A 144,179-nucleotide genomic window follows, 5' to 3' on the forward strand; every position below is an offset into this window, starting at 1 on the left:
AGATGGAAATATCCTGTCCATTATATGGAAATATCCTATCCATTATATGGAAATTTTACACACTGATGGTAGGTTGACAACACTGCTTGCATTTCATGTATCCAAGGATGACCCAATAGAATATTGTATGTTAAGTTTATGTCTAAGACTTGGCACATAGTGTCTCTTTGTATCGATCCTACCTGAATAGGTAGTATCATTATCCCTTTGGATGATCTTTCTTCATCATCATATGCCTTGATGGTGATCTTTTTGTATGGATCAATAGACTATTCAGAGAAGCCTAATGCACAGATAAGTTTTAAGGTACATATATTGAGACCAACTCCTCCATCTATTAATACTCTTTTAACTCAATGTTTGTAGACTAAGACTTCAATATGAAGGGGAGTATTATGTGGATGACTCAAAGAGATATTATCATGTTTGGAAAAGGTGAGATTATGAGGCCCTATCATATGAGCCACCATGGTTTGAAATTTATCAATGTCTAGATCTTGAGGCACATTTGTTTCAACTAGTGCTTGTTCCAAGATGTCCTTATGTTCCGACGAGAGTTTGAGTAAGTCGAGTATGGATATCTGAGCAGGAGTTCTCCGCAATTGATTTACCAAATCATATTGAGTCTTGGGGATAGCGGTCGATGTTGATGTATGCCCTTTCAAGGCATATTTTTGAGCTCTGGTTGTCACATTGATTGATGTATGATCTTGCTTGTCTTTGATATTTATGACATTTATTTGGTTGTCATCTATTGATATGTGATTGATGGTGTTGTTGTACAGATGATTTATGTGAGCTCCTCATGTATCGTTTGATGATGAAGCTCCTTCCTTGTTGTAATTTGGAAGAGGAATTTTAAAGGTGTCATGATCACCATTTGTTTTGAGACCATCAACCGTTAAATCACCTCTATTGATCATATCTTGAACAATATTCTTAAGCCTCATGCAATCATTTGTGTGATGTCCTTTGTTTCAATGAAAATCACAGAAATGCGAGTCATTCCACCAAGGTAGTTTGATCTAGGGTTCGAAGTTATTTATGACTGACAATGTGATAATCTTGTTTGCCAGGAGTTCGCAAAATGCTAATTCTAAGGATTTCCCCAATGGTGTGTAGATGCGTCTATTTGGGAAAGTGTTGGTGTTACCTCTTTGATTTGTATTATTCCATCGATTAGTGTTGTTGCCTTGGGTATTGTTGTTGGTTTGGGTATTGTTGTTGGTGTTTGAATTTGAAGGTCCTTGAATGGTATTTTACGGATAAGTGTTAGTGCCTTGGTTAACACTTTTTTTATTCTTGTTAGATTGTGGATTACCTGATAAAGCTAATACTGGTTGTTTGGACTTCATATCATTAGCATTATCTCCTCCCTCATTAACAACGTTTTTGTTTCTGGTCCAGAATCTGGATTTGTCTAAAGTGTTGTTGTTGTTTTGGTTGTTAAAGTGACTGTTGGATGAATTATTTCCTTCCTTAAATAACTTCAATGTTCCTTTCTTGATGCATGCTTCCTCTACTTGGATTCCGTTTTCGATCAACTTAGCAAAAGATGGTATGCATTGGAGCTTGAGTAGATAACTCATCTCACTATTTAGATTGTTGATAAAGATCTTCATCTTTTCCTTTTCAGGCACATCTCGAGGATATCTTGAAACCATATGTCTCCAATGCTGAAGAAACACCATGAATGTTTCATTGTTTTTCTGTTTGGTATTACATACATCCAACATGGTGATCACATGTTGAATATTATAGGAGTATTGTGTGATAAATTTGTTTACCAACTCATCAAAGGATCTGATGGGAGGTGTAAGTTTAGAAAACCACTCCATTGTTTGCCCTACCAAACTTCTTGGGAATAGTCTCATTAAGTAAGTATCATCGTGAGCAAATTCTAGGCTTATGGTACAAAATTCTCGAACATGATCGCGGGGATCACTTTTATCATCATATTTGTCATATTTTGGTACATCTGAATTCGAGGGAAAAGGTGTCATGTTTAATCTCTTATCAAAGGGGTAAGAACAAATTTCGTCCAAGGAGTATTACACTGTGGTCCCCTATTGCATGTCCTGCTTTTGTCTTTGCAACATTTGAATTTTTTGCATAAGAGCGACCATGGGTGCATTTATTCACCGAGGGAAAGCTTCTTCCCTTTCATTATCCCTAGTTCTGGAATGGTCGTGTTCAGGTATGTTATGTTGTCCAGGTATGTTATATTGTTCAGGTATGATTTCAGGATCATGCGTTTCTTCTTCTCTTTGTTGTTCTTGATAGGCATAATTTCGAGACCTTGTCCAAAAAATTAGTTTGTCGACTTTCCTTAAGTTTTCAGTATCGAAATCTTCAGGAAGTCTAACTCCTATGCTAGTTACCATGAGCATATATTTTTCTTTGTCAGCTTCAACGAGTCTTTCCATGAGTTTTTGGAATGAGGGGTTTTCTTGACATTCTTCGAGAAGTTCCTTAGTGATCTTTGTATCTCCCAGATTAGTATAATCGAAAGGGTTGGATAATCTACGACCCATACTTGACTCTGGTTGTAGTTCGCTTTGCTTGTTTCTTTGAGAGCGAGTGACAACGGGCATCTAGTAAAAGCTTTCAGTGACAAAGGGGATAAAATATTCTTCTTCTTGTTTAGGGGTTGGTGGTTCGGGTTGAGCTACGTTATAAGTGATGCATAATTTTGGGAATAAAGCAGGATTAATCTTTCCTCCACGATTTAAGCGTTGGTTGAATGTCGCTTTCTGAATGTAAGCTCTGCTTCTTAAGGGTTCTTTGTCAAACTCGTTTGATTTGCCTTGAATATATAATCGCATATGCCGCAAGAATGTGCGATGTGATTTAAAAAGTTGGCGATTGATATAGAGAAACTTATTCTGTTTGGCAAGTTTTTTATAGGGTAAAAGCACAAATTTGTGTCACGTTTCAGGTCAACTTATCAGCACAAGTGAATTTAAGTAATAATAACTAAAAATTAATTTTAGTCAAACATATAGTTTATATAGATTCATTATAGTTAAGTTATATATGGGCCATAACTTTTCCAATTAGATCTATATGTGAATTTTCCAAAATATGCATCTTTTAATATTTTAGTTAGTTTTTATATTTAATATTTTAATATTTATTGAAAGTAGGTTATCAACACTAAAATATAAAGTTGATTATCTTGCCAATGAAAAATACTAAAATTTATTTTAAAAATTTCAAAAAATATGATGCATCAGAAAAAAGAATCTATGCCAAGTTGATATAATTTCTAATTTGGATAAATAATTAAGAAAAAAGGTGGTGGGAATTGGAAAGAGTTATATTTCAGCACACGCAACTTTTCAAATTTATTGAAAAATATATATTTATTAAAAATAGTAAAAGATATATCCATGCACTAAAGTTTCAAGTTATCAATATAAACAAAAAAATTAAAGAAAAAATGGTAAAATTTACTAAATATAGTGTGGTGGCTTGTGTAACTTCAATTTCAGCATTTTGTCAGCAACTAAATTATAGTGTTTACTTTATAGAAAACTACATTTAAATAATTTTTTAAATTTTTGTTAAAATTACAAACATAAAATAGATAAAAGAATATAACTTTTATTAGTTTACATCATTTCAAAATTCAAAACATATTTTTCACTTTCTATTGATTTAATTTAAAAAGTTGAATTTCAGCATTGGCCATTTCCTTTATAAAAGTGTGACACAACTTTGTACTTTTACCCTAGAACTAGGTTGTCTCTTCTTCAACTCAATTTTGTGATGAAGACTTGTTCTTCTCAGAATATGAGGAGTGGTCATACACAAATGATCAATGGTTTCCTTTGATATTGGATTGAGATACTTTGTTTGAAAAACTCAATCTTACTTCATCAAGTAGAGGTCTAGATCCGCCCCACGACAAAGTGCGTCAAATAATATGGATAAGAGTCTCCCGATATAGAAACTCGATTTGACAACTTAAGGTTTAAACTTGATATGTTATTTGTTTGATAGAATCCATTTAGATGGCAGACCTTTTGATCAATGTGATGGTACTACCTGATTTTGATTGGGTGAAGTTTTACCACGAGCTAGTTTAAGATTCAACAATTTTGTTCTAAGGATGCTTGCTTGATTTTGGAAATGTTTGCTCTGATGATTTGGTTCGGATTCTGATTGGTGAGTTTGACAAAAGGCCCAAAAGGGTGTTCAGGACTGGTGATGAAATTTTCTAAAAATGCCTGGTTTACTCTCTGTTTTTTTGTGTTTTAACCATGCGCTAAAACATAGATTGGATGCGCTATGTGATGATCTAGATGAACTACAGGAAATTCCCTATGCACTAAGCTGCCTATGTTATGTGCTAACTTAGAGTTTTGAAAATTGTTTTGAATTGGGAAGATTATGCGCTAATATGTTTTACTTAAGCGCTGAGTTATGCCTCCTATGCGCTATGCTGATGCTCAAAAGTGCTAATATGGTTACACAAAGTGATATTGAAATGTTTACCACTTTGACAACTATTTGCGCGCTATTTTGACTGATGAAAGCACCAAGTTCTGGTTTGCATGCGCTATAATATGGTTCATACGCGCTAGGAGGTTTGTTGTTGGTTGTTTTTAGAAATTTTCAACACTTGTTTGTTTTGATGGATGATTTTCTGAAAGTAACTTGAAAACACGACATGAAAGAAATGACCAATTTTGCCTATGCTAAACAGATAGTGTATGTTCTACGAGGATGTGTTCAAATCCCCAATGTTTTAACAGGTTTGGATACAAGTAAGACAAATCAGATAGACTCTTTATTCAAGGGTCATCAACAATACCATAGCCCACTAGTCTCGATACTCCATCAGCTCAAACAACCGTGTCACCCCCTAGGGGGCGCCCATTTTTTTGCCTTTTGCCATAAATTAACTCAAAGTGAGTTGCTTCACAATTGAGTAGTTATCTTGGGAGATATATGGTGAGTAATCTTGGGGGCGGATTCTTCCCCACCCTTGCACTATGATATTGGAGATGTTTGGATACTGACTCGTCTCAAAGTTTCTATTTCTAAAGTTTTTAATCAGGCTTCTTGTTCGGTCTTTAGTGATAAACTCCCTCGGGAGGCTTCCCAACCTTTAGAACAAAGGCTTTACGTATCTTAAAGATAATGGGGGAAGGCTAATCGCTGAGCAAAACCATCGAAGGTACTTTCGTCAATGTCCACTTTTGATTATAGTGGGTTGGAACACTTGGCGATAAAGTTGTTTCCCACTTAGGTCGTTCCCCTCTCACCGACCATTTAAATGGCGCTCTAAGAGCAACTCGGGAGGGCAGACCTGCTAAAGGATGTAAATGCTTAAAATGAAGAAAGCTTAAGAGTGGTTTGGCTATTTGATCACCCAGTTAAGGGGAGAGCATATACCTTCCACTTTCGAGACAAGGAAAACAATGGTTCTTTTTAGCCTTCAAGACAATGATTTTCTAACTTCTAGTTGGAGATTTTGCTCCAAAAAATCATGGTGTTCTTTTTATCCTTTCATAGCAAAGTGTGTATTTCTAAAAGCCTTTGAATAAACCTGGTCAACAAAGTAAACCGTGATTTGGTCAACAAAATTTAAAGTTGATAGGGGAAAAATTTCCCTCTTTGCTTTGCATAAAATGAAGATGAGGTTCTTTTACCTTTGCAAAAATAAAATTGATCCTTTTAGGCACCAAAGGAAGGTGAAGTTTGTTTTAACCTTGCTGAAAGAAAATTTATTTTGTTCTTTTTAGAGTCCCAAAATGAAGTGTTTTTCCTTTTCCAACTTGCAAGAAAGCAAAAGTAAATTTTGTTGTTCTTTTTACCTTGCAATAAAGAAAGATGAATTTTCGTTTTAAATACCAAAAAGAAGTCTGAGGTTCATTTTAAGCATCCCAAAATGAAAACATGAGGTTTATTTTAACTTGTACAAAAAGGGAGAGTGAATTCTTTTTAACTTCTTTTGAAAGAAAGTAAAAAAAGATAAAACTTCTAAACTAACCCCTTCCCTTGCACAAAAAAGATTAGAACATGCATGAAATTCGTCAGTAATCAAATGTTTATTGTGGGCTTACACAAGCCTAAAACGATTTTCCTCGGTTACAAATTTTTCTTCTCTGCTACCTCTATGCGCTACACTGTTGCACCAATGTGCTACAAAAATGCACATATGCGCTACAGAATAGACCCTATGCACTAAGTTGATCACCAGATGCGCTAGACTGGTTTCTTAATGCGCTATGATTTTAAATTGTCAGTCAGAAGTGTTATGTGCTAACCTAAGTTCTCAATGTGCTAATGTTAGAGTCTAATGCACTAAACAATGAGCGAGATGTGCTAGCAAACGATTTCTAAGCGCTAAAAGAAGGCTCCAATGTGCTAACTCAACTTTTTCATGTACCTACAATATCACTCCTGCATTAAAAATGATATGTTTTATGGGGTTATGCCCCACGATGGACGCCATAAATGTGTGCGGGAAAAGTGGTGCAAAGAAACAAAAAATTTGGTTTCAAAAGGTCCACACACCAATGGGACTCTTGGTGCAAGATATGGAGGTATATTGAATAGCTCAACTCCCCAAGGGACATTCCATTGTTCTCTATCTCACAGGATCCCTCAAGTCAATGCCTTTGCTCTCAGATCACTGAGCAAAGTGACTTCAGGAATGACAACTCCAAGAATGAGGGATGTTTGATCAACTTAATATGAATGCATTCCTAGTTATGCATGATATTAAATCCAATATGATTTAAACTAGCATGGATATGATGATAAGATAAAAGATTAGTAAAACCTATCCTAACATGATATACTAGTCTAATATGAGAGTGCTATGATAATGGAAATGTTTCTTAAAATGCTTATTAAGATGATTTCTATTCAAAGAGAGGCTAAATGCTTGATTTAAAAATGATTATGGATTAGATGCATGAAACTAGGATACTTAGTAAAATGGCTATAAGTTTGATACTAAAGACTTGGATATTAAAATGAGAGAATGAGAGCTCTATTTATATGAAAAATAGGGCCATGGATGGTCAAGATTGGATAATCTTAACAAGGGTCAGGATTGAAAGTTATCAATCCATGTTTACAATTCTCACCAATGAAATGGTGACAATTGTCAACAAAAGACTGCTTGAGAGGAGATGCAAGAAGCATTAAATGCTTGAGAAGACATGATGGTTACCTTAGGAGGTAAGGGTTAAGGTTAGGTTAAGGTTATCCATTGGATAAAGCTTTTATCCAAAGGATAAACTCTTGTGCAAGGGTTAAAGGGATAACCAAGGTTAAAGCCATGAATGCTTGATGAGACCCTTGGGTTAGATGAAGGTTGAGTTAGAGAGAAAGTCTCGAATCATGCAAGAAGGTTGAGTTAACCATTAATGGTTATGAAGACTTTAAAGGTTAACTTGTTGAAGACATAAAGCCTTTAATGGTTTTCAAAGACTTCGAGGGTTTGAGAAGTGACTTCCCTTTGCTTAGGGATGTGACAATATTTAGGAAATGGATTAGGCTAATCTAGAAATGATTAGAAGAATCTAGAAGGGGGGGTTAGACAGGCAAGTGGGAGATGTATGAAAATGCAAGTGGATGGTGGAGAATTTTAATTAAAATAAATTACTTTATTTCAACAAAAATAAATACAACTTGCATAAATACAAGTGGGGGATTTAAATAAACAAATTAGATTTGTTTATTTGTAAGAATCAATTTAATTAAATGTAAATTTAATTAAAAGGGGAGAAAGGGGACTTAATTAAATAAAGTGATTTATTTAATTATAGGTTATGAAAGACTTAGGTGAACTTAATTAAATAAATAGAGTAATATATCTAATTAGACAGAGGAATGAGGTTAAAATGAATATTAAATATTCACTTAGGAATGAGTTGCTCCTTTAAATGTAACTCTACAAACCATAAATGACAAAAAATGATATGTTAGATCCACACATAATAATAAACTAGCATATATGTCTTAAATTTTAATTTAATCTATATAAAATACGCCGAGAGATATCCTTCTCGAGGCGCCTATTTCAATTTAGGGTATAAAATTGATAAAAAATAGGCGCCTCGAGAAGGATATCTCTCGGCGTATTTTCTATAGATTAAATTAAAATTTAAGACATATATGCTAGTGGTAGTCGCGCGACGCGACATGGAAAACATAAAATAAATGCAATATATAATTATATAGTATCTTTTTCTTGAGTTGAATTATATAATAGTATTTTAATATTATTATATTATTATATATCTAGGTATGTGAAATTATCCATTTAGACTATTTTTAATAAATATATATGTTTTACAAGATTAAAGCATATAATAAAATGTAAGATATATATAGGAATTTATTTAATGATAATATAAAATATTATTTAATGGTTAGTATTATGGTTATGGATAGGGTTAAGATTAGTATTATGGTTAGAGTTAAGGTTCATTGTTAGGGATACGATAAGGGTTCACATCAAGGTTCGGAGTTGGTTTAGGTTTAGAATTATGGTTAGGGTTAGGATTTAGGATTATTTTTACCTAGTTTTTATCATAGTCAGCTTTAGGTTAATGGTCAAGTTTAGGGTTAGGGTTTATGCTTATGATTAGGATTATGATTATGCTTAGGATTAGGGTTTAGGGTTACGGTTAAGGTTAGTACTTACATCATTAATATGGTTAAGGTTAGTACTTACATCATTAGTACTTAATATTCATTCCTAAATGAATATTAAATATTCACTTAGGAATGAGTTGCCCCTTTAAATGTAACTCTACAAACCATAAATGACAAAAAATGACATGTTAGATCCACATATAATAATAAATTATCACTTTGAATATAACTCAATTACAAATTTAAATCATTTAGCACTTGTCATAGAAATGATCTAAACCACTTCCATCATTAAAAATAAAAGGAACTAAAAAAATAAGACCAATCTTACAAGTAAACACAAATAGATACAAAGAACTCAAATTATATATTAGTTATAAAATATTTGAATTGTCTTTGTAAGATAGAATGCATCTTTGATTGGATTTATTAATTGACTGAATATCATAGCACAATAAAATGCACATTTGACCATATTTATTAATTAATTGAAAATTATAATACATCTGAGATAGAATGCATCTTTGGCAATATTTATCAATAAATTAAAATTAATAATACATCTAAGATCAAGAATGTATCTTGGATCATATTTATTAATTAATTGAAAATCATAATACAACTCTTTTTATTTTGTATCTTTGACCCTATTTATTAATTAATTGAATATCAAAATACAATTGAAATTAGAATGCACCTTTCACTACATTTATTAATTAATTAAAAAATAAAATTCAATAGAGATTAGAATGCATCTTTGATCACATTTATTAATTAATTGAAAATCAGAATATAACTATTTTTTATTTTGTACCTCTGACCATATTTATTAATTATTAGTTAATTGAAAATTAAAATATAATTTTTATTTGATTAAAAATGTGACGAAAAGATACATCCTGATCCCCACATGTACATACCCTTTCATTATATAAGAGATAAAACTGACCCAAATAGAAAGAGATCCAGAAATATGGGGGAAAGTGGCAGTTTGGGCATAACACACAAAGGAGGAGTCAACGTGGCCCATACAGCATCTTTTGGTTACCTGTCCAACGGGATTCCATGTTGCCTGCCCGCCCGCCTGCCCGTAACTCGGCGGGATACCAGTTTTTAAGTCATTCGTGGTGTAGATGCCAGGGTAATTTAATTTCGTGGTTAAATCTTTTCTGTCTTTGACTCTTTTCCCTCTTCAATTTAGGATGCAAATTGGAAATTTCCAGGCTTTGGGTGGAGTTCCTGCACAAGCAGGCAAGAATAATCTATTTTAAGACGGCGTTTGGTTGCCCCAGAGTCCAGTAGAGGCAGAAGTTTGCAGCTTAGAAACTAGAAGGTGGAAGGAGAAGATGCCGGAAATGCCAATGGTGAATCTGAATTTAGGGCACAGTCAGGTGATTGAAGAATTCGAGGCTATAACGAGGGATGCGGAGCGAGTTCAGCGCGAGACTTTGAAGGAGATACTCGAGCGGAACAGTTCAACGGAGTATTTAAGCAAGTGGGGAGTCAATGGAAGTACAGATCCCCAGCAGTTCAAGGCCCAAGTTCCTCTATCCACTTTTGCTGACATCAAGCCTTACATTGTCCGACTAACCGAGGGAGAGCAGTCGCCCCTTCTCACCACTCAGCCCATCTCTGTGTTCTCCTTGAGGTTCCCAATTTATCTTTTTCTTACATAATTCCTCTGCTCTTTTTGTATTCAAATTGAATTTTACAAATTTGGTTTCATTTTATGCTTAGCTCTGGGACTACCGATGGACTGGCCAAGTTCCTCCCTTTTAATGATGATCTGCTCGAAACAACAGTGCAAATCTTTCGTATTTCCGCAGCCTATCGAGCTCGGTATGCTGTCTTGACCATCTCTGTCTATTAATTTTGTAGATCTCTTTGCATGATTCATGCTACCTCTTTTTGGGAAATACGTTTGTTGTTGCTTCAAGAAGAAAATGAGTACGTCAGTATAATAGCAAGGTCCTAAGAAAGCTATTAAATTTAACAACGCTTCCTTTTTCTGCTACATCCCTGACCAGCTTCTGCTTAAAGATCCAATTTTTGCTCTGGATTCGTTGCCCAACTATCGAATCGGTTTTTTTATTTGCATATTCATCGCTTTTCACTATTTACTCCCATTCTCTGCACACTTGGAATAGATTTTCGAATTGCAGTCTATCTGATGCAGGGACATATTGCAGTCTGGAATAGCACTTAATTAATCTTGAAGAAGAGCACATAGAAATCATGCATGATTAGATTAACATTTTAGGCCTTTTGTTATAGTAAGACAAGTACGGTTGGCCTACAATAATAAAGAGAAGTAAAGATTCACGTAACAAAGAGATATCTGATTTACTTAATTAAGGGAGAACCTAGGAAAGGAATCTACTAGTCTGATGAATTTGTTTTATCGATAAATTTTGTTGTGCTTTTTAAATCCCTGACCCATAGTTGCCACCATGCAAATTGATTTATACCTACTTTTATTCTAGACATACTGTTTTCATAGAAGTAATTCCACCCCTAAAGAATAACCGAGATAACGTAAAGCAGAAAACAGGAAAAAGGATTAATTACGCAAGTTACAGGCCAACCAAACCCAGATAATTCTTTGCTAACAGAGTCGGCCAATCTGACAAGTTTCAGTGGGGTCCTCTAGGTTTGCAAAGCATTCAGACTTGAAAGAATTTCATTCTATGTAACGTCCTTTCAATTAACTTTGCGTTTTATCGGGCATTGTCATTGAAAAGACAAATTTTAGGGATTCGACCATGCCAATTTTCATTCTTAAAACAGCTATGTAGCGGGCATCAAATGATTTTGTATTTTAACTGGCATTTTCACATGAAAGCATTTCTAAATTAAGATTTATATTATTATTTTGCTTGTTCATCGTCCAAATGTGCCGGCGCTGACAATGGAATGTTAACTTCCTAGCCATGAATATATTTTACAAGGCATTTAAATGCTCTGAATACCAAGTGTTTATTATTAATCTGAGATTACAAACTGCATGTTTGGTGACAGTTTGCTAGGATAGGGTCAGATTGAGCGTTCAGTTGTATGTACATGATATGCATGAGATTTTCTCGTAGATTGCATGATTATTTACTATTTCTAGAGATGCCCAAAAAAATTCATTTGAATCGGGTAGTACTTCAAAATTGAGGCTCCGCATGGTCCACAATTTCGGTTATATTATGCAATTTTTTTTTGGATGATGTAGCATCATATATTACCTGAAAACAATGTATATACTATTTACAAAGATTTTTTTTTTTTTTAAAAGCACAGCATGGTATCACACCCCCGACTCTCGCAATCTAGGCCATGCCTAAGAAAACTAGAATCCCAACATTTGGCAACTCCTTGTCATTAGGAATGGGATCCCAATCCATATTAATATTATTCGTTTAATTTAGCTCCTCATGTTTGACCTGCTGTTCATTATCCTTTCAATTTGGTGACTGGCCAAGCGAGCTTCAGGGTACTTGTCTTGCCCACTTAGCTAAGCCCATCCACACTATTGGGAAGACAATCCTTCTTGCTAGTGTTATAAGACTCAGATTTGACTCAGACTTGACAAGCTGATTTTTGCTCCAGATTTGGACTTGGCATTCAGACTCAGCCAAGACTTGGCAAATTGGAACAATCTGAAATATAGAGATTTTTAAGAATTTAAAACTTTTGTTATGTACCCTTCAATAAATAAGCTTAAAGATACAATAAACCAATAAAATAGAAGATACATTGATCACATATACAAGGATGTATCTCAATTTTATAAGTATAAAAGTAGGTTTTAATTGGAGGAAACAACATTTTTAAAAATATAAATATTGTCAAGTGTTTAGGTGTAGAGAACTCATGGATTACGATATTATGGCCTTCAACACAAAAATCACAATATGACATCATGAAGTATGGTAGAAAGGAGCTTGTATCCCTTAGCCCAACATTGTTAGCTCTATGTGGAGTCATGCACATGTATCTTAAAGTGTATAAATGCAGCTACAACCATAGGAGCATAGCTTAGGATAAGGTTTGGCTTAGCAAACTAGAAGTATAAATGTATTTCAATTACTAGAAATTTAATTGGGAAAAAGGTTGAAAAATTGAAAAATGTTGCTCTTCCATTCAGTATGGCCAAAAATGATTCGCATTTTTTGTTATCTAAAATTAGATGGGGGCTCGGGGGCAGTGCCCTTAATGCTCTCCTTGTTGTGATATAGGGTAGGATAGAGGTGTAGAGCCCCCCACTATCAAGCCCAAATCAAAGCCTTTGGATCATAAAGACCTTCATTGTGCATTCCATTTTTCATAATTTTATCACTAACCTCATAAAGCACTCCAAACCTTTCAAAACATGTTTGAATTTCATGGTTTATTTTTAAGCATTTTCAAAATTTTCTTCTTGATTTTCATAGACTCGGCCCATCTACTAATTGGGACTCATTGAGTCTGACAAGTCTGGCAAACTTGGTGAGTTTGACTAAACTTGCTGTGTACCCGGGTCATGAGTTTCTAGCCCTCGGTTCAATGGCTTAGCTTGGGACTCGTTGAGTCTTGGCGAGTTATCTTGTATCTATTCTTATTGCTGATTCTCGCTTACAAGTGATTTTATCTTGGTCAAAATTTTCATTTTCAAGGCATTCCCTTTGCCTTCAAAGCTTCCAGATTCTTGCTTAGAAGTGATTTTATCTTGGTGAAAATTTTCATTTTCAAGGCATTCCCTTTGCCTTCCAAGCTTCTCCTTTCTTGTGGTACTACTTTATTGCTAGAGTGGACAAAAAGTTAACTTTGTAACGTTCCCTACTAGGTTTAGGCATGTTTTAACCATAATTAATCTATTTCAATATATTTATGACTCAAAATAAATATATTAGGAGACAATTCCACCTTGACATGGATCAAATCAGTGATAACATAAACTTCTTTCACAATATATTTATGACTCAAAATAAATATATTAGGAGACAATTCCACCTTGAGATGGATCAAATCAGTGATAACATAAACTTCTTTCAAATATTGAATTGATAATCCAACCTGATTTATAATCTCAGCTTTACTTGTTCTTTCAAATTACTATTTCCATGTATATATATATATATATATATATAATCTTATTGATATTACATCTATTATCCTTACTCTAATTTATTTCCATATTTATTAATTATTGGTTATATGAATTATTATATATTATTGCAGAACAGTTTCTAAAAGATATTATAATAATTATAATTATTATATTAATATCTATTATTATATCACTATCTATATTTATAACCATTATATTAATATCCATATTTATATTATTAATTAAATTCTGCATACGATCATTATCGGGCTTCAAATCTTAATCATCATAATGAGCACATCACCGTGCATACTACCAGGAAAAAGGATACTGCCTGTCACTTAATAACAGTTATGTTCTGAGCTGTTCGATTCCCTTCAAGCTCTTCCCGACTGGAGTAAAGGAAACAATATCTAATATCCTCCTTAATTCTGAAAACTGTATTCTCACATGTGTATTCCTCTTTTGACAATCTTCTACTTAATGAGTCTGCTGATAATCTTCTTATATTCATGTAAGAGTCTGATATAATTCTCTTCTCAGCATATACTCTCTTTTCTGAATTATTTTCTCAGCGTTTCTCATCCACCCCCACCATCAACCTCTGATTGGTTCCTTTAACATATATCTCACTTAACCTTTCATAGAAAGGTTGTATCCAATCAACCATTGAATGTGACTTTTGTTTAATTAGACCATAAACATATGATTTCTTCATAACCTTAATTATTATAAGGAGTAAGACAAATCGGTTTTCATTATAGAAAGCACTTTGAAAAGTCAGCCCCTTTGGTTATCACAGTATGTCTTAACAAGTCATAATGAATCGTATTTTGAAAACAAAATATTCCTTAATGAAGATCGCACCATTTGGAGAGCATGCGACTGTTTTTCTTCTAATCATACCCGTTTCCTTAACAAAACATATTAATTATATATTAACATTCTATAATGTAATATGGTCATCATCGTATTAGTTTGCTATCGTTTCTGATAAAAATCATTGGTTACTGCTGCCACCTGGGTGTAGATCGATGCTAGTTGTTTTAATCAAATTGCTGCTTGACTTATGAGTCTTCCACGTGGAGTCTTGCTGCACTCTTTCATATCTTCATCGTTGACTTCTTCAGGATGTAAATCGTAGTCCAATCATGATGCCAAAACTCAAACAGATTCCACCATTCCACGAGAATCTGATTCTGTTTATCAATAATCTTTATAATAAAATCGTGCCACTTATTAACTGCTGTACATTGTCTTTCAATCACTGCTTGTGTATATGTGAGTTATCGCTGCTCTTTAATAAGGGAGTATAACATCAGTTAGCAATATTAAGTGTATAAATTATGTTTATAATAAAATAGTAATTTATTTTTATTTAAATATTTTTTTTTCTATTAAATTTTAAAGATCAAAATACAAAAAGAGCCATCTACGAGAGTATCACAGTTAGCTATACAACATATAGCAGTCAGAATAAAATCCTCAAAAACTAACTATATCCGAAGAGTCAGGAGTAGATAGATACAAAACAGCACCAATACATAAAGTCATTCAAATATGATTTCTCCATCTGGGGAGCTAGAGTCTCCAACATTTTCCATCCAGGGTGTCCATCCCTGTTCTCCATCACTCCATCTCAGCACTTTACCCCAGAGTATCGGATCCACACGGGTGGATGACTGTTTCAGCTACTGGAATGTCCTGCACCTGGCCCTGTTGGCCCCTGGGGTTCTGATTATTTAGCTCTCTCACAAAGTTCTCCAGGCCAATTTCAAATGGAAATCTGTCACTAGAGAATCTGGACCAGATAAAGCCATGAGAAATTTCTGAAGTGAACATCATTGCTGCCCCATCTTGTAGCAGCCTCTCTAACTTTCTGCGCGCAATCCTCATAGCCACTGTTACCTGCACATTAATGTCATGAAAAATGAGTCTCCTAAGAGACCCAGTAAGGTTCCTGTCTCTGCCATCAAACAAGCTATCATCCCTATGTTTCCAAATAAGCAACAATATTTCAACAGATAGAAGAGACCAAAAGAAGTTAGCATATTTCTTGACGCTTTGAATATGACCAGTCACGATCTCAAGAATACTAATATTATTGCCAATAAAGAGACCAAAGATCTTCTAAGTCTCTTTAGCAAATAAACAATCAAAGAATATATGATTAACAGGCTCAGGGACCCTGCAACAGGAGCAAAGACTTTATTTAAATATTTCAAGAATATTATTAATAATAAATACTAACAAATATTAATAAAATAATAATATTTAATAAATAAATAAATTTTAAATAATTATTCGTTGATAAATAGTATATTAATTAATAATAATATTTGTTTCATTTATGATATATATAACGATCAAGGAGGGGACATGACAAACTTATTGGATCACTAAGCCACTCTCCTTGACCCAAAAGTTTCATATTTGCTCAAAGGTTCTTTCGGTTTTCCACGTTTACCACTCTTCTTGCTAGGTTCCTTCGAAAGCTTCTTGTCTAAAAAATCTGCAAAATTGCTTACGGACTTTCTTTGGGCCAATGTTGAGCATGAGGAAGGACTTCTTCAATTTGCCTTCCCAAGGATTTGAGTGGTCTAGGCTTGTTGGATGTGTATTAGCAAGGTACAACCCTTTGTGGTAAATGAATTATTTGCTCACTCAAAAGGGAATGAGAACTAGAAGGTCCTTTTGAGGAATTGTATATACTTAGGTTTCCCTTATGGTTGTTCAACTTGAAGAAATCTATGCTTCTATATTCTTTATTGAAGTCTTTGTCAGGATTGTGGAACTTTTGTTTCCGAAAGCATCTGGAAGGCTATCAAACTCTTTTGATTTAATGGAATAGCCATGGATTTCCTGATAGCATTTTAGCTAATTAACATTCTCTTTGATGGTTTCCTATTATCATTTTTCCATGATGCTATGTTTCGTTGAAGAAATCTGTGCTTCCATATTCTTTATTGAAGTCTTTGTCAGGATTGTGGAACTTTTGTTTCCAAATGCATCTGGAAGACTATTAAACTCTCTTTTGATTAAATGGAATGGCCATGGATTTCTTGATAGTATTTCAGTTAATTAACATTCTCTTTGGTTGTTTTCTATTATCATTTTCCATGATGCTATGTTGGTTGAAGTTCCTTGGATCCATGCCCAAAAGTTTTTTAGATGGGGCATTTAGTTCGGTGGATCGCAAGCCGAACTCCTCAAAGAGTAGACCCGCTACATGGCATTGGCACTAAAATGGCTGGCCCCTATTTTGGCCCCGATTTTTTTCTGATTTGAAAATTAAATTTCATCATAGTTGAAGAAAAGAATAAGGTCATGCATCATACACTTCTATATCATCTAAAATGTATAAGATAATTCCTAAGTTGCCGAATTGGGTACAGGAATGGATACGGGTACGTGGGTACTGTTGTCATTTTATGACACCCTTGGTCCATCAGTGAGAACCAAATAGAGATATGTTCCATGGACCAAAGCTGCCCCAGACGATCAAAGAGAAAACAATGGAATCATGAAGCGTGAAGTGTTGTCTTGTCAGAAGTAGGTTCCTAAGTCGTCTACCCCCAGGTTCCCAAGTTCTTAAGTTTTCTACCTAGAACTCCGGAACCCCCAGGTTCCCAAGTTCCTTAGTCTTCAACCTCGGAACTCCGGAAGCTCCAGGTTCCCAAGTTCCTTAGTTTTCAACCCTAGAACTCCGGAACCCCCAAGTTCCCAAGTTCCTAAGTCTTCTACCCCGGAACTCGGGAACCCCCAGGTTCCCAAGTTCCTTAGTCTTCAACTCGGGAACCCCCAGGTTCCCAAGTTCCTAAGTCTTCCCAACTTCGGTGACCCAGGTCTCTAAATTCTTCCAAACTCCTTCTGGCTTGCAACACTTCTAGATGGCGTGATCGACACTCAAAGATTTAAATGCTCTGACGACTTTTGTACCTTCTTTTGTGGAGCCTCAGGGGTGCATTTAATGTTTTTGGCAGGATTTCCATCAAGGGAGGCACAGGGCCATGCTTGTTGTAGTGACTTATGTCATGTCTGCATTCTCTGACTTTGGAAGGTCAGTCAATCTACCCTTCTCAGGGTTGCCTTTTGTGGGTATGGCTAGGTTGCTTGCATGTACAGAAGTCAAGTGCATGCACTTCCTTGCACTCCCAGACTGACATACAGGGGTCATGATCACTCTTGTAATCATTTTTCTATATAGGGGCTGTTAAGCCTCATTATAAAGGGTTCTCTCCCTGCTGCCTTGAGCTTTCCTATGCTCTTTCTCTTCTCTTGAAGACTTGTAATTATTTTTGTATTTTTGCAACTGTAAGTTTGGCCTTTGGCCTTTAAATGAATTGAAATTACATTCTTGCCTTACTTCAACTTATGCATGCTGTGTATGTTTCCTTACCTTCATCATAAGTTTACGTTTTGTGGCTCTTCTCTCCATATATGCTGTGTTAACTTGTTTTTTTGAGTGTGACTTGTGGGAATCCTTCTCCCCTCTTGACACTTAGCAAATTCTAACCTCCATACATGCGTTTGGGTCACCCATACAATTGAAGTTTGTACATCTTTTAGGTATTTTAGTTGATTCCTTGTGCCATTTTGGGTGGGGAGAGGAACAATCTCTTATCTTGGTGCATCACCTCCTTTCATTTTAAGCATTTCTCTCTTCCCTTTTCCTCTGCAAGCCCTAGGAGTTAGTTTTGCTGTGTTGAGTTGGTTTAACACCTGCACCTGGATTGAGAAGGAAGCCAACCTTCTCCGGAGATTCAACCCCCTTGCACAAGGTCCCACACTTCGGGGTTGTTTCCATGTTTCACAAGGTTGCCAAGTTGATAGCTCAGCAAGGGTGCGAGCTTTTGTGATAACAGGTATGAAACGCCGGTACGACAGAAATGTTTTTGGGGGCTGGGTATGTTGTTGATACGTTCATACAGAAATAATATATATTTATATATGCACACACACACACACACACACACACATATATATATATACATATACATATACATATACACACATATGCACACACACACATATATATACATGTACATGTTTATGTATGTATATATGAAAGATCCCTGATGGATCTCTTTTACCAATCTGCTGTAATTTTTATTTATTTAAATTGATTTTTCCTGCTTATTAATATTTTCTTTCAGAAATAGACAGAAGTTGCAGAAGGGTTGAATTCTTTTTGTATTTTGATGATTTTTCAACAAGTAAATAATGAAGTACAAGTACATGAACAAAGTACTGAAAATGAAGTTCATATACAGCCAAAACAAATTCGATTCAAGGCAGATTTCTGAATATAAAATCAAATATTTGACCAGATGAAGATTTCCAATAATTTCAGGAAGATTACAATCGGGAATAATTCCAACCTGGATGCTGAAAGAGTAACATAACTAGGAATGAAGTTGTGGCAAGATTCCAGCCCTCCAAGTGCTGCACGTGGGAAGGAAAGTGGCTGCCAGGTACAGCCGTACGGCTGCCAAGTACATCCAACTGGTTAGAAACCCCAAACCCCACGCTGAACTCTGTCAGAATTGCTGAACCTCCAGAAAGAATGCCGTACAATCTCCAAGATGCTAATAGCTGCAAACAAATCCAAACCACTGTATTGGGGGCTACGTCCCAAACAGGCAAGGCATTGGGGTTGGCGTCCCAGATGCTGAAAAGCTCTTCCAGAGCCAAATCTCAAATCCAAGATGTAAAATGTGTAAAAGATAATAAGAATTAGGTCTCAACTTCCTTATAACACCTTCCCACTAAGCTCAAACCCTAAAAGTGACTCAATGGGGCGTTTAGGGTTAAAATGTTATATTTCTCATTTTAAGTTGTCAAGTGCATAGAAAATGACCTTTTTTCAAATATAAAGAAATCCGTTCACCGAAAGGATCTGAGTCAAAAGAGAAATATTTAGAAAAGTCCAAGACCTTTCCAACGAGCTATCACACCAAGGGATACGCATCCAGATGAGGCCAAAAACCCCTTATCACTCCAAAATGGCTATAAACATAGCCTTATTTAAATAATTAAACGCTAACTTAAGAAATATTTAAATATATTAAAAATATATCCCAAATAGCTGTAGAAGGCTCAAATGACTCCAAAAACCTGAAACGGAATTTGCCACCTGTCTGTGACTGAAGTCGGAAATCATGGATCAACTGGCAGTCTCATCCCTAAAATCTAGGGATGCTCCTAGAAACTAGGAAACACACCCAAATCTCCTGAAACTGAAACCATCTAAAAGGTCATGAATAACCTCACGACTGGCAACTGTCACGACCTCCTAAAATTTAGGGATACCCCCTAAAATCTAGGAACTGCTCCAAACTGGCTCCAAACTGCCTGTAAAGCCAAAATCCAATCACTATATGCACTGAATGAGTCCCAATCAACCTCTGCTAGCCTACGAGACTCCAATGATAGGCCAACTCCTCCGTCTCCGATGTCCACTCTAAAAAGGGGACATGACAATATATATATTTAATATGTATGTATGTATGTCTAGCTAAAATATAGAATTTAGTTTAGAATGTCATATACCAAGACATGCTAAACAAAACCATTACAAATTTCAAATTTCGAAACATAACATGCTAATTTAAATTCAGCTTTCAATATCAAAAAGATCAAACTAGAATCTCATGATAGATAAGTTCTACGTTCACTAGTTAGCACTATAGGTCTTAAGAATATCAAAAAGATCAAACTAAAATCACTAAACATTTCGGCATCTTAAAACACAAACCCTAGACGTACCCACAGGAGATTCGTTTCAGAATTTGATTCTGGTATGTTTCGTACCCGGAATCGCCCGAAAAATCCCACGATTCAGCAACTTAGGATAATTCACACGAATGAAGCAATTGTAGGATAAAACTCTATGGGTATTATGCAAAGAATGTCTTAAAATTGTTTGTATTTTTTCAAGGGAATGTCAACTACATTTGAGGCTCCCTCTTGTCACACTTGATGAAACAAATGTAATGAACACTTGATAATGTGACAACATTCAAGAGTATTATGAGCATTGTAATACTAATTTGTTTATCTAGTATGTATTTATGCAATTCAGTTTGGATTACTAAGTATGCTCTTTGTATAATGTTTGTAATTTGATGGCATAAGTGCCTAGATCAACTTTTTTACATTTCCTTTCGTTGTTTTCCTTCCTTCTATTTGTCAACCTATAGCCCAATCGGATAGGCATCAATCTCGAGTGCATTTGACCAATCTCACGTCATTCTAAACAAAACGTAATTTAGTAGTGTAGGAGTAGGAGTAGTTTTGTGCATTCATGACCTCATAATATAACAAGGAATTTATCTTAAAGAGAGTTGTTAAATGAATCCATGTCATGTGGGTCATGCTTGCACATTCACGTCAGCTATATAGGGGTTTTGAGACAATTGGTTGTACTTGGTTCAGTGATAAGTATTGGGGCCCAGTCAATAGATTGGGTTTGGCTGTCGATATTCATGATTACCCATTTTATGTGACTTCAATTTCTGTTAAGGTATACCCTTGGGAACACCCTCCCAAGTCTAAGCCAAGCTAGAAGAGTAGGAGATGAAACCCACTCTTGCAGAGTTGGTCTTTAACTCTCCATGATCTATTGATGAGCCGATTTCACTAACATGATGACAACCTTGGCCTTGTGAGATAGATTTTGTTCTAGGAAGTGGAACAACAATATTGGACCCCAACATGCAGTAGAATGTGATGACATCTTATACAATTGACTTGTGAAATCTACAATCAAACTAACTAGGTAAAATGATGGTGATGTGGGAGAGCTGTATTTCCCCAAAAGATGCTTCTGCATCACACAATCATGTTGTCCTTCAAGAATTGATTATCTCATACGATTACCTTCTCACTCCACTCTATTTGTTACAACCAGCTAAGGGGGAAGAATATGATGAATATTATCCCACTTCTTTTATTTATCCTTTAATCCTCGACTAAGGAGGAAGGTATTACAATACTACTATATTCACCTTGGTATTTGTTCATCACAACTCACTCCTACTCTTGATTTTCAATATTCCCCACAAACTTCTCTCAAAATAAACAGAATATACTTGTTTTTATAAGGAGAGGACCAACTCCGTTGCCCCTCAAAGGATGGACAAGTTGCTCCTAGCCTACAAAGAGGCTCAATCCAAATGTAATGTCCCCTCTTTGAATAGGATTTAATTATAAATAATAATAATAATAAAATTAAAATACAAAAGATTAGAAATAAGATTAAAATATAATTAAGCTCAATGAATGGTCAAAAGAAATTGTTGTCCTCATTTTTGTTTTAAAAAATGAAGGACCATTACATGAAATTTTTGTCAAAAAATGAAAATTTTTACTCTATGGCACGCTTCCCGAGGCAAACTTTCACCTAATCCTTGGATTGGCTTAATCCTCAGTCCATCCTCAAACTGCGTTTCGAATTTCGTCACGTTCTAGTTTCGTTTGCTATGTCTTTCCTTCAATTTCGGTTTTTTTCTCCCTGACTGCAAGGGGGAAATTTTCCTTGAATTGCAAGTTTTAATGATTTTCTTTGTTTTGGTCTTTGTAGGGAAATTTTTGGCTAATTACAAGTGCACTTTATTGAAAAATAAGAACTTGTAATTTGCTTTTTATTTCCCCCTTGTTGCTTTTTGGTTATTTAAGTTTTAATAGGGATTTTTTGGATAAGTTACAAGTTTACTTGTAATTCTTTTGAAAAACCCTTATTTTAATGTCTTTTGCTTGTAATAGGGATTTTTAACCTCTATTACATATGTGCAAGTTATTAAACTTGTTGTAGGGACTTTATTTTCCCTTTACAAATAAAATGTAACTTGCACATCTCTCTCCAAAACCCGATTTTGCTTAGAAATGAAATAAAGTGACATTTAAAACTTTGCTATTTTGCCCAAAAAACCCGATTTTCTTTATAAAGTGCAAATTAAAGAATTTTGAACTTGTAATTTCATTTTCAAAACCCGATTTTGCCTTGTTGAGGGAAAAAGTGACAATTAAAACTTGTTGTATGGGAAATAAAACCCGATTTCCTCTATTGCATGTGAATACATGAATTAAAACTTGTATTTTCTTCCCAAAAACCTGATTTTCTTCTCCTAAGCCAATTTTTCCACAAATTCTTCCCAATTTTTTGTGGAGAAATTCAAGGAGTAAAGAGGCGATTTTGTAGCAAGGCGATTTATGTGGGTTGAAGAACATGTTGCTGCTGTTTTGTGATGATTTACCCTATTTTCTGCAAAAAATGGTTTACCACGTGGTCCCTTGAATCCACATTTTGGGGGATTTTTACTCTGTAAAGTTGCAATCTCCTAAGGCGTTTTTGCCTCTCTTGCCTAAGCGTTGAAGTTGGAAGAAGATTCGATCCCTCCTTGGGCCGTTTTATTTGCATTTGCTGCTACGTTTTTTAGCTTATGGCGTTTTGGTAAAAACGTGGCTAGGGTTTTTGATTGTGGTTTATCTCTATTTAAGAGCTATTCTTCTTTCTTCCAAAGATTGATCATCTTTTGGAGAGGCATTTTCAGATTGAAACAAGGTATGTTTTCTTTCCTTTTCTTGTTTTCTTGTTTTCTTATTTTTCCTTTCTAGTTGTAAATCTGTAAATATGTTGTTTTTTCCCCAAAAATCAGTTTTGTGAGAGAGATTTTCCCCTTTGAAAAGCAATTTGTCAATTGCACTGTTCTTCCCCATTTTCCCTCTTTACTTGTATTCGGGATTTTAAATCCTGATTACAAGTTGGATGAAAATCATTGTTCTTCCCTTATGGTTAAAATTTTTAACCATCTTTTGTTGGAATTCCAAGTTGCCAAGATAAAAAATGCCCATCCTCCCAAAATCGGGTTATTAGAACCGGATTGCATGTTCAAATTTTTTCCCATTTTCATGAAAATGTCATTCCCAAAATCTTTCCATTTTTATCCACCCATAACGCCTATATCCGTACTTTCCGTTCATGTCATTTCCCGCAAGTCCAATTCCCATTTTTCATCCATTTCTCCATTTACTATTTTACAAGTATACTTGCATTCGGGTTTTAAAAATCCGATTGCATGTGCGCTCTTCCAAACTTGTATACTTGTAAAATTTTCCCCAAGATCCAAATTGGTCAAAGTCAAGATTCCTGGCATTTCCCATTTATTTCCCCTCTTTCTCTCACAAAATCATGAAGTGCAAGGGTTGGAGTTCTTCCCATTTGAAGAAGGAAAAATATTAGTTGCAGCTGATTATGATGTTGCCTTAACACTTTTAAGTCTTCATCGCAGTATACCAGGTTGTCCTTCAATGTCAGATTTACTGTCATCTCCAATTCCGAAGAAGATGGAGTATAAATATGATAAATACCAAAATGAGGTTTCACCTTCTCAAGTCTCTTCTCCTTTGGATCGCATAAAAGATACAAAGAAAGGGCATGTGGACATGTCAGAATTTGTCAAGAGGGTAGAGGATCCGCAGGATAGCAATATGCAGCGGCTGTTGGACAGCCATATCCATCATGCATCTTCTTTTTCAGTGGCTGCCCTAGAACCTGAATTTGTTCTCGCTTGCGCCCATCACTTTGACAAGGAGACGAGAACCATTAAAAATGATGATGGTGAAGCAATAATCTGCCTTGACGCAAACACAATTGAGAAAGTCTTCAAAATACCACCTGCACCTGTTTATATGGAAATCTCCAAAGATAGTGCAGCTGAGTACTATGTAAAAAGGGAAAAGGACTACAAACGTCATATCCACCACGAGCCACCTTCTCAAGGTGGGCTAAGTTGTATCGCTGTGACTTCAAATGGGAGATTGGGGATATCATTACTTTCCTCAGCAGGATTATGGGTCTTGAACATTTTAATGTTTTTGAGCCCTGGATGTACCGGTTTGTCATGTTCATAAGGCAGTCCCATCATATATCATGGGGAGAAGTCATCAACGATGCCTTGTGCGAACAACTTGCATTAGTCCCTTCCACCATGACTTTCTATATGAATTCATACTTAGTGTATTTGGCAGCGTCACTCAGACATTTCCTTGGTCTTTCTACCAAGGGTGACCACTCACTTATACCGATATGGGAATACTATGATTAGCTGCCTTTGAGACCCAGTAGATATCATTTCAGAAGAGTTCAAGATGCATTCTTTGGTTACTTCATGTGTCAGTTTGACAAAACTCTTAAGAACAAAAGGGTATCAGATGAGGCATGGGAAAGAGTGAATGAGTACGGGTTCTTGTTTCTTCAATTCTCGACCTTTACATATATGAGAGTCAGATGCTATAGTGGGCAGCCATACATGCTCCCTAGATACCCAACTGATAAGATCATTCTTATGGAGTTGGGAAGACAGATCATGGCTGTCCACGCTCATCAGTCTGTCAGACATAAGGTTGGAATGGGGATTTCTACAACAAACCCATTGAAAATTGGCCGGTATTCTCTTGTCACATCCGTCAAAGCCAAGGCTATGGAAACTGAGATGTAGGAAATTAAGCTCAAAAGGTTTAGGTCTAGAGCCGATTTTGATTGCTAGGGTATGAAGGAAAAGATCAAAAAATCCTTCGTGCACGTGCATCGTATTGAGGATATTTGAGTAGATCTCCGTACAGAAGTGGAAATTCTGATGATGGATTATTGCAGGCTCACTGTTGAGCAAGTTGTTGATTTGAACTTGGTGGATATTCCACAAGGGATGATTGACGATGGGCATGTACTTGATCCTGAATATATTTCACAAAGGGTTGAGGAAGCTCCACTTCCTTTAATCCAATGGTCACACAAGGAGTGCATATCCATTCTTGAGAGATTTCAACCTATCTTGGCTAACACCAACGCTTGGCTGAAAAGTAATGGTGTTAGACTCAATAAAATCAAGGTTGGAAAGGAAGATGATTCTACGGGGCCTCTTGGACGTAAGTCTGAGATTCAGGTTGACAACAAGGAAGGCGCATCATCTTCTGGCACCAGGATCAAATTGCGAGTTAGTCGGGTAGTAGTGCTTCCTCTTGAGAAGGCGACAGTTCGTGGAAAGGAAAAGTCACGGTTTCATGTTCAGGTGATCGATCTTGATAATCTAGAAGAAGGGCAGCAATCTGATGATGCTCCTAAGTCTCCAGCTTCGGACTCACCTCATGAGATCCCTTCCTCAGTTTCCATTGAGACGCCCCTTTCTCCTCCTGACATATTGGTGGAAGGGTCTCCTCAGAATGTCGTTCCTATTTCAGCATACGAGCCGCCCCCTGATCATCAACAAGAGAGTGTGCTGGAAGTTCCTGTAGATACTCTTGCATGTATCCAGCTGTCAAAGATTGGTACCTCCACTTCTGGCTTTGAAGAATTTATGAGGCAATCTTCATGCCCATTGGTTACTGAGCAAACCGTGGTCGCCATCCAAACAGACACTCCTCCTAGGATGACCACATTTGTTCAAACAGAAACTGCTTCTCCTTTGCTTGCAGCTGTTACTGAAGGAGAGTTGATGGCTTTACCTCCATGGCTTAGTTCTTTTACTGCAAAAAGGAAGAAGCAAGAAATCTCACCTGATGCCTTTGATTATCAGCAACTTAAACAGTCTAGACCCAAGGTTGCTAAAAAGGCCAAGACTATCTCCAGAGTAACTGTTGACAGCAACAAGATGAAGGTAGCTGAAATTGTTGAACCTCTTGCAGATAAGCCACTTGAAGAGATGTCAACTGCTGATTACAAAGTTACAAGGATATAATTGGGTAAGCAAACGCATGAGGTGATTAAACATGATGCTTAGTTTTCTGTAGCTTCACTAGTACAACGGTGCGATGAACTTTTAGCTAAGAAAGACAAGCTAGAAGAGGACAACCGACAACTTGTTGCAGCTGTTCGTAAAATCACAAAACATATTGGTGAGGTGAGTAATCCTTCAAGTTCTACCGAGGCACGAGAATCAATTCATAGTGTTGAAAGGGCTGCTTAGAAAGTACAAGCATTGGATTCCTGGGTTGATCAGCTTCACGATCTATGTGCACAAGTGCTGAAAGACATTTTTCAGATGATGTCTAAGTTGGAGACTACTGAAGATAAATTAAGTCATACCTCCGACGGTTTTAAGAAGAATCTGGAAAGTGTTGAAGGTAGTTTGACAATCTGGCGCACCATACCCCAACAACAGTTGAGTGTTCTACAGGAGCATGCCATTACCCCTTCCAGGGTCATGTACTTGGAATTTGAAGAGCTTCTAGAAAATAAGGCCCTTGTTTTTAAATCCCTCATTGAGGAAATTGGTGATGCAATGAGATTACGGGGTGAAGTTTTCCAAGATATTGTTTCTCATTGTGAAAAAGCCTCTTGCAACATAATAAGTTAGGATGAAGAGTTGATACCAGAAGAAGAAGTTCTTGCAGATTTACAAATGAGGATTCATAATGAATGGATGAGCGAACAATTCTCAGCTGCTTCAATTCAAATTTTGATGAAACACCAAATCTTTTTGCATGAAATTCAATCCATCTTGGAGAAGAACAACTCTATGCTCCTCTGATGCCATGATACCATTGTGAAGACCATGGTTGTTGCCAAGAACACCCATGAACCGAACCCTGATGAACTACGAATGATCATCGAGAAGTTAGAAGGATTCACGTCTTCACGTGCTGCAGCTTAAGTGTTTTTCAACACTTAGCTGTATTTTTCCAGATTTGTAATCTTTTAGTTGTAGTTTTTCTTTTGACAAGTTACATGTAAAAGCCTTTTGTAAATTGCAAGTTAAGTCTTTACTTGCACTTTTGTAATTACATGTAAGACAACTACAAATTGTGTTCAGTTAGGACTGTAGTTGAAATAAGTCTTAGTTAGTTATTGAATAAGTCTTGGTGGTTGAGAGAATCTCTCAAGTTAGTTAGGATTCTCCCACCTTTTTCTCAAGGCTCCTATTCTATAAATACTTGAGGGGTCTATTGTAATTTTTATCTTTTGGAAAGCAAGCAAAAACTATGCCAAATTTACAGCAAAGAAGTCTTTGAGCTTTCGTGTGTAAATTCAAGAATTGAAAGAAATAGAAGGAAATTGCTCAAGCTTTGAGTCTTTGTGCTACATACTTGAGTTTGTGTTCTATATTATCTTTCTTGCAAGTTTTTCTTCACAGAACTTAATCGAATTTGATTTGCAGTCTTTGTACCTCAAGTATTTGAGGTTAATATAAATTAGAATAAATATTCTTTTGAGAGGAGCTGTAAGTCTTTGTGCTTGCACTTATTCTTAAGAGAGTTTAGAAGCAGGTTTTGTGAGAAATAGCTGTGAGTCTTTGAGCTTATACTACTTCCCATTGTTTTAAGTAGAAAAGAATAAGATAGTCCAGTCTTTGAGCTATTATAATTTGTTCTTCATAGCGTTAGTATAGAAAAGGGTAGATAAGACTTCATATAATCAAAACTTTGAGCTTGATATTGTTGTCCCGTCTTGAAGGAAGTGACAGAAGTCTTTGAGCTTTCAGGAAACTTCATTTCTTTTCTCTCATTTCATTTCAAAAGTTGTTACTATTGTTTTATGTTAAATTGCTATCACTTTTCTGTGAAGAGAAAAATATATTGGCTTTCTTGAAAGAAGAAGATAGACTGCTGTCCCATCCTATTTCATTTTTAAAGTTGTAGTTAGATAGGGGGACCCTTCCCTTAATTAGGAGAGTTTTACTCACACGCTGTGGTTGAAACCACAATTTTGTATATTTCCCCAAGTGTACAAAATTTTCAACCAACAATCATGAAATGAAAAGTTGTGACTCCCTCAAACATGAGATATAAAAGGGAGAAGAGAACCTCATTTGAAAGGAGGATTAAGGGGAGGAATAAGAAAGGAGGGAGCATGTGAAATAAGGAGGGATTAATTTCAGTAGAAAGGAATGGGCAGAAATGATGAAGGGTTGTAACTCTTTCAAAGGGTTGTAACTCTTTCAAAGAGTGATAATAGTTAAAGGTTTTGACCCTCGCAAAGGGCAGATATGATGAAGAGGTGTGACTCTCCCTCACATGGGAATATATAAAGGGGATAAGATTTAATTTGAGGAATACATCCAAGGGAGATCAACTTGGGGAATAGAAAATAAGCATTGTAATGAATAATCAGAAGTGCAGATCTGATTTGAATAATAAGACAGCAATGAGGAGACATGATCCGTTTGAATGGATCTCTCTTTCCAAAGAGACGTGTCTCCTCAATGAGATATGAAAGTATAAAAAGAATAAGCAATAAATGGAAGAGGATCATCATCAAATCTCTCAAGCAGAATCAGATTCCAAGTACAGTCAGTAATTAAATGCATTTGCCCAGGAAGATCAAAGCATTCAGAATAACAGCACTTTAGTCTAGGATCGACTCATAGAGGTTGAACAGCATATAAACCAAAGTGAATTCATTTTCAGATCAGGCATAATATGACAGACTGATACTATATCAAATCTGCCTTCCTCAGCACTATCCTTCTTACAATCACTTGTTGCTTATGCATACTAGATAATGCTTAAGTGTATGTTCGTATAGAATATAAGATATGCTTGATTGTTTGAATCCCATCTTGTAGGAAGGGCCTGGGGTGTAAGCAAAAGGGTTTAAAGAGCTAAGTAAGTAGGCCGTCCTAGAGTTGACCATAATGGCACTTAGGACAAGAGGGTACTTACTTAGAAGATCCAAGGAACCCACTTACAACCTCCGCTCAACTCTGCAAGATGGCACTTGTCTTTAGGAAGATGAGACATTGATGGGGAAAGCAGGTACAAGCAACCCACTAAGTAGGCCACTTCGGTGGATGTCCTTATTTACTGCCCATCGAGGCCAAGAGGGCTCTGGCATTCACTTCGCTCTTGGGCTTAGTGTATAATGTTTGTATAATATTATTGATAGTATATGAATATGATGTGATCTTGCCTAACCCTAATGATTGAATACATGCATATATATTTGTATATGTTGCTTATGTTATGATTGTAGGATACAAATCCAAGATCACATTATTTAAAGAAATATTTACTTGGTAAGATGTAACACTAAGCATAATTTGTTGCAATTGTGATTCTAGGGCAAATTCTAGGTTAAACTAGGAATGTGACATTACATCAAAATAGGGGCAGCCGCCAATAACTATTGGCTAGGGAATAATCACAACCAAATCAAAACATGGCACAACTAATAATTCTTATGGTGATTAGTCTTTCAATGTCTAGTATGCTAGTCACTAAAGTTGTGATCCATGACTCATAATAGATGAGCAAGATTTGTCTCTATGCTCAATTATATTGGGAGTGCCATGAACAATGCAGCTGCTATCGCCATCTAATACTAGTCCATATGGGGCTCTCTATGGTCTTTAAGAATATATGGTTGCATCAAGCATACCAGATTGATTTTTAAGCATCTTAGTGCAGATTGGCAACCCTTATTGACCTTTTTCTAAGTGCAGCCTCATCACTCTCGACCCCTCACTCCTACCACCCCCTTCTGTAGACCTCCACACCACCAACTATCCCTCCTTCCTATTCCCCCTTTCTTCTTCACCTTGTGGTCTTCTCCCCCTCAATTTGATCTCTCCCTTTGAGTCTCGCCCACTCACCCACCCACCTCCACACCTCCCTCTCCTTTCCTTTGTAGCCCCCTATTAGGTATCCCTTGTCCTTGTTTCCTTTCCTAATTTTTTGTCATGTGTTGTCTTATTTCTTATTTCGAATTTGCAAGCTAAGCCTTTTTTGTGGTTTTATATCTAATTCAACTTTTGCATAGTTCTCTCTCATTTCTTTTTCATCTATTTATTTGCACTCTTTTTGTTGTCCTTAGGTTACCTTTTTTGATCTCTCATAATTTATTATCATCCATTTTAAATAGACATATATAAATGCTTAGACAATACCTACACAAATATGCATATGCATATATACCTTATATTTATATACATATATAAGCATATTCTCCCATCATATATAGGGATACATAAAAATAGACATACATACACATGCATGTTTGTACAAGTACACACCAACACACATATAACTCTACACACACACATATGTGTACATACACATGTATTTACATATATGTGTGTGTGTGCATGCATACATATATGTATATGCGTGTACATACACACAGACATATTTACATGTGTGTGTGCGCATCCGTACATACATATACACACATATATGCATATGTTTGTGTACATACGTACACATGTAAAGCAATAGATAGGCATTTTTTTTTCATTCGTTTACTTAAATTTTCTTATTCTAAATGTTTCATTAATCCATTACATTTGATCCATTGTTTTCTATCCTTTTATCTTTTATCTCTCGACTTTCTTTCTTCTTTGTTCTAATTGTGGCTTTCATACCCTCTTTGCCTTACTCACCCTCGACCTTGTAATGTTTTCTGATTTATTAATTTATATTGTTATTTTTCCTCAAATATCTTTCATCAATTATAAATTTATAACATTTCTTTTCATACATTAACCATATTTGGGTTCACATTCCATACCCCAAACTTGTTTTAACTAGTTAGTTTAATTTTTTCATTGTTATTTTGTTTAGTCTCATTTTTTTTGTTGTTGGTTATTCTATCTTTTTGGTTAAACTCTCTCTAACCCTTCTTTCCTTTTGGTTTTATGCTTCATTTTCTAGTCTTCACCCCCTCCTCACCCCCTCCTCCACCCTAACTCTTCTTAAGGCCTATTTTGCAATCTAGTTCATCATTTGCCTCTTCTTGGTGATGGATGATTGAGTGATGCAAAATGTTGCTTAGAAAAGTATACACAATCGAAACCAAAAACACTCATACTATAGATTGATAGTTGTTAGAGGATCAACGCAAAGATTGACACCTGTTGACAAAAAAACCTTGACTGAAGTCTAAGGTTTAATATTCTGTGATATGTAGTAAACCTAGGCATGATGCAATAAAAGGGAAAACTTAGATATGTGATAAGTATAAAAGAAATCATATTAAATTATACACATTCATATATACACCCATAGCATCATATATTAATATATTTTCATGGATTATACGTATCTTGTAATTATTTTCTCATGCTTTGCTCTCACTCATCCTCTACCTTATTCTCAGATATATTTAATTCATATATGATTCCACATAATTTCACATCTTATCTTCCACTTTTCCCTTCATTATATAGCCTTTTAATACCTTTTCATAATGCCTTTCTTTCCATCATATCCTTTCGTAATAACACTTAATTATCTCATTCCCACTTCTCTTATGATATGCACACTTTTATAGCTTATTTAGGCATATGAGAGGCATTTTAAGACTATCTAAGTGATATATATTAGATATACGGGTTTAGAAATGACCCAAATTACATTTGTAGTGCCTCACAACCCTTTATATCCTACCAATGTTCTCTCCAAGCCTAAAAAGTTGTCTTGTCCTCCAAGACAACCTTATGAAACCACTTGTATTCTTCATAATTTCCTTCCCTGCAATGTTTCTTCATGTATGCCATTGGAAATTATGTTATGCCTTTTTGTTTTTGTGACATGTTTCCATCATAGTCTTCACCCTTGTTGTTTACTTATGGGTTTATATTCAATGAAACCCCTATAGTCACCTACCTGTCCTACTTCCAAATCAAGGGAAGTATTTTCATGTTTCACTAAATCTATAAGCTTGTATGGCCTTTCCTTTGAGGTGTTATATCTCTAGTGTTCAACATCTTATCTTTTCCTTTCATGTTTTCCATGTCTTTTAGACTAATTGTTTCCATGTGTAGGAGATGACAAACTTTAGGTGGTATCAGTGCTGTTCCTTGTAGCATGAACTTGATAGGTTTATAAGTATTTTTAATCTCTTGTGGTGCCATCTTGAAGTTATTCCTCTTAATTATTTTGTGCCTTTTCAATTGGGAGTGTGACAAAATTTTGGATCATTGTATGCACTTGCCATGTCTTCTCATCTCGCCCACGAAAGTTTAAGAAGTTAACAAAATCTTCTTTTTGCTTGTTCCAGTCCTTCCTTTGTCCTTTTTGTTCTTGATGTGTATACCATGAATGAGGTAGTGACTTTAAAGTCCAATAAAATAAGTGGATCCATACTAATTTGTTTGTTATTCCTCTTTTTTAATATATTTTCTTGGATTGGAAGCTCCTTAAAAAATAGGAATCTTGTGCATTAGCCATTCCTCTTTACAAATCTACTTTTACTTGCAATCTCAAGATTTCTCCATGTGAGGATGTTTTATTTATTGGTTTTTTCACCAGCTTCTGGCATTCCTTTTCACAGTAACATCAACGTCAGCAATCCTAATCTCCTCATAGGATTCTTCTTTCATCATCTTCTCTAGATAATTCTCAACATCCCTGATTCCATCATATTTGGGATAACTCTTACAGTTATGCCATACAAAAAGTTTAATGTTTATCCTAATTCTTCTCCACTCAATTTCATCATTGTTTTCAATATAGGCACTACTGTTTATATCCATATTTTCTGTTCCTTTCTTTTTCCTTATATTCTCAACTATTTATCAATATGTTCTTTGTCTTCTTCAATATAAGTGGCTCAAGAGATGGCATGCGATTAGGGAGGGTCATTTTCTCATCATGTCTCTTAGTGTAGGGGATTTGCATCATTTGAGAATATTTTCTTTTTCTGATCTTGACTACTTTTCCCTTCCATAAACAATTTTTTTCTCTCTTCTATTTCCAATATTCACTTTCATATCATAAATATATAAGATGATACCATTATGTATGGTTTCTCCAAAGTTTTCGCACAATCCATTAGTTTTAAGAACCTTTCCTCTTCTCTACCTCTATTTAGCCATAGCCCCTCTGGCTTTCTCTAATTCCTTTTCAGAAGTACCCTCCTTGGCATGCTCTAACTCAATCCTCAAACACTTCTTCATCTTCTTATGGGTCTTTGTACTTTGGTCTCAATGATTCTACCAACTGGTGATGTCCCAATATTTTTGTTAACTACTTCATTCCTTTTCTTTCTCTTTTTTCGTCCTCTAAGTTATTCTCTATATCTCATTATTTCTATTGCTTTGTTCATTTTACATCCCTTATTTGTTTTATTCCCCAAGCGTTGTCCCTAGTTTATCTCAACAATCATGTCTTTTTAGATCTCCTCCCTTCTATATGCCACCAGTTTAGTGCCTTGTTCATAAGGGCTAGTGCTTATTGTGTATTACTACACATCTTGATAATGAATATTTTCACCATGGATAATTTAAAAAAAAATTTAAATCCAAATTTTTTGCTTATATTCTTTCTTTTGTATGATCTCCCCTCTTTATGCAACCACCAAGGTGCCCGCAACAAAATCAAATGTTGACAGAAAAACTCTGACCTGTGTCTAAGGTTTAATATTCTATTATTTGTAGTAAACTTCACTGTGATGCAAGAAAAATGGAGAACTTAGATATACAATAAGTTCAAAACCAATCATAATAATTTATACATTATATACACCCATAACATCATATATTAATATACTTTCATGGATTATACATGTCTTGTAATTAATTCCTCATGCTTTGCTCTCACTTATAGTCTTATCCTCTTATTCTCACATATTTTTAATTCCTATATGATTCAGTAACTCCACACTCTTTATCTCCCACTTTTCCCTTAATTATATAGCCTCTTAATGCCTTTTCATAATGTCTTTACATCATACCTTCCATTATATCTCTAAATTATCCTATTCCCATAAATTTGCCTTTTCTCCTATGAATATTTTACACTTATAACTTAATTAGGAATGTTAGAGGTGTTTTAAGGCTATTTCACATATATAGTGCCTCACAACCCTTTATATCCTAGCAACAACATCCATGTTCATCAAGAAAAGAAGGTGTTAGCAAGAAATCTAAAGGAGACAAATTGGAGTTTTGTTCCCAAAGGATTTCTATAGTTGTAGTCTAGTAACCTTGGCCTCAACCCTATTGAGGTTGTCAACAAAGTTATTCCAAATCTAATCTAGTCACTTAAAGAGAAAGAAAACATCATACACAGTATTAGTCTTCACAATCATATCTTTTATATTTATATTTCAATGTCTTAAGTACATTTCGCCTTATGCTTTATATCATCTATTTCTCCTTTTCTATTCTTCTTTCCACTATTCTTCTACTACTTGGTAAGTAGATATCTTGTAAGATTTGGCTATGGAGGTAGCCAACCAAGATCTAGCGGCCTAATGGAAAGCCTATGTACAAGAGAGAAAGAATATAACAAGAATAAACCGTATTCCTATCAATGATGCAATACAATGGAGGCAATTGGAATCATTGAATTTACAATAGAGACCCATGGTTAAATAGGCTATGGTGAAACATAGGAGTGCATAAGATTATGACAAGTCTCGTAATCTTATGTCATGATAACCAAAGTGAAAACCTATCATCCCACCTAAAGTGGAAAAGAGATAGTGTGATAACACCACTAAAGGTGGAAAAGTGAAATTGTGATAAAGCCACTAAAGGTGGAGGCACCACATAAAGTGGAAATGATAACACCACCTAAAGTGGGAATGCTCCTAAATGCTCCTATGTGGTCCCTAAGTAAGCTTAAGTGACATGTAATTAAGATGGGTCTTGGCTACTAGGCCATGTTAGGTACCCATGTACAAGTGCAATGAAATCCCTCACAAATGGAGGAAAGGAGAAAACCCAATGGGACAAAACTCCTCCCCAAAAGAGAGTTGAAAATACAAAATACTCTCAAAGATTAGGAGATGGACAAAATCCCATGTGAGGAAAGGTCCCCCCCATAAGAGAGAAGAGGAAAGACTATGAAGCCTCCCCTCAATGTAGAATCTCTAGCAAAGATGGTCAATGATGTTGACCAACATTCCTCCCCTTAGGAAGAAATAGAGCCAATGTTGAACCAAGAATGTCTAAGTGTGACAAAACCAAGTACCACTTTTGATGAAGAACTAATGATGAATTTCTCATTGCAACATGATAAAGAATAGTCATAGAGACACCGGTATGAGCATCAACCAAATGCTCAAACTACATACATTCTCAACTGGAGACATGTACTAAGTCTCACAAGATAGGTCATAACCTACAAAATACAGGAGGATTACATCAAATGAAGCATCAATGACAACTTACATGGAAGGTATGGCACTTTATTTGAGTGCATTTGCAACATATCTTATGCAAGAGATTACAACAATGATGCAAATTAGGAAACATGAAGATGATGCCACCAAAGAATTGCATTGTAAAAGACTGCTGATGATGCTTTTGATTGGTATGTTGCCAAGAGAATAGGAACAACTACCCCCCATCCCATTGTCGGTTGAAGGAATGGTCATTGCATGACAAGTTTGATAGGTGGACAATTTTTTTTTCCCAAATTTGCATATTGTTTTGAAAATCTGTTTTAAAAAAACTCAATCAAAAGCTTAATTTAAACATTTGTTTTAAAAACACACGATTTTTTTTTTTTAATTAAAATATAAAGAAAAAATTTGCAATGTTTTTTTAATTTATAATTTTGAAAAAACTTTATTAAAAAACAATAAAGAAAAATACACATTTTTTTGATTGTATGAAAAAACTTTATTGAATAATAATAAAGAAAAATAATTTTGTTTTTTTGATCAATTGGATTCATCTGGAATTAATTGTTGATTACAAATGTGACCCTTGGTTAAATAGGCCAAGGTGAAACATAGGAGTGCATAAGATTATGACAACTTTTGTAATCTTATGTCATAATAACCAAAGTGAAAACCTATCATCCCACTTAAAGTGGAAAAGTGATAGTGTGATAACACCACTAAAGGTGGATCACCCACCTAAGGGGGAAAAGTGAAATCGTGATAAAACCACTAAAGGTGGAGACACCACATAAAGTGGAAATGATAACATGATAACACCATCTAAAGTGGGAATGCTCCTAAATGCTCCTATGTGGTCCCTAAGTAAGTTTAAGTGATGTGTAATTAGGACCTAGGTGAAGAATAACCTAGGTACAACACCTTAATTATACCAACATATCTTATCTCTACTTATATCCCCTATTAGGTACGCAACCCTTAGATGATATCGCTAAAGATTACTCTATCTCTTAAGTTACATATTCTGGAACTCTGTTACTGGATTAAACCCTTATATCTCCAGACCAGTATCTATATCCCATTTTTTAGTCAACGTCATCCCCTTGACAAAACTTTCTTTTTGTGGTAGGATATCTTTATAGATGAATTCCAGTGATCGGAACCGATTATACCATCATTTCTTGATTGTCTATAGTTGGTGAATGTGGATATGGAGGTGCAATATCGTGGCTCTTCTTCCGGGAGTGATGACGGGATTTGTGTGTTGTTAAGAAAGAGTTGTGCTTCATGAATTAGCTCGGTAATATGTGCCAACCTTAGGCTAAAAAACTCCATGAGTTGCCGGAATTTCCTTCTTGCCTTATCCATCTGCTCTTGTTGCTTTTGATGTTGGTCGTGCAGACTTTCAATGTTTACCCTAGATATCCCGTCCAAGTCTTGCATGGATTTCTATTTGTTTAAAATTTTGAGAGATTTGTGAACTGTTCTATTTTATATTTGATGGGTTTGAACAGGTTAGGCCATTGCAGGTAGTACTGGTAGAGCTCATTTACCTTTGTTTTGTCTTCTTGGCGATGGCCATTTGTTTCTCCAAAGTTGTTTTGAGTTGTGGCACATCGGTGCCTGGTCTCATCTGCTTTTTTTTTTCAAACTCTTGTTGTACATGCTTCGGCAAGTTGTCTTTCTGCTCTCCCAGATTCTAAAGAAGCTCATTGATAAGTAGCCAGAGGTCTTTTGGAGTTGGTTCAGAGTGGTCCCCCTCGATTTGTGGATATCTGTTCTATATGTCCTTTGTCATTTTATCCACCTTGTTGGTCATTTGTACATGTTCTTTCAGGACTTCTTCCCTAGTTGTTTGTTGTAGCATGTCTCCCAATATAAATTTCTAGATTGGTGTGATGTCCACTCAGTCTCCAATGACTAGGATCTTAAATTGTTGTGCTGCTATCTCTTGTTCTTGTTGTGTGTGTGTTAGATACTGCTAGATAGGTGCCATTGTGGAGGTGTCACCAGATGATGTTGTGGATGCTCCATTGTGCTATGGCGGAGGAGGCCATGGTGAGCATGCACAGTTGGAATGAGGTAATATGTTGCTAGGGTTGATGAGAGTTGTAGAGTTTGAGGGCACATGAATATCACTATTGCGGGAGTAGTGCAAGCTAATAGAAGACAAGTGAAGTGTTAAGGTGAGGGTGTAGGCCTTTTATAGATAATTTTGGTGGTCATCTTAAGTTTTTTAGTTGTTACCTTAACTTTTTTGCTGTGTTCTGCCCATTAGACGCCACATCTAGTATTTTTCGGCTATTGTTACCTATTGTTCGCTAGCATTTAATGTGCAATATTGTTACAATGTGTTGCAATATGTTAAAGGTGGTAGTTTCGATGGTATATTCTTTTGCCTTATCCCTTGATGTTGTGATGAACTTTTTTAGTGTTTTGTGCCATAAATAGGTATTTGGTCTTTTCTTTGATTAATATGAGCTTCCTTTTATTGTAGGATGTTTCTTTTTATATGTATTTTGCTAGTCACCTGGAATTGCCATGGTCCGATGTGTTGACGCCTAACTAGTTTACATCTTTTTTTAGTGTAGTTGTGGCTTTTTTGTGGTTTGTCTTGTGTATTGATTTTGGTCTAGTGTGGATAAAGATTATTCTCCAGAAGCAGTAGACTCTCTGGGATATAATCTTGGGTTAACCCTACATCCATACCTCCAATATTTCATCATTGTGTGTGCTACCGGTTTCACTTTCTATCTCTAGTTCTCCTTCAATGTTCAAATTTTCCTCTTCTCGTCCATCCAGAAGGCTAGAGATTGGTATAGAGATTCTTCACTTCTTTGTCAGTTTGCTCTTGTGCAATTTTGTCAATATAAGTTGTATCCTTTGGGTCAGCTATGGGGATTCCGACAATTCTGGTGTCATCGGCACTAGAGATTTCTTCTTTCTAGAAATTCCCAATATTGTTCGCATTCACAAACCATCTAAAGCCCAAGTAGAGCCCGAAACATGTTAAAAGGTTCCTTCATTTGTACCACTTCAAAATCAACACACTTCTTTATTCCCTTTATGTTCACTTCTACATTCTTCCAAGTTCCTAGTGTTTTCATCCTGGATCCACTTGCTAAGCATATATTCATAGGTGTTTTCATCAATTTAGGTCTTCCAAGTTTTTCCCATGTGGTCGAGTGTATATATTAAGGTTTGCATCAAGACCAACCATTACATACTTAAACCTTATGATCATTTAGTTTGACATTTATAAGCAAAGGGCCATTCTTCTAGTTCCGGTCTTCTAAAAGATGATTCACTTGTGGCTTCTTATTCCAATATTTGCCTAATTGCTTTAGTTTCACGATTAGATCATTTTTTCTGGCCATTGTCGCCAAATCCTTCAATATCTAGACGTCTCGTTCTATAAATCAGGCTACCTCCTCTTGCAACTGCCGTTTGATTGACTTTTTAGCTTCTACTATTCTATCTTGCTGTTTTTTGTCGTGTTGGAACAATGCTGATTTTTATTCTTCCTCTTCCTCGAGACTATAATTGCCCTCAAATCCTTCTTCCACAAAAGATTTCTCCTTTTTTTTTCGGTATTTGTGCCCTATCTAGTGAGCACATTTGCTTTCTTCATGCTGTCAAGCTTCTTTTTCTTCTTCTCTATTGTTAGTTCTTCGCCAACATTTCCTCCCGTGAGGTGTTCGAAGTCCACACATCCATTCTGTGGGAGCCTCTAACCCCTTGTGGTGGTACTCACCAGATCACCGTTGCTCCTTTTTGAAGTTCATCACTCGGGGAGGGTTTGTTAGTATCTTGATAAAAATCCTTAGCTTTCTCACATGTAAACATGGTATGCTCTTCTCCTCCACAAAATGGATATTTGAGCCTTTTCTCAACCCAACACTTTGATGCATAGTGGCCTATTTTCTTGCAATTAAAGCAAGTAGCATCATTTCTTCTTCTATTTCCTTGGCCTCCTCTATAGTTAGAATTTCTACTATCCTCGTGATAGCCATGATTGTTTTCAAATGCACAGGCATTCCGGTTATCCTACCTAGGGGGAATCCAATATCCTATCTCATCCCTCTCTTCTTGGGTGCAACTGTGATTCAAACATGTATTTCCTCCATTTTGGACTGCAAGTTTGTTTCTAGGGCAATTCTCAGTGAGGTGAAGGTCTCTGTCCTGACAATATGCACAATACATTGAATTAGGTTTAATTGTTCTAGTGGTAGCTAGTGTTTTTTTTTGGCTTTTTGTTCAAGGTCTCTTCTAGTTTTTGACATACCTCCTTAGATTTCCTATCATACTCTTTCATAGATGATGTACCTTGAGTTAAGTTTCTCATTCTTGTCACTTCTAGTGGGAACTGTGGGAGTTGCAAAGTTTAGTAAAAACTTGGTATTTACTTCATTCCAAGTGGCTAAATGTTGAGTATGGTGTTTGACGTACCCTTTTAACTCTTCTCCCCACATTGATCATACAAAATCTAGCAACCTCTCCTTATCAATGGATTCACCGATCTTTTCCCATATGGATTCTAAGATGAAGCAATGTTGTCTAGCATCGGTGGTACCTATTTCGAAGATTGGGATCTTAATAGTTGTCCGTATTGATAGAATTTACTCTGGGATTATTTGATAATTGTAGGTTCATTGTCAGTTTCCTTACCGGTTTTTGACTAGGTACTTCCTTTTCTTTCCTATTAGTCTTCTGGGGCTTTTCTTTGCCCTTGTCTCTCTTTAGTTTGATATCGAAATAATCTTCCCTAAGTATCTCGTTCCATGGTATCTACTGTTTGCTGCTTGTTTCGATTTTCTTATGCTCCTCTTTTCTCTCTTCTTCTTGTTTTTGTGTCTTTTCTATCTAAATTTTCGTACTTTTGTATTTGGCTAGGGATGGGGCCTGGTCCAAGGGTTGTGTCGTTTTAAGATCTCCTTTTATTCCCTGGTTTGTGGAAGACATCTTATTTGGCTGCCTCTCTTCATTAATCCCTTGATTATCTTCTTCTCCATTTCGACTATCTTCTCTTAATCTTCTTACACTTAGATTAACTACATCTTGTAAACGTTCATCAGTCAAGAGTGGGGATCTTTCCGGAGCTTGCAAGAGAACCTTGAATTTGTTGTCCAATCTGACTGTGACATTTGTGAAATCTTTTGAGGAGTGTGGTAGGGTGGGAGCCATGTTGCTACTACTTGACCCTACTAGCAATCTCCTATTATATCCTTCAAAAGTTGATCAGATCCCGCTTACTGTTCCTTGTAGTTTATCAAATCTTGAGTTTATGTCCTTCGGGGTATCCTCTTCAGTTCTACTTCTCTTTTCTCTTTTTCTAGGATCACCCATAGTGGCGCGCTCAATAACACCCTTATTGGTGCGCTCATCTCTTCTTTTATGCCTTTATTTTCTCCATTATTTTTCTAAGTCTCGTTTCTTCTCCATTAGGGCTGGCCATTATGTCTGTTCTTGTTCTAGTTCGCTTCTTGATCTCTCTTGAATTCTTGTTATCACCTTTTGCCACGAGTCTTTGAGATTTGGCCTTTCATTACTCCTATATTGCATCCCATGGTAGTTATTCATTTAGTTTCTTCAACAATCACATCTTTTGATGGTTTTTTCAGACTTTTCCCCTTTTCCATTCCCCATCCCCTTGTTGCTTGATACCCTCTCACAAGGTAGACATAAAGAAGACAGAAATTTTATCAGTTATGCTCCATTTCTTGTTCTCTTCTCAATCAAGTAACGGTTATAATTTGAATTTTTTTGTTCACGATAAAACCCCAACAGAACCTAACCAAGGTCCTAGCAATGAAACCAATGTTAGCAAGACATCTGAAGGGGACAGACCAAAGTTTTGTTCCTAAAGGATTTTGGTAGTTGTAGTCTAATAACCTTAGACTCAACTCTGTTGAGGAAGTAAATGGAGTTATTCGGGATCTAATCTAGTCACTTAAACAGAAAGAAATATCATACATAGTATTAGGCGTGATAATAAAATCTTTTATATTTATATCTGAATATCTTAAGTACATTTCCTTATATCACCTTATACTTTATTTGATGCATTTCTTCTTTTCTATTCTATTGCTACTTGGTAACTAGATATCTTATCTCTACTTATATCCCCTATTAGGGATGCAACCCATAGATGATATCATTAAAGAGTACTCTGTCTCTTAAGTTACACATTCTGGAACTTTGTTACCGGATTACACCTATATATATATCTTTGGACTGGTGTTTGTATCTCGTTTTCTGGTCAATAGAAGGAAACTTCAATGTAGCCCAAAGTTGTTAGCCAAGAGTAAATGGAGCAAGGTAAATATTCCCCACCTCAAATGTTGTTGATTGGAAACTACTGGCTAGGAATATTAATGAGAAGGATTTCAATGCCCAAAAGGTGCTTGACATGATCTCAACAGGAATAAGAATAATTGATCAGCATGAAAGGAAATGTCAGCAGGCCTCATCCTAGGTTATATTAATCAAATATGCTGAACATAAAAGGACTAACGACTTATTATGTGAGCTAGCAAGGAATTGTCATGTGGGCCCAAAGTTACCAATCAAAGAGAAATGATCCCAATGGCAAGGGAAAACACCGATTAATTGAGGATATTCAATTATGCCATGATAGAGTAATCCTAAAAACATACTTTAAAATTTGAGCAAAAACTAAAACTCTAGACTACCATGTTTTTGGTTGACTTATGATTGCTTGTGGGCTTGGATGTTCTTGCATTAAATAGACCAAGTAATAAAATTGTGAGCATAGCTTACAAAATTGGAGTGGAGTGATGGAATCACCCTTTTGGAAAAGACACTTTTTGTATCAAGCCCATTATTGAAACAAGTATTTCAAAATATTTCTTCCTTTGCTTCGTTTAGTGCTTAGTTGGAACAAATCCAATCTCCCTCTACCAAACTTGGTCATCATCTTTCATGCCTCTCATGGAACTTTGTCCACCATAAATTGATCTTCCACTCCTAAAATTTCTTCTACACTATCATTTTCCTCTTTTAGTGGAATTCAACCTACCCCTGTTTGTCCACCTCCACCAAAGGTCATCTTCTCTTGCACTCAAATAATTTTTGTGGGATTAAACCCACTTTTGTCTATCCATCTCTATCAAGGCTTCTATCTCCATTCTTTGCTCTCCACTTTACTTGCACATAAATCAATACAACTAATTTTAACAAAATAATCATCTCCTTGTTTATTTCTGCAAGCACCTCAGGTTCAACAATTGCAACTTCTGCTCCTTCTACCATCTCAAGGTACATCTTTCCACTCTATGCATTTGGTACCTCATTGGGGTACTTATTTTCACATTACTCTCTTTAATCAACATCTGAATGTCCTCCAAAGGGCATTCCTATACATCACAGATCTTGATCATAAGATGGATTTTGAGGAATGCATTTTCCTCCTTACCTTTGACGTTCTTTGTTGCAATAAATTCTTCGAGTGAAGACCCACTTGAATTGAACAACTCTTTGATGTTTTTCATCTCCTCTTAAGGAAGAGATTCTCTTCATCAACTCCATGGCAATACAAATGGTATTTACAAGCCACCATTTCTAACTTCTAAACTGGCTGCTACCTCAAAAGGAACTTCTGCAACAATGCTTCATCTTCTATAATTTGTGCCTTTTGAACTTATGTCACCACCACAAGTTTCTCTTTTGCATTATTCTCTAGCATGATGGCCTTTTCTTCTTTGTCTTTACCTCCCTCCAAAATAGCAAACAAAACAATGATTGACAAATTAAGAGATTTAGCTTTTCCTTTCTTCTCTTCTTCTATCCTCATCTATCTCTGCTCTCCTTTTGGATTCCTAACATATTGGTTATCTTTGGAGACATAAACTCTTATCCTTTCCCAGTTTCTTTTCTTAGAAGCTTTTTCTCTTCACTCCACAAACGTAAACTTTATAGCCCTTATCAAGGCTACCCTTTCCCTCTTCCTTCTTGACATTTTCACCCAACAATGGTACTGGAAGGTATGTAATGCCCCGCCAGGAAACCCCGAAGGGGTAAGGCTAAAACTCAAGAATAGAGTGCAAATATATATTTTTTAAGAGTTTTAAACACAATATAAAGATACCATGAGTTATCATAAGCTCAGATCACACAACGAAATACTTAGCTAACACCTAAAGGGTTTCCCAACGTGATAACTTGATTCAACACTTAACTCAACCCACGCTAATTAACCCAATTAAGTTGATTTACTTAATTACCAGTTATTACTTTAAACAAGGATATAATTCGTTCAGTAAATTAAAATTATAGATAACAAGACGAGTTCATCCATTACGGTTGAAAATACAGTTAACATGATGAGTTCGTCCATTAAGGTTAAAATATAGATAACTTGATGAAGTTCACCCATTTGAGGTTAAAATATAGATAATATGATGAGTTCATCCATTAAGTTAAAATATAGATAACATAATGAAGTTCATCCATTAAAGTTAAAATATAGATAGCATAATGAAGTTCATCCATTAGAGTTAAAATTTAGATAACATGATGAGTTCATCCATTAGAGTTAAAATTTAGATAACATGATGAGTTCATCCATTAGAGTTAAAAATATAGATAACTTGATGAAGTACATCCATTAAAGTTAAAATATAGCTAACATGATGGAGTTCATCCATTAAAGTTAAAATATAGTTAACATAATGAAGTTCATCCATTAGAGTTAAAATTTAGATAACATGATGAGTTCATCCATTACAATTTAACCATAAATTTCCCCCAAACTTTTATTAAAACATAAGTCATGCATCTAATACATTACATATTTTTATTTTATAATAAACTAATGAATGCTTTCCAAGCATACTTTAATTGCATTATCAACAAATGAATACATTCCAATTATTCGAATTTACATTCTTCGTGATCCAAATTACTGCATTAATGAGATGACTACTTACATGCATTTAATATTAACTTCATCTAATCCACTTTACACATTTTAACATAATGCCATCCATACATGCTAAATTAAAGAGGAAACAAAAGGACATAAACACCACATAACACCGAAATGATATTGGAGTTCACCCCTAGCGGGCTACATCTCTGGGTTTGCTCAACTGCAAGACCCCTCTGATAAAATAATAGGGTGAAGAATACATAAGGTTCACATCATTTACATCCTGTCATCAAGGCGTACTTAAACCAATAATACATACGACCACATCGGTCATTAAATACAATAATGATCCTTGAATAGGAAAAGGATCCAACTGAACATAATAAGAAACAAATACAAAAATTGACTGGTGGATCCGCGAAACTAAGTCTTCGCAATCCCATCATAAGCAACCCATGGTCTAACATAGATATCGGGTTCTCACAAGGGCAAAAACAACAGGACATGACCAGATACAACACCAACACATGAAAACAGTAAATACTCGAGATCAAGGACATAAACAGGTACCCAAATCAACATGCGACAATATTCAACATTCACCATCAAGGACTTGCCATTTCTTAAGCCAATACGAATATAGAAAATTTAACATGCATAGGCATAAATTGGAAAAGCCAATCTTCTTTCCTATTGTTTTCACACAACAATTGACCCAGTTTCCTAATTTGTCTAATTTGATTTCTATCTGTCCACCTTGTCTAAAAACATGACATTTATGGTTTACTAACTCCCTATAGTTCAATTGCATCATACAATAATTTAAATACTTCATCGAGAGTTTTCGAACCAAAATCACATGATAATAATTATAATATATATGTGGAATACACGATGATAAAAATCAAACATTCATTAATCAACTAAGAATACGATATGCATTTTTAATTAAAACATCATTTCCATTTTTTGATAATAAACGATAATCAAATATCATCTCTTGCAACACACATATAGACTTTCCAAAAATGGAAATACAAATTTTAAAGGAAATAAACTCGATGATCATTTTCTAATTAAATTGATATTTCCTTGCATATAGAAAAATACAAATTAAATATTAATTAGTATATATATATTAATCCGCAATTAATAAAATATATACTTATTAATAATTAATAAAACATTACAAATTAACTATTAATTAATATATATATATATATTAATACGAAATTAATAAAATATTTACTAAATAATAATTAATAATTAAAAAACACTATTTTAAAAAAAAAAACCTTTTAACAAAATAATATTATAACTTTTTAAATAAACTAAATTTAAATTGGGATGCAAAATATATATATTATTTTTTTTTAATCTAAAAAAAAATCAAAGGGGCAGCCGCGGGCCCACCTCCCATCCACGGGAGTGGGGGCGGACGTGCCCTAGCTGCAGAGGCTGCGGCCACCATGGTGGATGTAGACCCGCGGCCTCCACACTGTGGACGCGAGACTCTGCGGCCACCATGGGGTCACAGGTCTTTGCGGCCTGCCATGGGGTTGCAGGCTTCTGCGGCCACACTGTGGTCGCAGAGCTCTGCAGAGGGTAGGGGGGCATGGGTTGAGCCTCGGTTCCTCGGCCCTCCAAACTCTAAATCTGCCATTAATAAAATATGTAAAATTTCTTTTTTTAATATTTTATTATACATTTAATAATAGCTTTACAAAAAAAGAAACCCTAGTTTGATTTAATATTTACAGTCTCAAATGTCCATGGATAACAAATGATTAAAATTTCCAGAATAACCAGGCCTAAAATAGTCAAATTTTCCTCAACCAAATGACATTTTTTTTTTGGGCATAAAGATCATCATATCTCATACAATGATTCCACCAAACTGCCAAACCCCAAAACAAATTTCCATATATAAAAAAAAACTTAAATCAGAGAACACCCATTGAAGATTTTAAGCAAGATTTCATCATGAACAACCATTCCTCAACATTTGGTTTTAGAAAAACAAACTCAATACAACAAGAAAACAAAGAGATGCATCCGAATCCTACTTCATTTCGCATTCTTGGCAAGATCTGATGAAGAGCCCAACCTGCAGCTCAAGAAATCCTTCCTTCCCAAAATGCACAAATCTCCTCCAAAAATCCTTCTCCCAAAAATGTTTTCCCAAAAATGCTCTCAAAAAATAATCCCCCAAAAATATTTTCAAACCTAGGTTAAAATGGAAGAATATTTGACCTAATCTCTTATCTTTGAATTTAAAACACTTTTTTTTAAAATAAAATGAAAAATCATTCTTTTCAAACTATTCAAATATTCTAAACTTGCTTTTCTAATTAGAAAAATAAAAAATGCTTTCTCTTCCTCATTTAATTTTAATTTTCTCAATATTAACAAAGCTAACTTTTATATTTCAAAATATTAATGAGGGTAAAATATTTTTAATTAAAATAAAATCCCAAAATCAATCTTTCACACTATATCAAATATATATATTAAACTTGCTTTTCTAATTAAAATTGATTTTCTTAAATAATTGAAATTAACCTTTCTATTCCAAAATGCCAAAGAGATTAAATTATTTCTATTTCGAATAAATTTAAATCTTTCCATTCAAAATGCATAAACTGAATAAATTCATTATTTAAAATTAACTATTAAATTGAACTTGCTACAAACATAAATAGAGCGATCTTTTTAATTAATGATTAATCACATAAAAGAAACCTATTTAATTTAGTTCCTTAATTACTAATGCGTAAATGAACACATTAAATCAAATTAAATACTTAGGATTGAATACTCAATTTTACCACACTCAAAGCACGCAACCCAAGAAAGCCAACCAAATACACGACCCGCAAACCCAAACGAGAAGGGAAACTGATGGACCATAGACGACACTCACTTGAGCACGACTAGGGTAAAATGAGGGATTTACGACCACCTAATGCAAACTTTAAGGACCAAAGAGGTACACTCAAACCTGCAAATCCAGGTGAAGACGAATCTCATACCTAGGCGGTACTGTACCTGCAATCTCCTGCAACTGTGAGTCACACAAGCATATATATATATATATATATATATATATATATATATATATATATATATATATATATATATATATATATATTTAATGAAAGTGTTAGCTCGAGATTAATAACAAGAATCAGGAGAACAATTAAACTTGCATAAGAATCGATGCGAAAGCACATTAATAGGTACACACAATAATCATAATATCTGACTACAACATTACATAATGGTAAATCAACCATCCAGGAATGCCACATAAAAAAAAAGTCAACCAAGGTCAAACCTGTTTTACAAAGCTGACTAGGGTAGGGGCACTACAAGGTACACATTCAAAAGCCCCTCTACCCACTTCCCACATAGTGGAGGATGGTAGCACATCTTCTACTTAACACTACCTTGTTGGAGGACAGCCAACATACTCTTTACACTCAATTCACTTATTGTCACCATTTCCTCTTTCACATGCAGTTCTTTGCAGCTACAAGACTCCTGCAACAAAATATTAGAGCTTCCTCAAACACAACCCAACAAACATACCATCTAATCCACTTTCCTCAACATTTCCAGCAAGCATACCAGCTCTAATAACACTTACTGCATATCAATGAGAGGAGGCCAAATGAACAGCAGCATGCTCCTTGCAGCTAAGTACGTAAAACAAGTCATAACAATGATGAAAGCGATCACAATCCATAATATGATCTGTATATCTTAGTTTTAAATTACAACCTTGCTTTAAATGCACATACAGTAAAGCAGTCCTATGGGAACTAATTTTCTCATGCATAGAGCTTTTCACTTCACTCTATCTGTTACAACCAGCTTAGGGGGAAGAACAAAATTGATGTTATCCTACTTCTATATATCTTTCACTCCTCAGCTAAGGAGGAAGATATTTTTATACTGCTCTATTTTGTCCTTGTTATCCATTCTTTGCAGCTCCCTGTTACTCCTGATCTTCTATATTACCCACAAGCCTCTCCTAGAATAAACAAAACATTACCTTTTTTACAAGGAGAAACCAGCACCCACCGCTCCTTGAAAGATGGGGAAAATGCTCCTAGTCAACAAATAGGCTTGATCTAAATATAATCTGTTGGTGTGAATAAGGTATTGTACCTAGTGTTTTCGCTAGTTCCTAGTGGGGGACTTATTCACATAACTTAAGTTTACTTAGGTCCTAGGTGTTATTTCTAGCAGTCTTAATTGTTAGGAAAAGACACATGATATCTTATCTTTATGGCTTATTTAATTCTAGTTACCTAGATTATTTACTAATTTGTTGAGGTAGTTCTCTCATTGTATAAGATCAAGAAACATGCCAACATCCTGCCTAATCCTACCTCTCAACCTTGCTTTTAAGATCAAGAAACATGCCAACATCCTGTCTAATCCTACCTCTCAACCTTGCTTTTTATTGTAGGCGTCTCATGGTATATGTCATATTCAATCAATCATTTCATGCCCTTACTATGTAAGATATTCTTGCCATTCTTCTTGTGGAAGTTGTTCTAGTCTTGCAAGGATTTTGGGATTATTGAGGAGTCAACAATCAACTCCTACATAGTATCAGAGCTCCAGTGGTGCAGATTCCTTCCTAGATATGAGGGTTGCCATATGGCTTGAAGAATTTGTTGGGTGCATTTTGGGGTTTCAAGGACCTCAAGGTTGAATCTAGGGTGTCAAAGAAAGTCTGGTTTGCCTTACAATTTGTCAAATTCCAATATGTTTTGTCTGATCTACAAGGGTTTTAAATAGGGTTTCAATTGCTGATCTAGGAGGTAGCTAAATTTTTGGGGCAATTTGGGCCAAATTTGACAGGGTTTCAATTGTCGATCTAGGATGTAGCTTGTTAATTTTATCAGATTTGAGAACACTAAGGGTTATTTTATTTATCAAAGTACTTCTTTTATCATATATTGATTTGATCTCTTTTGAATATAATCTAGTAAGAAACAACAATCAGAATTTATGATTTGTATTTCAATGAATATGTAACAGCAATGTTCGTTTTTGTGCAGGCTGGCTGGTTCAATATTTCTGATCTTTTTATATTGTCCCTTAACCGCAGCTATACACCATATATACAATGGTGTGGAGGCATGCCTCTACGTGGAATAGCATCCATGTAGAGACATGTCTCCACGAACCCGTGAGGGTTAGACCGATAAACATTAAAGACAATACGCTAAGATGCAAGATGGTATAATTAACCAATTCGACTTTAAGTCGACTAATGTTTGTCAAGCGATTAAATGTAACATGTCGATTACATCGACTATTGGTTTTAATAAACATATTTAATAATCAGCTATTGGTATGTATATATTATATATACATATATATCAATAATGTAAATCACAAACATTATTGTATATATAGATACATATATACATTTGTAATATATATTAATATATGAGTATTAAATCCAATCATCAATTACAAATACTTCAGTGACAATACATATAAGCTAATGTTAACATAACTTGCAAGGATAAAGAAACTATCAAATGCTTAAGGCCAATTGGCCACTTAAGAATTTGATTTCAACGATCAGAATTATCTGACCGAAGCTACACATCATTAACATAGCTAACTTTTTGGGGCACTTTGGGTGAAATCTGATCCTGCCATTGTGTTTGGAAGGCTCGAAAACCTAATGATTGACTATCAAATTGTTGAAATCCAACACTCTGTCTAGGGGCATCACAGGTTTTTTTACCTAGGTTGTTAAAATCCATATGTTTGTAGGGGTCCATACGGTATGAATTAGTCACAACTTGCAGACATTTTCCCAATGGTTGACATAAAAATGAAATTCCTTTGTAGATTCAAAACCTACATCATTATAGCATAATTGATGTACACCCTTTGCCCATTCGTTCGGCCACTAACATCACCTATTCAACCCTGCGTCAGATAGTACTAGCGTATGTTCAGCATTTTATTGCATGGTATGTTTTGGCAGAGTTTTTTATTAATATAAAAGTAATTTTAAAAAACTTGGGTTTGTGGATTTTTTTGGAATAGCGACCATGACAAGGTCTTATTGGCATCTCTATGCTTTGGTAGAGGAGCTAATTGACCCAGTGATGTGCGTGGCCATCTCTCCAAAAGGGCCACTACTGCTGCCTCCCACCACACAGGGCGGCACCAAAACTTTTTTTAGCAACCTGTGCCCGTGCAGTCAAATTGGTGACACTAGGTGTTGGAAGATTTTAGCTCCCGACGCCAAAATTAGACCCCCAATTGTGTTAAAAGGAGGGTTTTTTCATTTTGCCTAACTTGGGTGTACAGTATTGGTTCTTCGAAATTGAAATATTGCTGGAAAGTTGGTTCTGTCTACTTTCCAATGGTGAAGGTTATTTTTCAAAATTTTGCTGTTTGAGCACAATAATTGCTGTTTGAAGTTAGCTCTTCATTTTTGTCTCTCGAGCTCATAACTTTTTGCCACAATCTCTGATTTTTGTGATTCTTGTGGTGTTGGAAAGGTATCGAGGAGCTTTTTTAAGCTATCCATGCAATTTTTTCAGATTTTGTCCTAAGTATTTGTTATTTAATTTACTATATTTCCATCTTGGAGGATTACTTGGACAATGTGACAATTGGGAAGGTGTAGTTTTGATCCAGTCACTTCATTTCAGTTACATTTTATGTATTATCTTTGATTTTATCATTTGAAAAGTGTATCATTGTTTTAATCATGGGTTATGCAATTCATCCTTCCGTAATCCCTTTGACTAAGGACAATTATGAGTCTTGGCAAAAAAGGCATTCTAACACATTGTGGCTTAATATTTTGCCTATTTTGTGTGGACTCATTCTTGAGCCATAGACACAATGAAAGAATTTTTTTTGGGTAATAAGAATGATCATATCATAAGATTGATTGGTTGTAGTTCCAGTGCAAGTATCTTCTGAGAAATCTATAATCATATTTCAAGAATCAAGTGCCCATGCATAGTTTGGACCAAGATTTGGGAGATCTTTGGAGATCCACATAATTCTCCTTTCTTAGATGATCCCACTTCAGATTGCTTCATTCCACTTGATTGTGTTGATAATCTTACCTTTGATGATGATACCTTAGAGGAGTTTGAATATGATGCAGAACTTGAGTGTCTTGATGATCCAGAGACTTCTTATGTAGCTCCTACTTCTCCAATTGAGATCACACATTCGTCTTTTGTTGGTGATTCATTGAGAACTTCTACTTAGTCATTGCAACAGGTATCTCATTGTCTTCCTGATTGGTATTCCTATCTATCAGACATAGCTTTATTGTTTGTGGAGTCTCACATTTTAGATTTGGAAGACCAATTTAAGGGTTTATCTCTCCCATTTGATTACAATCCTGGCACAACTCTTTCAACTTCATCTTTGTCTTTAAAGCTTGTTCAAAATCCGTTTCCAGTTGTTCCTCGTTTGTCACCTTTTGTTGTGGTTGGCCATGTACCTGATTGGTTTGTGGCCTCTTCATCATCCAAGGACTTTGCGACACATGAGCAGATTTTAGAGACACCTTCGTACATTTGGATTATCTGGAATGGGAAACATTTTTGTGTTGTACTTGGTTTATCTTCTTGCCAATGGGAGAAATGTTGTTTGTAGGCAGTGGACTATGTTTTGTCACCATTTTTGTAGAATATTATACATTATGAGGGGGCTATATAGTCTCTTTTTTCTTCCTATGGGTGGATCATTGTTTGTAATTCCATGATGGATGTAGTCCTTGGGGGGTATCATTGAGTCTTCCATACATCATCCTTTTTATGGTATATTTTCTCTCTTTTGGAGAGGAGTTTTGTCCCATTGGGTTTTCTCCTTTCTTTGTTTGAGAGAGATTTGCATTGTTCATGGGTACCTAACATAGTTTTTAGTTGGGACCCATCATAATAATTTTGCATCTTTGCATAATAATCTCCTTTTGGGGGGTGTTGATGTAAATAAGGTATTGTACCTAATAAATGTCTTGTGCCTAGTGTTTTCACTTGTTCCTAGTGGGGGTTTTGTGTCTAGAAGTCTTAGTTGTCAAGATAAGATCTGATGTGTCTTATGATCATATCTTTATGAATTTTATTTAATTCCAGTTACCTAGGTCATTTAATAATTTGTTGAGGTAGTTGTCTCATTGTATAGTATTAAGACGCATGTCAACATCTTGTCTAATCCTACTTGTCAACCTTGCCTTTATAAGCAAGGTATATCATTGTATATTTCATATACCATCAATCAATTTATGCATCCTTGCCATTCTCTCTTGTGGAAGTTGATTTGTTCTTGCAGGGATTTTGGGGGCGTTGAAGAGTCACCAATCAACTCCCTACATAATCATTGCCAAATTAGAACATGGTGCAGTAGATAACACTTCTCATGATCCGACTTTCAATGCCTGACATGCAGCCACTAAAGTTGTGATCCATGATCCTTAGTGGACGAGTAAGATTTGTAGTGGTTGCCAGTTCTATTGGGATCACCATGAATAATGTAGCTGCTATCGCTATCTCTAATACTAGGCTAGATGAGGTTTTCCATGGTCTTTATGCATATATGGTTACACTACGCATGATCGATTGATATCTGTTAGAGGATCAATGCAAAGTTTCTAATGCTTACATCCATCAAGAATAGAAGGAAACTTCATTGCAGCCCGAAGTTGTCGATCAAGAGTAAATTTAGCAAGACAAATGATATACTCCACCCCAAACACCTTTGACTAGACACTGCCAGTTAGCAATATTAATGAGAAAGATTCTAATGCTTACATCCATCAAAAATAGTAGGAAACTTCATTGCAGCTCAAAGTTGTCGATGAAGAGTAAATCTAGCAAGACAAATGATACACTCCGCCTCAAATGCCTTTGATATAGACACCGCCAGTTAGGAATATTAATGAGAAAGATTGAACCCCCAAAAGGAACTTGGTGGATCCCAGTAGGACTAAGAATAGTTGATCAACTTGAAAGGAAAGGTAAGACAGGACTCATCCTAGGTTATAATTATCAAATATGCCCAGCATAAAAATAGAACAACATTATTAGTTTGCTGGCAAGGAACTGTCACGTGCCCCAACTGACCAATGAAAGAAAGGATCCCAGTGATAAGAGAAAACACTGATTAGGCATAGAATGTTCAACTATGTCACCAAGGAGTAATCCTAAGAACCCATACTAATTGTAGAGCAAAACACAAAATTTAGACTACCATGTTTTTGGGTGATGCCAGATCGCTTGTGGACTTGGGATGCTCTTGCATCACTTCTTCTCAAGCTTGGAACAGGAGATTCCAAACTGTTTGGAATGCCATTTTGGAACTCAAACTTGCCTATTTTGCCTAGTGTATTTTCTACCAAGGCTTATATGTGGGGGAATCACTGGTGCACTTAGGAGTGTTGAATCCCAAATGTGCTTTTTGTGGATAAACAGAGATCATCAAATAATTGTTCTGGTTCTGTGGCAGCGAATCTGCTTGGAAATGGATTCACGATTTCTTCAAACTCTTTTGGCCTGAGCCTTTCACTTAGCATAATGTTCTTTTTGGTAATTGGCCTTTGCTTGCAAATTTCACACAAATTTGGCGTACTTTTCAAGTGGAGATTCTTTTTTCTAGTTGAAATAGAGATTCTGCTATATTCTAACACACTACAGTTGATGAACAGTTTTGTACTTACAACAAAGCCATGGTTATCTCTATCATAAAAACCATTGGAAGTCTTAAGTTAGAGCATAACACAGGCCAAACTCCTTGATGACCTCTGATTCTATAGGAGATAGTTTTATTATGATGGAAGAGAATTATCAACTTCCTAAAATCACTGCACAAAGGTCTCTATGAAGCAGCCTGTTTAAATTGAAGCTGGATTTTGAGTATGATGTATACAGCTAAATAGCATCTTTGTTCATGGTCTGTAATGGTTATATATAAGCTACTTTTACTAGAAGAATTTAATAAGATTTTACATAATGTTAAGTTCATCACATGTTCAATGAGAGCATCTTGTTGTGAAAATATCAATTATATTTTAAAGAACAGAAGAAGCATTGGGTCAAGACTCATCAATATTTGTTTTGGTAGTAAAACAAGTCACCTACAAAATATCATTTTTTCTGTTGAAATATAATTGTACCAGCATTCAAAGGAAACAAGACTCAGATGATGCAAAAGCAGCTTATACTCTTGAGCTATATTGATAGTGAGAAAAATATGTGAAATGCTACTGTTTTGCCATCCAAGTTGACAGTAGAGGAGAGGATGGATATGCGTTTTAGAATCAGGTCAACTTCTCAATCAGTTTTCTTATGCTTACTAGCAATTTAAGTAATGAGTGAGTTGTGAATGATAGTGCCTTCCCCACAGTAGAATGATTTCAAATTTTTTACATTGAACTAGAAGAGACATATCTAGTTATTGACAGGGTTCCCAATGACTGTAGGTCGATGTTGCTTATCTACTTTAAGAAGTAGTATTTTCTACTTTCAATCACTGTAATTCTACCTTGTATTATCACCATCCTAGATATTGAGTAGAATTATTTTACAAGGCTCAGTGGAAGGGGTTTGCTAGAGATTGCTCATGAAAAACTTTAAATAATTGAGTTTAAGCCCAACAATAAGTAAATTTGCAAGTACTCCTACATAGATGATAATCTAGGGAGAGCCTAGATCCAATTACTTTTTCTAAAGAAAACGACTTGAAATGGAAGTATATATGAAAATTGGTCATTTTCCTAGAGTATAAATAGATCGAGTTACTAGAATTTATGTTTTCCTTTAGGAGGTGTTGATTTTTGATGATCAGAGATGTAAGCAATCACACATAACAATTGGGTGCTCATTTAACCACGGGAAATGACTCAGATCATTGTAGCCCTCCCAACCATAGACGATAAACTGATATCGTCACCCCCAAGCACATCTCTTCTCAATCTATAGATCTGCTATGTGATATCGATCTCCTCTGATGGTTCATGAACTGCTGTGACGTATTCAGCCTGTCAAGGAATGTTCTATAATCTTCAACCTGATATGATTTTAATGCATGATCTGCATATGAAGAAATACGGTCTACTGAAGGATGATTGTCGATCTGCAGAAGGATACTGAACTGTTATTGTCTTTGCCCTTATCTCAAAGAGAGGAGATCCAAACTCCTATATATCTAGCCCAATGAAATCACAAGAGAAGTTGGCTCCCTTCAATATGAGGCACCTCCTCATATGATGCAACGTGAACTTCCATTAAGGGGTGGCGGTCTTTTGCCAAAAGTCGGCCCATTTGATAATCAACTTATTAACAAATCGATAAGGCACATTTAAACATTAAACCCGATAGTGCACATATGTTCTAATAAGGATATTAATAGATCAATATAAGTTTATTGGCTCATCAAATGTGTAAGGCTGATAGGCCATTCACACATTTGATCTTGTTTAGTCGGCCTGTAGGAGTCCAACTGAAGCTATATCATCAACACTCCCTCTTAGCTATTAAGGAATCCTTTTTAATTTCTATGAGTCACATCACCTCATCATGATGATTGACCAAAATGGCTACATCCATATGTGGAAAGGAAAGATATCACCTCACGGTGATATCAATCATCATGGCTCCTTCATAGATATCACTTCACGTGATATCAACCATTATGGCATATCCATAGATATCACCTCACGTGATGTCAACCATTATGGCATATCCATAGACATCACTTCACGTGACATCCACCATTATGGTTTATACATAGTTATCACCTCACGTGATATCAACCATTATGGCATATCCATAGACATCACCTCACATGACATCCACCATTATGGTTTATACATAGATATCACCTCACGTGATATCAACCATTATTGTGAGATCGCCACCTCACAATAATGGTGAGATGTACAAGTGTTCATCATTGTGAGATCGTCACCTCTCAATGATATTCACCATGGCTCATCCAGAGGGTAAACACACAAGTACAATAAAATCATCACAGACTCTCTCACGTGATGTTTGTCATGGCATCGCACACATGACATCCACCATGAACCATATCAGAGGGTGTAGATAAGGGCTTTCACCTTAAGTCTCTCTCGAAGAGAAATGCAATAACAAGAGTTTACACTTTGAACATCTTATAAAGAGAAGAATACATTAGTACAAAAAATATAGAATCAATGATGCTGAGACTCAATCTCAGCTAGGGCTGCATTTTCCACCATACTAAGTTTACCTCGAAAGTACACAAACTTTATTTTGAAGAGAGGCTTGGTGAGAATGTCTGTCGTCTGCTCATTAGTACTAATGTATCTTAACTGAATAACATACCTTTCCACCATGTCTCTAACATAGTGATACTTGATCTCCACATGCTTTGACCTTTCATGAAATACAAGATTGGAGTCTGCATCACACTTGGTGAGTCCCAAGCTCACCAAGTATCCATCTATTCAGGAATATCACGACCTAGGAGTCAGCATAAAGGCCTTCTAGCCTACATACATGGGACTCCATCCCATGAATCATAATCCTCTGACTGATCACTAGAGAAATCATCTCGACATGGTCCACTCCTTCTGAACCAATATGATCAAGATCCTCGGATGGCAATCGAAGAATATCCTCTTAGCTGCTCCCTCTGAAGCTGAAAAATCAGGCTCCCTCTGAATGTTAATTCCTCCTCTTTGAGAAAACGTCTTCAGTCACCAACTCAATCTCTTGGCAGCCATTATCAAGGTCTTCCTTCCTTGAATGCAATCTCTTGTGCTTCTTGATCCGTCTTGAAAGCATTTCACAGAGAGAGATTACAACTATGTTATAGAACTAACCTATCTGAAGGAAATATCAATGCTAGAAGCATACAAAGTTCACTCTCCCAATGTTATGAATTAACTACATAAGAATTTATGAACATTATTCCAGAATATAAGCATAAAACACTTATCTCTTTATTGACGATTTCTCAGGACCTATGTCCACATCCACTCTAGGAGGGACATGATAGGGACGATCAAGCCGAGCATTCTTGCTCTGGTTGACAATCACTGTCAAAATCAAAGTAAATGCAGGTCGATTCCATATTTACTACTGTAGTCTTGTGTTCTCAGATTCATGAATATCTGATAATGAGGTATTTTAGATCTCTGACAGCGATTCACAAAATTAAAGGAAGCTTAACGGTGAAAGGTCTTCCCCCGAAGGCCTTATGCTCTTCATGTGAGAGCTTGAACATGCTCATATAGCAAGCACCATGCATGATGAGGATGACAATCAGATCTCCCATATGATGGTCTGCCAATTTCCTTAACTCTTCACACAATTCGTTCTTGAAGAATAACCTTCACCATACACAGTTTGGAGTTCCATGCAATTGTTTATCAGTTAACCATTTCACAATATGCCACTGCATCACACAAACCATTATCCACTGCCAATTGATTGAGCACAAACATGTCACAGCATAGAGAAACTCAATACGGATCGGTAGTAGTAGATGTCGAATCGGACTTCTTCCTTTCTTGGAGTGGAGTTTGGCGACCCTTAAAATAAGCTTGGTAAACATCTCCATTTTGGCGATCTCGATTCTGGCGTACATTTCAGAAAATCCCATTAGAGTATCGGCCAGCAACTGCACGAGATTACTTGAAGATGAAGACGAGGATTTAGTAGAGGACTAAATCCTAGAAGTCAAGCCTTATCTTGTTCTTACAGTTGTAGCCGACAATGTTCAAAATATCGTCAAGAGAGTAGTCGGTGTCAAGCTTCCGTTTGTCAGTGGCACCGACACCGAAGATGGAGAGCACCATGTCAGACATCGACATGGCAAGCAGAGGCACGCTCATACTCCGACAAAACCCTTTGTGAGATCGTAATCATTGAGCTCGAAGGATTTCGAGTGCAAAGGCGAGGGCAAGCGGAGATCCTCCACAAAGGCGGAAGCATCGACAAGGTTGACACTCTTGATGAGGTTGGCCATGATGTGATCAAGTTGATGGAAGAATGACCAGGTAACGGTCCCAGGGCCACGCGTATCCGCACAACGCTTCTCGAGCTTGTACCTTCGCTTCAGGTTCTCCACCTTGTCACGACACTGCTTGATAGTTTTGGGCGACTTGGAGGCGTCACAGTGGACGTTGAAGCAGCACACAATGTCCTCCCCGTCTTTGATCTTAAGGTAGCTCTTTATGTTGCAGCACTTGTCGCCATAGCTCTCCAATAGACACTCCACCGTGCTAGGGTGCCACTCGCACCGCGACACCATCCCCATTCCCATCATGCTACACACAGGTGACCTCCTCCCTTGCTCCTAGGAGAGGCATCGCCATTGTATCGCACATGAGGCACCAGTATCTTTGTCGTTACTGTGAAGGAAACTTGCAAATCTGATCAAATTTCGAAATTCGCTCTGATACCATGTTGATTTTTGATGATCAAAGATGTAAGCAATCAGACATAATAATTGGGTGCTCGTTTAACCACGGGCAATGACTCAGATCATTGTAGCCCTCCCAATCATAGACGATAAATTGATATCGTCACCCCCGAGCACGTCTCTTCTCAATCTATAGATCTGCTATGCGATATCGATCTCCTCTAATGGTTCATGAACTGCTGTGACGTATTTAGCCTGTCAAGGAATGTTCTATAATCTTCAACTTGATATGAATTTAATGCATGATCTGCAGATGAAGAAATACGGTCTACTGAAGGATGATTGTCGATCTGCAGAAGGATACCGAACTGTTATTGTCTTTGCCCTTATCTCAAAGAGAGGAGATCTGAACTCCTATATATCTATCCCAATGAAATCACAAGAGAAGTCGACTCCCTTCAATATGAGGCACCTCCTTATATGATGCAACGTGAACTTCCATTAAGGGGTGGTGGTCTTTTGCCAAAAGTCGGCCCCTTTGATAATCAGCTTATTAACAAATTGATAAGGCACATTTAAACATCAAACTTGATAATGCACATATGATCTAATAAGGATATTAATAGATTAATATAAGTTTATTGGTTCATCAAATGTGTAAGGCCGATAGGCCATTCACACATTTGATCTTGCTGAGTTGGCCTGTAGGAGTCCGACCGAAGCTATATCATCAAAAGGAGGTCTGTTATTTCATCTGAGTATATTACTACAACTAGTAGAAGCTGGAGAGGCTGCAATTTTTCCCACTCTCCAGAGTGGTCATTGCTATCACAATCACTGATTTTATATAGATATTATCATAGTTACATAGGTACTCATACCTAGCCCCTGGGTACTCATACCGGAGGGTTGGACACGTATCCCGCACCAGAAACTTGGTTGGAAACGTCTCCATAGAGAGGAGACTTCCTGCTAATGTATCCACCCATCTCCTACTGTCTCCAAGCCAAACAAGAAAAAGGAAACCCTAAAATGAAAAAACAAAACAAAACAGGCAACAAAATATTCAAAATGCAGTACAAATGGAAAAAAAACAATGCTCAAAACAAATGCAGGTCACAAGGATTTCTTAAAACGTTGCAACAACCATTACTAAATTATTATATTATATTTAATGTTCAATGTCATTATATTTTCAGAATTTCTATAAAATATTAAATTATATTTAAAAGAAATTGGCGTCTCTAAGTACCTACATCTCCTATTTTGAAAAAATAGCCGTACCGGTACTAGCACCAGCCCCCGAAGTCTCCAAGTACCCCCGTACTTGTGCAACCTTGAATATTATCCTCTCCAATCCACCTACAACTAGTAGAAGCTAGAGAGGCTGCAATTTTTTCCTTCTCCAGAGTGGCATTGCTATCACAATTAATGCTTTTATATAGATACTACCCTTTCCAATATATTTAATTATATTTTAGTCACCTATATTTAGTTCCTTGTTTAATGGTCATTTAGCTTTTCAGTTAATTAGCTTTTAAGCTTTATTTAGCATTTAGCTTTTTCTTTTTAGTTAATTAGCTTTTAAGCTTTATTTAGCGTTTAGCTTTTTGGTAGTTCACTTTAAACGACTTGTTCTAATTATAGAACATCGTCTTGTAACCTCTATATATACGTGTGTATATTGTTCAATGTAATCATCCGATTATTGAATCATTCATTCAATTTATTTTTCATGGTATCAGAGCGGGTTGATGGGATTCTTTAAAGTTGGCGAATTTTTTAATAAAAATTCATGGCCTTCTTTCTGGAATATTTTCCAGATTTTTTTTTATTGTTTTTTTATACAAAAACGATTTTGCTTTTTAGAAGGCTTTTTGAGGGTTTCTGGTTCGTGGGCGAATTTCTTTGTGTTGGATAGCAGTTCATGTTTTTTTTAGGGTTCTGGACATTTTCGGGCCTGCAACCTGGAGGTTTTTTTTGTAGATTGAAAATTTTCCTAGGGTTTTTGCAATTTTCGACTAGGGTTTTGACCCTTTAGTTCAAGTCAAAATTTATTTTGGTTGCAGATTCTTGGTGGGTTTTTCGAGACCTCAACTGGGTCGTTGTCAGATTTTTCTAGGTGCATCGTTTTCCATGCCTCGATTTTTGAGCCGTCAGATCTACATTTTGTTTACAGATTCTTGGTGGGTTTTTCGAGAGCTTTTCTGGGTTGGTCTCAGATTTTTCCGAGTGCCTTGTTTTCTACACCTCGAATTTTGTGCCAGCAAATTTGCCTTGGAATTAAAAAACAGTTCACAATTTCTGCTATATCTGTGGACGTTGGGATTTTTGCTGGTTTTTTTGGGCACCATTTATGCTGTTTTAAGTTTGCAGAAATTTTTTAATTTTTGGGTTTCTTCCAAACCTCGAAATTTGCGCCTTGGCATTCGTGCCAGAATTCTCCTCCAGGGTTTTAGAGATTTTTTGTGCAGCTGCTTCTATTTTGATTTTTGAATCAGATTCTTCTGTCTCATGCTTTCACTAGGTTGACCTCGTTCAACTTCCATTTTTGTGATGGCATCTTTGACCAACATTATGTTGGAACACAGTCAAAAGTTCAACATCTGCCACAACACCTGGAAACAGTGCATGTTCATGATATCTGAATATCGTTACCTTTATCAGATTGATTTAGGCTAGACCTCATCTTACAGGTCCCAGGGTTTTTAGGATTTTTTCCTGAAAAATTGTCTGTCGGTTTTTTGATTTTTTCCACAAAAAATCATGGGAGGGTTTTCATAATTTTTTCCTCAAAAATTGTTCATAGGGTTTATAATTTTCCCTTAAAAATTATCTCATCTGTAATCCGCGATATTCGCGTAAGATTTTAATTATCTGGGTTTTACCCTTTTTTTCCACAAAAATGATGATATGTAACCTCAGATTTCTTGGTTTTTCGATTTTTCTCCTCAAAATTGTAAATTCTCTTTTCGAGGGTTCCTATTTTAGGGTTTGATGGTTTTTTCCTCAAAATCGTGCTTTGTTGCAGTTAGTCTGGGTCACACCTGCCAGGGCGAACATCTGCAACCGTGGTATCTTGCAATCAATTTTGGAGTTGGTACTCTTCTGCAAAAGGGTTTGCCGATTTTCCTCAAAATCATGGTTTCAAGTTTCAGTTTGGTTACCCAACGTCAAGTTGGATGGATTTTGGTATTCTTGGTCATTAACACTTTTCAGATCCAGGGAGGGTCTCCACAACAGCAGAGTGTTCTTTTCATTTGTGATCAAAAGACCTGCAGTGTCTTCTGTAGGGTAGTTAGTAGATAGAATGACCATTAAGGGAGGGTATTAGAATATTTAATTATATTTTAGTCACCTATATTTAGTTCCTTGTTTAATGGTCATTTAGCTTTTTCTTTTTAGTTAATTAGCTTTTAAGCTTTATTTAGCATTTAGCTTTTTCTTTTTAGTTAATTAGCTTTTAAGCTTTATTTAGCGTTTAGCTTTTTGATAGTTCACTTTAAGCGACTTGTTCTAATTATAGAACATCGTCTTGTAACCTCTATATATACGTGTGTATATCGTTCAATGTAATCATCTGATTATTGAATCATTCCTTCTATTTATTTTTCATCCACCTTACCATGATTGTTGGCCTTGAGTGATAGATACATGAAAATGTCCTCTTGTGAATTAAAATTATCAAGTCTTTTGATTTCCATGGCTCAAGAATTAGTCAAATCATTTTTGCACCAAGAAAACTTCCCCTTAGATATGATCAACTGTTAACAAACCATTGACACAAACAAGAATTCTACACTGTCTTTATGTTTCTACTTACTAGCAAGTAAATTTTTGCCTTTAAGATGCTTTTGTTCATGTATCCTTGCATACATATTCATGCCCAACATTTGACATGCAAAAAGAATTAATTTAACGTAAAATAGGTTCATACTCATAAGCGCAAGTTCTTTTCTCAAAGTTCACGTTTTTGACTTATTTGTCATGTTTGTACATGACTTATGATCATTGATCTTCATTCAGTCATCAACTTAAAATACTTTGAAACAAATGCAAGGCTTCAAATCAGGGGAATTTGGTTGTTCAATTGTTTCATTTGAGTTGATGATTATATTTGAATATCAGATATTTTGTTAGAATTAATTCAGGTTTTTCCCTACAATATTTCCTTTCATGATTCTAATTTTTTCTAAAATATTTCCTTCATGATTCTCAATCTTTATTCATAGTTTTCACTTTTTGAGGAATTTTTTAATTTATGGTTGACTTTCTTGTGTGTTACACTCTAAGGGTGATCACTTCACAGTGAAATCATGAATCACATTTCCAAGACAATGGATGAAGGTACAGGAATGATATCCAGTTTACAAACCAGAGGAACCGTGTGATATCATAAGTGCACCTGTTTTAACACAACTTTGATGACATCAAAATTCAAACTAATCAATCTTGTTAAGTGGCTCAAGTAGGAAAGATGCATGGCTCATAAGGATGTCACCAAGGTTCCCTCTTACTATACTGAAAAGGCCTGAATACTTAAAAGAGATGATTCCGAGTCTCTCTTTCTATCTCATTGCTGTCCTTTAGTTGCCTGACCTGTCTGCTTGAATTTTTGATTGAGCAATTAATTTTCTAAATATTGTATTTAGGGTTAACTGGACCAATTTGCCTAACATTATCCCATTTGACCTTATTTATCTAGCTGATCCGATCAAACAATCTCTTTTTCTCTTCAAAGCTAAAAGACAAATAAAGGGTTTGTATGAGTAGTTGGTGTCAGAAACAGTTTTTCTGACACTATCATTGCTGTTTACAATAGTGGTGAGTTTAGGTTGTTTTAACTGTTATTATTGCCGCCTTTTGAGTTTTGATCAAGTACAAATTTTATGAAATTGTTACTTCATTTTGAAACCAGTAACTACATTTTCAAGACAATGGAGGGAAGTTTCAATACCTGGATCAAAATTGACGTTTAAGCTAAAAGATAGATCAAGGCAAATCTGTGATCATATTATCTTTCATGACATCATAATTACACCTGGTTTCATGATTACTAACTTCGCTGACACCAACAATTTTAATCTAATCAAATGTGTAAAAAGCACCTCACTTTTTCTCCTAGTTGATCTGTAATTAGGATGACTCAACAAGGCTGACCTGCATACCATCAGCATGTTTGAATTGGATTATTATATGTTTTTGTGTCAATTGGGGATTTAATTGACTTGATTGATTAACTAAACTATTAGAATATTTAATTCTATGTTAGTCACCTATTTTAGTTCCTTGGTTAATGGTCATTTACTTTTTTTTTTATGTAATTAGCTTTTAAGCTTAATTTAGCTTTCACACTTAATTTAGCGTTTAGCTCTTTAGTTTTTTACTTTAACATTATGTTCTAATTATAGAACATAAGGTTGAAAAACTCGGACTCGGCAATGACTCGGCAAGCCCAAATTTTTTAAAAAACTCGGGACTCGCCAAAACTCGGGGAAAAACTCGGCAATACTCGGCAACTTTATCGAACATTTTGAAAATACAATTTTTTTTAAATATTATTCAAAAACACACATTTACACCAAATTTGTATAACATATATTGATTTCCATGATATATAAATCAAAGTTTGAGTTAAATACATAGCATAAACCAAAAAACAAGTGCAACATGTGAATTAGAGTATTGTATATGACAATATACGTATTAAAACATATATAGGACATTTATATATTTTATTAGTAGGACATTTATATATTTTATTTATATACTCTAATTCACATGTATTAGGATATTTATTAATACGTTTTAACTTTTAATATGTATATAATACCCACAGTAACATATATAGGACATTTATTAGGAGTACGACATTTATTAATACGTTCTAATATAGGACATTTTATATATTTTATTTGTATACGTATTATAATACCCACAGTAACATATATAGGACATTTATTAATAGGGTATTATATGCGTATGTTACTGTGGGTATTATATACGTATTATATATGACAAAAACAATGTCATATATAATCCTTAAAATGTATTACAAAAAAAATGTCATATATAATCCTTCAAACCGAAACGTATTACCCAGTGGGCCAGTATATTAATACGTATATGAAATCGATATATAACCTGCAATCATGCCTGCAATATAGCCCTCGTCCCTTGGATTTTCGTCTGCAATCTTGCCCTAGTCGCGCGTTTTTTTCATGCGTCGTGCCTGCAATCGCGTCGTGTTTTTTTCCTCTCGTCGCGGCTTGAAATGAAATAAAATTGACCCCTTTTAGGTTTTTTTCGACTTTAACACTTTCGTATTAATTTTCACACCGTTTTTTTGCCCGCGTTTTGGCGATTATCAGCGATTTTTGCAGGATAAACTCGCCGCAATTTTTAATAAAACCCGTCTGCGAGTATATCCGCGAGTGACTCGCGGCCAACTAGGGCTCGCGAGTACTCGCGGGTTTTCCATATACTCGCAGAGTTTTTCATCACTGATAGAACATAACGTTGTAACCTCTATATATACGTGTGTATATCGTTCAATTTAATTATCCAATTATTGAATCATTCATTCAATTTATTTTTCATGGTATCAGAGCATGGAAATTAAAAATTTTGAATTTTTTTGTTCTATTCTAATCGCGCTATATAATCTAACCACCCAACTATAGTAGCGGTAGGGCCCTCCTATATTAAAAATTTTCGAAGTTTTTATTGAAGAGATTTTTTTTAAAACTGTTCTTTTTAAAAGAGCAGATTCTTTTTCTCTTCTTGGGCAGATTTTTTTTGCAGGTTGAAAATTTTCCTAGGGTTTCTGCAATTTTTGACTAGGGTTTTGACCTTTCAGTTCAAGTCGAAATTTTATTCTGGTTGCAGTTTCTTGGCGGGTTTTTCGAGACCTCAATTGGGTCGTCGTCAGATTTTTTTGGGTGCATCGTTTTTTGTGCCTTGATTTTCGAGCCATCGGATTTGCATTCTGTTTTCAGATTCTTGGTGGGTTTTTCGAGAGCTTTTTTGAGTTGGTCTCAGATTTTTTTGGGTGCCTCGTTTTCAATTCCTCAAATTTTGTGCCAACGAATTTGCCTTGGAATTTAAAAATAGTTCGCAATTTCTGCTAATTCTGTGGACGTCGGGAATTTTGTTGTCTTCTGCGCACTGTTTATGCTGTTTTAAGTTTGCAGAAAATTTTAATTTATGGGTTTCTTCTAAACCTCGAAATTCGTGCCTTGGAATTCGTGCCAAAATTCTCCTATAGGATTTCAGTTTTTTCAGCAGCTGCTTCTATTCTGATTTAAAAAAAATCAGATTCTTTTGTCTCTTGCTTTCACTCAGTTGACCTCGATCAACCTCGATTTCCGTGATGGTATCATTAACCAACATCATGTTGGAACACAGTCAGAAGTTCAACGGCCACAACTACAACACCTGGAAACAGCGTATGCTTACCATCTTTGAGTATCATTGCCTTGATCAACTTGTTTTGGGCAAGGAATTTTGTCCTACAATAGCAGGTGATGATCAAGACAAACATGATGTGAAGAATTGAGAGGATGTCATGCTTATCAAACTCTCCATCACAGATGATCAACTCCCACAGGTGCCTTCATGTAAAACAACAAAAGAGATCTGGGATCTTTTGAAGGATCTTCATGAAATGTCCGACAAGAGTCGAGCTTTCTTTCTGAAGAATATGCTGTTTTCTATCATGATGGATGAGAAGTCATCTATCCAGGCACATCTTATAAAGATCAAGGACATCCGTGATCAGTTGGAAGCTATAGGCCGAACCATGGTGGAAGAAGATATGGTAGTGATCACGCTGAAAAGCCTTCCCAGATCCTACGAGCATTTCATTGATAGGCTCAATATCTCCTCTACTAGTGTTGATTTGACGTTTCTTGATCTTTGCAACAAGCTGCTACAACAAGATTGATGGAAGCAGCTGTTTGGAAGCAATGCTAGTTCATCCACTGAACAAGCTTTCACAATCTCAACTTCACATAAGTACAAGGGTAAAGCTCCGTCCTTCTAGCAAAAAGGTCAAGGTCAACCTCAGCAGTCTTCCAAAAAGAAGAGCTTACAGTGTTCCTACTATCATATATATGGCCATTTGGTGAAAGATTGCCGGAAATTGATAGCATCCCAACAATCTAAATAGGGAGGGTCCAAGCAAAAAGCCAATTTTGCCACGCATCCTGATCAAAAGGAATCTGCCTTATATGCGTTCATGGCCCAAACCTCCTCTGATGATGTTCAATCATCAACCTGGTACATTGACTCTGGAGCCTCTCGGCATTTCACACATTGTCGAGATTGGTTTACAAAGTACACGCCTTTCACTGATTCAGTGATCTTTGGTGGAGATGTAGAGTATACTGTTGTCGGCAAGGGCAGTGTTCAGATTTCATCTGGTGGGAGAGATTTAATATTCCTCAATGTATACTTTGTACCTGGTATGAAGCTCAATCTACTGTCAGTCAGTCAGATTATGCAACATTCACCACAGCTAGATGTTGTCTCCGGGTTGCACAAGTGCAGCATTGTTGACAGGGAGACTCACACTACAATTGCAGTTGGTATTGAGGATCATGGTCTTTATAGACTTGTTGATTCTACTGGTTCTCAGGAGCTCACCATGGCAGCTAGGAGTACTTCCATCAACACTCTTTGGCATCAGCGATATGGGCATCTCAATGTCCACTACCTCTCTTAGTTGGTTCGAGAGGATCTAGTTGTAGGATTCCCTGAGATTCAAACTCAGAACCATGGAGTTTGCGGAGCGTGTCAAGCTGGAAAGCAGCATAGGACTTCGTTTTCAGATGGAGACGCTTGGAGAGCATCCAAGGTCTTGCAACTTGTTCATGCGGACATCTGTGTTCCCATGAACACTCCATCAGTCACTAGATGCAGGTATTTTGTATTATTTGTTGATGATTTTAGCAGACGCATGTGGGTTTATTTTCTTAAGCAGAAATCAGAGGTGTTCACCATGTTTCAGACGTTTAAGGCCTTAGTGGAAAAATAGTCTAGTTGTCAGATAGTCACTCTTCGGTCCGACAATGGAGGGGAATTTTGTTCTACAGAGTTCACCAACTTTTGTGCATCACATGGCATTAAGCATCAACTTACCACACCTTACACCCCACGACAGAACGGTGTTGTTGATCATGTTAGCTTAATTTCTAATTGCACTTATTGTTAACTGCTCCCAAGTGGATAGTTGAGGCCAGGAAGGCTAGAGATGCTAAAATGGTGGGATGGTTTAGTTGTGGATGCCCACACAACTAAATCAATGTGTGAGCAACCTCTGGAGAATGATAGCTTCTTGTCTAAACTACAAACTAAACTAATGCTTTGAAGGAAAAGAGATAGGTGCATAGTTCTTGGACTCACTAGGACTAGTCGGGTGACCTTGGGCGAGTCCTAGGGACTTGGACTCGGACTCGAGCACAATTGATGTTGGTGAGGGTAGCATGGAGTCACGGACAAAGACTATGGCTGCTGAATCATCTAGGACCTACCTTAGACGACTTCGTAGGAGGGATGTAGGCTCCGTTGAGCCATAGACTTATAGTTATTGTCTTGATATTTGTGTGGAACATTTGATGTCATGAATTTTATATTCCATGAGTTTTGTATGCATTTGACAATATTTATATATCTAAGTTTGCTATTTCCTTCAAGTACAATTTGCGTTTATACTTATGTGATCGATGTATACTTATGTATGTGATCAAATTAGCTTCTATTTGATGATGTTATTGTGTATTGAAGGTTTATTTAATAAAGGGTGCATGAAACAAGTTTTAAATCCTTAAAGTTTCTAAATGTCTCGGGTTTTTCACTTTGCCGAGTCTAACTGAGTCTTGGCCGATTTTTTTTGCCGAGTCTAGAGTCCCAAGTTGAGCCACCCTCGCCAAGTCCGAGTCTCGTTTCTATGGATACAATGCATAGGATTCAGAAAGAGGGATAAGGTTTAGAGATAGAAAATGAAAATGCTGGGGGGAGGGGTGCCAAAGAAAGAGAGAAATCAGCCATCTCTTCAGCACAATCAATCTTTATCTAGAAATGTGCAAATACATGTGGTGGGGCTGTGTCAACCTACATTATGTGGACCTACAAGTAGGTCTATAGATAATCTACTTCTGTTCGGTGCGTAAGTCGACAACTCCAAAACATATGTAGAAATTAGATTGGGGGCTCTTCGGGATGAGATATGAAAAAAAAAAGCTAAGACAGTATTCCGCTAATCAAGGGCCAAAATTTTTTATTTACAAAAGTGAAACATAGCTAAGTTGTGATGTCCCAGCCTAAATGTTGTGGTGGTGTGAATTCTCGTGAGTGTGTATCCGGGTTTGGGATCAACCCATGATTAGGCAGCCATCCGTCTACACAAGTGTTCACCTATGCTGGCATTTTGGTGGGATGAAAACCTTACCCTTAATGCCAGTGGGTGGCGTTGACTATCAGTCCAAGATTTTGGCGTAATGGTCATTTAGCTTGACATTATAATTGAGGTCTCGAGGTCAAGCCTTGTGGAGCATGGTGGGCTGCTATGTCCCAGCCTAAATGCTATGGTGGTGCAGATTCCCATTGGGGTGTGTAACTAGGGTTGTGACCCACCAATGGTCATGCAGCCGCATGTCAACGGGGGTTTTCACCTGCAATGGCGCTTTGGTGGGACGAAACCTTATCCTTAATGCTAGTGGGTGCCATTCACTAATAGTCCAGACTTTTGGTATAGTGGTTGCTCAGCTCTAAAAATTGATTTTCACTTACCTTGAACCAACATATCAATTGCTTTCCTGCACATGCTTGGCATAGCAAACCAAATAAGCACACCACAACTTAATGAGTTTGTTGAAATGGTAGAAATCTGTTTGCTAGAGTTGATATGATCTGCCCCTCTTGGAGCTAGGATCTGCCCTAAGCTGTTGCTGGTGTATCCTCACTTATTATGCTTTTCTGTTCATTTGAACTGCTGATCTCCAATGGTGTTGCTCAGTATGGACGATTGGTTTTCTAGTACTCCCTATTTTGCTGTGCCTTATTTCCTGATCTCCCTGTGAATGCTGCCCTGTTGAGCTTCGCAGTGAAGTGGCGGACTTAATCCACCTTGTGCGTTGGCTCTCTGTAACCAAAATTGCGTCTTATGAAGGTTGAAATAGTGGCCCATGGACTAGGTTGCTGCCTGCACTGCTCACCTAGCTGAAAGAATATTTTCAGCTCACATCAGTTTCTAGTCTTGCACAGGTTTGTTTCTTGAGTTAGGAAATTGTAGGGCAGAATGGTGACAATAAACACAGGCTAGGTTTTATGTGTATGTGATGTCCCCAACTCAAACCATGAGGCTTAACCAAAGAAACGGGACTCGGACTCGGCAAGGCCGACTTGGACTCGAGATTCGGAGTTAGACTCGATTGGACTCGGGAAAGTGAAAAACTCAAGAAATTTAGAGATTTTTAAAGATTTAAAACTTGTTTTATGCACCCTTTATTGAATACACCTTAAAGACACAATAACATCATCAAACTCGGCTCATTTGATTACATACACAAGTATACATCAATCACATAAGCATAAACGCAAATTGTAGCTGAAGGAAATAACAAACATAGATATATAAATATTGTCAAATGTATACAATATTGCAAAACTCATGGAATAAAAAATCCATGTCATCATATGATGATGATCATCAAATTTTCCATACAAATACCAAAGGTAAGTACATCTACAAGCCTATTGGCTCAGAGAAGCGTGCACCCTCTGGCCCTGGTTCCCTGCGAAGGCATCTAAGGTAGGTCCTGGATGATTCGGTAGCCATAGCCGCTCCCCGTGACACCATGCCATACTCACCAACATCAGGAACATCTGTGTCACTATCAGTATCTGCCTCTGAATCTCCTATCTCTGCTCGTGCTCTTCGCTCCTCCTCTGCCATGGCTACAACCTCAGCCTCTATATCTACTTGGTCGATCCAATCAGTGCCATCATCACTAAAGACAGCCGCAGAGTTTGTCTTAGTGGCCCACCCTGCATCAAGATCAACCTCGTCTAGAATGATAGGAGAGATGTCAGCTAATGCAATCTTTCTCATTCTCAGGTGGAGGTTGTAGTGAACAAAGACGAGATCATTCATCTTCTCCATGGATAGTCTATTGCGCCTCTTGGAGTGTATGTGCTCAAACATACTCCAATTGCCCTCACAACCAGATGCGTTGCATGGTTGGCTCAAGATGCGAATGGCCAACTTCTGAATATTTGGTGTCATTGGGCCAAAAAAGCTCCACCAATTATCTGAGTTTGAAATGAGAAAAATAATAAAATTAGTCTCACTCATAAATTGATTTAACAATGTACAATAAAACTAAAATTAAGCCTTACAATTTATTTTTACCTCGCATCATAGTTGTCCTACTTTCTTTGGTGATAGGGCGAGAGAAGGTCTCCCCCTGTGCATTTGAGAACAACTGTAGCTCTCAAATAAGCTTTGTCTGAGTAGTACTAGCAGGTGCCATCTTCTCCATGATTGAGTATAGCCCATCAAGGACCTCCACATCAGCCTTGAAAGTAGGGCTAAAATGGAATGTCGGATTCAGATAATAGGCTGCTGCATGGATGGGGCCTATGAAGCTAATGATGCCATCTCCTATCAATGATCTCCCAAATGGGACCATACTTGCTCTCATCTCCTTCATAGACGGATTTGATGCCCTCCTTCACCCTATTTATGCCCTCATATATGTAGCCCATTGCGGTCTTTTCTCCATCCGCAACTCGCAACAAAACCACCAAGGGCTTAACAAATTGCAAAATTGAAAATAGTGTAATTTAGAAAATGGAGCAAATTAGAGAATATGATGAATAAGTTATAAAACAAAAAGTTAAATTGTAGAATTTATAAAAAATTTACCTTGACTATCTCATCACAAGGGATCCAAAAGTCTTGCTCATAAAAAATGCAGTCTGCCATATCTTTCCCTGCAGGGGTGGTAGCATAGGATGAGGAAGACCACTCCTCACCAACAATCATACGTCTCAAGGCCGACTTACATCAAAGCATGGACTGCAGTGTGATGAAGTTTGTGGCAAATCTTGTGATTCGTGGACGAGCTAACTCCTTTTGCTCTGTGTATTGTCTCATAAGAGCCAACACCCATGAATGATTATATACAAATTTGTACACATTTCTCGCCCTTTCTACACATCTCTTGACCCATGGGAGTTTTCCAATATCCTCCAACATGAGGTCAATGCAATGGGCGGACATGGAGTCCAAACTATAGATGGGTGCCTCTCCATCAATAGTCTACCTGCAGCAACATAATTTGTTGCATTGTAATTAATGAAGTTACAAAATAGTAATTAATTTGCAGACAAAATTAGTTTGTATTTGTAATCAAAAGTTTACCTGTAGCAACATAATTTGCTGTGTTGTCAGTCACCACCTGTACCACATTCTCCTCACCCACCTCATCAATCACCTCCTCTATCTACTCACATAGGTAGGCGGTATTCTTGCAATGGGCGGAGGCATCAATGGACTTGATGAAAACGGTGCCCCCCGAAATAAAAAAATAAAGCAAGATCAATGATCATTCAAAAAATCATTAAATGAAAATTAAAAAATTAATGACTAAATGAAACTAAAATTAATCAATCACTTGCAGAAGAAACAAGAACCTCGCCCTGCATATGGTAAGGGCATCAACCATTTCTTGCCAATAAGGAGACTTGTCACAAATAAATTAAATGAGACAAGTTAAGTATGTACTATGTAGTATGTACGAGAAAAAATAAAACGAAGAATTGAAGTATAAAAATTAAAACAATCAAACATAAAACATTCACCTAGCTGTAAAGAATGGAACACTGTCATAGACCCAAAACCTGCCAACTACCATTTTAGTGGCATCATGGACCTCCTTGTTCCAACCCATGCTCTCAAGCGACTGTTGGGACCCAGGAGTAGTGCGAGGCACATAGAAGGTATCCAACCTAGATTTACGAATTCTAGGTCCAATGCTAACACTCCCAGTCCCACTACCACTGGCAGTGCTAGGAACATGAGTAGTTGCACCTACAGAAGAAGAAGCACTACCACTAGCAGTAGCATGGTGAGTGGGACGATGTGGAGGCATGGAAGAAGGCCCTCCAACACAACCTAAAGCTGTCCCACTTCCAATGGCCGTGCGATCCTCCTTTTGCTTCTTTTTGCTTTCAATTTCCTCAACCATTACATAGCACTCACGTATGGCCTCAGTCGTTGCTTCAATGCATGGGTCGACATCATGGCCACGCACACAAGCAATATGGTATTTCAATCTATAAATGCCTCCATGGAATATTGTTTTGCAAAACATACATTTTGTCTGCCCCTTTCTTTGCCTAGGAACATCTTCGTGAAATTTCCAATCGGGGTCCTTTCTAATTGGGGGTCTAGAAGATGAAGACATTGTATGATAGTATTGTGAAACTTGAAGCAAATAAGAAAGTGAAGGTTGGTGCAATAAATTATAAGAGTCACAAGACATTACAAATACAAAGAAAAATTAATACATTCATTCTTTGTTGTGAATTCATTCTCATTGTACATTTTTTTCAAAAAAACTTAGGTAGGGTTTGTAATTTTTTTTTTAAATGTAGGGTTTGATCAAAATTTTAAACCCTACTTTAAATTTTTTTTTTTTTTTAACAAACTCTACATACAACCCTACATAGTAACATACAAAAGATTTTGGAAAAAAATGTAAAACTTTCAAAAGAAATGAATAGAAAATGAAATTTTTGCATACAAGAAACAAAAAAATCTAAAAAAAAAAACAATCTTAACTCTTACAACAAGCTTGAAATGAGCTGCAAACTCTTCCTATCCAACTCTTGATGCACCAAATTCAAACACAATGCAGCCCCAATGTGATAAATGGAAGAAATCTTGAGCTTCCTCCTTGCTGGTTTTTCTTCAATGCACCCTTGTTTTTCTTCACAACTCACTTTTCTCCTCCTATTTTGCCAAATCAATGAAATGAAGTTCACTTTTAGGGTTGGAGGATAAATAACATAAAAAAAATAAGTTAAAAAAACTTTAGAAAATGTTTTTTTTTGGCTTTTTTAAAGCCCAGCCGGCCGGTCGAGTCCCAGGCACGGGACTTGCCGAGTTTGGCGAGTTCGCCCCCTGGACTCGGCCGAGTCCGAGTCCGAGTCCGAGCTCGCCAAACTCGGGGGCATGACTCGGACCGGGACTCGCCGAGTTTGGGTGAGTCCGGGCGAGTCCTGTTTCTCTGGGCTTAACAATGCATTGGCTGTCCTTTCCTTGGTTTACCCAAGAGGAAGATGACTTGGAGCATTATTGGGTAAGTGTGGAGTCTTAGGCTTGTCTTTTATTCTATTCTTAAGTCGTGGGCATTTCTCTTTATGCAACTTAAGTGAACTATAGTGAAATTTAAGTTGTGGGCATGTCTTTATACAACTTAAGTGACTCCTAGTCTAAAGACTTAAGTTGTCCCCTTTTTTTGTAAAGTGATTTTAAAAAGCATGTGACAAAAAGGCGAAGAGGATGTGGGTTTTCAAGGAGCCTGTTGGCTCATTTTTAGGGTTTTAATGTGGAGCATTGAATTAAGAGGTGGATGGTCAAGGGCTGAGATTAATTTATCTCTTTGGGAGTCATTACATTAAACATTAACTGGAGTAACAAAGTACAATAACATGCGGAGGCTTAAAAGGATTTTAGATTTTTAATAAAATAGGAATTTTATTTAAATCTGAATGTTGTGTGAAAATCACTATGATTCCCAAGGAGGAAAGGAATTGGGGACTTACCAACCTGTTGATATTAGCAGCAGTGGTTACCAAACCTGCATTGTCGTTGATGGTATTTGACCCTAACAGCTATTTCTTTTGACTGTTTGGATCAAGTATAACTTCATATCTACTTCTGTTTTGATAATTTGTAGTGCAATTGACCAGATTTTGCAACATCTTGCCATACAAATGTGGACTTTCACTAGCAGTAACAAATCAATTCTCAATTTGCTCAAATGTATCAAGTGTGATATTTTTTTGTTAAACTTGATGTAAATTAATGTTTCCTTAGAAAAAAAGTTGATTCTCTTTTTTTTTTTAAATTGATGATCTATTGCTAAAAGGAAATAGATTACAATAGAGATGTGTCCAGGAAACCACGTCAGCCCAGCTAGGCACAAGGTATCTTACAACCGATACATAAAAACAGTTATCAGCCAGAGAGTATATTAAAGCATACAGTACTACAACAAGCCATTTTTACAAAACTATTTAATACCATCAGTTCAAATAGCTAGCATTCAGAACATACAGTAAAATAGAAGTTGAAGAGGGTGCTTATTAGCATAGTAAGAGCCTTGTATGCAATCTGCATCTGAATGATCACCAAAACAGGAGCAAATAATCAAAGCTACAGTCAAAACATAAACAGGTAATGCAGCAACAGTTAGGATCTTTCTAACCCAGGTTGACAGCAAAGAACTACTGCAGGAACCAATTACCACTACCAATCCTGATTGTAACTTCCTTATAAGCATCCATCTCAAATGTACCTAATGGAGAGAGGTGGAATTTCTATTGTCAGTGTTATCAAATTTCTGTTTTGAATCTCCTAATCATCACTTTCTTTTCTTTTTCCAAGATTATAAATTTTGTTGAACTGATTCCAAAATTCCATGTATTGTTTTACAAACTTTTGCTCAGAATTTCTGAAATCGTGCAGCCAAAATTCTGCAAATTTGACATCTGATTTGTAAACCATAGCTGAATCATCATCCATGATCTTCATAAATCTTTCCTTGGGAATCTCCAATGTCATAGTAACTTGTACAATAATAATATAGAATATGAGCTTCCTGGAAGACTCCGCAAGGTTCCTTCTTTTTCAAATAACCTATAAAATCTCAGTGAAAAGAACAAACATAAAAAACTAAGCATAGGATTTAGACTATTGATTTAACCAAATAGAATATAATGCCATAAATAATTATTTTCAAGATATTACCCAAGAATAAGGTCCGAATAGCTTTAGCAAGCTTGCAGTTGAAAAAGGTGACCAAAATCCTTAGGAACATTTTACACAATACAATTAAAATTGCAAAAGTCAGACATATTATAGACTGGACCCACGGAAATTTTTTTGACCAACAAAAAGCCATCTAAAACAATTATTTTTAGTTTCTAAACATTTACCAACAACATTTAGAAATAAGAGACCATGTATTGTCATCAATATAGACTTATCAAACAGAACTAATATGAGCTTAAGACCTCTTGGGCATCTATGAGAAGCTTGTACAACTTAGTAGAGTTAATGTTGAAGAAGGCAGTATCATCCTTACATAGACTTCAATATAGACTTCTCAAACAGAACTAATATGAGCTTAAGACCTCTTGGGTATCTATGAGAAGCTTGTACAACTTAGTAGAGTTAATGTTGAAGAAGGCAGTACCATCCTTACATTGAAAATTCTCATAGATATCAGTATTAAACTTCATTTACCAGGAGCTTGTATATTGGTTAGAGCTTTTCTAAGCATAGTGAAAGTTTTTCTATGAGAGTTAGACAATGGATATGTGGTTTTAAGAGAAGCCTGCTTTTAATATAGACAGAGTAAAAAATATTACTAAAATGAGAAATTCCTTTACCGTTCCAGGTCTTGGTAAATGCAATCTCGAAGAAGAGAAAGAGGTTTATCGTTCCAATGTAGGCTCTGCCAAATAGATCTAAAATTGAGAATTTCATTATCATTTCCATTGAAGGCCTTATTGCCAACAATTAAGTCCCTCAGTTTCCCAAGCCATCCAAATACTATTAAAAACCCTAGACCCTGTAGGTTTAACTGAAAAATTCCCAAACAGGATTTCATGAGAGTGAAGGACTTTCCAATGCTTGGCCTTTTTAGGAACAACATGTTGAATATTTCTTCTAATTAAGGTCTTCCAAGGCTCATTTCCATTCAAAGTCCTAACTTTCCACTTTGTGGCCAAAGCCACACCTTGGGTTTTCAAGTCTCTAAGGCCAAAACCCCTTTATCTTTGCTCATACAACACTCTAGTTCACTGCATGTCCTTTCCTTTTGCCTGTATCATCAGACTAGAGGAAACTTCTAATTAACTTTTGGATGCTCTCAACTTGAGAACTACCAAACAACCAAATCAAGGCATCGTAAATGTTTAAGGGGATAGTATTTTGACAAATATGAAACCTAGCAGCCAAGGAGAGATAGTGGCTCTTCCACATTCTGGATTTCTTCTTAATTTTACGGTAGGGACAATTCAATGTCATGCCCCTGCCAGAAATCGCAGTCTTGATAAAAGAAATCCAGGATAGCAAATCATTATAAGGCCAACCAGTATTAAGATTAAAATAACAACTAATTTAGAGGGGCCGACCAGAATTAGAGAAGATTAAACAGCAAATTATTTTAATGGGCCGACTGAGATTTATTAAAAGGGGAGGCCGTCTGAGTTTGATTAGGATTATTTAAGGGATGTTATCAGGCAGTGTTTCCCTAAAAGAAGCAAAAAAGAAGCAAAAGGTTAATTCAGCAGGGCAACGATTAATTATGAAGGGTTATATCCCTTGCAAGGGCAATGGACGTAATGAAAGGTTGCGACTCTCTCATCATAAAGATATAAATAGGAGGAAAAAAGTCATTTGTTGAAGGCATCCATAGAATGGATCAAGTAAATTGAATTCAGCAATGGTTGCCATTTGTATTTAGCAAAGTGATTAGTATGCAATATGGGTGAATCTATTGTTTATTATGAAATCTCTTATAATTCTTTAATTTATTTATTGAAGTAAATTGCCAATCCATCAAGAAACAGTAGTAATTATTCATTTAATTCTCCTAGAAGTAATCATACCTGGATTAGTGAGGAAACATGGTAGGGAGTTGCAGCAATACTGGTTTTTTCCCAATTAAGTTGTCCATCCCAAGCTGGTTAGCTCGTGTGCTAAGAGGTCGAATTGACTTGGTAGGTTGTTCCACGCTCTTGGGCTTAGTTGTGAGGAATCAGTATCTGGGCGTTCTTCAATTAAGTAGCCCACCCCAAGTTGGTTAGCTTGTGGGCCAAGGGGTTGAATTGCCTTGGTTGGTTGTTCCGCGCTCTTGGGCTTAATTGTGAGGACAGTCTCCGGGCATCCTACTAGACCTTCTTATTAAATTCCTACTATGGTTGGCTATTGAAAATATGCTAAGAATTGGATTCATTGCATTTAGGATACTATGTTTTTCAATAGGAATTATTTGTGTACGATCATAGATCCCTGATATTAATTGATTACAATTTTCCCTAAATTGAATTGCAATTATGTAATATAATACTATTTGTAAATAAATTGTATTGTGGGAATTCTTATTTTTGGCAAAAACAGGTATATCCCCAAAAGGGGACATCACATTGAACATGTTTTTTGATGATGGGTAAAAAAATGGAATCCTTTAAATATTTGACTTGTCCATCACAACCACCCAATTGCTAGTTATATATATTAAATCACATAGAGGGTGAGTCATACCAGCTTAATAAAATAGACTTAGAATTAGATTATTTTTTTTTTTTTTTTTTTTGTGATTGGTAAACATAGGATTTTTGGCCTGGCTCGAACCAGGTGAGGCAACAAATGGGGGACCTCATCCCCGACATGAAAGTAGAACATTAACACAAATTGTCTAAGCCTGTGAGCGTAATAACTCAGCAGGGGCACAAAACTAGTGAGCACACCAGCTCAGCGAGGGTTTGGAGCACAAAGTCACAGGCATGCACACTTGTCTAGAGCACTAAGTCTCTTGGCATGAACACCAGCAGCATCGACACTGAGGTGCAAGCTTGCAAGCACATTGGATCAGTGAAGGCACAATGCTTGCGATCACAATGACCCAGTAGAGGTTTGAACCTTGGTGGCAATAACAATGCCACAACTTAACCACCATACTGTGGGATGAACCTCTTAGTATTAAGGTTTTTAGTTCTTGATGCTTGACAATTTATATTAATCTTATTGATTAAATTGTCAAAGTTTGATCATCAATTTAAAAACAAAGAGAGAACACAATACCACAAACAATTGAAACAAAAACAAATAATTTCAATGTAGATAAAATGTAATGTTTTCCCAAATTGCCCTCTAAAAACGAATTAGATTAAAACAGCTCTAATGAGATTTTTGGACAAATAATACCAAGAGTGAGGAATAGTTGTTTCCAGCTAGAGGAGCATCTCATAGGTTGGCAATGGACAACGACTCTTTGTCTCCATCACCAACCTCAGAGCTACTATTTAACCCAATTGTTTTTTTCTCCACGTTTTTACCAAATTATACATTGATTAGTTCTAGACCCAAGGTTTCATGACAGATGTTCTAAATGAATATTGGCCAACAATCCTATTGGAGGCAGCATTGACAAGTTGGAAGTCCTGTGGATGGTGGATTTATTGTACATTGAATTTTGTGGATGAGGGCATGTATTTGAGATATGGCTATAGTCCTGCGGATGGTGGCATAGATTAATGCATTGCAAAGGAATGCAGTGAAAGGATGATCCCAAGAGGGATGTTTGCAGGAATGAAATGATTGATGAGTCAACGGTGCTGTGCATGGAGACCTGGTTGAGTGGTGCCTAGAGTTCTATGGATGGTGGTATGACCTAATAATATAATCAATACCCTGAACAGGATGGACCGAAAAATTAAATGCATTCCAGTTAATAGCCTTGTAGGAAGTGTTGACTATTATGTGTACCATAGTCTCATGAGGATGGTGAAAGCGCAGCTAACGTCTATCAGTATCATCATTGAAGGTGGTGCGACATGGTAATAGCTTCCTAAAGGAAAATGCAAATGTATTGAAATGGAAATGAAATGATGAAAAGGATTTGAATGGTAATATTGAGTTATTTACCTTGCAATCTTGTTTTATGGTGGGCTAATAAGTAGAGTTAGTTGGTTTACCAAATTATTGATGTCTTGTGCCAACAAATATTAAAGAATGCCATTCAACAGTGATTTTGTTTTGGTAAGTGAATTGTGTGGAGTGTGCATGCACGAGTTTAGCTTGCTTCCTTGCATTTTGTAGTGATCTTGTTCTTTGGTATTGGTATCAGCAAGGTGGTAGCATTGTAAAACCACGTGTCCATAAGAATAAATTTTATTAAGTCATCTCCATCTAGTCCACATTTGCAATTCTGGAGTTATGGAACTAAATGTGAGCAGATTTAGGGTTCATTAATCATACTTGGGCCTCTATTCTGACATTCTCAGATATGCATGCTTCCATGATATCAAGACATCAACTTTAGAATTTTGCTAACAGCTATAATAAGTGGAATCTTAAACTTGCTTGTACTTCAATTTGAGGTATTAATCTGTATGGCCAGTGACAACCAATTAAACTTTGACATTAATTTAAACTTCAGTTGTGGCCAATTGGCCAGCATCAAATGAAATAATCCAATTTCAAGAAATAAAACTACATAAATTAGCAACTAGCATAGATGCCTTTTATCAGATGTTGGTGCACTAAAATTCATTTGTATAGTGGTTTTTTGGAGAATTAGGTACCTGATTTGGTCTTTTGCTTCTTCTGTATGCTTGATGCTACTTTGAAGTTACACGCTGTTAACAAATTTCATTCATTTTATAAAAATAATCTTACGAGTGCTATAGTCAACATGGAATTTGATGATTAAAGCATTGATCTAGTGTATTTCTTTTTATCTATTTGTCGTTCAAGTAATTTTATTTAAGCTTACAATCTTCAGCAAAGTAATGCTATTTCCCAAGATGATTTCATTTCTTCTTTTATGGTTAAGTGCATCTGTATATCAATTAGGATTTAGAAAACTGATGTTTTTCTTTTCTGCATTTCCTAAAATTTCATTATGTTCCTAAAATTGGTTCGTTATATTTAGTGATAAGCTCAAGTGGTAAACTGTAAAAGCATGGGGACTTTCATGACAGAGTCCCCAGCTCAAATTCCAAGAGACATTACCAAGCCTCGAAACTGGGTATAACTCTGCTTTCAAATTGTTGGGAGTGACATACCTTGAAGGACAAGTCCAGATGCAAGTGAACTGTGAATTTTATGAAAGAGATACCTTTTAAGTCATAACAACTAAGCTGAACGTACCCCACACTCCCCCCTCCAAAAGGGGGAATTTACCAAATTAAAAAGAAGGCTTTATTATCTCTTGCAGGGTGTAAGAGTAAAGAAAATTTATATTGAATTATCATTTCTTTGGTGATGCCTTGAATGCCCAAACAAATCAAGTTGATTAATGCTCTGCACACCTCAAACCACATATTTCTGATTTTATTTATCTAACTTCTGTATCCTTTCATTTTGAACGGGAAAAGGAGAGAGGAATAAATGCTGGACACTGGTTGTGGTCCCACCACTGCTATATCTTTCACGGCCTAAAGTATTTTTTGCAGCTATAGTTACCTCCATCTTACAGGTTAAATGTTAGAATGCTATGTAGAGCTCACCATTATTTGCTTGTTTCTTCTTTGATTTATTGACAAATGTGACAGTCCATCTGGTCTTTAGCATACCATTAACATATGACATTATATACAGCCATATATTTCCTATAATTGAGTAATCAAAATTGAAATGCAACAAAATTATATTAATGTCGACAAGATGTCCTAATGAAAATAGTAACCCATTTTCTTTCAATCTGCAGACTATTCCCACTCAGACCTGGGGCAAGAGCCCTTGAATTTGTCTATGGTAGTAAACAAATTCAGACGAAAGGGGGCTTTAAATCTTGCACTGCGACTTCACATGTATTTCGTAGTGAACTTTATAAGAAGTGGAAGGAGAGCATCCAGGTTTTTCCATGCAGTCCAGATGAGGTTGTATTTGGGAATGATTCTCAACAATCCTTGTATTGCCATCTCCTATGTGGATTGCTTTATTCAAATGAAGTACAATATGTGCAGTCAACTTTTGCATACTCTATTGTAGATGCTCTCCGGACTCTTGAGCATGTCTGGCAAGAACTTTGTTCTGATATCAAGGAAGGGAAACTTAGTGAACGAATCACAGTACCTTCTATGCGGGCAGCCGTATCCAAATTGCTTAAACCAAATCCAGATTTAGCAGATGAAATCTATGAAAAATGTAAGCACAATCAGAATTGGCAGGGAATCATCCCACAGCTTTGGCCTGGTGCCAAATATATTTATGCTATCATGACAGGTTCCATGGAGCTGTACCTAAGGAAATTGAGACATTACGCAGGCAATCTACCATTGCTGAGTGCAGATTATGGTGCCACTGAAGGCTGGATTGCTGCCAATATAGATCCCACAACCTCACCAGAGAATACAACTTTCACAGCGGTACCCAACTTTGCATATTTTGAATTCATTCCACTCCATGTGCATCTTGAAGAATGGAAACTGGATCAGAGTGTAGCTACTGCCCACTATACTGAATCCGAGCCTGTGGGTCTGACAGAAGTGAAAGATGGGCAGGATTATGAGGTGGTTGTCACAACATTCGGTGGTGCGTTCCACCCCTTGTTCTGCTAATATTCAATTTGCAATTTGAGCTTTCTGTTTGTCTTTGAAAATTTAATTTTATTAACAGAAGTACATTGAAGTCTAGATTAATGGGGATATTTTATTCTTATGGCACAAAATTTCGTCAAATTTATCCATCCCTTTCCCTTTGAAGTGCCCTGTTTTAATAAAGGGATGGATAAATTTGCTATGAAGCACCTTATTAGAAGATTCGTAAATCAATTTGGAATGACATATACATCACATATATTAGTTTTATAACTATATAATAGAGAGACACTCCTTTCAATGTCTTTGTCTGCATACAGGACTTTACAGGTACAGACTTGGTGATATTGTCAGAATAACAGGATTTTACAATTCTACGCCACAGTTGTCCTATTTATGCCGAAAGAACCTTCTTCTTACATTAAATATTGACAAGACCACTGAAAAAGATTTGCAAATAGCTGTTGAGAAGGCTATCAGACTCATCAAGGAAGAAAACGTGGAGCTGGTAGACTTCACAAGCTATGCAGATATGTCAACTGAACCAGGCCACTATGTAATCTTTTGGGAGCTCAATGAAAAAATAAATGAAAGTGTTCTAAATAGATGTTGCTCAATAATGGACGAGTCTTTAATTGATCCAGGCTATGTTGGTTCTAGAAAAGCTAATACTATTGGACCCCTTGAACTTCGAATTGTGGAAAAGGGTGCATTCCGAAAAATTTTAGATCACTACTTGAGCCTTGGAGCAGCAGCGAGTCAGTTCAAAACTCCCCGCTGTGTCAATTCTAACCAGGCTTTGTTTGACATACTCAATAGTTGTGTAATCCAAACACATTTCAGCACATTCCTCTCTTAATATGAAACAGGATGCAAAAGAACTTCCAAAGTGGCCTTTTCATATTCGCAAATCATGTATTATACAGAAGTCGAGAGTTGATACCCTGATCATAACTTTTAGTACTGCTGGTCAAGGCTTAGCAGCAAAGCATGCCCTTGTAATTTGAGTTTGAAAGCTCTTTGTTAATTTTTATTATTGTGTACACTCTGCATCGTATAATCTGAAAAGTGTTTTGGGCTGTGTTGGCTCCATGATGTTGTGGAAGTTTTCTTCTGATGTATGTGTGTTTGTATTATGAGCTACAAGAGTTAGGATCCCAAATTTAAGGATTTGGCTTTACGAATGTATATATTAGCTCTTGCATCACTGTGCTTTTTTAATACTGTTCTGTAGGAGTAAGATATCTGGCATGCGTACTTCATTAAGATGATTTTTTACATTAAAATTTTGCAGTCTGCATGTTGGATATCCTATTCCCTATTTTGTAATGAGAGCTTATGCTTTTGTTACAAGCTCCAACAAGTGAACAAAATAATTTGAACAAATCTGGCATTCAAACTGCCCTAAGGTTTAGTACCACTTGTAGAGGTAGCTGTCCCATGGCGTCTCCTCTCCGTGTAGAGTTGAATTTTTATTATTGATGTACAGCAGTCTTCTTGTCAGATATCATTCTCTCTACTTCCTATTGAGAACTTATCCTTTCGTTAGGAGCTCCAAAAAGTTAAAACAACTGTTCTCAACAAATTAAATTGAATAATGCTTTTGTGATTAGCTTGGAGGGCAGTCTATCTATCTTAAATCAGTGTTACTGCAATTTGATTAATAGATTGTGAGGCAATCTGAAATGGTTTTGTTGCAGATTATTTTCACAAAAGGCATAATGCTTGAAATTTATGTGAGGTAAAATTTGGTGAAGGTTTGGTTCTTCTTGGTACCTTTCATGAAGTTTGAGTGTTAAGAGTACCATTAAATAGTGATCAGTGCATTATCCCTTCTTGGTTTCCTTTCAGCACACCATGTGCAACGTAAGGGGTGGTTTAACCCCCTAATCTCCACGTGTGCCTTGATCAAACGAGTGTACTCTTACCATATTTTTGTTGTTTACCATGCACCAATCAGAGGCATGCTTAAGAAAGTGAAGATGATAAAGTTGGAGGGACAAACTTGTGCTGCCACCGCTCCTCTCCATCTGTGCCCCCAAGTTTTTTGGTTGGCTATAATGACTACCCCAATAAAATGTTTGTTTTTGAAGGCAAGAGTCGCTCGTCTTCAACCTTGTGTTATGTGGGTGCTTGTATCCCTTATTGTGCACGAATGTCTACTCTCATCTACCCTTGGTTCACTTTACCTACCTCTACCCCTTACCACTTATCATTCATGAATCATCTCCCAAAAGAACATGCACAAGTAGACACAAGTGTTCACATTGCATTATATTGAATCCTAATTATATTCCACATGATTGCCTTGTGCGAGTGCTACACGTGTGCAGCATCTCATTTTGCTTCCTATGCAACTAAATCACATCCGTAGAGCTCTCTCTTGAGACAATCCTTGAGCACTGTATCCACGAGGGTTGAGTCAAATATTTATAGTGTGACAGGATCTTCAGATGTTTTCGTCATGGTAATATAATTCGATGTTTGTTATGTGTCTTGTGTGGTCCTACACGTGATTAGATTTTGTGTTGTATTCACTTATCCACACATCTTGCAAGGGATTTGCCATATGCCATCGTATTGCTTAAAGTTGCTTTAAAGGTTCTTTCAACGGTTGTGCAACGTCCTGCCTACATGTACACAAATTGCCTCCTTGTGAAACACACACCATTTGCTCTCGTGCAAGTTACCTAATATCGCAAACGTCCTCCATTGCTTAACAAGGTTTGCTTTAACTGTATTCTTCTAAAATTATTCGTGTCTTATATTTTCTTGCTCACTTCTAGGCCTTCGCTTCCTAGCGCCAACATTCCCTCGTACCAATACATACATTCTGTTTTCTTTTTCTTTCTTTGCGTTTTTTTTTTTTTTGGCCACAACCAATATTTTACCACCAATTATTATATTGCATAAATAAAGTAAATCTGTATACTTTTTCATTTTTTAAACTACTAACAAGCAATTTTATCTCACTTTAAAATTTGATCTTGAAATTGTTGGTGGATGAAAACTTTGCATTAGATGTTGAAATTCTTACGTGTCATTTTGAAGTAACTATAGTGTATCAACAAGACATTAACATTGTTTTTACATATAAGATTAAATATACCAATGTACTAAGGATCTAATTTAATAGTATTAATAGAAATCCCTTAAAATGATACTAATAGAAATCCATTTTTTATCATAATATTTTTTTTTTCATGTAAGGGTTACCACATTAGTCATCACACATGGCTATGTTGGAATCGAGAAGAGATTGAATCTAGTTTTAAGCCATGAACTTGTTTAAAATCTCTTTTCACAACATACAATTTCAATAGAAGATATTTACATAGAATAATATCAACTTTTAAAGTCTCCATTTATGTCTTAATCGTACTAACTATTTATGGTTTGCATACAACTTTGATATATTCAAGTGTTATTCCAATGTACCTAGTGCTCTAAAAATATTCCCTAAAATCAATGGTGAATTTGATGAGTACACAACAATAACAGTTGGTTCTAAATAATGTATACTAATAACATATTGTGAATATGATCTTGTACTAACTCATGACATGATGTCAACATACAAAGGAATCTCAAAGGAATCTCAAAGGAATCTCAAAGTATGTTTTGAAATTTAAAGCTTCAAAGATCATCATGTAACTGCCTATTTATTCATAATGCAAATGCCTTTAATTAGATCCAAAACATGCTTCCATATCCTTATGTTATAACTAGAGTTAAGATAGAAGGGCTATTCTCTTAAAGGGAATACTTGATTTTATATGAATTGGTAAATAGCTTTTGTGTATATAAAGTAATATAATGCCCAAAGATTATTAAACTATACATTAACCACCAACCATGTAGTACAACAACCAATTTGTACAAATATCAATTAGTGGTCAACCTAAACTTTTAAACATGTAAGGTGATAACCCTCAATGACAAGAATTCTTCATAAGATCATAAAAATGCCCTATTTAAATCATGTTCCTGTTAAACATTTTTTAATCTATCATTCACATGCGAAGACCACTTTGAAGAAGATGATTTAGATTGATGCTACTTGAGTTTTTCTAAAATCAATCTCTCTTGTAGCTATGAACTCATTTGAAAGGTGTAGATACCATTAACGTTATAACTCAAAATGAAGATGAGTTTGATACATTATTACAATCGCAGCTATAGCTTAAGCGTAGCAACAATATTTATCAAAAGTAATTGTTGCCAACTTTACGACATCACATCTTGTGGATATGGGGGAGATGATAAGTCTTGGGAGGGATTGGACAAAGATGGGATGTGGTCCCAATCTAGGCAAATGAAGGGACTCCCCATCACACTAGTTAGTAGATCTAGTGGAGTTTGAGGTGCTTGCACTTCTTTACAACTTTGTGTTGACTTTGGAAATTCCAATAGATAGAAATCCATGAAAGTATTTGGAGAAGCCCAATTCCATGATGGCACTACCTATGGCTATTTTAACTCTGTTATGTATGCAAAGTGTGTTAGTAGCTAGCTTTTGATGGTAATATACTATTATTGTATTTATGCAAGGTGAAAAAGTTAGAAGGGAGGATATAGTTAATAGAAACAAAGAAAAGAGGGAGGTGATAACCAAAAAAATGTGTAGAATTTGGCCTCTTTTTAGGGTTCAACTTTTCATCCATGTTTACTCAAAAAGTTTAGCTGTCATTAATTCAACCCAATTTTATAATATAAATAGCAAGTTGAATGCATTCCATTCCACTAGATTGATAAAGTTACACAAAATTCATTCCCACAATCTACTTAAACTGCTTCCATTAGGGGACCATGATTAAACACAAAACCCACAAACACTCCCAAGTTTGAGGATTCTCTCTAGGACATGCTAAGCAACAAAGTGTAGAGTTAAAATTATTGCCAAACAAGCCAAAGATAATTTAATGAGAGCAAATGCCAAATTTATACAACTCAAACCTTGGGATCATGCCATTTGTAGTGATTTGGACTAAAAAAGAAGTTTAATATACAAAAGACATTGAAGGACAAATGTTATAACATTATATTTTTCCTCATGATTAGTTGTAGATGCTTAATGAACCATTAGGATGCGAATTGTAGGTAGCCAAAAAAACCTTTAGTTTAAATGGTTATGTCAGGAGTTTGACAAGGAAACTACTAATGAAAACTACATCCACAAGATCCAATAAATAGAAGCAATTAAATGAGCTCATGAAGCTCTATTAGCTTCAAGATTGTAATGTTGGGCAAAATGTTCCTTTGGCACATTTACTTGGTACTTAATAACTTTGACAAAATTGGAAGTTGCCACATATAGGTGATAAATAGAATGACCACATAAAAACGAGAAATATTAAATTTCACAATCATATGTAGGTTAAGTATTAGCTAGTTATGACTTGTATTGAAGTTTATGCATGAAGAATTTTCACTTATGAAAGGTTACAATGATGTTGTGTACCAATGGTGGTATTATGTACTTTGGGGTCAACCTAATGTGTTTGTTTGTTCTCTAGATTAGGATCAATAGTCATCGAAATTTTTGTTCAACAAAGGTCTAAGAAACCTTCCAAATTATCACTTTTCTTGAGGACCTTAATTCAAAGGGAGTCCACATTACAATTATCCCACTTGAAGGCAAAAAAGGGAAAGGTAAACTTGCATTAGAAGGAAAAATACTTTGAGCCTCTTTGAAAATGGAGGCATAATAATAGTCCTCTTATTCAAATAATGATGTGAACTGAAACACAACATTCTAGTGACTCTTGCTTAGAAGAGGAAGAACCTAAGCCTTAATCCATTTGGTAATGGAGTTGTGAGGTGGGAAACACAGTCTCTTTGCTAAAAATACAATTTCTTTTATGCTAGAATAATTCAATGTAAGGTACTTAAAGTGAGATTTTGATTGTGTCATTGTTACATTATTTTTAATTTCCTAAGGTATCTTGTTTCTTCTAGTGCAAAGCTACTTCAAGAGGCCACTTTTGTTGATGTATCATGAATAAATCCACTAAATGGTGCTAGAGAATCACTATAATGGGAGAGTGAGGCTTCCATTAATTAAAATAACAATCCTTATACTTGGTAATTCTACTGTGGAGGATTGTTAGGGATGCTTCAAAGAATTCGTAATAACCTCCCTCATGGTGGAAAACTCCTATGCTTTTCATCATGTGTTCTCTTTTCACTCACATCAAAATTGGCCCCATGCAATTGATGGATGTCTGCAATTGGAATGCTCATAATATCCCCATTAGAATTCGGTAGTGTATGGCCCCCATGGATAAAATCATACTCATAGGGGTTAGTGGTGAAATGAAACTTGTTTGTTGTTGGAGAATGCTCTATTTGAGTCTCCAATGGTTCCAACCACCTTATGAAAACCTTGACATTGACATGGGGAGTTATGACATATTTCCACCTTGAGCAATCTCTATCCAAATTCATTGTCCCATGAGATTAAAAATTCATTTTCTTTCAAGAGTCGAGGAACAAAATATCTCAAACGTGTTAGTGGAAATCACAAGCACTTGGACTTGTCATTTCCTCTCAATTTCTCTCTTCTAGTTCACCCTTCCATGCCCCTTTTTGTCAGGGTTGTTTGGCCTCTTGTTGATGTATCATGAATAAATCCACTAAATGGTGCTAGAGAATCACTATAATGGGAGAGTGAGGCTTCCATTAATTAAAATAACAATCCTTATACTTGGTAATTCTACTGTGGAGGATTGTTAGGGATGCTTCAAAGAATTCCTAATAACCTCCCTCATGGTGGAAAGCTCCTATGCTTTTCATCACGTGTTCTCTTTTCACTCACATCAAAATTGGCCCCGTGCAATTGATGGATGTCTGCAATTGGAATGCTCATAAAATCCCCATTAGAATTCGGTAGTGTATGGCTCCCATGGATAAAATCATACTCATAGGGGTTAGTGGTGAAATGAAACTTGTTTGTTGTTGGAGAATACTCTATTTGAGTCTCCAATGGTTCCAACCACCTTATGAAAACCTTGACATTGATATGGGGAGTTATGACATATTTCCACCTTGAGCAATCTCTATCCAAATTCATTGTCCCATGAGATTAAAAACTCATTTTCTTTCAAGAGTCGAGGAACAAAATATCTCAAACGTGTTAGTGGAAATCACAAGCACTTGGACTTGTCATTTCCTTTCAAGTTCTCTCTTCTAGTTCACCCTTCCATGCCCCTTTTTGTCATGGTTGTTTTGTTGCTTCAAATAACTACAATTTGAAAAGATTTACCTTAAATCAATACACAAAGGATTCCAAGGTAGCCTTTACAAAAAGGACCGTGATTAAATTAAAAAAAGATTTGAGCCAATTGACAAGAGCAAGACACTCTTCTATGCTATTGTCTCCATATAACCAAGGGAAATTTCCCTAAGATCCTATAAGATTGCTAAAGATAAATAAACAAATATGATTGTAAGAACACTCTACACCCGATATATGAGAGCAACCTGATTATTTTTCACCAGCTATCCCTCATACTAGCTTGCCAAAATTGTAGATCAAGATCATATAAGGCCAATATATTAAATTGGTTAACTATTTTATTTATTTATTGCATTTGAGTTGTGAGGGTTTCAAGATGATAGATGCATAGAGTCTTGAGTAACACAAACATTTCTACACATGCTTACCATTCATGCAAGTACTATTTATTATGAAGGATGCCTTTTTGAAAAAAAAGACAACATTAAAGATGTTTGTAAATAAAAGTTAAGTTTGGGTGAATCAATGAGAGCATCTTGAAATGAATTTGAAGTAAATGGTGCAAATTGAAACCAAATATATTTGATATGGAAAGATACAAAGTCTAGAAGAGTTCACCTTTGATACCATTTATTTATTTGGTTTTTAATGTATTGTTTTTTATAAATGTTTTTAATGTATTGTTGTTTTATGTATTTCAATTAAAAAATAAGAAGAGAAAATAGAAATATTATTTTTGAGTTTAAATATAAGCAAATTATGTCTGAAAGGTGTATATTAGATCTAACGACATTCACAAGTAATCCTTACATATTCCTAAACTATTTTAAGAATATGGATACATGTGTAAGGATGATTACCCTTATATTTGAAGGGTTGTCTGATGGTTTTTCCAGGTGTAATTTTATAGCTATGACTCAAGAAGGTGTTCAAAACCCGCTTCATTTTGATGATATATATATAATTCAATGGATATTGGGTAATTAATTCTTGATAATAGAGTATTGATTTTGGGATAATTTTGACCTCTCTTCCAAGTTTGTGGCAATGCTGTTAGACATGGGAGAAGAGAAGGATGGTAGTGAGAAAACAAGTACTGGGGTGTTTAAACAATGCATTTTCCAATGGATGGTAGAGCCTCCTCACTGAATAGTTCTTCCACTGCTACCTAGAAATCATTCATTTTTATTTGTAAGCTTACCATGGATAATAGGAGGTTGAAGGCAAAAAAAGTTGTGGATTTCCTAAAATAAATAGTGGGTTTAAGTGAGGAACCTAGCATTGATTGGATGATCTCTTTGTGGAGCAATAATTTAAGGAGGATGACTAGTGCTCTAGGACTAACATAGATACATATATAAGATGTAATATTATGTGAGGCACATATGCAAAATTTTGTTTATATTTGAGTCATTTTATTCAACAACTCAATTTTTTTATAGTACCATGCCTAGAAAATCTCTATATACATCATGTCATTTTTTGTCTTGTAAAAGGTGATGCTCTAGAAATTTGCAAAATTTAGAAAATCATAGTGTATTTATATATGTATATTTCAATAAAAAATGGATTAGCCCTTATGATCATAGTTTATGCAACAAAAATAATAACATAATTATTAAAAAGTATATACTAATATAAATTATAAATTATAATTTTAAAATAGTATGTAAATTATTTACAACATTTTATTAAAAATTGAAATTTAATTTTTAATACATATTTAATATGTGCAATTAACAAGAATCAATATAAATATTTAAATATATATTTTTAAAAGTGGTTAAATGATCAATTATAAAAAAAATTTGGCATGCAAGATGACCTTAAAATCTAGATATGATATGCATGTAGTACTTTTCATATTATAATATTAATTACATACATACATACATACATACATACATACATACATACACACATACACACATACATACATAAATACATGCATGCATGCATACATACATACATACATACAAAGTTATTTGGAAAATTGCACAATGATGGAGGGCCATCCCGCTCTTGCAATTTTTTGGTTTTATTTCTATTGTTGAAACTTTGGTTTTTGTTTAGTTGTTGTTTCTTGTTCGGAGTTGGGTGACAGTTGGAAATTCCAAGCAACTGGTAAACTATATGAAGGTGGCCGATAATTGGAGAAATGGTTGGACAGTGAATGTGTAACCACAGAAGCTATGTGCAGATGAGACATTGGTCATAGGAATAAATGCCTTGAAGTTTCAGTTGACTATTAAAGACGATTGTTAAATGTTGCCAATGTAATGATTGTGGAACCTGTTGGAGCTCAAAATTGTGGGTTGCCTGACCCTAAGAGGATGCCAAAATCTACAATCAAGTTGGGCAATCAATTTTGGCCAACTAACGGAATGAACCTTCGAGGTTATCAATTCCCTACTTCTTTTGGTTTTGTTAAACCAAGGTGGGTATACCTTATCACCAAGTATCTTTACCTTATGATACTTAAGCGGATTATAACTACACAATTGTTTTATGGTCAATATTAAACTGGAATGAAGATTTGATATGACTTTGGTACCTTTGACTCCTACTTTCTACTTCTACAAAACTAAAAATGAAATCTTATTAGCTGAAATTATGGGATTGTAGATATATGATTTGGACTAGTGCATTCTTTGTTTATTGGGTTCAGAGTCTTATGAATTTATTTTCTTATATTCTCCTTGTTAGATAGTTAAAAAATACCATCTACTGTTAATCTTTCCACACTTAGTGATTCAATTTCAGCATGACAATTACTATATATGCAATTTTAATCTTTCCTAGAAAGAGGCTTATACAATAATCGATCCAAGAATATAATTTATCTTGTTCACTTCACACAACAATGTAGCAGTCTGAAAATAGCGAAACAACCACAATATGTAGAAATACTTAAACAACCTTTGATTTCTCAGCATTAAAATAACAAGCTCGAATTGAAAAGCATCTACAATAATCCTTATCACAAGATAGGAAATAAAAGTAGGCTAGTCTGTATTATTGGAAGAGAGATAAAAGTATCTTTTTTCATCTTGTCTTGCATAAAATAAGTGATCTTCCTTTTATAAGGAAATATCAGACACATATGAAACATCATGTCTTTTAAAAATAAAACATAAGTTAGGTACATAGTGTAACTAACCGAACAGGTCTTTTAATGATTCAAGAGAAACAAATTAACAACCCTTAAGTGATCTACATATTCCTTCTCTTTATAAGTAGTGATGTTCGAGACAAAATGTCTCATAACATACTCTTTCCTATAGAGCCTATTCAAGACAATCTTCATGCTATCAAGAACATGATCTTCACCGTTGATTTCATCCAACGCTCATGGGAGCTCTTGTGACAACAATTGCACATGTTTGACTCATGACCAAAATTATTGCATATGAAACACTGACTGGTAAAGGTATGACCATTGTTCATATTATTCATTCCATTATTCATCCTATGTTTGCATTGATTTGCCATTTGACCAAATTTATTGCAAGGAAAACATCTACCATTGAATTTATAGGCATTAGGTTGTCTTATCGGAGGATTCTTTCTCTTCTTATGATTAGGCTTTGCATTACTTTGTATAGAAATGGAGGATTCTCCTTTCTCATATCCAATTCCTCACATGTCTTTTCCATGTCTCTTTACTATCTAGCATCTCATCCAACCTTGTTGAGCTAGCATTGAATTTGTCTTTGTATTCATTTGTAGTAGCAAGTTCATCTCTTAGGGAAACAATTTGTCTTTCAATTTCTTGACCATTATTCCTTGATTGTGTCAACTCAAGCTTCAACTGATCATTCTCATAGGTGATTCTGAAGCATTTATCTGATCTGTCTTTTAATGATTGAGTCAAACTTTCTTCATTCTACTTCCGATCTTCAATCTCCTTAGTCAACTTCATCGCAATGGATTGTATCTCATTCTTCAATACAAGATTTTCTCTAGCAAGATTATCACATTCATCGACTTTGTCTTGATTTTCCATGCTTTGTTCTTCTTTCCCCTTTAGCTTGTCCATCGACTCTTTCCTCTTGTCTCTTGAAGTGTTCACTTGATCTTTCAAATCATTAATGAAGTCTTCAATTGCATTCAAGTTTCTCTCTATGGAACTTATTTCATTTCTCACTGCATCAAGATGCTCAAGTGCCACACAAAGCTGTCTCTGCAAACCAAAATCCATTGATTCAATCTCCCGGACCTTCCTCAAGCAGTTAGGCTTCCTTAGAGGAACTAGGCTCTGAAACCAATTGTTGGAATCAAGGAACACTGAGAGGGGGGGGGGGGTGTGAATCAGTGTTCTACCGGTTAGTAAACTTTCAAACTTATTCTCAGACCACAAGAAGAAAATACAAGAAAGTAAAATGTAGAAACACACCAATATTTTTACGTCGAAACCCGAAAAGGAAAAAACCACAGTGGGATTGGAACCCACAATATTCACATACTATGATCAGGAGTACATTAATATTACAAAAGGGGAATGCACTTGCATTCAGGTGCACTGCCTAGAACCAAAGGTTCAATTACAATATGGAAGTCTCACTGACTTACAAATCATTTACAATAATAACTACAATGATTGAAATCCAAAACAACTGTAACACCTCTGCAACTCTACTATGTTCTACTTCTCAGACAACTACCAGATCAAGAATGTGCACGTGAAACTGTGCCAAATAGGTTTCTCTATCACTACTCGCTCATACCATACCTCAAAATGATCTCCTACATTGGTCATATATATCCGCAATCACAAAATAAAACATTCATCAAGTCATCCAACCATAATATGCAATGTAGCATGTAACTGGGTGTTGGCTTAGACCACTAAAACATGTGGATCAACCAGATAAAGTCTAAATGATTTCTACATGCCGACCCTATCATCCCATGCACGAAACTCACCACCGCAATCACCGCAAATATTCCAGACCAAAAAGTGCTCTACTTATCCTGAAATACCGATGACAGATTACCTGACCACTTCCACTACTGGTTACCAAAATCCATAACTACCGAATAGAATTTCTCAGGAGAGTTGCCATCAATGACAACCCTAATCCATTATCCATGCATTAGAATCTATTGGATGAGTGTCAATTGCCAACAGTGACTGGCTCAACTACCTCTAATGATTTTGTTATCTTAATCAAGACATCAGCGAGTTGATCCACTCGTTTCTTCATTTTGTCCTTTTTAACCTTTTCTTCATTGAATATTGTCACAAGATATGCAAAAGATGATTGAGCACCTTCCACTGCTCCTTCATGTGTCTCCTTGCCTAGGTCAATCCCGTTGATGACATAATTTGTGTGTTGCACTTTATCCAAATCTGTGTTTGGAGGAGGAATTGCCATTTCTACATATTTGTTCTTTGACTTATCCACTTTTATCTTGGTTAAGGTCTTGGCCTTATTTGTTAATTTAGGATTGACATGAATCAACTGTCTGAAGTCAAAGTCATCTAGGGAGATGGCTTGTTTCTTTCTCTTGGAAGAGTTAGACACTAGCCAAGGTGGCAAAGGTGTATCATCATCTGATCCAATAGACGGTAGTTGTGATGCTAATTCTTGAGACTGAATGCTTGTGGTAATTGTTGGCAACAACAATGGAGGAAAAATGAGAGTGGGGGGGGGGGGGGTGAATCAATTTAAACAAATCAACCTCAACTTCAGATTTGATCAAGAACAACAATAACAAAGATAACCACCACATCAACAACACACATAACACACAAATTTTTTACATGGAAAACTCGATTAAGGGAAAAACCACAATGGGAACCTACCCACAATATGATGATACTCTACAGTAGTATGTTTAAATATTACAACAGGGAATACACATGCATTTGGGCACACTTCCTAGAGCTCACTGCTCAAAATTAACAAAGGGCTACAACCCTGGGAAGGCTCACGCCTTACAAAGATCGAACAACAATCCGGATTACATGAACTAAAAGAATAGTATCTCCGAATACTTGATTAGAGTTTCGGTTAAGCATACTGTCTGCACTACAACACTTCTCTTCTCTTCTACACACTTTTGAAATATCAATTCGCTTGTCGCACATACAACACTCTCAAAGAGCGCAAACACAACCGCAAACATACATCTTACATCATTACTACACTTATTTATACAAATCATCAACCTTAATTCCAAGATCGGCTCAACTCATAAGACCTAATTACAAAATTACATCACACGATACATAAATCAATATGCAGACCAAAGCAATGTTGGAAATTACATAGCATGGACTCAAATCAAAACCTTAAATATGCAAGACCATTGAATATCTCACCAAGATCATTTGCAACACGCAATAATCATCGAGTCGACCAGAAAGTCGTATAACATGAAGAATACCACCAGACCAATAAAATATTCAATAACATGCACAACGATCAATGTGGACCACCAAAACACAGAACACGATCAAAGAATATCAACAAGCAACGTGAATTCCTCTGCAACAACCGCAACAACTCGGATAATTAGAATCATCATCATCTCCCTTGTGGAGCTCAAGAAAACCAACAACAAACTAAAAGATACACTTGTGAAGTTCCAAATCATGAACCACCCGAACTGAGGATACACATGAACGTACCAAACACTCTCCAAAATCCACACAACATAATGAATCAATTTTGGAGCAATGTAAACCAGAAATCACAACTTTTGCAATACAAAACCAACATAAGAACCAATCATCACACTGAATCACATAACTCGATCAAATCACCTTCCGGAACACTAACACTCATACTGAATCAACTAGAGATAAGTATCTCAAAACCCATTAATCCACATCAGAATATCTATAACCAAACCAATTGTCTGCAACACCGAAGCAGAAGAACATAGGAATATGTTGACATCAATGACAACGACACATTCCAATAACTCTAATATCCAACAATCCCTCCCTTTGGCATTGATGGCATTGATGGCATTGATGGCAACATATGAAAATGAGAAACAATCAATGCAAAGAAAGAAATCAACTCCAACAATGTCCCCCTAAGATCATGCACACATAGCAATCAATCTCTCTACCTTGGATAGATAAGATAATTTTTCACATGCTTATCTCCCCCTTTGACATCAATGCAAAAGACTCATAAAAATGATTATTATCTACCCCTTAGAACAAACTCACAAATTTGATCATCTGAATCACATACTAACTACTCCCCCTAAGTAGCAACACCCACTCATCAATCTGGATTTTAAAAAAATAAGAGTATGAAGTCCACCGAATTGATGCATCTTAATGAATCTAGTTCACATTAGGAGGGGCAATCACCCCTAACTTCTCTCTTAGATATACAAATGTATCTATGGGAAAAGGCTTCATGAAGATATCCATAATCTACTCATTTGTAGATACATACTACAATCTGACCTCTTTCTCATTCACCTTCTCTCTCAAGAAATGAAACTTGATTGATATATATTTTGTCTTAGAATGCAACACCAAATTCTTAGAGATATTGATAGCACTAGAATTGTCACAATATATAATAGTAGGCTCATTATAAACAACTCTAATATCCTTCAATATCGACTTCATTTGAATTACCTGAGTACAATTTCTAGCAATATCAATGTATTTAGCTTCTGCAGTAGATAAAGAAATAACATCTTGCTTCTTACTTGCCCAAGAAATCAACATCTTTCCCAAAAAGAATGCACCACATGTAGTGCTCTTCTGGTCATCAACATCACCTGCCCAATCAACATCTATATAAGCACTTAAAATGAAACCATCATTCTTCGGATACCACAAACCATAATCAACCGTTCCTTTCGAATATTTGAATATCCTCTTCATAGCAGTAACATGAATTTCCTTGGGATCAGCCTAGAATCTTGCAACAAGACATACACCATTCATAATGTCAGGTCTAGTTTGAGTCAAATACAGAAGTCCACCAATCATAGATCTATACAGGGTCTGGTTAGCCTTTAGAGATTCATCATCTTTTTTCATCTTGCATCCAGTTACCATAGGAGTTCCAACAGGTTTGGAAACATATATCCCAAACTTCTTTAGTAATTCCTTCACATACTTTGATTGAGATATGAAAATGCCTTTATTAATCTATGTAAAATGTAATCACAGAAAGAATTTCATCTCACCTATCATAGACATCTTAAACTCTTTTTGCATATCATTAACAAACTTATTACTCAATTCATCATCTCCTCCAAAAATAATGTCAACCACCAAAACTTCAACAATCAAAATATTATCATTATCAATCTTGAAGTATAAGTTACTATCAGGAGTACCTTTATAGAATCCCAACTTCATAAAAAACTTGTCCAATTTGGCGTACCAAGTTCTAGGGGCTTGCTTAAGTCCATACAATGCTTTCTTCAATCTGCATACTATGTCTCCTTCATATGTCAATGAAAATCCATTTGGTTTATGAATGTAGACTTCCTCTTCCAATTCGCCATTCAAAAAGGTTGACTTCACATCCGTCTGATATACCTTAAATTTCTTATGAGCAATATATGCAAGAAATAATCTAACAACTTCAATTCTAGCTACCGGAGCAAAAGTCTCTTAAAAATAAATACCTTCCATTTGCGAATATCCTTTGCATACCAGTCTTGCTTTGTTTCTAATAAATTCTCCATATTCATTCAATTTATTCCTGAATACCCATTTAGTACCAATTATATTCTTGTCTTTAGGTCTTGGAACAAGTTCCCATGTATTCTTCTTCTCAATCTGATTTAACTCTTCTTCCATGGCTTTTACCCAATTTTCATCTTTACAAACTTCACCAACATCTTTAGGTTCAATCTTGGAAATCAAACATGTCTCTTCAGTAGAAATTCTTCTCCTAGTCATCACACCTTTATTTTTATCACCAATAATTTGATTCTCTGAACAATTTAATCTTACATACCTGGGGGTCTTCTGATTGTGCTGGTTTTTAGTCTCTTGAACTTCTTCACTGCCAGCAACATCTGGATTTACTGACTCTTCCAAATCACTCTATTTTATGCATAGAGTCTACACTTGCTTTGAACGAACATCCTGATCACTAGATTTATATCCACATGCTCTGATTTGCTTCTCATGACACTCATCAACCTTCACATTCGCACTTTCCACTATTTTTCTCGGTCTTTTGTTGTAACACTGGTAGGCCTTGCTCTTAGTAGAATTTACCAAAAAGATTTTGTTGGAACCACTAATCCTGGTGGAATTAAAATTTTCCCTTAGAAATTTCAAGTAGCCATTTTTCCTGATCATCAATCAATTGCTTATATTCCAACATCCTTGAAAACATTTTGTAAATTGCTAAAAATTATTCTTGAATCCATGACACTGGTTTGAGAAGAATGGTTTATAATTAGATGGAGTTATTAGTAGTGCAAGTTCATACATAAATAACAAATATTCTATATGTGGGGTAAAACGGGCTCCCACAAGGGTAGAGCCCAACATATAGCCATAAGGGGACTATAAACACCTAGATAAATGAAGTAATCTCCCTGTGTGAAGATTGTCATATAAGCCTAGAATATCCATTATCAGGCATCTTGGTCCTCATAGACCTTAGTAGTACTTCCTAGACACACGTAAAGTTGTTAAAATACAAGCAATTTGTATGATATATAAGCCTAGCACTTCATTGTAACAAAAAGCCTCAAAACAAGTAAATCGACAAGATCCTGTTGAATTCATACCGATTACATTATGGTCTCCAAAAATAGAAACATAGGAACTCATTGGGAAGACATGTTCATATCATACTAATGAGAAGTTCCATCATAGAAAATAAACCTGCACTTTTATCGAGGAAAGACATATTAACAAAAGAACGAACTGGTTATTGGTGTAAAAACGTACTTCGGAGTAAGTGCAAAGAGGTCAGATTGATTTCATGTGTCATACCGATATACGTCCACAGAAGATGATTATCTGTGTGAGTCTGGCCAATGAGAACATTGGGAAGAGTTATGAGGTCATCTGCCCGATCATGAGAGTCATACCGACAGACAATATGAGTAAATATATCGACATGACTCAACCCGATATGAACAATGAGGAGAGTTTATGAAGCATCAGAGAGACTAACACGATTGGGGTAAAAACATAAAAGCTATATCGATTATATAAGTCAGTCTGACAGGAAATATTGAATGAAAAGACATCGGAAAGAGTCTAACTGATGGATTCAACATCGGTATGAGTTATGAAGCCGAAGTGACATATCAGAGGTCAACCCGATAATAAAAGACACGCGGATGAAACTGTATGAAAATACATTGGCCCAAGTCACTCCGATATGGGTCACAAGGAAAAAATCTAATGATTGACAAGACTAGATATTATTAGGATTAAATACTTAGAGACAATCCGACTTTGAGAGTCACACCGATAAGACAAAAATAACAAACAATCATAAGTTCAGGACAATTTATATTGGTAGGAAAATGACCGTCGACCAGAAACTTCCTTTGTAACCCCGACATCAATGATCCCGTCAATGATGTTTAATCGTTATGACTCCCAACAATGATCACACATAAAGGAAATCTAAGAGGTAAGAAAGATCAGAGAAAGTCTACCCGATGAACGAAACACGACAAGATGAAAGGTTACAAAATGGATCGGTAAGACTAGCAATTGGCAAACTGAATCAAAAGAGGTGACCGATTGACATATCACTTAGGTCTTGGCGATGTGTTAACATATAAAGTCACACTGATAAAAGAAACTTGTCACATCAACCAAATCGTTCAAAATTTAAAATTTATTGAGCATCAAGTGTTAAAGATGACATTAATGCCACACAGTTGAAGTTCTCTAAGAAGGATAATTGCAGACACTTTAGATAAAGAATATTGGTAAAGCATTGCTAGCAGTGGGAGAAAGGGATCGAATCAGAGCATCCGAGCAATAACAAGTAAGCAGTTGAGGCCTTTTATTAACTCTGTAAAATTCATTTTCAAATTCTGCTTTGTCGTTCACAAAATGGATAGTCCTACAATATCAAAAGGGAAGAGAAGAAAGGGGGAAACTAGTGAGACTAAGGGAAAAAAGAAGAAAACACAAAAAGAGAAACCTCCGAAATAATCAGAGGTAATTGAGTTGAAAGAAAAAGAAGAAGAAAGGAAGATGAATCAAGACTTAATTGACCAATTTCCCAGTTCAGGGGATAGGGCTAGGAGAGAAGTTCAATTGAACCCTAATGTTAATAAATTTGAAGACAAATACCATAATGTGGGGGATATATGGACTAATATTATGGGATTCGAATTGTTCCTTTTCCACTATTGCTGAAGAACCAGACCTGAACCTATTTGCAACCCATGGAGGATGAATTTAGGGAAAATAGATGTCCCAAATGTATTTGTAAATGTAGACCTGGCCAAAGTTTTGGCCAAACACTATAATTCAGGCCTTAAGGCTATTTGTGACTTGCAAGGAAAACCATTTGTGGATTTGTCCAAAAGTGTAGTTGAGGAAGTCTTTGGTTTTGAGGACGTATGTGACTATAAAATTGTTTATGAGGATTTTAAAAATGAATATTGGAGGTTGGACACCGCCTAAAAGGGTTGGAGATTGGCATCATACAGACCAAGAGTGGATGGGAATACAATACCATTGATAGATGCCGATGGGCCACCATTTAGTGTGGATTTATTTGAAAATTATTTCAGATACACATAATATACTGTTGGACAAGTGTTAGGGGTTGAAGTCCCTGGGCTCATGTTAATCGAGCCTATGGTGATATCTATAGATATCCAGAGCCACGACCCTAGAAACTCTGACTATGCAACACTAGTTCACCGACTGATTGACATAGCCCTCACAACAACCAAGAAGGACCCCTCTTAGATATCACTTAAGCATTACTTTGTTCTGATGCATATACAACTGTATTTTGGATATGAAAAGGGTAATGTGGCCAGAGGAGTTGAAAATACAACTGTTGGATCAAGAAGGCAAACCATTACCAGTTCAGTTATGGACATCCATTTGGGACATCAGGTTTTCTCGGTCCAATTATGATTATTTTGAAGAATATTTTGTAAAGACCATTTTTAGGATGTTCAATCATTCATGTGACCACTCTTTATCAAATGAGATCAAGAGGTTTTTGAGGTCGAAGGACTATGGTGGCTTGGAGACAGTGAAGCACAATTGGGGAGATTGGTACTGTTACTCACATGCTACTATAATAAGGGCCTATGGCTTTGAGGATACACCATTTATATTGCCTAGAACTGTACCAGACATAATAAATTACTTGGAAATAGTAAGGCAATTGGAGTATTCTAATGTCATACATTTAAGATCCTATGAAAAACAGTCTTTCATGCCAGCAACTTTGTGTTTCGATGATTTCACTATGTTTTCCAAAGAGGGGTATGATCAAATATTGGGCAAGCTGATGCATTACAATATGAACAGGGCTAAACCAAGAAAATATTTTGATGTAGAAGGATTCATTGAGAGTGCCAAGAAAGCACATAAGCTAAGTGGATACACTCACAAACCTTGCCTAGAAGAAGATGTAATGAGAAACCTCGATGAGGGTGATGCCATTAGAGCCATTGAAAGATATAATATGGAGGTAGAAGCAAGGATGGAGGAAATTTGGTGCACACAATTCCTCTCCTCAACCAGCGAGGAGTCATCTGATGAAGAGGATCCATAACTTAAACCAAATAAAATTCCAACTACCAGAATTGAGGCATGTCAACCATCAAGCAGGGAACAAGAAATTGAAAATCTTGCTGAAGAAGACACCAGGCAATTGGCTTGCAATGTTTTAATTTTTGATGATCAATTCAACAAAACACAAGAATTTAAGTCTTTTTTATATAAATTAAAAGGAAAAGTTGTAAGAGAAACAATTGATGATATCACAAACAACAATAAAAGTCAACTTTTGGAGACCTTGAGGATGGATATTGATTATGAGATGGACATAATGACTCTTGAAAAGGGGAGAAATCTCTTGGAAGATGGAGGTGTACTAATATTTTTGGGATGAGACTTGAAATCTGCCCTAGTGTTTGATAGTTTCTTGCATAATAGTGGTGCTAAACATAAGCTAAGTCCTGCATGAGTGACTCAAATCTTTATTGGATTAGGATATAAACCATATGAGCAATCACTTCGGATTCGGGAACTATATCCACCACATAAGAGGCCCATGATTGTAGACACCGAGAAAGCCTTTGGGCATGTGATGATTTTTAAGGTAGAATAAACAAACCCTGTAGTCACTGCTGATTTGGGCATTAACATAGCCAGATTGAATAAAGCTCAAATTCAATTGGCCATGAAGGAAAATGATGCCTACAGGCTTAGGAATGAGAGATTGGTTAAAAAAAATTAACTCTTAAAGGACATGATGAATACAGCGGGGCAGACACCCATGCTTATACAAGGAGAAAGTTCACAACCAAAAGACAAAAATAGCAAGCTTAAAGAAGAGAACCAACAATTAAAAAACCAATTGGCAAATGCTAAATTTGATGTCATGTTAGTGTTAATACAAAAAAGGTTCAATGCCATGATAACATGGATGGATAAGTGTTGGACCACTTGTTCAAAGAATCATCTTGCCATTTCAAAACATAATAGACTGGAAAACTGGTTAGAAGAAAAGATTGATGAAGTGCAAAAGAAGAGTAATCTGGATCCAATTGTAATCAAAGAGATTGACTGTTTGAGGAAGGCTCACAATAAATATGCAGAATAACTAATAGAAGAATCAGGATACTTTGTCTTTGATGAAGGAAAATGAATACCTCCTCTAATGACTGAGGATGGAAAACTAAAAGAACAAATCAAGTGGGTTCAGGAATGTCCAAAGTATATGTGGGAGGCAATAAAAGTAGCCCAAAAGTGAAATCCAGCAGTAGTACATTCAGAGTTGATTTCCGATGGCCAATTGTCAGAATTGTGACTAATTTTCGTCGGAGTGCCGACAAAAGTAGCCATCGAAAACTCGTCGCCAGATTGGCCGACGATGCCCTGCCTATCGGAAATACGACAATCCCATGGACTCTGCCGATGGTGGGCATGAACGCTCTTCCGGTCAAAAAAGTCATTGGAATCAATAGATTTCGTTGCAAAGCCGACGTCGATTTGGAACTTCACACCGACGATGATGTTGTTTGTCTGATGCTTGTGTCGTCGATCCATTCAGAGACATCGACGATCGTCTGACTACGAAGTGTCATCGCACGTACAACATCCTCATCAGACGTTTGTGTGGTTTGAGTTAGAAGTGCGATGACTCCAAAACATTTCACCGACGAGAACACTGTATGTCCGCCAATTACATCGTTGGTCGAAAGCTTGGTCTTCGTCGTAATTTCGACAATGATAATTTTTATGAATTTTTTATTATTATTGTCCAGTCATTGATATGCACAGCGAATGATATTCTATCCCCACCACCTACCAGTAGGGGCATAGGTTTGAGGCTAATATGAGGCACATGGTTTCAAGCTAATATGATCAGGCGCACCATGGTTGAGATGGTCCAACTCCCTAGTGTCACTCTACGACTAAGCTCATGCCATATCTAAATCAAATACATCTCAAATACATCGTTGATGGAAAGTTGCAAAATGCCATTCATACATAAGCAAGACATACACAATTGGGCACAATCACCAAGAGAACGGTTAAAAGTGTGTTTGAGATCATTGTCCTAATTGTGGTGTGGTCACGAGGAGATCACCGTAAATTTGTCAAATAATGTCATTACTTTCATGGTTGACAAGGATAACTGTTATATGGAGGTAGTTGGACCCAAGATAGCATGGATTCCAAAATAACCCTACGAGACCTTTGGACTAGAGTGGATTGCATATGCTAACATATTTCTTAGCAAGCCTAGGGATTCTACTACAAATTTATTTGGGACCTATGATGAGATAATTTAGAAGAAGAACAAGAAGAGTGCAAAGGGGAGCCTAGAAAAGAACAAGGCAAAGCTACAAAAGGAATTGGCAATCCAACCAAAATAACATTTGAGGGCCTTGTAGTAGTGCCACAAGTTGCTTCTACTTATCCACTAACACCACAAGGCCCTAAAAGGACAATTAGGTCCATTTATGCCACTACTACTGCTAGGACAATGATCTCAAACACACTTTTTACTATTCTCTTGGTGATTGTGCCCAATTGTGTATGTCTTGCTTATGTATGAAAATGACATTTTGCAGCTTTCCACCGATGATGTATTTGAGATGTCTTTGATTTAGATATGGCATGAGCTTAGTCGTAAAGTGAGACTAGAGAGTTGGACCATCTCAACCATGGTGCGCCTGCATATGTATATAGTTTTGTGTATTCATTAAATATTTTCATTTAATTTTGAGCATTTTGGTTAGCAAATCAAGGGTGCACTTTAAATTCTTGTTGTTATCCAATTCACTTACTTTAGCTCTGTTTCTTTCTTCAGATTTGGGGTCTAGAGCTCCTCCCTAAGCAGAGATTGTTGGTTTTGTCTCCCTTGCTTTGGTTGGAGATTTTCTTGCTATCTCTGGTAGTTTGCCCTCAGAGCTCAACTTCTCTATTGATCAGACTGCTATTTTCCTTACCTTCTTCTCCAAGTGATCCTCCTCTTGTTTCCAAGATTTTTCCTTTGCCTTCTACTCAATGGCCCTTGGTTGTGCCTTCATGCCCTCTTAATGTCTTCACTGGGTTCCTATTTCCACAAGGACATTTCCTCCCCCAAAACTGTTTGTTTTTGAAATGGGGACACCTTCAGAATACAGGGACTTGGATGGGACGTCCCCCTGCCGCCCTAGAGCAATCCAATGCCATCATCTTTGAGACATCTCTAGGAAATCCTTGAGACGTTTGAGGGACTCCCAAGAGCCTCCTGACCATCCCAACAACTCATAAGTGATTTAAAAAAATCAGAACTTTTTTTCAAACTCCATGCCCAAGGTCAAACCATCACAGCCTATGGGCCCCACCCAAACCCCACCAACTTTATAAAACTGCCTCCTATTTTTGTTTCAACTCACAAAAACAAAGAGCAAGAAGCTAACAACTGTGAATATGAGAGTGAGAGTTGCAGGTGCCAGGTGAAAAAGTGAGAGTGCAGAGCAAGAGGGTTGAGGAGAAGTAAGAAGAGAAGTGATGCCAAGTTGCCAATTTGTAATGGTCTACCCCTATTTTGAAATCAATTTCTTTTGCATCTTTTCAACTATGCTTCTTGACAAACAATTTACTTGAATGCTCTATTGCTAATTTTCAGTTTGTCTTTCTTGATTTTGTGAATGCCAATGTTTGTTTGCTGATACTTTTGAGATGGCATTTTGGCAAACAACATGCATGCACTGAAAGGGTTTCAATTTGGAATTGATGGTGCAAATATCACTTTATAATAATCAAGATTTGCATTCACTGAAATGATTTTTATCAACTAAAGAGCAATATTCATGACTTACAAGTAATAAGAAAAACTTACAAGGATGAGGCATATTCATTACTTACAAGTAATAAAAAAACTTACAAGGATGAGGCATATTTATAACTTTCGCAGTCCCGCCTTGGATATCAACACTAGAAGCAACTCATATTGTTCGTGTACAGACAAGACAATATGGGAGTTCATTATACCCAACAACTTGTGGTGTTGTTGTTCGTGTTGGCTCTGTTGGACCCTGCAATTAAGATTCAATATACATTATTCAATAAGATTAATTGTGCAACATAATAAAATATTGAAAAGTGTGTTATCTTGTTGAGCTTCGCTTGGTTTCGAGAATAGTTTAGCTTTCTCTACTTAACAGGGCCAACCACGTGAAGGTGGAAGCTCATTTGGCCCCTCCCCCCCCCCCCCCCCCTAACATCACTCTAAATTCCCTGTTAACATCTTATAACATTCATTCATTCATTCTTTCTACCATTAATAAAATATAGCATTCATTCATTAATATCACATAACATTGATTATCCTTAATTAACACGCAACATTCATGAATATTAATAAGCACATATCATCCATAACCATTAATTAGCACATAATTACATTCACTAACACATAAAAATCAGTCATTATCAAATAAGTTAGATTACAATCATTTCTTTCTTTCTTTTTTCTTTGAAGCTATGAAAAGACTAAGTGGAACATCGGTTTCTTCATCATTTCCCCCCTCTGCAGATGTTCCGCCAACTGCTCGTGATCTCGATGTATGGCTAGTCCTATACTGCGGATGAGGAGACTGAAGCGAAGGGGGGTCCTCTGCAATAACAAAGAAAAGGGTTAAATTAAAAAAATAAATAAAAATGATTGTTACAAGTATTTCATTAATTTAGAGAACATAATTGTTGTGCTCTTTACCTGATGGGGCCACATCATTTTGTGTAGCCTCAACCTCAACATGTTGAACACCCTCTAGATCATCTAGAGTTGAAATACTAAAGGTTACATTAATGCTAAACACCAATTGCAATTATATTTGTTTAAAGCAATAACAATGGTCCTCTTTGCCTGAGTGGGGAACATCATGTTCTTGATGTTGTGTACCCAGATCATGCTCCACTTGCTCACCACCGACTACATGCTCTAAAATATTAACAAAAAAGGTTACATTAATTACTACTCTAATTACAAATTAAGATGTTTAATTATATTAATAGCTAAATAAATAAATTTGAATAGCAAATGAATACCTCCACTACTAGGATGCACATCTGGACCTTCATGTGCAGGTGGTGTTTCACGATTAGCAGGCTGCATTCCAATGACATGCACATTGTTATCATTGCTTGCTTATTTAAAACACATATAGTCACTTTATGTTGGAACTCAACATCAATTAGATTATTGGTAAAGTATTCAATTTGAAACAACTTCCATTTAGCATATTTACCTGTGTGACAGATGGACTCGAATGTTGTGTATGCCCACTCAATTCTCGTAGTCGATCAACCATGACTGAATAGCCTTGCTGGTAGGAAATTCTCTTGTCATCTTCTATGGGTGCTCTATTGAATTCAGAGCCCTGCATTTTTTCTTGGTACCGTGAATTTTGCTTGCATTGTTTGATAAAAAAAAAACGTTTTCAATTTATTAATATTTTGATGCAATATTTCGTTTACGTGAGATACTTACAATTTGTGCAGCAAGTTTCATGTAACCACTAGAGCCGAGTTTGTGTTGCCCGTGATTTTCTTGCCTTGCCTTGGTTGCCATTGACGTGTCACTTAGTCTATAAAAAGTTTGAAATATGTTAGATTATATAAATATAAAGAGTAATTAATTAATACATAATTACATTATTAATAGTATCCCTTACCTTCTTCTGGCGTCTAGTGGTGTATTTCCTTTTTTCCTTTCAATTCTCTCCTTGGCATCCAAAATCATGTCCTTCCACTCCCTCTCTGGAATCATGGGGGGACGCTCGTACTTTAGGTTCCTCTCCAAATGGGTCCTGTATTGGTCCCTCACATACTTTAGATATGTGCCAGCTTTTTCAAGGAGCTTGGTTTTGTCAAAGGTGTCATTTCCAAACCACTCAACCATTTGGTTTGTCAATTCATCTTTAAAACTTTTTTCTTGGTCATTCCACCTTTTAAAGCAAAAACCTGTTAGATTTAGAAATGAACTGAAGCTACATTTATTACACTTCAAGAAATGGATCAAAGGAAACTATTCTAGCAATGATATGAAATCAAAATAGTGGATTAGGGTTAGTTCACATATGATGTACCACCTTTTACGTATGGTGGGCCCAAATATCTGCAATGCAATGTCACTGAGATGTTTATAGAAAATATCATTGCGTGAAAAAAATTCATGGGATCATTAGTCCAAAACGAGTGATCATAAAGTAAATTACAATTAGAGTATATATAATAATAATTTTAAAGTACCTGGAACCTTTTGTATCTTTAAGGGAATAATTTCTTTGTTGCTCACCACCAATGTGGCTTGCAACATTCCCATACTAGCAATACGAGAAGATCCAGGAAATGATGGTATGTTATCAACAGTAGTCGCCTCTAGCACATTCTCATGTGCATCTCCTCCTGAAAAAACCACTATGAAATGGCATTAGAATTCAAGAAAGAACGCTTGAAGGGAAATAAACACATGACAGAAGATAGAGCAAAAGAGGGATCTACCAACAGTGGGTGGGCCAATATGACATGCACTAGAGGATGTTTGCATGCTACGTGTTGCCGACATTGCAGTCAGCAATACAGGTGAGGGTAACCTCTGATGAGGCGACGATGACATTTGCACAGTAACATTGACAACACCTAAAGAATAATACATTAAATATATGAAAAGTGCAAGAATTGTAAACAAGGATGAACCTTTATTTTGAAAATTGACAGTATCAAGTATGATGTGTTTTGGGTACTCAGAGTGATAAGCCAAGCAAGCGATAATACAAGAAAATTGTCATCACCTGAAGATCCTGCAACACCCTAATCGTGGGAACGACTTTCATGAGGGTGGATAAATTGCTGTAAAAACAATATGTACATATTTTAGTTAATCACATAAAAGAGAATAAAATATAAACCATTATTGAACTTTTGTTATACTTAAAGTTTCATTACTGCTTACTTGCAAGTGTTCTGTTGTCCGAATCAATAATTCCACCCTCTCTCGTATCTTATCAGTAATAGGATGCACGACTGCCAAAACAACAATCTCTTTTCTAATTTTTTTAAGAGGCATTTTAAAGAATTTCATAAGGTGTGTGGGATCTTTAGGGTCATCATCGCTTAACCCTAATGATTCCACATCCCTAGAAAGGTGCTCAGGTACTGCAACTCCCTTTCCCTTTCCCCGAACATCCGTTTGTGTCAAGAATATCATTAACAATTATAAAATTAGTATAAATCACTAAAAAAAAGAACATAATAATGTAACAGTTTGCTTCTATCTAATTTGTACAATTACAATGAGGTTTACCTGCTCGGTAGAAGTGTCGCAAGCTACATCCCTGTCTGCGATATGTGATGGATCCATGTCGGCCCGTGACAAAGAAAAAATATAAAAAACGTTAGCGAAATTAAACCAATAGACTTAGCAAAAAAACTTCATAATAAAATGGTATATTGGATTCATTAATTGGAGGTTGGTTAATTTAAATGGTATATAGTATGTACCACCCCCATGATATTAACTTTGTTTGTATCTATACAATTCAAATAGTAATCGATTAGAAGCTCTTCGCCTGCACTTATTGATTTTATCATACATACAAATACACAATTTCCAAGATCCCCTGTTGCTTTTGGCCGACCATCAATTTATATATCCACTCGTTTACTTTGATCATTATTTTTCCATTGTATATAATTTTCTGATAGTGCATACCTACGCATACTTTTTTTAGATTTAACAATCTGCATCCAATTATTGTAATTGTAACAAGGTCCAACAAACTCCATCAATTCAACAACTCTATTGTAATAGACCTTTATGCCGTCCATGGAAAATAAGCCTAAACCATGTAACGACGAAGGTGCTATGCAATATATCCTATCGTTAACTCAAAAATCGGTGTTTATTGGAGGAAGTTCCTTGGGCACCCATTGTTTCTATAGATGTTTGTACCTCCGTGGAACCTCAATGGCGCCTTTGGTCTCATCATCATAAGAACATGACCCCCCTTGAGCAAGGAAAAATTTCATGCGTTTATTGAATTTTCTTCTAATCTTTTGACCTCTTGTTGATCTCCCTATTGTAGACCTATTACATGTGTCACTTTCATTTTCTATTCCTGCATTTTCCTCACTCGACGAACATAGATCTGACAAATACCTATTTGGGGTTACCTGCACTCCATGAAATGAGAGAGTTAATTGGTAATGAGAGAGAAATTTTGCAAATGAGGGTAATGTTGATGAAGAAGTCAGCCCTAAAGCTGAATTTGGGATGAAAATTGGAATAAGTCCAATTGGGGCCTCAAGTGTTGATAACTGTATTAGATTTGCTGCTAATGTCGAGGTTTGAAAAACTAAGGAAGTTTGTTTTCCAAGTAATTTTAAAAACACAAACTGTTTCTATAGGGTGTATTGAGTAGTTATACCTATCCATCCATGAGACTGTGCAGGATCCTTGTCAAAGGGGTTTAGGGTCCTGTACAATGTAATTCAATTATCTTATGTTATCTAAAAATTACATAGTACACAACATGAACAACATGAACTTTGTAGACAAAAAGAGTATTAAATAATAAAAAGATGTTGTCATCAAAATCATTGTAATTTTTTTAATTCCTTACCATTACTTTATCACCATCACCATCACCATCACCATCACCATCACCATCACCATCATCATAATCATCATCATCATCATCATCATCTTCTTCTTCTTCTTCTTCTTCTTCTTCTTCATCATCATCATCATTGAGAAACTATTGATCGTGATCGTCATCCACTTCATCTTCTACTTCTTCGATATCTTCTTCTTCCATCATATTATACTTTATCGGCCTTCCTCTTGGATCATGTCTAACAACAAATGACCGACCCGGTTTATGTGGAACCTCTGAGTAAAATACTTGCTCACATTGGCTTGGAAGAACATAGGGCTCATCCCCAATTGGTTCAAATGACCTTGTATTTAGCATTATAAAACCATTATCATGTTCAATAACAGTTCTATCAAGATCATTTTTATTCAATCATAGCCTATACCATTTGACGATGAACAAAACTAATTTGAAGGATTTAAAGTCACACTCAAGTATATCATCCAAAATGTCATAGTATCGATTTTGAGACTGTTGAGGATGTATGTCATTTATCGATGAAATATTTGTCACCTCAAAGACTACATTGATGCCAGAGTCACAAGTTTTCTTCATGACATCCAACTTTTTTATGTGAAATTTATGACCATTTCAGCACATAGCGTTGTGGTGTTTTACCTATGATATGTCAAACATGTAAAATTTATTGCATTGTGAGTTGATAAACATATGGGTGATTAATAAATTTATACGTACCTATTTATCTCTTAAACCATATGCTAAATCAATTTCCCTTTGCGTAACATTGGAATATCCATTACGATGTACTTCTTTAACCAATGAAGCCACACCTTCCCATGTTAACGTGCGTCCAGAATGTTGACAACGTTCAATCCATACCGTCATCCAGTCAAGATTGTTTGCAATATACAAATGTAGTGCATCCCACTCTTGACCAACTGTACAAAAAATAAATAGACGTCTTACAATCAATTTATTTTGAAGATTAAGAATTAATTAACTACAATAACATCTTATAATTACCTCTCACTTTCCTCAATCTACCTTTCCCCGTCAAGTACTCCCCTTCAAATTTGTTAATGGTGTTGGGATCCCAAATGCGATCCACGTGGATCTTTGCTGCAAACTTAGGAAGATATTCATAAATGTACACCATAGTCTGGTATACCATATATCCCTCCACCATAGAACCCTCAGGATGTGCTCTTTGTCGAACCAAAGCCTTCAAAAATTTCAAGTGCCTCTCAACCATCCACATTGACCTAGTGTGTACAGATCCACACAATTCAATCTCCTCAACTTGGTGTATGAGGTAGTGTTCTTGTGCATTGAAAAAAGCTGGAGGTAGACACTTTTGTATTTCACACATTAAATGAGGAATTTTTCTCTTCCAATATTTTATATTGTCTTTATGGATTTCTTTACATGACAACCACCTACAAGGTATTCAAGATGCAAAAAAATATATTACATAACAAGTAAAACAAATCACAAATATAATATCTATACAACGAACTGAACAAATATCACTACTTACCTCATGTATTTTCCAAGATCATATGACTTGCTTGACATTATTGTCGGAGTCGTCTGGGAGAGATAGAGGTAGAACGTACTGGAACAATTATAAAATTATCTTTTCATTTTTTTGTAACATAATACAATGAAAAGTACACGTACGCGTAGTACTTAAATACATACTAAAAACACAAGAACATGAATTACCTTAATGAAGGTATGCCAATCATGCGTTTTCATCCCTGGCCCAAATTCACTTTTCTTTGATATGAGATTGTTTATGTTCGCAGCAAATCCTGTTGGAAATTGAATTTTTCGTATGACTTCTTTTATAGCATTGCTTTGCTGGTCCATTAATAACCAAGGAAGCTCACTTATATTAATCTGGTCTCCATGGCTATTTGATTGAATGACATTTATCATTGCATGATTGGAATCCTGAATGTCACTACATATTTTGACAATTTTTTCTTTGTCACGCCTTCCATCCAATATTTTCCATACTATCTCTATTATATTCTTTCCAATATGCATACTATCAAACAAATGAACAATTTGTAACTACTTGTAGTAGGGCAACCTACTAAATTGTCTGGGATAACTTTTTAGTCCCTTAGAAAGGTGGTCATTTATGCCTTCATGACCTTCATGATCATCAATCACATCATCAGTAAACAAAACAAAATAGAAAAGATGTTTTATGACAAACCAATAGATGGAATGACATTACCTTGACGATTAACTTTATTATATTCCAACTTCCACAGGTGAGGTGTCATTCTTCGTGGCTTTGATGTATTCTCTTCTTTCCCATTGAAAAGATGTTTTTCAGTATTTCGATACTTATGATTTTTGTGGAGAAAGTGCCTATACTCATCAAACACCTGCTTTCCTAAACTTTTTGAATGACGAGATTTCATCTTTGGACCACAAACAGGACATTCAAATTTTCCCTTTGTTTGAAGACCTACAAGATAATGTATAATTGGATTAAATATGATAATTTTTTGAATTATAATGTTCATGCACAACTTAAACACTATAACATACCACAAAAATGTGTTAGCCCCGGGGCATCATGTATTGTCCATAGAAGCATCGCATGGAATTGAAATTGTCTTTGTCCTATTGGTCTAGAGACGTCATACATAGTGACACCATTCCGCAACTCCAGCAACTCGTCGATAAGAGGCTCGATATATACATTCATATCTTTAACTTAATACTTACCTAATCGAATGAACACAAACATTACATAATTATTATGACCATTTTACTGCAATATTTATAATTAAATTTAGACGACAATATTTATAATTAAATTTAGACTACTATATTTAAATGATAAAATACCTGGAACAATCATTGCCAACATTATGTGCTCCCTCTTTATTGGCATCCATGGAGGAATGATATTGTTGATAACAAAAGCAGGCCACACTGAGTAAGCAGATCTCATCTCTCCAAATGGATTGACACCGTCCGCTGCCAATGAAAGCCTGAGATTACGAGGTTCTTCTTTAAAGTGTGGCCACTTTTCCTCTATGTCCATAAATGTTGAACCATCCGCAGGCATTCGAATAATGTCATCTCGACTTCTATTAAGTGCATGGTAATCCATAAATTTTGCCAAGCTAGTGCACTTGAATAATCGTTGCATACGTGGAATAATGGGAATATAGTGAAGAACCTTGCGAGGAACCCTTTTTGTTATTTGATATATTCGATATCTACTGATATGACATTCAGGGCATTCAATTTGAAATTCATGTTGTTTGTGATATATAATATGATCATTGGGACAAGCATCTATTGCTTGATACTCCATTCCAATATCTTTCATAACGGTAGATAATTCTCGATATGAGCAAGGTAGAATATTTGATGGTGGTAACAAAAACTCACCTATCAATCTACAACAAAAAAATATAATTTGTTAATATAAAGAATATTAATGGTACAACATGATTCACAGTTTATTATGACATATATGACATACCTTAACATACGTGACATTGTTATGTTGGATAAACCATTCATAACCTTCAAGTTCACCAACAACAATACATCGAAGAGAAGAGTTGCCTGCGAGCCTTCGTAAAGGGCATTAGATGCCTTCTCAAGTAGAGGGACATCATGAACAACATCAAGGTCATCTTCATCATCATGATCAGATGCGCGAGTACTAAATGAGTCATGGATCAATGTATTTGTACCATCATCTTCAATTGTTTTTTCTGGCTCATGATCATCATCTTCCATGGGACCATTATCTTCAGCTTCGATATTCACACCTCCATGTTCATCCACTTCGAAAACCATATTCTCAGGGTTGTGTTGATCCATACCATGTGCTTTGGGGTGCTTGACCTATATAAAATTGATAAACATAAATAAACCATGATCATGATCTCATCATCACCTGATTTATTATGTATATAAATTGTTAAAATGATATAATGAAAAACTTACCAATGGATGATAATCATGTCCACCTTCAATGTGACCATGCAGCCTACAATGTTTCTTCGTTGTTTTGATTAGAAGTCTTCTAGTCTTTAACCCCTTACAAATTTTGCACGGACAATAACATTTCCATCACCTTTTCTTTTCAAGTTAGACCACAATCTAGCAATTGTCTCCTTATTTTGTTGTTCGTTGATATTGTCTCACATGGTCTTTTTTCATAGGCAAGAAAATTGGGCTATAGAACTAGTTATATAGAAGTTGATATGTTAGTTATGAAATCACGTTTCAGTATTATATACCGAATCAAATTACTTGAAAATAGAAATTATCATCATTGAACCAAAACCATCTAACTCTTCTTTTTCATCTCAAAACATATCTAACAAGCACGTTAGAACCATCCACAATAGTTGCACCAACACCACTTATTTAAATCTTCATCTATCAACACACTAGAACTCGAGAACACTCAACAACAACAATCTAGACTAGAAAGATAGCTTGCAAAGCACCAAATCATGAACCATCTGAAATGAAGATACACATGAACATCCAAAACATTCTCCCAAATACGTAACCAAAGATATGATCACACCAGAGCTCATCAAATCAAATACCAAACTCTGCCAACCACTGAACAAAAAGCCTGAACTTCAAACCAGATTAAATGATATGATCATGTAAACTTTTGGATCACTGAAACAATAAGGAATGAAGTATTCCAACATCCTAAATAGATAAACCAACCAGATCAACTCAATGCAACCACCAAAACACCAAACAACTCTGTGCAACACCAAAACATAGGAATATGTTGATATCAATGAGAACAACATATCCTAGCAGTAGCAATATCCAACACACTATTCTTCTCTGTGACAATGTCCTTTTAAGCTCTTTTGGTGATAGCATTGAAGGCTTAATCTTAAAGAACAAGGGACAAATCTTAAGATGAAAGGACTGCTCTTCCTTATATTTTGAAAATTACCTTCATGATCATCTTGCACAATTACTATGGATGATTGCTCCTTGAAGCCCTTTTAGACCTATATTTCTATTCAACCCATGACAGTCAAATAGACTATTATTTAACTAATATGGGCAATAATATTTTGATCTTTATATCTATTCTCATGATTGCAGAATTTGTGATAGTGTCATGATATTGTGAGCATTGTCTTTTGACCTTTCATAGAGATATCTTATGGAAAAGTTCACAGTGATGTATGTTTTTTATTGAGGCTGCAAACTTTATTTTGAACTTGGGTATGACTGAGACTCTTTATCACAGAGCTATCTCTATCTTTCATGGAACCATGACATGACTTCTATGACCTTTAAAAGGCTATTGTCTACTAGATGCACATGTTGTCACTGTCCCTTCAATACTATCATAGGCTTCTTTGACTGTCCTTGAAGTATACTAAGGCTACTTTGATGAATTTTTACAATGTTGGTCATGACTATTAAATCTTATGAAGACCCTATTATGATCACACATCTTTGTCACAAAATTCCTTTTGGTTCTCTTACTATCAAAGGCTTAGAATCACTATTTACCTAGCTTATGTTAAGTGCCTTGATGCTTGTATCCTTCTTCAACTTGAGCTTGCATTGTTCTCTCTCAAGGAATTCTCTTCAAACTATTGAAACAACTATGGGTTGCTTGCTCTATCTGTTATCACTCTGACTGAAAGTTTTAGTCTTTGTTTGTGATTCTTTGTCTCACTTTAATTATAGTTTGATGCACTATGATACTTGCTTTGGCATCTTTGACAATGACTCCTACCATAATTTTATCCCTTTTAATAGTCAAAAGATTGTTTCTTGAGATATCCTTCAATTCTTCTTCAGTCTCTCAAGAAGCTCGCTGACATTGTCATGAATAAGGTCTTCAATGACCATTCCATGGCTATACTTAGCATTGATCCTCTATGCATAACTTGTGATGGGTCACTACTCTTAGGGCACATGAATATGTCACTACCCTTAAGGCACACAAATATTTTTTCATCTCTGCACTTGTTGAAAATGTGGCATTGTTCATGTGCTATGATTGTAGTTCTAGGGTAGGTTGTAGTAATCATTGTTTGGAAGCCTCCACTTCATGTTATTGGCTACCCTTATGTCCCTTTTCATTGTGACTTTCACTGATATACTACCCTTTCTTATACATTTAATTGTCTTTATGATCTTATGACTATAAAGAAGCTTTGGGACTGAAAATGTTCATTGCATTATGAGTCCTATGGTTGTAGCTACTCATGATGTCTTGTTATGATGACTTCTATTTGTCATGATCTCTATGTTTGGATGACATCTATGTGTTTGGAACTTTATTATTGTTGAATGTGGCATCAACAATCTGTATATTAATGATGAGATCTTTTCAGACCTAAGGACTGTATGTCTTAGTGTCTTTATGTGTTAAAATAACAACATTCTTGACATTTATTATTCAATGCCCTACATAGACTGATTTGGCTTAGAAAATGAAGGTTTTATTTGGCTTTGTCCCTTTGTGCTACTACATAGATTGCATCTTTGTGTTCTCTTCAACGTGATTTAGGACAATCTTTTTTACATCCTTTCTTCTCATTCTTCATGATTGTTGTCAACTATCCATAAGCACTATTCTATCTTTATATCATTGAAATGGTGACCTTGGATTGTATAAAAAAAATTATTTTCCTTTATCTCTATCCTTGGTTGATGCAAAAATTTTCTGTAATGCTTCTTTTCTCCTTATAAATAAGCCCTTTTATTTATACCTTCTTATTTTGTGGCCTCTTATTGATTCATTTCGGCTATTGATTTACACCCTTATTAGACAAAGGTGTCTTAAGATTGGTCTCTAATTTTGGACCTATAATTTCTCTTTTGATAATACTATGAACACCTTCTTATAATAACACTTTAACAATCATATGAGTGAATATACGTGCCTTGTTTTACCCTTCATGTTGTCCAATATCTTAGATCTTGATGTTGCAATTGTATGATACTTTATTTTCCATGCATTGAGATTGTACAGAGACTGTATTTATTGATAATGATTGCCAAGTTAATTACTGCTACAACTGTGAAAAAAATGTTGTTCTCTGTTTTGGAAGGTTGGAATCATGTTTTGCCTTGTATGCTTTCTTTTGGCTATTGTGGATAGAGATATTTACTAGTTACTGTCCTTAGGCATCATTGCTATGTGCTTTGACCCTTATTGATATGAGTTTCAATGATTGTCACATATTAGTCCTCCATCACTATTATTTTCCCCTTTGAAATTCTCAAGAAATGTCAATGAATGTTCTTTCTCTTAGGCCTTCTATATGACTACCCTGGCCTCTTTGTATCATTTTATTAGGCCTTCAATGAATGTTCTTTCTCTTAGGCCTTCTAAAGTGCAATTCCTTTTCTTTTTCCTTCTGATTTTTTCACTGTCACTTTCATCCTCCAAGTCACACCCTTTTCTTTCTTCTTGTTTTTTCATACTCATTGTTATGGTTTGAATTATTTTTCTTTCTTGGTGACTCCTTACTGCTCTCACTGTCAGTTTCACTCTCAGAATCTGAGTCTAATGTATCAGAATCTGACGAACCTGATGAACTAGAAGAATCATCATTAGAGGTAGATTCATCTGACTCAGGAATAGACTTTTGCTACTGCATTATAAGCCTTGGCATATTCTTCAAATACTCATGTAAACTCTCAGTGATACCACCAAGACCAATAGAAGTAAAGAAATTGATAGCAAACTGTGAATTGATAGCAAACTATTCCCTATTATATTTTAGACTCTCGGTTTTGTTAGTAGTGGTTTGATGTCTTTAGAGCTGATCATTGCATTTCTTTAGTTACGTTTGCTAGGGTACTCCCAGCCTATGCCAAAATGGGAGCTTTGGAACAGGGTATGGACATCCATCAAAGCATAAAAGATAGAGGAATTTTGTCAGATGTAGTTGCAATTGCTCTGTTAGACATGTATGCAAAATGTGGAAGCATAGACAAGGCACGGGATCTATTAGACGGATTGCCTCAAAGAAATGTGGTTTCCTAGACTACAATGATTGTCGGATATGCACAAAATGGATTTGTTGAGAAGGCTTTAGAAACTTTCAAGCAAATGCAATCGATAGGTGTAAAGCCAAATTCCATGACCATTGGTACTATCCTCCCTGCCTGTGCCAAAATGGGAGATTTGGAACAGGGTATGGACATTCATCGAAGCATAAAGGATAGAGGAATTTTGTCAGATGTTGTAGTTGCAACTACCCTGGTAGACATGTATACAAAATGTGGAAGCATAGACAAGGCACGTGAACTGTTTGATAGAATGCCTGAAAGAAATGTTGTCTCGTGGACTGCGATGATTGCTGGATATGCACAAAATGGATTTATCGAAAAGGCTTTAGACACTTTCAAGAAAATGAAATTGGCAGGCATAAAGCCAAATTCCACAACCTTTGCCAACATCCTCCCTGCCTGTGCAAAAATGGGAGCTTTGGAATAGGGTATGGACATCCATCAAAGCATAACGGATAGAGGAATTTTGTTAGGTGTTTTATTTGCAAATGCCCTGCTTGACATGTATGCAAAATGTGGAAACATGGACAAGGCTCGTGAATTGTTTAATACGATGCCGCAAAGAGATGTGATCTCATGTGAACAATCAACACGCGCGTATATGGGAGGAAGGGATTGCTGCAACAAAATTGAACGCTCACTCCTCAATTATAGGTCTATGGTTTTACGAGGAGTGGATTCCTACAGGGTATTACGCATTCAGGGAACCACACCTTTGACTAGAATCCATCTGGCCTGAGATTGGATAATCAATATGAATATGAGATTGACCAATTTGCATTAAAAACTAGGGTAATTTGCACAAAAAAGGAATCTCTTGAATGGTATATTTTTGGCAACATGAAATTAAGGTGATGAATCTACCTCCTGCGTGGGATTGCAAGCAATACCACAAATGCCTTTGACGTGGGTTTGATGTTGTTGGGGGTTGAAGTTGCCACAGACGCCTACGCGAGATTGCAATGCACAAATGAATTGCCCTCTTCTTTTTTTTCAAGTAATGGCCGTTGTCGTCAAAATTATGACGAACTCGAGCACTTTTTTGAAAAAAGAAAATTTTCATTGCTAATGCCTTCTTCGTTGAAACCAAATGGCAAATTGTCATCGGAATTATGATGAATTCGGGCATTTTTTCAAAAAAAAATCAAATTTGGCCACAATATACCTTCTCCGTCGGAAACCTCAGTAAAAAATCTAGTCCAAATGTATTAGTGCAGACACGGTCAGAAGTCATGTGGAAGAAATGTTCGCTGCGGAAAGCATTGTTCAAGGCATCACTAAAGATTGTGACACTTATTTGAGCCAGGAGTATGCTGATCATTTAAATAAAGTGCATATGTGCCTCATCAAATATTAAGAGCACTTAGTTATCATGTAATTTTTGTGTTTAGTTTAGTTCCAAAAGACTCTTTGAAAGGGCTTGACCCCTCACTTTATTACAAATCTTTAATGTAATCATTTTCAAAAGGACAATCAATAGAAGATAGTTATTTTTCTCTCTATAATTTCTGTTAATGATCCATTATTTTTTCAATTCAAATTGTGCTAAGGAAGATCCTATGTTTTAGATATCAGTTCTCTTGTGATTTTCACTTCAAGCAAGTGATTGTTGTCTTAAACTTCCTTACAAAAAAATTATTTATTGTTATAGTAGTTTGAAAAACAAGATTCATCTGAGACCTTCTTATTCTTATGATTCTTGTCTTACTGGTCTTTTCAAGTAAAATTTAAACTCAGTTAGACTGATTGTTTTGATTAAGTAAAAATAGGTTTTTGAAAGGAACCTGATCCTTTTACATAACAGGAAATAGAAAAAGCATTAAAGCAGAATAGAACTGTGCCTGATCACCCTAACAAAAAATAGTTCCCATCCCAGCCAAAAAGGGAACTCAAAACACATAGAGCCACATAAAGACAACAAAAGGATAGCTAAAGGACAACACAAAGACAAAGATAGAGACTGAGACAGCTAAATATTTTTCATGATATCTTATGCATGAACCACCATCTGCTTCATGTTGTCCGCAGAGGTCTTCAAATCATCCAGCTTTCATCCCTTGATATCACCTCGATTCTTGGTGTTGGCCCTTGTTCTCTTCTCATGACCTTTTTTCTCCATCTGGTCCTTGCCGCTCTCTTTGTCTTTGATGCTATCAAATCTGTTAATTAGAATATTCATGTTGTCCACAGAGGCCTTAAGAATCTGGAAATTTTGTTCAACAATCCTCTTCACAGTAAATTCCATCTTGTCGACTCTATTTGACCAGGTTTTTCATGGTAGTTTCCAGCCCATTTGCCTCTCTATTCCCTTCCATTTCCTTAACCTTCTTTTTAGTATCAAGAATTTTACCCACCATGGCTTCAATAGCTTCAGCATTGTTGATCACAACCACTAATTATTTAACATTTTTAGAAAGAGGCTTCTCGCCTATCATTGCATTTTTTATAACATTAATATCATTCTTCAAGTTGCTGATATCTTTCACAATTTTACTGATAGTATCACAAAATCCCTTAATAATATCATTATCCCCATGACAGTCACTAGGATTTCCCCTTTGATTCTCTTGGCCCTCATTCTGCAATCCTTGAGTACTCATATCCTCACCACAACCCACATCTGAAGTCTCCTCCTCCTCCTTACCCTTCACATTGTCATTTTTTCCCTCCTCTGCATCCTCATCAGAAACTATCAAAACCTGTTTTTGAGCCTTGTTATCTCCCCTGCTGGTATTCTTGTTCCTCTGGGTTTTTTTCCCGTTCCCTTTCCTTTCTTACTTTTGATGAATTTTTCCTCAAAGGAGTCATCCTCGGAGTCCGAGAGATCAGAATCAACCACAATCCTCTTTCTTTTCCCCTTATTCCTCCTTTTTTTGCTAAGATCCTCTGATTCTCCTTCAGTTTCCGAATCAAAGTTGAAACCACTATCCTCACTTTCCGTGTCATCATCCCTAGTATTTTTTAGCTCTAATTAGTTTCTCAATGGTTTTCCCTTTCAGCAATTTGTAAACTAAAACCATAAGACCCTGATGAAGAGCATGGTCCCCCTGAGGGTCTTTCTGCATTTCTTTAATGGTGTGATCCATGGAACAAGCTAAATAATAGGGCAAGCTTACCTTTTCACCATGGCGGAAGTGGTTGAGTAGCACGAAATGGTGCTCGTATTCCCTCATAAATCTTCCATCTAGTGTAATGTAGGTTATAGTAGCAAACAACAAAAACCTCCATGGCCTACAGATGCACTTGGGGGAGTGGTAGGAGTTATCCACTTTCACCATTTTCTTCTTTTCGCCATCCATGATAGGAAATCTGTCCATTGCCTTATTAGAGACACTACGATCTCTATAGAATTTAGTGCCATCTTTCACCATCCCCATAGCTTCTGCAATGATGTCTTCATCCACCATCATCATCTGGGTGCCCACCAGAATTTTGTCATTCTTCCAATTCTTTATAAAATGTTTGGTAACTATTGGGTCTTTACCATAGAGCCTCTCCATGAAAACACTTAAGCCCCCCTCTTGTACAATCTCCCAAACCTCTTTGTTCTTCTTCCAATCCGAACATGAGGTTGGTTCAAATCTCTTTTTGTTCCCTCCCATTTTTCCTTCAAAAGCACTGGAATTCCTAATCTTTGCTCTGATATTTCTTCTCTGGTTTCTATTCTTTCTCTAAAAAACAACCCAGAATCTATGCCCTGTAAATATGATAAGACTATTAAATAAATGCTCATCACCGCCACTATGAACCTTCATCAAAAAAAGGGGGAAAAGCATTAGGAATTATGATTGATGATGCCATGTTGCCTCATCTGGATACGGTCCAGTTCAAACAAGGATTTCGCTTCACACACACGTTTACTCTCCCCATTAATGGTAATGATTTTCTCTGGTCGACAGGCCAGGTTGGCTGCCCAATGAGCACACGAGTTAGCTTCGCTGTAAACATGTGTGAAAACACACATATCGAAGATTTCACTTATTTTCTTCACTGCTTTAATAGCATTGTTTATAGCCCATGAGGGTGGGAACACCTTATTCAAATAGTTTATGATATTCAAAGAGTCACCTTCACACCATACTCTGGTACAATTGGCTTCCTTTGCAAGCACCATCCCATGATAAGCCACCATGGCCTCTACAACATGATTAGTTTGACTGACAATAGGAATACATTTAATGGTTTTTCATTTTCCCCATTCATCCCTTAAAACCACACCACACCCCACCTTGCCAAGGCTACCCTTTGAAGCACTATTTGATTTTAATCCAGCCATGCAGAGGGCTTTCCCATTTCACACCTTCTCTAGGATTAGCTTGAAAGATGTCTCTTCCCTTTAATCTCCAATTCTTGAAGATAATATGATCATCCTGAGCTTTGGGGTTGGCTATTCCACCCATGATGTTGATATTCTCCACTACATTTCATTTGATTTTTTCAAAAATTATTTGAGTCTTAGATGCCTTCTCTCTGAACACTCTTTCATTTCTCTCTTTCCATATTCCCCAGCAAATATGAGGTAAAACCAATCTCCATAACAAAATTATAGATTTAGTCCTTGAGGGGTGATGCCAATAATTAAAAACCTCTTGGACAGATTCCAGAAAGACCCAATTGATATTGAAGTAGTCCAGACATCTAGCCCAGATATTAGCACAGAAGGGACAATGGATGAATAAGTGGTTGATAGTTTCCTCATTCTGCATGCAAAGAAGACAAACACTAGGCATACAAAATCATCTAATTTTGAGGATATCAATAGTCAAAATTTTATTTTGAAGGACAGTCCAGAAAAAAATGTTTATTTTGGGAATTAGGCCTTTCACCCAAGCCTTAGCCCAGCAAGGACTCTCCAAGTTAGAAAAGTGCTGATTATAGAGAGAGGCAACAAAGAATTTACCATTTGCAGTGAGTTTCCAGATTAGCTGATCATCATCATCCACCACCACCATGGAATTCATAATTTTGTTCAGATTACCAAGGGAGGGATCAACTGGGGACAATTCCTTTCACTGTCCATCATTCTAGTAGTCACCCACCATAGTGCCATAGTTTTCCTTACACCGATTCTGGAATTTTCCCCAATCAGGACTATCACTCAACGGGGAGTCAAGCAACCAAGAATCTTCCCAAAATTTAATGGAATTACCTTTCCCCACCTTCCATTTCACACCTTTAGCAATCAGATCTCTAGTTCTAGTAATATTTTTCCAGATATTAGAGCCAATCGAGATATCTTCAACATTAAGGAAACTTTGAAGGGTAGGAAATTGTCTTTTGTACTTGTTGTCCCATATCAATTTCCATTATCCCTGAGTGTTATAACCTCTCCATATCTGCTTAGCCATGAGAAACTCATTCGCGTCTCTGATTCTTCTAAGGCCAAGACCTCCATTTCTTATAGGTTTACAAACCTTATCCCACGCATTCAAATTCATTCTCATCTTCTCCTCAACCCCTGTCCATAGAAAAGTTCTTTGAATTTTTTCAATAGCCTCCGCAAACTTGGTTGGAATTCTAAAAAGGCTGATGGCATAAAGAGTAATACTTTGAAGAGTAGATTTCAAAAGCTGGACCTTACCAGCTTGGCTGAGCAGAGAGCCTTTCCATCTAGATAACTTCCTATGAAATTTATCCACAAGAGCTCCCCAGAAAGTATCAGGAGGGACTTGACATAAAGGAAGCCCACGATAGGAAGCAGGAAGATTCCCCAATTGACAACCCAAAATTTTACTAATTTTTATCTATCTTCTTTCCAGAGTGTTGATGAAATAGATAAAACTTTTAGACCAATTTATCAATTGACTGGTAGTTGTCCCATAACTATCCAGTGCTTTCTTTAAGCTCCTAGAGTCTTTCACTGAAGCATTCCCCATAATAATAGAGTCATCCACAAATTGCTGATGGGAGCAAACTTGGTTCGCCGAGGAAGGTTTCAACCCACAAAACTCTCCCTTCTCAACAAGATTACCAATTAATCTTCCCAAACATTCCGCCATGATAATGAAAAGAATCAAGGATAGAGGATCTCCCTGTCTGAGACCCCTTGAGGATTTGAAAAAGGGGGAAGGAGATCCATTGATTAAAACAAAAAAAGAAGCAAAAGAAACCAATTGCAAAATAAGACAGATACTTCTAGAACAAAACCCAAAAGCAGAGAGAACATCCATCATAAATCCCCAATCCACTCTATCATAGGCTTTGGATAAGTCAAGCTTCAAAAGAAAGCCCTCTTTTTTAGCACTAGAGAGAGTGAATATTTTCATGGACCGAAATGATCGAATCCAAAATTTGTCTCCCAGGGACAAAGCCACTTTGCTGGGGAGAAATGATAGATGGGAGCACGGTCAAGATTCTAGAGGTCAAAACCTTAGAGATAATCTTATACAAAGAGTTGCATAGGCTGATAGGTCTAAAAAGATCCATGGAATCAACACCCATGTTTTTGGGAATAAGGGCTATGAAAGTACCATTCAGTTCTTTCAAAATTCTTCTTGCACCAAAGAATTCTTTCGCAGCACTGGAAACATCACCTCCAACAATATGCCAATACATTTGAAAAAAAGACATGGGAAACCATCTGGGCTCGGGGCCTTGTTACCTTCAAAGGAATTGACAGCTTTTAGAATCTCATCATTGGATGGAATAGTAGTGAGATATGAATTCTGATTTGCATCCGAGATAGAGGGGATATAGTCCGTAAGGTTCTTTTGAGCCTGGAAGTCCAAGTTTTGTTCCTGTAAAGTGGAAAAATCGAACCCTAGTCGTTCTCCCCTCCCCAATCTCCAAGGAGAGAGAAGGGAGAGTCACTAGGGTTGATGGTTTTCACTTAGGGGAGACTTTACATTCAAAAGAGGGGTTGAAACCCACAAGATCCAATCCCATGCAATGCAAGATTGGATTCTAAATGAGTTTCAAGGGTTAAGACATCAAGGATACCCTCTTTTGTAAAGAAATGTAGATAGAATGATTGAACTAGGAATGCATGTAAAGTAGGAAAGATTCGCTTATAAACAGAGATAGGAATATAGGATGAAGCTGCGGACCTGGAATTAGCAGTAAAATGTTGAGACAGTGTTGTTCTACAAATTTGAGCGAAAGTTGACGGGACGATGGCGCCTGGCGTGCACACGGTCCTCCGAAAAATCTGCGAAATGAAGGGGGATCTGTTCGTCTCTGCACAAGGATTCCAGATCTTCAATTATAGCCACGTACCTGCAACCTACACACAGAAAAGAGAGGACGATTGGGGGGTTAGGGATGAGGGGTTTGCCTTTAGGTCAAACCCCAGTTTTGGAATTAAACAAGAAATGAGAATGCTGTAAATGTAAATGTTTGTAATGTAAACAAGTACTGATACCTTGTTGTAAGAATGTTTGTATTCTTACATGCGAAGGTGTAACGTATGTAGTATGTAATGTGTTGTAAGTGATCTCCTCTTCAATGGTTGAATCCTTGTCTTGAATGCAACACTTAGCCTTGAATGGAGACTTAGAATGATCAATTGCTTGAAGGAATGCTTGAATGCTTGAATGTTTGAATGCTTGAATATCGTTTTCGCCTCTTTTCCATCTACCAAAATGGGAGAGGAAATGTAGTTTATATACTTGCCAATTAGGGCTGGTAGACTGATTTTCCCGACCTTAGGCCGACCAGGAAATGTTATTTTCCAATTTGCAAACTTAAAGACCCGAAGCCCCAAAAGAGACCGGGCCCAAAATAGGGCCAGGGACCAGGGCGCTGGGCGCCATGGTCCTGGGGGACCAGGGCACTGGGCGCCCTAGTCCTGAAGGACCAGGGCGCCATGGTCCCACCTCCAGGGGAAGCAGGGTGCAAGGAGGATCAGACCAAGGTGCTGAGAAATGCAGTTTTTGATGTCATGAACAAGTTTCGGGGTCTCCATCCAGGTTCAGTGTTGCGTCGCCATCATGAAGACCCAAATGCAATCGAAATTGCAAGTGTCGCAATTTTAGGACGCTACATTTAGCCCCCACTTTAGCGGGAGTATAAGCGTATGCCAATACTTCCAGTAAAGTACAAGGAAACAACATTGAAAAACTTTCACCACATCAAGGAGGCAAGATACACCAAGCCCCCAGTGGACTAAGGATCTTACGACTTCGATTGACAAAGTAAAAGGGAAGATCATGAGGGAGAACCATGACTGTCAGTAGTAAGGTTCCCTCACTATGAGTCATGCAAGAAAGATATCAAAAATTTTCAAGGCAAAGCTAAATTTGTCAAGAAATTTTCAAGTATCTTGAAAAGATATGAACGGGATGTATGCCCCCCTACGTTAAAGTGATCGCACATGCCTCACCGGGGGTGATTGCTTTAAGGTAGTGATACATATAAGAATGAGAAGGGAAAGGAGCACGTTATCACAAGGATTTAGCCCCCAAGTGTGAGATAAACCCAAGGATAATACACACAAAACACAAAGCACGAGGTGACTTCGCTTTCCTTGGGGTCAATATGCTGTATGATAATTCATGTATATCATATGTATGTATGCATAATTGTTCTTCATTCCCCAATCAAGGAAGGTCACCTAGAAGAAGGGAACACATGTGTCTTTTGAGTCAACATGAGAGAGACCAAAAGAGATCTCAATGTTTTGCATCGTCCTCAAGTAGACAACACTAAGGACAACAAATAGAAGAATGAGAATAACACATAGAAGAAGTAACAAAAGAGAGGGGGAGAGAATCTGCTATGCTAATGAAACTAGTCTAGCACGTCATCTACCCCCCGATCTTGCTGATCAGTATTTCAGGAAGGTAGGAAACACGCTAGAGGAGGAACATCCAACACAATAGATGGAGCTATCACAAGATCCAAACAAGGGCTATGTTCATATCCCAAGCCGCGGTGTTCTTGTCTAGGAGCTAGGATAAGTGCTTTAGAAAATGCGTTAGATAAATGGTTATCAACATCAACATATTCATATTCACTATCAGAATGCACAGGAGTAACATTTTCATCATGAATAACATTTTTATCTATATCATCATCAAGATTTATAAAAATAGGATCTTTAACTCGCACAGGATCAAGACCATCATGCATCTTATGTTTAGGAGATTTTGGCTCAATCGTCGGCTGAGGAGAAAATGGAATAATACTGGCTGAAGGTGTTTTTGGGGATTTCAAAGTTTGAGAAGCAGCTTCCTGAGCTCTAAGACGACGCTTTCGTCGGTGTTCACGTGCATAACGATTTCGTCTAGTCTTAGTAGGAAGTTGAGAAGAGTGAGGAGGAGGAATGTTCTCATCCTTATCACTTGGGTGTTTAGGTTGTGGTCTCTTAAGTTGAACAATAGGAGAAGAGGAAGCTCTCTTCTCTCCATAAGAGGAAGGAGGAGGAACTGCTCCATATAAGGGAGGAATATTTGGTTTAGGAAGGAGACCAAGTCCATCATGACGAGGAGGTATAGGTCTACTTTTAGGAAGTTTATTAGATATAGGCATAGTCACATCCATAGGGATGGGTTGGGAATCTTCCCGAGGAAAGACATTAGTTTTATCTTTCAAAGGAAGAACTTCTTTCTCAAGAACGATAGGAATATCAAGTTTGGGTGTTCTAGGTTCACTTAGAGATAGGATCATATCTTTTTTCCACTTTTGATAAGATTTGAAAAGATGATCACTTCGCGGTGGAAGAGATTGGAATTGTTTAGGCCAAAAGTAATCAATAGGAACACTAGAAGTTCTTTCAGCTGGTTTAAAGAGGCTATGATTGACAGTAACAACTTCACCATTATGGGGAAATTTCAGGCACTTGTGAATAGGAGAAGAAATAGCTTTCATGGAAGATAGCCAAGGATAGCCTAGCTTCACACGAAATTGTTCCGATGATGGAATAATAGCAAAGTCCACATCAAGGGATTTGTTATGGACCTCAATAGGTAATGTAATAGAACCAATTGCAGGAGAAGAAAATGCATCAAATAGTTTCACAACCACATTTGTTTCGTCATAGATCACTTGATTCAATTGCAAAGTAAAAAGAAATTCTTCAGTAATGATATTAACCATGCAAGAAGGATCAATAAGCACTCCACGGCAAGGTGTATTCTTGACTTTTGCAACTATATATAAAGGACCATCAGGTGCCCTGACAGTTTCACTGGAATCAAAGGTGATGGAAGGTTCTTTAGGGATTTTCTGCTGTTCCACAAAGTTAATCACATTAGGAGTCATAGACACAAGATCATCAGGTGAGACAGAGGAATCAGTAGTATCAATCGCATTAGAGGTATGAGAAGGCAATGGATTAGTAAAAATCTGAAGATTTTGGTTAGGAGGAGCTACAGATGTGTTGCCTTTATCATTCACACCAGAAACAGAGATAGTGTTATTATCAATCAAATCTTGAATTTTACCCTTTAAAGCAAAACATTTTTCAGTATCATGCCCAGGTTGACGATGAAATTGACAAAAAGATTTGTTATCAAAATAGGGTGAATTAATCTTTGCAAGATCTATTTGCCTTATAGGAGGGAGAGTAAGCACATTTTGTTCCAATAACTTATTCATAATACTATGCAATGATTCATTCAAAGGAGTAAACTTTCTTTCTTTCTTGAAAAACTTAGAAATAGGAGGCACACCTGATGCTGCATTCACATTGTTGATGATGTTTTCATTGAATTTAATGGACTCTCTGTTCGGTTTAAACTTCCCAAATGGTTGTTGACTACTATCACCCTTATCACTCGGAGTCATAGGATTTGCTTGTTCCATTTGACTCACAGTCAGTTGATAATTGTGAAGAGTTGCGCACAACTGTTGGAAAGAAGTAAACTCAGAAAACAGGAGTTTTTCTCTAATATCTTTTTGTAAATTAGAAATAAAGATTCTTTGAATATCATTGTCAGGCATTGGAAAGGAAATTTGAGCATACAAATGCTTATATCTACCAATGAAATTAGTCACTTTTTCTTTAACACCTTGTTTACAATGCATTAAATCAATCAAAGTAACTTTAGGACTTATATTGTTTTGAAATTGTTGAATAAAAGCATTTGCAAGTTGTTCGAAAGAAGAAATAGAATAGGAAGGCAACGAGCAATACCATTGTAGGGCTTTATCTCTTAATGTTCTAGTGAACAGTTTTGCAAGCAACCTTTGGTCATAAGCAAAATCAGTACATATTGTTTGAAAGGTCTTAACATGTGTTAGAGGATCACCCTTACCATTATAAAGCTCCAAATGCGGAATTTCAACATGTTTAGGGGGGATAGCTCGAACAATGTCAAGAGAAAGTGGGCTCGCAACATCAAATGTGGGCACACTAAACTTAGATTGATTCATAGAGGCAATTTGTTGCTGTAAACAAGAGACAGTTTGTGCAAGATTGTTAATGGTCGCTTCAGTCGAAGAGTGCATATTAGACGTGTTAGATTGTGATGGAGGTGTTATGTTATTGAAAGAAGGTAGAGAGTAAGGTGGTGGGACACTATGATAGTTAGTCATAGGAGATGATTGGAAAGGAGGAACACTACAAGGAGGAATGGAATGGTTAAATGAATTGCCCCCTTGTGTCATGTTCATTTGTGGAGATATAATAGGAACACTTATTGAAGGAATAAATGAAGAAGTTGGATTGAATGAAGGAAGAGGGTTGATTGAGGAAGAAGGATTGCCCCCATGATTGGTGATCATAGGAGGAATGTCTTGTGTTGAAGTAGTCATTATGTTTGATGTAAAAGTAGGTATACTAGCAATAGAAGTCGTCAAAGGAATAGAATGATTAACTTGAGTAGGAGGTTGTGTATAACCTAAGGTTTCAGCAGAACTCTTCATAGGCATCACATTCGAATCCACAATGTGTGCAATACCACGCAAAATATCAATTCCATTCTTATCACTTTGAACCATACGTTTTAGACCCTCAATTAATGAAAGAGCTTCGCTATCGGGGTAGTCTTGAGACATCCATTGTCGAAAACCATCAAATTGGTTATCCAATTTTGAAAGTTGTTCTACAGAAACCTCATGGAGAGCTTCTTCATCATTAAGAGGATTAGAGGAATTACCCATGTCCTCGTTAAAAAGGCCATTCAAATTAGGTTCCATCTCCTCGGTAATTACACCTTGGAAAGACTTAATTCTAAGGCTTCGTCTAACGGGAATAGTGTAAGTAGGGCTTATTGTTGTAAAACTCATGCACTAAAGAGAGAGAGAAGATTTTGAATTTTTAGAGGTAGCAAATTTCAATAAAATCAGCCAATCTCCTAGGTTTAAGCTGTTAAATGCAATCAGGACAATCTCCCGAAATTTTGAAAAAAATTTCCGGGACCGTGGCGCTCGGAGTACACACGGTCCTCGCAACTTTTTTCGAAATTTTCAGGGATGAAAGTAATGATGATTTTAAAGCTAATCTGAAAAAATTGAGTGATTTTACAATCTGTAGATAGGCCACATTAAAGTTGCAATCTCAAAATTGAACCCTACCAAGATTGTTGAAAAATGTAAAATTTGAATTTTGAAAAAGAGAGGGAAACTGAAATTTTGAATTTTATGATTTTAGAGGGAATGCTAAAAGCAATGCAAGTTTTGAAATTTAAAAGTTAACTCGATTTCATGCAAAATTCAAATTTGAAAGTGGAAATCAAGGTTGTTGCAATTAAACACTTAATTTCAAAAGTCACAAATTGTAAAAATTTGAATAAAACATTGAAATTTCGAATGAATGCTAACACACTTTTCAGATTTAGGACAGCAAGAAACACAATTTTGATATGAATTTCAATTTCAACAATTTTTGAGTGATTAGAAGCCTCAATCCAAGCAATCGCTAGACCAACTTTGACTTTAATTTTGAAGGTGTTAAAATTAATAAAATCAGCCAAAATTCTGGATTTTAGCAAAAAAATACAGTAAGATCTAGCTCCCGAAATTTTGGAAAAAATGTCGGGACGATGGCGCTCGGGGTGCACATGGTCCTCGCAACTTTTTTCCAAATTTTCAGGGATGAAAGATATTGTGATTTTGTAGCGGAATCCAAAGTTACAGCCGATTTGAAAGTGTTTTGATCAGTGAAATTATCAGTCAAAGGTTGAATCAAGAAGGTCTTAAAAATTAGGGTTTTGACATTTAACCACTTAATTTTCAGAATTAACGCACAAATATGAATTGATAATTTGCAATAGAAGGGTAGATCTGAAACAAGCATTAACAATTAAACATTTCACAAGTTTAATTACTTAAAAAGAAAATTTTAGGGTTTTTATGCAATCAACCTCTAAAATTTGCACAAGATCAAACATGAAAAATGTAATTAAGGAAGCAAATTTTTCAGATCTAACCATGAATAATCAAAATTAGGATGTTCACGTCCGGTTCACCAAAATGTAAAGCAGAAAAATCGAACCCTAGTCGTTCTCCCCTCCCCAATCTCCAAGGAGAGAGAAGGGAGAGTCACTAGGGTTGATGGTTTTCACTTAGGGGAGACTTTACATTCAAAAGAGGGGTTGAAACCCATAAGATCCAATCCCACGCAATGCAAGATTGGATTCTAAATGAGTTTCAAGGGTTAAGACATCAAGGATACCCTCTTTTGTAAAGAAATGTAGATAGAATGATTGAACTAGGAATGCATGTAAAGTAGGAAAGATTCGCTTATAAACAGAGATAGGAATATAGGATGAAGCTACGGACCTGGAATTAGCAGTAAAATGTCGAGATGGTGTTGTTCTGCAAATTTGAGCGAAAGTTGACGGGACGATGGCGCCCGGCGTGCACATGGTCCTCCGAAAAATCCGCGAAACGAAGGGGGATCTGTTCATCTCTGCACAAGGATTCCAGATCTTCAATTACAACCGCGTACCTGCAACCTACACACAGAAAAGAGAGGATGATTGGGGGGTTAGGGATGAGGGGTTTGCCTTTAGGTCAAACCCCAGTTTTGGAATTAACTAAGAAATGAGAATGCTGTAAATGTAAATGTTTGTAATGTAAACAAGTACTGATACCTTGTTGTAAGAATGTTTGTATCCTTACATGCGAAGGTGTAACGTATGTAGTATGTAATGTGTTGTAAGTGATCTCCTCTTCAATGGTTGAATCCTTGTCTTGAATGCAACACTTAGCCTTGAATGGAGACTTAGAATGATCAATTGCTTGAAGGAATGCTTGAATGCTTGAATGTTTGAATGCTTGAATATCGTTTTCGCCTCTTTTCCATCTACCAAAATGGGAGAGGAAATGTAGTTTATATACTTGTCAATTAGGGCTGGTAGACTGATTTTCCCGACCTTAGGCCGACCAGGAAATGTTATTTTCCAATTTGCAAACTTAAAGACCCGAAGCCCCAAAAGAGACCGGGCCCAAAATAGGGCCAGGGACCAGGGCGCTGGGCGCCATGGTCCTGGGGGACCAGGGCACTGGGCGCCCTAGTCCTGAAGGACCAGGGCGCTAGGCGCCATGGTCCCACCTCCAGGGGCAGCAGGGTGCAAGGAGGATCAGGCCAAGGTGCTGAGAAATGCAGTTTTTGATGTCATGAACAAGTTTCGGGGTCTCCATCCAGGTTCAGTGTTGCGTCGCCATCGTGAAGACCCAAATGCAGTCGAAATTGCAAGTGTCGCAATTTTAGGACGCTACAGTTCCTTAGTCAAGAGGTTGGAGAAAAAATCCAGGGCTGTCTTCCTCATAGACTCTTCATCTTCAACAGTTCTTCCATTGTCTTTGAGCTGAGATATCCTATTGATGGCCTTGTGTTTCAAAGTGTACCTATGAAAGTATTTGGTATTTCTATCTCCTTCCTTTAGCCAAATATTTCTTGACCTCTGTTTCCATAAAGTTTCTCCTTTTGATATTATGTCATGATATTTCATAAGAATCTCATCTTCAACTTCTCTAGAGACCTTGGTATAGCCACTATTCTGAATCTCATCCTGGATATCCTTCAGATCTAAGAAAATGGTAGCTTTGGAAGCAAAGATGTTCCCAAAGGATTCCTTATTCAATCTTTTAACATTATCTTTCACAAATTTCAACTTTTTGACCACCTTATACATAGCATTTCCTTCAATTCTTATCTGCCACCATTCCTTGATCTTGCTTTCCATATCCAGGTGTTTTGTCCACATTCTCTCAAATCTATAAGGGAAGTGTCTTCTTCCCTTCTTGGCATTAGTCATAAAGGATATAGGATAATGATCCGACCCTGCCCTGATATGAGCTGATAAAGAACAACAATAAGAATTAAACCAATCCAAAGAGATTAAAGCTCTGTCAAGCCTGACCTAAATTAAGTCTTCACCACTCCTTATATTAGTCCAGGTATATTTAACCCCTTGCAAATCCAGATCATGGAGAGGTTTATTATTGATTAACTCCATCAAATCTAATCTGTTGTCTAGATTGGTTTGGCTCCCTCCCTTTTTCTCATTCTCCCTGAAAGGGTATTGAAATCCCCCATAATAATCCAGCTATCTTTAGCAAACTTACTCCTAAACAAGGATAAGCTTTTCCAGAAATCACTTCTACCAGTGTTGGTGTTTGGGGCATACACATTAGTCAAGACCCAGTAATTACCCTCTTTTAGATGCTTAAATCTATTGTAGGCCAGATTATTGTCTTGAATCAACACTTCACCTTTTACATTATTTTTATTTCAGAAAGTAGCAATTCCTCCTGATGCCCCTTCTAAATTACCACCACTAACTCCTCTATTACTAAACATTTTCAAACATTCAACCTTACCCTTAGGCATTTTTGGTTTCTTGAATCAAAAAATATCCAGGTTTTTGTCTCTAATCATACTTTTTATTGAATCATGTTTGTGAGGATTATTCAATCCTCGAATGTTCCAGGAAATAATCTTCATGGCTTTTTAGAAATACCTGTCTCAAAGATGGTTCTTTGAGTCCTGTCTGCTAGATTCTTGCTTGCTTCCATGGTTCTCTTCTTTGCCTTTGAATATCTTCCAGGTGATGTGTGTTGAGCTCCCACATCCCCTAGTCCGCTTCTGGTATTTCTGGTGGATATATTATTGTTGTTGCTATTATTATTCTTTTTTTTGTTCTTGTTCTTTCTTTTATCCTTCGTTACTTCTTCTTCCTCCTGCTTAGTCCCACTCTTTCCCAAAGCCATTTTATATCTTCTTCATCTCCCTATCTTGGCTCATTTTCCTCTGGGAAAGTCAATTTGACCTGAACCGGGGAGGCTAATGATATCTCTTAGAGCCCTGCTCAAAGATGTTGTCAGGTTGGGCATCTTCGATCCAGCTTGCTCCATTTTCTGACTTGGATAACTTTCCTACTGAGTTAAAATTGTCTCCCTCTTCCTTGTTATCTTTTGATTGACTATCTCCCTTATCCATCTGACTAATATCCCGTGTCTCACTCTGAGCTAAATTTTGTTGTCATATCCTTTTGATTGTTTTTACTGCTGACTAGTGACTTTCTTTCTCCATCGTTAGAATCCTTTCCACTGTTCTCCTGCTCCTTTTCCTGCTGGGAGATCTTATCATGCTCTCCTTTCTTCATTTCATTTCCCGATTCCTTGACTAATACCTCCTCCATCCTTCCTACCTGAGACTATTTCTCCTAATCCAAACAATCAGAAGGAGAAAATTTCAAAGAGTTATCCACCTTTTTCCAAACTTTAGTTTGGGTTTGAGTTTTGGCCACATTGCTTGGGCATTTTTAGACCAGTGCCCTACTCTCTTACAGTGAAAGAAGGCAAAAGGGATTGACTCATAAATAATATTTTGCATCCATTTTCCTAGTTTAGATTCTATCTCTATTTCCTCTAGCATATCCATCTCAAGCACAATCCCTACATAGATTCTAGCATAAATAAGTCTTCTTTTGGATGTTATGACCGGGTCAATGGTGATAAGCTCCCCAAAATCATTGGCTATCCCAACAAACACATCTTCCTCCCAATATTCCATAGGAAACCTAGGTAGCTTTATCAAGACCGGGACTTGGGCCACAAACTTATTATCCATACCCGCATTAGGGTACCATTTCTGGATATACATTAAATATTTATCTATCGCCCAGGTACCATTGCAAAGGATTTGTCTGCGGTCCTCCTCACATGAAAAAGAAAAGGAAAGACATCCTTTATTCATAGCGACCACATCAAACTGACCTTTCAAATTTCATTTTCTCTTGACAAATCCCCGAACAACCTCAATGTTAGGTCACGCCCCAAAGAATTTTCTTATTAGAGTAGTTTCCATCCGAGCAATATTTTGATCTATAATTTGGTCTGGAATGAAAATGGTGAACTTTCCCTGAGAAGCATTCAAAGTATTTTTAACCGGAGGCAAGGACGACTTACCTTTGGGGTTGATACCAAAAAGCGAGGACCATTTACCAATGTGTCCAATCAATTTGGGGCCCCCATCTAGGTCCCCCAAATTCAAAGTGGTCTCAATATCCTTCCCATTAGATTTTGTTCCCTTCACAGGGACCCCTGATCCACTTGCTAGTTGTTGTCCTGATACTGCTTTAGGTTTTCCGCCCCCCAAGTTTGAATTTTGTGCCTGACTGTCCACCTTGTCTGCTACAATCTGCTCCATGCGTGATCTAGGACCCCCACCTGGGTCCCCCGAATCCAAATGGGCATCGGGTTCCTTACCATCTGAACTCTCCCCCTCCAAAGGATTCCCTGAATCTCTTGCTACATGATGTCCTACTACTGAACTAGTTCTCCCGCCCAAAAAAAAAGAATTTTGGGCCCGACCATTCCCCTTCTCCACTCCGCTCCTCTCCATCTTCTAGTCCTTTCTATTTCTGATTGTTATTAGTTAGACTGATTATTGTGACAAGAAATAGAGGAGTAATATTGGAGGTTAGACAAGTTGACAGATCCATTCAAGGGGTGAGTTTAAAAAATTCTTTCATAGGGGTTATACGTGAGATTACAAAAAGGAGTGATTTTGTAGCCCAAGAGATAGGAAGGCAATGATGAATCATCAAATTATATTTAATCATATTCAAAACATTTATATATTCAGTTTCAATTAGGATATATAAGTAGGAGATATGAGTAAGGAGTAGAATAAAGAGAAGTAGAAGTAAACAACTAGTGATCAGATCATTCTATTTTATAAATTCATGTCATTATGAGATAGAAGATAAAACCAGATAGAAGTGATTAATCTGCTATAAAAGGCATCAACTTGGAGATTCAGTTGGTGAGTAGGTACACCCACCTAGGTCCTGCAGAACCTGAAGTGTAGAGGAAGTTAACCATATTTTGGTTACTCCTATTAGCTGGCCAAATCAATTGGGAGGTTTGAAGATAGGATTTGGCATAACCTTATAACTTTCCAATTTGTTGATTTGGGAACCAACAGATTCCTTCATCACATCTTGCATCAAATTTTCCTATATCCTAATCTCTTTTGATATAACATTTCCTTCCAAAGATTCTAAAATATCTAACTATAGGAACATGACCAAACCATAACTCATAAGGAGTCTTACCAAAATCACCTTTTATATGCACCTGGTTGAATGTGTACATAGCAATGCTAACAACTTCTCTCCAATAGATATGCATAACATTTCCTTCAATCATCAGAGTCCTAGCAACATCCAAAATAGTTATGTTCTTCCTTACAACAACTCCATTCTGCTAAGGGGTTCGCGGAGTAGATAAATGTCTCCTAATTCTATGCTCTTCACAAAAAGAATTAAACTCACTGAAAGTAAATTCTCCTCCTCTATTAGATCTTAGACACTTCAGCTTCAATCTTGTCTCTGTCTCCACTCTAGCTTTGAATATTTTGAATTTATCTAGTGCTTCAAATTTTTCCTTTAGAAAAGTGACCCACATCATTCTAGAATAGTAATCAATCAGTAGCATAAAGTATATGTCACCCTGCAAGCTTATCACCCTAGAAGGACCACATAAATCAATATGCACAAATATCTAATATCCCATTAGATGTATATTATTTTCTCTTGAATGAAATCCTTTTTTTTCTTTCCCAATTGACATTCTTTACACGTCGGACTAGTAGGCTTCACTATCTTAGGAAGATCTCTAACAACTTGGGTAGAACTTATCTTAATCATACAGTCAAAATTAACATGACATATCCTCCTATGCCATAACCAACTCTCATCAATCTAAGCAATCAAACAACTTTTCTCACCAACATTCAAATGAAAGATATTACCTTTAGTTTTAGTTTCTGATGTAATTTTTATAGCGAAGCTATTCAAGATCTTTTATATCCTATTCTTGAATTGTAAATCATATCCCTTATCAACCATCTGTCAAAAACTCAAAAGATTATGCTTCAAACCCTCAACATAGAAAACATCATCAATATTATGTTTACCATCAAGAGAAAGAGAACCTCTACCATGGATTACACAAACTTTGTTGTCTCCAAATCTTACTACACAACCATCATACTTCTCCATATTCAAAAATTTACCTTTATCACCTGTCATGTGATGTGAACAACCACAATCAATCACCCATTCATCTTTCTCTACAATTTTAGTAGCCAAGGCTTTCTCTTCAGCAATCCATCTTGTAGAATCAACAGGTACTAGATCATCTTCCTTGATAGCAATGAACACAAATTCATCTTTCTAAATTCCATTTCTCAAACTCATCATCTGTCACACTTTTATCAACAACATAATAAAATTTCTTCTAATAGATACTTGTGTTTAGGCTTGTAAGGCTTATCAGACTTTGACAGTCTTTCCGCTCTTTCAGAACACCTAGGAGAAAAATGTCCTATCTTATTGCATGAAAAACATATCAAAGGTAACTTCCCTTCATACTTACTGGCTCCCTTAGGCAATCTTCTAGAAATAAGTGCTTCAAGCTCTTCCAATTCTCTTTCATTCTTCCATCTCTCTCATTTCTCTTTCATATTTGGAAACCCTAGTTGAACTCTCTCTCAGATCATACTTATACTTCCTGAATACACTAGATTTAAATGCAGTCTCAACTTTGCCATGTGCTTCTCCTGTTAATCTTAGAGGATCCGGTTAATACTGGGGGGGGGGGTGAATCAGGATTAACAAAAATTTAAAAATTAGAACTTGAATTTATAAAACTTGACCAAATCACTCATAAACCAATAATAAACTCTTTACTATTACCAGTAATCACTGATAACCAACTGTTAAACTGATTTAACAAAACTACTCATTAAGTGTTCATCGACATGCATAAATTGAAAATAAAACATAACAACACATCAGAAACATTCACCACATGAACACCATGTTTTTCACGTGGAAACCCGAATAGGGAAAAACCACAGTGGGAATTGGTACCCATAAAAATTGTTCACTCTTTTGGAATGCGTCTTGTTAGGAGCCTAGCTCGGTTAGGAGCTTACAAAGATGCCCTGTTAGGAGTCACCCGGTTAAGGGATTTAGATGATGAGCCCTGTTAGGAGCTTTGACATGTTAGGATCAACCTTGCAAGAGGATTTAACACTCAGATGTTGAGCAACCTAGTTAAGGGATTTACAATGTAAGGCCTGTTAGGACCTACCCGGTTAAGGGATTTTGACTGCTACAACTATTAGGGAACAACAGTGAATGATTTGGGTATAGAACTTAACTACTTGCTTGATCAGATCCAATTCTGCACCAAATCTGCTACACTCTAGCAGATCTCTCACACTTTAGTTCAGCTTCACACTCTTCTCAAAAACTGCTGACACAACAAACATCAACTAAACCGACATAAATAACCTTTACAACTTAGTTGGTTACAAAACCCTAAGACTTACAACATAGATCATCACATATCTTTTACAACTCATTATAGGTCATCATATGGATCATTACAATCAATTACAGTCATTGAATGATCATCGCACCTCGATCTTATACTCTTTTAAACCCTTAGCTCATTCCACTAAGCACTTCATATATTCCCAAGAAATTAGGCACTTTGATCCCACCGTAACATCATTCAAATACTTCATGCGGTTTGAACCATGTCATTACCAACTTATAAACATAATGTGATCCACCGCCGAACTCGAAATCATTACCGGTTATAAGAATTGAATACCGGTTCTTAAACCCTTCTTAAACCCTAGCAAAAATACAACAAAAATCATAAACATGACTTCCGTTAACCAAAACATGGTGCAATTATGATCAGATACATATTAAAATGATACAAACTCACATACCAAAAGGCAAACTTAAAGCATCACCAATCACCATATCTAATCAAAACATTTCCTCATATACCGGTTAAGGTCCTAATTCCTAGTTTTTTGTTTCTTTACCAGTAAGGTCTTTTCGGTAGACCAAAAAAGACTAAGATCACAAAATACAACATAGTAAACATTAGTTTCTATCAATGACAACACAAATAGCTGATCAAAGTCAACGAACCATGGAATTTCAATCTCTTCATCACAATGTCATCACAAAGAGTCATTTGTCGGTTCAGTCATCATTCTTCATCTGCATCAGTTATCCCAATCATGCCAACATTCTCCCCCTTTGGCATTGATGAAAACACAAACATAAACACCAACATATTGAACTAAAATCATGTTGCTCAGTTCTAGAACTTCTTACTACACTTCACTCTTCTGCTGACTCTTCTCTTCTCCATCTGGAACTAAATCTTCATTTCTTCTCCCCCTTTCTGTTACACATCTTCTCCTTGTTAAGCTAATATATTTATTTTCCAATCATATTTTCTCTTCTCCCCCTTTTTGTTACACATATTCTCCTCCTTACGCTAATATATTTATTCTCCAATCATATTTCTTATTCTCCCCCTTTGACAACAATGACAAAGGTGCATATGCATTGTCGGTCATCAAATTTGTTGTTGTTGTCTTGAACATCTATGCAAATCTCATCTAAGTGCCCCCCCCTGTGGAGTAACAATCATTTCATCAATCCATAGTGAAAATTTTTCAATAAGCATACTGGATTGATGCATCTCCTGCATCCTAGTTTTTCCTGTGTAGGGATCTGACCCCTAATTTACCTCTAAGGTACTCAAAGGTAGTCTTCTACAATGGTTTTGTGAAAATGCCTGCTAGCTGCTCTTTGCTTGTCACATACTCCATTGTGACTTGTTTTTCCTATACTCTCTCCCTTAGAAAGTGATATTTTAATTATATGTGTTTAGTTCTTCCATGTAATGCATGATTTTTTGAAATATTAATTGCACTTGTATTGTCACAATAAATAGTTACCGGTTCAGACATATCAAGTTTAAAACCTTCTAACACATGTCTCATCCAGATTGTCTGTGTGCAATTCATTGATGCTGCAACATACGCTGCCTTTGTTGTTGACTGTGATACACATGTTTTCTTCTTACTTGTCCAAGCAACCAATCTACCTCCAAGAAGAAAAGATCCACAGGTAGTGCTTTTCCTGTCATCAAAATTGCTTGCCCAATTTGCATCAGTAAACACTTTCAAAGAAAAATCATTTTTATAAGGATACCATAAGCCATAATCTAGTGTGCCTTTCAAGTACTCGAATATCCTTTTCACCACTGTGAAGTGAGTCTCCTTGGGATTTTTTTGAAATATAGCAACCAAACCAACAACATGTACAATATCAAGTCTACTATGAACAACATAATGCAACTTACCAATCATGGACCTGTATTCTTTTTCATCAACAGAGGGTGAATCATCCTATTTAGACAATTTACAACCTATCATCGTCGGAGTACCAATCGGTTTACAATCCTCCATGCCAAATGTTTTCAACACTTTCTTTACATACTTACTCTGACAGATAAATATTCCACCATCCAATTGTTGGACCTGCAACCCAATTAAAAACTTAATCTCACCAATAAGAGCCATCTCAAATTCTTTCTTCATCTCCTCAACAAAAGCCATACATAAATCATCATCACCTCCAAAAATTATATGATCTACAAATACTTTAGCTATCAACACTCTGTCTCCATCAGTCGTAAGATATATGTTACTGTCCTTACTTGTACGTTGGAATCCTATCTTGATCAGGTGTGCATGCAATCTTTCATACCATTCTCTTGGTGCCTTCTTCAATCCATACAGTGTCTTATGTAACTTTCAAACCATATCTTTATCCTTAGACAAAGTAAATCCATCCTATTGTTCTATGTACACTTGTTCCTCAAGGATACCATTAAGAAAAGAAGATTTAACATCCATCTGGTAGACCTTAAAGCCTTTAAATGCAACATAAGCAAGTAACATTCTTACTCATTCCAATATTGCCACTGGTGCAAATGTTTCTGCATAATCTTCTCCTTCTTTTTGTGCATAGCCTTTGCATACCAACCTTGCTTTATTCCTCACAACCTTGCCTTCTTCATTCAACTTGTTTCTAAAGACCCATTTAGTGCCAATCACATTCTTGTGTCTTCCGATCTGGGAACAAGTGTCTATGTCTTGTCCTTCTCTATCTGATCCAATTCTTCATTCATAGCATTAATCCAATCATCATCCTTCAATTCCTCTCTTACTTTTTTAGGCTCCATATTTGAAATCAGACATGAGTTTTCTCTTATTTTCCTTCTTGTTTGTACACCAACATTTTTATCTCCAATAATTTGGTCTTCTGAATGCTTTAGTCTGACATATCTTGGTATTATCAGTTCCAGTGATGTGCCTTCTTCTTCATGTTCTTCATCTTCTTCATCACTCTCTTCATTTACCAGTTTAGCACCTAATTCTTCATTTTCTTGCTAATTATTGTTTTGTACTTCTAGTTCAATAAACACAAGTTTTTATTCATCTTTATCAGGTTCAGATTTGTTGGTCTTATCAGATTTCTCTAAGAATTGATCTACCTTCATATTTTCACTCCCAATGATCCTTTTTGTTCTCTTTTTATAACATTTGAAAGCCTCACTCTTTGTAGAGTAACCAAGAAAAATACCTTCATTACACTTTCTATCAAACTTTCTAGTGAAATCATCACATTTAATGAAACATTTACTCCCAAAATTTTGAAAGAAACTTACATTAGGAGTCTTGCCATGCCATAACTCATAAGGTGTTTTGTTGTTACCTCCCTTGACAAGTACCTGGTTCAAAGTGTAAACAACAGTGCTAAATTCTTCTCTCGAAAACATTTTTGGTACTTCACCTTGAATCAACATGGTTCTAGCAGCCTCAATAATTATTCTATTCATTCTCTCTGCTATCCCATTTTGTTGTGGAGTTCTAAGAGATGACATCTACCTCTTGATTCCATGTTCATCATAAAACTTCACAAACTCATCAGAAGTAAATTCTCCTCCATGGTTAGATCTCAAACATTTCAAATTATTCATGGTTTCTTTCTCAACTAAAGATTTGAATGCTTTGAATTTGCTGAATGCCTCAGACTTTTCTCTTAGAAAAGTTACCCACATCATCTTGGAGAAATCATCAGTGAAATATCTATCACCAAAATATCTCTTAGTCCTCATAGGACCACAAAGATTAGTATGAACCAAATCTAGAATATTTTCTGAAGAGAAATGCTTACTCTTACAAGATACAAAAGTCATCTTACCCATCTGACAGTCCTTACATAGCACATTATTTGGTTTAACAAGTTGGGGAAAATCTCTCATAATACCTAATTTACTAATCTTTATCAAATTGTCAAAATTCACATGACAAAACCTCTTGTGCCATAACCAACTGTCTTCAATCTTTGCCACCAAATAACTATTCACATTAGTATTCAGATGAAAAATATTACCTCTTGCTTGCTTGCTAGTAGCAATCAATTCTCCATTACTTCCAAGAATCCTGCACACTCCACTTTTAAATTCTAGAAGATATCCCTTATCATTTAATTCACCAACACTCAAAAGGTTATGTTTTAATCCATCAACCCAAAAGACATCATCTGCATTACTTTTTCCATTCAATGAAATAGTTCCTTTACCTTTAACCATGCAGGGTGAGTTGTTACCAAGCCTTACCACACTGCCATCAAATTCTTCAAGAGATAAGAACTTGTTTCTATGATCG

The 144,179-nt window shown here is 36.3% G+C and overlaps 1 protein-coding gene across 1 annotated transcript; it reads left to right on the forward strand.

Moving 5' to 3' along the window:
* The first annotated feature begins 9,580 nt into the window (after positions 1 to 9,580).
* Positions 9,581 to 83,724, forward strand: LOC131060157 (jasmonoyl--L-amino acid synthetase JAR4). The gene is made up of 4 exons (XM_057993278.2): positions 9,581 to 10,270; positions 10,360 to 10,461; positions 81,801 to 82,627; positions 82,953 to 83,724. The coding sequence occupies exons 1-4, from the start codon at positions 9,969 to 9,971 to the stop codon at positions 83,489 to 83,491; spliced, it is 1,770 nt and encodes a 589-aa protein (XP_057849261.1). The 5' UTR covers positions 9,581 to 9,968; the 3' UTR covers positions 83,492 to 83,724.
* Positions 83,725 to 144,179: the final 60,455 nt, after the last annotated feature.

The sequence above is a fragment of the Cryptomeria japonica genome, chromosome 7, assembly GCF_030272615.1.
Source record: "Cryptomeria japonica chromosome 7, Sugi_1.0, whole genome shotgun sequence".
In the NCBI taxonomy this organism is placed as follows: domain Eukaryota; kingdom Viridiplantae; phylum Streptophyta; class Pinopsida; order Cupressales; family Cupressaceae; genus Cryptomeria; species Cryptomeria japonica.

Excerpts from the sequence above, each read along its gene's own strand:
- LOC131060157 (XM_057993278.2), top strand. The coding sequence starts at position 9,969 with ATGCCGGAAATGCCAATGGTGAATCTGAATTTAGGGCACAGTCAGGTG. Across the intron at positions 10,271-10,359 it reads ATCTCTGTGTTCTCCTTGAG|CTCTGGGACTACCGATGGAC; the intron begins GTTCCCAATTTA and ends TTTTATGCTTAG. Across the intron at positions 10,462-81,800 it reads TCCGCAGCCTATCGAGCTCG|ACTATTCCCACTCAGACCTG; the intron begins GTATGCTGTCTT and ends TTCAATCTGCAG.